The 142,113-nt window shown below is 34.0% G+C and overlaps 2 protein-coding genes and 1 long non-coding RNA gene across 7 annotated transcripts; 2 read left to right on the top strand and 1 right to left on the bottom strand.

Moving 5' to 3' along the window:
- Nucleotides 1-25,305: 25,305 nt before the first annotated feature.
- On the bottom strand, nucleotides 25,306-131,626 carry LOC127565473 (uncharacterized). 2 transcript variants are annotated; one of them, XR_007954783.1, is made up of 5 exons: nucleotides 130,874-131,626; nucleotides 109,116-109,162; nucleotides 76,632-76,688; nucleotides 62,148-62,178; nucleotides 25,306-25,345 (listed from the first exon to the last, which is right to left on the bottom strand). It is a non-coding gene; the product is annotated as an uncharacterized LOC127565473 (long non-coding RNA). The 2 variants fall into 2 exon arrangements; XR_007954780.1 differs by lacking the exons at nucleotides 25,306-25,345; nucleotides 62,148-62,178; nucleotides 76,632-76,688 and adding an exon at nucleotides 99,569-99,624.
- LOC117566797 (endonuclease G, mitochondrial) lies at nucleotides 48,639-51,179 on the top strand. Its single transcript, XM_034246343.2, has 3 exons — nucleotides 48,639-48,961; nucleotides 49,028-49,219; nucleotides 50,323-51,179. Exons 1-3 carry the CDS (start codon nucleotides 48,800-48,802, stop codon nucleotides 51,121-51,123), a joined length of 1,155 nt encoding a protein of 384 aa, XP_034102234.1. The 5' UTR covers nucleotides 48,639-48,799; the 3' UTR covers nucleotides 51,124-51,179.
- LOC117566816 (transcriptional regulator ovo) lies at nucleotides 107,956-140,066 on the top strand. 4 transcript variants are annotated; one of them, XM_052003996.1, is made up of 5 exons: nucleotides 107,956-108,174; nucleotides 131,795-133,285; nucleotides 133,433-135,210; nucleotides 136,711-137,499; nucleotides 138,912-140,066. In XM_052003996.1, the coding sequence occupies exons 2-5, from the start codon at nucleotides 132,361-132,363 to the stop codon at nucleotides 139,095-139,097; spliced, it is 3,678 nt and encodes a 1,225-aa protein (XP_051859956.1). In that variant the 5' UTR covers nucleotides 107,956-108,174; nucleotides 131,795-132,360; the 3' UTR covers nucleotides 139,098-140,066. The 4 variants fall into 4 exon arrangements, with proteins under 4 accessions (XP_051859956.1, XP_051859958.1, XP_051859953.1 ...); XM_052003998.1 differs by having other exon boundaries at nucleotides 131,795-134,712; XM_052003993.1 differs by having other exon boundaries at nucleotides 131,795-135,210.
- The last annotated feature ends 2,047 nt before the right edge of the window (nucleotides 140,067-142,113 follow it).

The following is a 142,113-nucleotide window of genomic DNA, read 5'->3' as shown; positions in this document are numbered from 1 at the left end:
TTTGATACCCTGTAGTGAGGAAATTTAACTGGATAATTCACACCACATCACATTATCAATCATTACTGTAATTCATTTTTAACTTTTAAGAAGTAAATATTATATATATAAGAAGTAAGTATTTTCAAAAGCAGTCTATAGAAAGAGTATAATGCAGGGTATTTATCAGTGACAACTCTCTATCCTCTTTCTAGGGTATATGTGGAGCACTTTGACTACATTGTCAGTGGTTGGGTTGTTGTTGTTGTTGTTGTGCCTCGAGGCACATTTCAATTTCAATCGCTTTTCAATTTCAATTTGCTTGCCCCACCCGCTGTGTGGCATGCGTCACGTGTCTGTTGCTTGTTGTTGTCGGATGTCTGTTGTCTCTTGGCCGTAACTGGCACACTTGAGTTCAATCGAATGCCACAGCAGGTGACGCCCCCAGCTGCCCCCAAACGTTGCTCCGATAATTGCGCAAAGAAAGAAAAAAGCGAAGCGCAATAAAAGTAAAATAAAAAATGTCGAAAGAATCGAATTGTTTGACCATTTGCATAAATTTCACTTGCAAAAAAAAAACGAATGAAAAACGAATGAAAAAGAACGCAGCGGTCAGCGGAAAATTGCACTTAACACTCGGTTGCTCAGTGCGTAAAGCGGCTGCCGCATGCCACATGCCACAAGCCACACTTGCCACAGTTGAAGCTCTGACTTTGGCTTTGAACATCATAAACATAAACAATGATTAGGCGGCTGCATTTGATGGCTCATTCAAACGGTTTTTTGGCCGCTCGACCGCTGCCGAGTTGAATCGCAATTGTGTTATCAATTCATTAGCCAGATTGCGACACCAAACTGTACCAAATTCGCAGCCGAGTCCAACTCGAAGCCGAGTGCAAATGCAGTTCAATTAGAGCTTCTTCAACTGTGCGCGCTCCTAATCCTTATCTCCATAAAATTTACGATTCTCCGCACAGCAGCGTCTCGTCTTCTTCTTCTTCAATATGTGTTCTTTATACCCGCTACTTGCATACACTGCCGCTCAACTGAATAGGTTCATCATCTCAGTGGTAGAAATTTATCTATAATTCCTAAACCCGTTTTCCGATTTACATAATTTTTTTTTTCTTTAATTCTTAAATCATATTAAAATTAAAATCTGTAAAAGTTTTTTTCAAAAACATATTATTTTTTCCTTATTTATTTTTTCTTCTGAAAGCTTAACAAAATCAATGATTTTTTTTCGTTCATCTGAATAGGTTCAACCTAAAAAAATTCAAATTATATAAGTAACTTAAGATATTTTCATATTTTTGGCACTTGGCTTATACTTAAGTACATTTCTAATGTAATTTTCAATAAGTTTAATAATGAGTGAATCCGCCGTTTTTCGATATAACTTCATATAAACGATCGGGAAGCGAGCTATACAAATTTTGCAGTATTTGCAGCGAAATTGTTGTCCAGGCCGTTTTAATTGCCGCAACTAAAGTTGTTTTGTTATCAAATTGCCTGCCTCCTTCATATACTTTGCGCGATAGCAACCCCCATACGTTTTCCATTATATTAAGGTCAGGTGAATATGGGGGCCATTCGAGCAAGTCCACATTTTGAGCCTTAATCCATTCTTTTACCACCCTAGCTGTATGAATAGGAGCGTTATCTTGCTGGTAAGTCCATTTAATAACGTGAAAAATATTGGAGTAATAAGGAAAGGCTGTCTGTATTATAGATTTGTAGGTTTCTGCGTTCATTTTGGAAGTAACAAATTGCAGGTCACAAGTGCCAAAGACTGATACCGACCCCCAAACCATTACGCCTCCTTCACAGCTATGGCGACGGCTCAGGAAATGCTCTTCCTTTCGAAGATCGTGATAGTAATAGTTGTATCCATCGGGGCCGTCCAAATTAAATTTTTTTTCGTCGGAAAATACCACTTTCTGCCATTCACTCGTCCAGCTCATGTGCTTACGCGCAAAGAGCAGTCGTGAAACTTTACGTGCATCATTTAACGGTGTTTTTTTTTTAAGTTTCATTCGTTTTAGATGATCAGCCGACAAAATCACTCTTTTAACTGTTGACACACTGGCTTTAACACCGCAAATTTCTTTAATTTTGGGTGCTGAGAGATGTGAGTTGGACGCAGCTCGCACAATATGCCGCCTGTCTGCCGCAGAGGTGGCGTGTTTGACTCCGCCTTTCATGTTATTGCCATATTCTGATTTGTTTCTCAAAAAATTACTAACAACATTTTGGCTTCGTCCAATTTTTTGAGCGATTTTTCGATGGCTAAGACCACTTTCACGATAGGCTTCAATTTGGCCTCTTTCATACTCCGATAATTGTTCTCCGCGTCCCATTTTTCAATTAATTTAAAGGAAATATATGAAATTAAAAATTTGCATCAAAAATGTGTCACTAAACCGCCAAGTTTAATTGCAAACTAAAAATCTTTCAGCTGAACCTATTCAGTTGAACCAAAAAATTGCACAGAAATTAGCGAAAGAAATAGAAAAACAGAAAATGCAAAGTAACGGTACATCACAAACGGTTCTTTACTAGCACACACTGATTGACACAAATATAATGATGAAATGTATTTAAAAAAAAATGCGTACGATCAATATGTGATGAAGAAATCGTGAAAATGCAAGCGGATTTATGTGAACCTATTCAGTTGAGCGGCAGTGTATATGGTAGAAGGGTATGATAACTTTGTGCCTAGGCATCTCTAACTCCATAAAATGTATACTTGATCAATGTCAAAAACCGAGACGATTTTGACATGTCTGCCTCTCTGTCCGTCCGTTCTTATACTGATCTACGGTATATTTTCAACGTAATAGTATATTCGTATACCTACCAAATCTTCGGTGTGTTTAGGTACGTTATGCTGGTATAACTAAATTTTGTCTGGAAGTTGTGTTTGTAAAAGTATTTTTCACTTTTAAACGTGCAGGTCGCTACACTGCTATTTGAAAGAGCACAGCTGTATATTGGTAAGGCATATTTTAGTATTTTTTCGGTATATTTTTGGTATATTGATAAAAAAAATGTATTTCATTATTTTTTCGGTATTAATTTAGCATCGATTAGCGTTTCTTGATATACTGATTCGGTATATTTCAGTATTGATAAGTCATCTCGTAGTATTTTTTGGTATATTGATTGAGTATATCTAAGTATTTATTCTATTGTGTATATTTCGGTATTTAACGGTATATAAATTTAGTATTTTTGTGGTATATTTATTTAATGTACCTTAATATTTTTCTATATATTGACTTAGTATATCTTAGTATTTGTCGTTATGACAGTGCTGTATAATTAGTATTTTTTGGTATATTGAAAGGGTATATTTTAAGAATATTTCAAGGAGCACAGCTGTATATTGGTAAGGTATATTCTATTATTTTTTCTGTATATTTTTGGTATATTGATAAAAAATGTATTTCAGTATTTTTTCGGTATTTATTTAGCATCGATTACCGTTTCTTGATATACTGATTCGGTATATTTCAGTATTGATAAGTCATCTCGTAGTATTTTTTTTGTATATTGATTGAGCATAAATAAGTATTTATTCGATATATCTATTGGGTATATTTCGGTATTTAACGGTATATTAATTTATTATATTTGTGGTATATTTATTTAGTATTCTTTAATATTTTTCTATATATTAACTTAGTATATCTTAGTATTTGTCGTTATGACAGTGCGGTATAATTAGTATTTTTTGGTATATTGAAAATATATATTTTAAGAATAATACCGCATTGTATATAAGGTATGCCACAGTCGAGCACTTTCGAGTGTAACTTTCGGGCTTGTTTTATTTTCATTTGACTAATTTTGTCCCCCTCCATATATGCTATATATGGTGTGTGTGGTTAAAGACAATCTAGTTTCTCGACAAATTTACTTGACTTCTTGCGCTGCTCTTTATTGCAGCTCGTAAATTAGCTGAGTTATGTGCAGCATCAACTTGACGAGTTTTTTTTTTTTTTATCAAGTTTCTCCTTCTCAATTGAAGCACATAAATTGATTACTGCTTATTTTTTCAACAATTTGCAAAATGTGCAGAAATGGAAAATATTCTTAAAATTTCTTAAGCAAATCTCTGTTCAACAATTCTTCTGCAATGCTGCTTCTTTCTTTCCATTCTTGCGGTGATTTATATCAATAAATTACTTCTTTTTTAAAGAGCGTTGAAATATCAACTAAAGTGTTTTTGTAATAAACCGCGGTAGCTTACGATTTGTTATAGATTATTAATATGGATTACAACTAATTAAGAAAGCAGAACATATGTTAGTTCTAAAGTTCTAGGCCTAAATTTATATTCTCGTGTGTTAAACGCTCAACGATTAGGCTCATTACGAGCCATTCTTCTGGTGGAGAGATAGTGACAAAAAAAAAGGTGTGGATAATATTAATTACTTGCAGTCGAAGGCAAATTAACTAAATATAGTATAAGAAATGCCTGTCAGCCAAAAACAAATGGTCCGCGACACGAGTATCTTAAGAGTATCTCAAACTATAATTAAAACATTCGAGTATGAATGAAGGGGGGAGGGAAGAAGGTTAGCTGGTAGCTTAAAGAAAAACAAATCATGTCAGAGATCAACTAAAACAATAAGCGCCAATAAGCAGACAAAGCAAATGTGCAGTTAGCTTAACGGTGAAGCGTGAAGAAAAACATAAATAAAAGAAACGAGAGAAAAACAAATACGAAATATATAAATATATAGTATATACGTATTTATAAAAACAAAGAAGAGGGCCGACACAAATCAACAAAACTGCCAGTTCTATAACCCTCTTCCCTCTCCTCCTTTCATCGATTTTCCCAAAAAAAAAAAAAAACTGACACATGAACTTTGGGCCAAACTTCTTCTTCGTTGGCTGCTTTATAAATTTTAAACTTAAAGTACCGTAAGACTTTGATAAAGACGCGACAGGTCTCTCACCTCTCTTTCTCTTTCTCTCTCTCTCGCTCGCTCAGTCGCCATCGGCTTTTGTTAAACAGAAGATGAAAAAAAGAGTCAACAACAATATTTGTAACAATACCATTTTCGAATGTCTTCGTCTATTGTTCGATTCGTTGTTGTTGTTGTTGTTGTTGTTGTTTGGGGCGGCAATCTGGCCGTTGACATTTGTCAACCTCTTCCAATCCAATTCCAATTCCAATACCAATCAGATAGCATATCATATCGTGATTATTATTCGTCGTCGTCGTCGTCGCATTCGATGCGCCGCATTACATTTTGCGCTATGATTTAAAGTTATTTAAACCTATTTGGCCAAATATATATTTAGAAACATCTTAAGCATCTTTTCATCATCATTTTGTTCACGGCATGCCCTTTTGTTGTCCGTCTATTCGCTGAATTATATCATCTTAAATACACAAAACAAAATATGAAGGGCGAAGCCGATTGCGTTTTCAAAATTCATTTCATTTTTTTGCGCAAAACTATTTTGGGAACTGCTTTTTTTGTCTAGGCCTCCGTCGGATCAAAAAACAGATTTCATATGCAAATCCTACATCGATTCTTCTCCAGACACATTCCGGATTAGTTTCCTATATATATATAAATTATCGCAGTAGCAGAATGAAAGGTCTTTTTGTATCCAGCAGAAGATTTACTAGGAATTTTGTTTTTTTCTTCTAATTCTTCTGTCTGTGATAGCAGAAGAGAAAACATTTCACATTGATTCCTGCCAAACTTTGCAGCAAGCAACAAGCACGCATTCAATGATGATGATAATATATTGCAAATATATTGAAATTTCTGGTGACTTTTGCACATCTATTTTCATAAAGATGGAAAGATCTAGCGCAAGAAGAGAATGGAAAGTCAACAATGCCTAAAAGACTGTGATTGCTTATGAATTATGTAATATTTGTGAGAGATGTTCAGCAAAATCATAATAATAAAAATATTGCAATAAATGTGAATGAATTATGGATTGTGTAAGAAGTAAGTTAAGAGATGTAAAACAAAATAAAGTTACAAAAGGAATTCAATACTAATTAACCTTTAATATTAATTGATGTAAGAGATGCTCAACAAAATTTAAATGAAATCTATTACATTTGAAAAATATTTAACGAATTTAGTTGCTGAAGTTTAATATTAATCCAAGTAATGTGTATATTACAATATTAGTATATGTGCAAAATACTAAAAATATACTAATAGCTATATTTAGTATATTGATATAGTAATACATTTAAAATATACCATATAGTACAAAATATACTAGACTGTTAGCCAAAATAATTAAGAAACTAAGGTGTTTTTACCTATACAAAAGTGGGCATAAAACAAGTAAGAAAGTAACAGTCGAGTGTGCTCGACTGTGAGATACCCGCTACCTATTTTTAATAAAGGCAAAATATTGCGGTATCATTTTCAAAATATACCGAAAATACTAAAAAAATACTAAAAATATACCAAATTATATGTTTGGTATATCGATATAGTACACCATTCAAAATATACCACAGACGACACAATATACCAGATTGTCAGCCAAAGCAACTAAGACCCTTAGTAAGTAGGCGTTTTTGCCCATACAAAAGTATTTCTTTAATAACTTCGACAATTTTTATCTGATCGCAATCAGGAATCGTAACTACTATAGTAATTATTGTATATACCAACAAAAATTCGCAACTCTAGCTTTAAAATTACGCTTGTTATTCGATTTTTTTGATTTGCGGGGGCGGAAGTGGGCGTGGCAAAAATTTGAAACAAACTGGATCTGCGTGCAAGCATAACAAATGCTGTCGAAAAAAAATTATAGCTCTATCTCTTATAGTCTCTGAGATCTAGGTGTTCATACGGACGAACGGACGGACAGGCGGACATGGCTAGATCGTCTCGGCTGTTGACGCTGATCAAGAATATATATACTTTATAGGGTCGGAGATGTCCCCTTCTACCTGTTACATACATTTCCTGCCGGCACAAAGTTATAATACCCTTCTACCCTATGGGTAGCGGGTATAATAATAGTATGTATTAATATTTTTACAACATATTTCGGAAATAAGTTGGACGAGGAATATAATATTAAATCAGTGTTGAAAAACACTCAGCGAATCGATGGCACGTTTATCAAACAAAGTCTGAAAATACTTGTCCTATAAATTGCAGACGAGTCAAAACAGTCTTAGCATTAATTATACGCGATCTTGGTAGTTGGCAGAATTGGGTGCTAAATAACATGCTTAAGCTTCCATTTCACACAGAGAGAGAGAGAGAGAGAGAGGGAAAGGAACAGAAAGAGAGATTTCAATTCGCATTTTATGTGTGCGCTGACTATAAATTCCTCTTAAGTGCAATCGTAAAATTGGTTAAGTAATTGCAGATAACCAGCTGCAGATACCCTTTGATTATTAACACATAACGTTTTTAGATTACATAAACATCTTATTTAAAATCTTGCTTCAAAAAATACTCATATATCTATTTCTGTTTTATTTAAATCTTTCTTCAAAAAACACTCATAAATCTATTTCTGTTTTATTTTAATTTATAATTTTGTCTTCTTGGTTCAATTTCAAGATTTTTACATTCTTGTGTGATTCTTAAAATCTTGAACTTTAAGTTTGGGCTATATAGAATTTTTATGGAATTTTGAACTTGATTTCATAATAAACCTTCTTGGTTCAATTTGAACCTCATATAATCATAAGATAAGATATTCTATGCACGCTTTTCTTCTTAGTTATTATTCTGATTATATTATTATTTGAGAGTATTTTGAGCAGCATCATAATACAGGGTATTATGATAGTCGAGTTAAGTTTGAAGTTTGCTTGACTTAACATATTTATGTGCGGGTGGGTTGAGGGTCGTCAAAGAAATGTGGCAGCCAAATCATCGAGCTGACGAAGGTGCACAGCAAAAGCGGAAGAAGCTGACGAAGAGAAGAAGAAGAAGAAGGAGGAGAGGGATAGGGATAGGGAGTGGAAGAGAAGTGCGAAGCCAGGGAAGAACTAAGAGCTGAGGCTAAGAGCACGCCTCCTTTTTGGCTGCTGAGTTGATTGCAATACGCAAGAGTTCAAATGAGGCGTGAGGGGCGTGGTCATGTTAAGAGATCTATGTATAGTTCAGCTATATACACTAATCGGTATCTACATCTGTGTGTGTGTGTGTGTGCTAGACTTGTTAGCAGCGCCACCTGTGTCATTAATTAAGCAGCCAATAACGAGGCGCAGACTGGCGAAGCGACTTTTGGAATGTTGAAGATGCTTATCTGCTTAGATGGGGAAAGGGGAGGGAGACGTGGTGACGGGGTGAGGGGAGGAAGCGGACGTTGCATCTTCTGCATGGCCAATGATTAAGTTATAAAACGGAATATATTTCGCGCCAAAAGTTGATTGTCAAAAACAAATTTGCAAACAAATGAAATATTTCAAGCTTTTGTGATTTAGTGTGCAGCAGCTCAGGCTGAGGATCATAATTGCTAAACGCCACCAGCGGTAGCATGCCACAAACAACAAGAGCAAGTTGTGTTGGCCACCTGTTTGCTACTGCTGCTGCTGCATGCAACGCCTTCTTAATGGCATTTGGAAATTTGTCAATCGCTGTTGGGCAGCAAGCGAGCCAATTGCTGGCGGAAGTGTAAGAAAAAAAAAAGCTAAAGCCAAAGCGGTTCTATGCCACAACAGACAACAGACACAACAGCAGCCTTGCCATCTAACGAAGCAATTAATTTGGCTCGGCACGTTCCACACGCCTGCTTGCCACAGACAATCTTGCCACTGCCACTGTTGCTGCCACAGTTGCTGTTGCAATTTGAGCTGATATTGCGCTAAGTGCTTCGGCATCATTTAAATGACGAATTGAGTCAAGTCCAACCGGCTGCTTGCCACGCGCCGTTCGACTATATATTGACAGTTGCTGCTCTGCTGCATGCTGCTCTGCTGCCTGCTACATGTTGCATGTTGCATGCCACAGCAGCCAGCACTCACTCACTCAGCTGTTTAACCGCTCATTGCAAACACATCAACATACAACCACACTTAATATGATATTTCCGCACACTACGCATACGCATACGCTTACGTTACGTTAAACGACTTTACGTTACGGCAATTAAATTGCAAAACTCTTCAAATCGTTTGACAGCTTAATGCGTCTACGATGCAAAACAGAAAAAGAGATCGATAGAATGAGAATTATTTATTTTGCATTTCCGCACTCCATGCTTACGCTTTCGTTACGTTACGTTAAACGACTTTACGTTACGCCAATTAAATTGCAAAAGTTTAAATCGTTTGACAGCTTAATGCGTCTACGATGCAAAACAGAAAAAGAGATCGATAGAATGAGAATTATTTATTTTGCATTTCCGCACTCCATGCTTACGCTTTCGTTACGTTACGTTAAACGACTTTACGTTACGCCAATTAAATTGCAAAACTTTAAATCGTTTGACAGTTTAATGCGTCTACGATACAAATCAGAGAAAGAGATCGGTAGAATGAGAACTGTTCAAAAATGTATTTTGCATTTCCGCACTCCTAGCTTACGCATTCGTTACGTTACGCGACGTTAACCGACTTTACGTTACGGTAATTAAAATGCAAGTTCTTTAAATCGTTTGACTGCTTAATGTGACCGAGATTTAAAATAGAGAAAGTGAATGAGAGATTGAGAATCGTTCAATTATTTATTTTGCATTTCCGCACCCCTAGCTTACGCTTTCGTTACGTTACGTTAAAAGTGATTTACGTTACGGCAATAAAAATGCAAACTTTTGAAATCGTTTGACAGCTTAATGTGACTGAGATTTAAAATAGAGAAAGCAAATAAGAGATTGAGAATCGTTCAAGTATTTATTTTGTATTTCTACACACCTTGCTTACGCTTTCGTTACGTTACGCGACGTTAACCGACCTTACGTTACGGCAATTAAAATGCAAACTTTTCAAATAGTTTGACAGCTTGATGTAACTGAAATTTAAAATAGAAAAACAAAATGAGAGATATACAAAATAAATACTTGAACGACTGTCAAGCAAATATTTATTTTGTATTTTCGCACTTTACGCAAACGCTAACGTTACGTTACGTTAAGATTTACGTTACGGCAATTAAATTGCAAACTTTTCAAATCATTTGACAGTTTAATTCGACTGCGATACTAAGCAGAGAAGAGAAAGAGAACGAAAGAACGATCATGGATAAATAATTTATTTATCGTTTGCAGATTTGTGCAATCTTTATGCAAAGATCTTAATAGAAGGCTGATTTATGTTGCAGTTCACTTTGGAAAATGTTCAATTTCCTTCATGGCTGCATATAGCTGCAGCTTCCTCTTGAACTGCAATTTTATATTGTAATTAAGCCGCTAAGATATGCATGCTATAAAATCTCTAAAAATAGAAGTGTTTATCAAACTAAAAGAAAAATACAAGAGAAAATGAAAAAGCATCAATGTGAGTGTTTGAGTTAAACAGCAAAGCACGAGCCAAGCTGGGAACAGTTCAGCAAATTCAAGAGATATGCGAAATAAGGAAACGCAAAACTGATGATAACATAAGTGGGAACAGTAAAGCTAGGAACATCAATTCTTAGAACAGTCGAGATGGAAACAGCAAGGAACCAAACAAAGCAAAGCGAGGTGTTCCTCAGTTAGGAACAAAAAGGAACAGTAAAGCATGTTACGTCAAAGCTGGGAACACTAAAGCTAGGAACATGAAAGCTGGGAACACTTGAGATAGGAACAGCAACGTACCAAACAAAGCAAAGCGAGGAACAGTTCAGTTAGGGTCAAAAAGGAACAGTAAAGCATGATACGCCAAAGCTGGGAACACTAAAGCTGGGATCGCTAAAGCTGGGAATACTAAAGCTGGGAACACTAAAGCTAAGAGCATTAAAGCTTTGCAAAGCTAGGAACATGAAAGCTGGGAACAGTTGAGATGGGAACAGCAACGCACTAAACAAAGCAAAGCGAGGAACAGTTCAGTTAGGGACAAAAAGGAACAGCAAAGCATGATACGCCAAAGCTGGGAACACTAAAGCTGGGAACACTAAAGCTAAGAGCATTAAAGCTTTGCAAAGCTAGGAACATGAAAGCTGGGAACAGTTGAGATGGGAACAGCAACGCACTAAACAAAGCAAAGCGAGGAACAGTTGAGCAAGAAGATCGAAAATAAGAACAAAAAGGAGCAACGAAACGGAGGGAACATTAATGCTGGGAACACTTAAGCTTAGTACATCAAATCGAGGAACAGTAGAAAGGCAAAGAATAAAACTAGCAACCACAGTAAATGGATATATTGTTAAGAGCTTATCACTAGAGTAATAAAACGCAAGTCGGCTTGAAATCAATAAAGCAAATAAAGCATAGTTCCGAGTAGTATAATATTTTATGATATTCACAAACATAATTGCTATGCTACATTGCAATTACACTGTTAATTAACAGCAGCTTAACATGGGCATGTTATGAGCGCTTCAGTGCCGTAATTGTTGCCGGTGAAAAGAAATGATGCAACACAAATTTTGTTGTTTGTGTATGTTGTTCTTATTATGCAACTCTTTAGCGTGTGTTGTAAGAAACAGAGCAGCAGAAAGAGTTGGACAGAGAGAGAGAGAGAGAGACAGAGAGAAAGCAGAAGCTTTGAGAATTACGCTAAATAAAGTGTAAATAAAATTGCTGAGGCTAAACAGCAAACAGTAAAGCACCGATTAAGAAAGAGTGAGAGAGATGGCTACCTGTTTGCGCGTAGCTGTAACGTGAGTATTCACACACACGCACACACACATACGCATACACTCGCACACTTAGACAGAGGTGGCAACGCTTGACGCTTAGACGTCACTTTATTACGCCATATACAACAAACAGGCGCGTTGCTTCCCCCCTCCCCACAAATGCAATTACCTCCCCACGAACACACAAATGGTGTGACAAAGACAGCTAGTGAAGCAGTGTCAGAGAGAGGGGGGAAAGGGGGCTGTGTTAATTGTGATAAAACGAAATGATGCTTAGAGAACTGTTTTTTTTTTTTTTTGGTGTTGGTCAGCGACAGGCGCAAAGGAGAAGCAGCAACTAGAAGAGAACAGAAGAAAATGGAGAAGGAGAAGGGGAAGGGGAAGCAGAGAGAGAGAGCAAAGCTCAGCTGCAGCACATGTTTGGCATGCTCATTCCACCAGCCATTGTCACATTCTTTCGCAAAACTCTTCGCATCCCCCTCCCCACTTTCCTCTCTCTCTCTCCCCTCTCTCTCGCGCACACTTTGCTTTATGGCATCATTATGCTAATAGGCAATTGTGCATTGTTGTTGTTGTTATCGATTATTGTACAACATTTACAGTTGAACAACGCGTCGATCGTCGATTCATTCAATTCAATGCGAAACGAAACGAAATTCGAATGCGAAATCCAAATTCACATTTGAATTTCATTTGATTTTGTTTTTTTTTACTTTTTTTTGATTCTACAAATGGACACGCACATTTCATTAGCATATGCCTCGCCATAGAATCATGGGATAAAGATAGATACTTAGTTTCGCAGTCTAATACTATATGGATAAGCATTACGTGGTGTTCCGGTCTTCCCCCCCTCCATATTCCTCCCCTCTTCCCAACAACCATTGCCCATTGTCACCTCACTCGCTCACTCACTCATCATTCACTTGACCCAATTTGTTGCGCAAATATTATTGTTCGGCAACACTTCACTATGATCATCATTATCATCATGATCATCATTGTCTTCATTATTGTGAAATTATTAAATGCGCAGTATTTATGCTCTAAAAGAATGTCTTTCTATTTTGCTTCGATTGTAATTAATGCAAATTCTATTCTGCAAATCAATTATTTTGTATATAAATTTAAATCGAATCCCGTAAATAGAAATACATACATACAAAAAAAAACAGTTAAGCTCAACGTGTCTTAAGAAAAATGAAAAAAAAAATATGTATATAAAAATACTTTGCTTACCTTCTTTTATAACTCTTATAGAATCTTTTTTGCACTCACTCAATAAAATAATTTCAACAAATGAGAAATTGTGGGCTTTATCAGCAATTTTCAACACGAAAACCAAGCGATTCACTTACTTAGAAAAAGCTGTTTGTAGCGTATATATGTAAGTGCTTTTTATTTGCAAAAGCTTAACACAAAGCTTAGCCCAACAAACAACAACAACCACACAAAGAGCAAAGGGAGCTGGGCCAAAGCATTTAAAGGAGACAAGACAAAATTGAAAAACGAAACGTACAAGCGCAAATTCCAAAAAGGAAAATGAAGTTGAGCGCTGAACACAAGAACAAAATACACAAAGAACAAAGAGAGACGCGACAAAATGCAAAGGCAGCGAGCAGCGAACATTCAACAGCGTATGAAACGAAGGAACGAGAAGAAACAAAACTGAAAACTGAAAACGGACAAACTGAGAAACTGAGAAACTGGTTTCTCCCTTTTCCTTTTCAAATACAGTTGCTTTTTGGAGCCGCTAGAGGGCGGTAAGGTGCCAAGGGAGCTCCAAACGCAGCGGCGGCAGCAGAAAAAAACAACAAAAAGGGCGTCAAAGAGGCAGAGGTGGGAGCAGACAAGCTGCTGCTGCCTCTTCTTCTTCGTCTTCTTGTTGTTTTTTTTATTATGAGGCATCAAGGCGTCGTCTGCGGATTCTTTGCTTGTTGTTGGGGCGTGTGCAAAAATATTTGAAAATTGCATTTGCCGCAAGAGAAGATGAGAAGAACAACGCGCAGCGCATTTGCTGTTAGTGTTGATGCCATTTCTAATTTCGCTGATTTATGGCCCAGCGCCTGGGCCGAAAAACGAAAAAAAAAAACAAAAACAGAATAACGAAGGAGAATTGCAGTCGCAATTCGCAGCTTCTTCGCTGAGTCACATGACCTGCCTGAACTTGCCTTAATGGCTTTTTATTAGTCTCTCTCTCGCTCTTCTCTTGCTGATCAATTTATTTTCTATATAGCATATACTTTTTTTTCCTCATCATTATCATCGTGTGGAACTTTATTAAAATGCACTCAAAATGCAATTCATGATTTTTGGCGCGGCTTATTTGTCTCTCCCCTCCCTCTCTCTCTCTCTCTGTCTCTCACTTGACCAAGCCAATATCTTCGTTTTCATTTGAATAACAGTTATGTGCACAAGTATGTGTACACATAATTTCCATATGCCATGTGCGATTTCAATTTGTTAAGCGTCTGACGCATGCGAAGCGTCCGTCGTCTTCTTCTTCCACTTCTCCTTCTCCTACCTCTTCTTATTCGCATTCTCATTCTCAGTCTCGTGTTCTTGCTCTTAATTCTTATTGAAGATTTTGCGTTTTGTTTGCACGCAAATTCGTGCAAATATTGACGGCACAATTCGCCACAACGATAAGGCTTTTAAACAAACAAATACTATATATAAGTCAGTATAAATAACGCGAATAAGATACCACAAAAGAGTAGAAAAAACAACAGCCAACAGTTAGATAAAAATACAAAAACAATGGATATACGAAACAAAGTTGTGAACATGAAATTGTGACAAAGTTTTAAAAGAAAAAAAAAACAGAAAAAACAAGAAAATGTATAATGAAAGCTTGTAAGTTGGTAAAAAAAAAAACTTGGTAATTGAAATTGAAGTAAAGCAAAAGATTATCTTAAGATATCGATGGCTAGCTGTCAATAAAGTTCTTGACAAAATCTTATAAGCTGTTCAACTTACTTTTAGTTCTTTATAAGCTATATTAATTTAAATTCTTTTTAAAATTAAAGAAATTGTAATTCTTTTTGAAATTATAGAAATTACAATTTTTTAAATTTACATTATTATAAATTAAAAAAAAAGAAAAACTTGGTAATTTAAATTGAAGTTAAAGAAAAGCAAAAGATTATCTAGAGATATCGATATAAAATACTTGACAAAAATCTTATAAAAATGTGCAACTATTTAATACTTTTAATTCTTTTTAAAAATATATATGAATTATTTTTAAAACAATTAACATAATTATATGAAAAGTGGAGTTTTCAAGCCAATTTTATGAATCCTTGAAAGTTAAAGATAAAGATAAAGATAAAGACAAAGATAAAGATAAAGATAAAGATAAAGATAAAGATAAAGATAAAGATAAAGATAAAGAAAAAGATAAAGATAAAGATAAAGATAAAGATAAAGATAAAGATAAAGATAAAGATAAAGATAAAGATAAAGATAAAGATAAAGATAAAGATAAAGATAAAGATAAAGATAAAGATAAAGATAAAGATAAAGATAAAGATAAAGATAAAGATAAAGATAAAGATAAAGATAAAGATAAAGATAAAGATAAAGATAAAGATAAAGATAAAGATAAAGATAAAGATAAAGATAAAGATAAAGATAAAGATAAAGATAAAGATAAAGATAAAGATAAAGATAAAGATAAAGATAAAGATAAAGATAAAGATAAAGATAAAGATAAAGATAAAGATAAAGATAAAGATAAAGATAAAGATAAAGATAAAGATAAAGATAAAGATAAAGATAAAGATAAAGATAAAGATAAAGATAAAGATAAAGATAAAGATAAAGATAAAGATAAAGATAAAGATAAAGATAAAGATAAAGATAAAGATAAAGATAAAGATAAAGATAAAGATAAAGATAAAGATAAAGATAAAGATAAAGATAAAGATAAAGATAAAGATAAAGATAAAGATAAAGATAAAGATAAAGATAAAGATAAAGATAAAGATAAAGATAAAGATAAAGATAAAGATAAAGATAAAGATAAAGATAAAGATAAAGATAAAGATAAAGATAAAGATAAAGATAAAGATAAAGATAAAGATAAAGATAAAGATAAAGATAAAGATAAAGATAAAGATAAAGATAAAGATAAAGATAAAGATAAAGATAAAGATAAAGATAAAGATAAAGATAAAGATAAAGATAAAGATAAAGATAAAGATAAAGATAAAGATAAAGATAAAGATAAGATAAAGATAAAGATAAAGATAAAGATAAAGATAAAGATAAAGATAAAGATAAAGATAAAGATAAAGATAAAGATAAAGATAAAGATAAAGATAAAGATAAAGATAAAGATAAAGATAAAGATAAAGATAAAGATAAAGATAAAGATAAAGATAAAGATAAAGATAAAGATAAAGATAAAGATAAAGATAAAGATAAAGATAAAGATAAAGATTACATTTATAAATAACGTAATTAGTAAAGCAAGAGATAAGTAAAATAAGTAATTAAAATTGAACATTATAATAAAAAATAAAATATTTAATAAAGCAATAGATAAGGAAAGTTGAAATAAAGATCCTTATACTCGAATTTAATCGGCAATACTTAAGAATAAGTTGTAAAATCTAAACTTGTTGATTACATTTGATTTCTAGTTCTTATGGTGTTTAAATTGTGCTTTCGATCGCTTGTTGAAGTGTTGAGATTAATGTTGTTGTTGAGCGTTGAGCGATGTACAGTTGTGTTAATCTCAAGTTGCAACGCAATCAAATTGATTGATTACCAACAGAGAGAAGGAGATGAGAACTCATAATAAATGAGAGGCAGAGTGGGAAGTTGGACGACTTTGGGTTGTAATTGTGATATCAAGAGATTATAAAGTGCCAGCAAGCAGTTAAACGGATGAGATGCAATAAAATTCTGCAAAACTTCTCTCACAAACCATGTTGAATGATGATCGAGACGTTGGTCAAGTTGTCATTCACAAAACCGACAACAACAACAACAACAACTGCAACTGCAACAGCACGTGGCAGGTGGCAGGTGGCAGTTAGGCAATTATGCGAAAGATGGAAAAAAAAATGATGGCACAACCCGGTAGCAGCAATCGAAAGCCATCTCAACTTCATCGCATTAATTGCATTCACATTGAGTCGCCAATTAATCTGCATGATAATCGTATTAATCGACAACGACTGCAGAGGGGGGAAGGGGGAGATTACCATGCGGCAAATTGAAAACGCGACTGACTGACGTTTCGTTATAAATCAATTGCAATTGCAAGTGCAGACAGAGCATGCTCGACCCACCAAATGTCCTATAATTTCAATAATCATCTTAAGCAATGCTTTATGACTATTTACCCTATAATTAGTGACGCGTGTCATGTCGGCTTCATCAACTTTGCCTCACTCCACATTTGTATTGCAGCAGCTATATATAACACATTACTTATTAAATATTATTAAACAAAACAGGTAAGAAAGCTACAGTCGAGTGTTCTCGACATATTCTACAAATATACCAGAAATATACTGCAACATATTACAACAATACAAAAATATACAGTAAATATACTGAAAATATATCAACATTAGGTATATCTAAATAGTATTAGCTGGTAACTTGGTATATTCCGTGCTATTTGGTATATTTTGAATGTCGTACTATGCATATTAATATACCGAATATGGTATATTTGTAGTATTTTTGCATTACATCATTTTGGATAGTTACTAAATCAATATACTGAATAAATACTAAGATATACTAAATCAAAATACTGACCAAAATACTAAGATATACTGAATAAATACTAAGATATACTAAACCAATATACTGAATAAATACTAAGATATACTTAATCAAATTACTGAATAAATACTAAGATATACTAAATCAATATACTAAATAAATACTAAGATATACTAAATCAATATACTGAATAAATACTAAGATATACTTAATCAATATACCACAAAAGAACTAAGATATAATTAATTAATATAGCAAAGAATACTAAGATATACTAAATCAAAATACTGACCAAAATACTAAGATATACTGAATAAATACTAAGATATACTAAACCAATATACTGAATAAATACTAAGATATACTTAATCAAATTACTGAATAAATACTAAGATGTAATAAATCAATATATTAAATAAATACTAAGATATACTAAATCAATATACTGAATAAATACTAAGATATACTTAATCAATATACCACAAAAGAACTAAGATATAGTTAATTAATATAGCAAAGAATACTAAGATATACTAAACCAATATACTGAATAAATACTAAGATATACTAAATCAATATACTGAATAAATACTAAGATATACTAAATCAATATACTGAATAAATACTAAGATATACTAAATCAATATACTGACAAAAATACTAAGATATGCTAAATCAAAATACTGAATAAATACTAAGATATACTAAATCAATATACCACAAAAGAACTAAGATATAGTCAATTAATATAGCAAAGAATACTAAGATATCCTAAATCAATATACTGAATAAATACTAAGATATACTAAATCAATATACTACAAAAGAGCTAAGATATGGTTAATTAATATAGCAAATATACTAAGATATACTAAATCAATATACTGAATAAATACTAAGATATACTAAATCAATATACTGAATAAATACTAAGATATACTAAATCAATATACTGCATAAATACTACGATATACTAAATCAATATACTGACAAAAATACTAAAATATACTAAATCAATATACTGAATAAATACTAAGATATACTAAATCAATATACCACAAAATAACTAAGATATAGTTAATTAATATAGCAAAGAATACTAAGATATACTAAATCAATATACCGTACAAATACTAAAATATACCTCATATATATATACCTCATAAAATATACTCATAAATATACTATATATCAATATACTATTACGTTGAAAACATACCGTCGACTTTGTGTTTCACAAACAGACTGTCAATATCATCTCGGCTGATCAAGAATATATATGTTATACTTTACAGGTTCTGAGATGCCAGATCCTTCTGCCTGTTAAATATATTTCATGCCGGTTATAATACCCTTCTATCCTATAGCAAGGCAAGCACATAACTTCTTGCGCTTCTGATGCATTATGCAGCACTTTATGCCAATTCAAATCATTACAAGTCAGCTACAAGTAATTGCAGTGTGTTACAAGCAATTAGCATGTTAGCAATCTACTCTCGGCAACAGCTGCAAAGGTATTTTTTATGCAAAGCAGCAAAATCGCCACTGCGAAAGCGAAAAGAAGCAGCAAAATGAGGCAAAGAAAACAAAAGACAAAGACAAAGAGCGAGAGCGAGAGCGAGAGAAGTCTGTTATGTTAGTTGTGTGGCAGCAAGTAAAAAAAAAGAAAGAATCCAAATCAAGAATCAAAGCTCCGAAAAAAAAGGAATCACTGACAAAGAGGATCAGGAAATTCCGGTTTACAAATATTTAATATTATTATTACTGCGATCATTATTATAATGAATTGTGTAAAACACACAACTACTTTAATGGGGTATCTAAAGTCGAACAGACAGACAGACGGACAGACAGACAGACAGACAGTCATAACATAAAGTATAATCAAGGTAGTTGTGAACAACTTGACATACAGTTGCCATAAGTTTATAACCCGCTTCTTGTTGCCATTGGCAGTTGTGATTGCAGATTGCATATTTCTAAAGATTATACAAAATATTATCCGCAACTTGGCATTGAAGATGATGATGATGATGATGCTGATGCTCTGTGCATATTTTGCAATTAAAATTGCAATTGCACAGCTCAATGCGTTGCCGTTAATGTCTATTAAAAGCTGATCATAATTTAACATATTGGTTAGCTGTTAAATGTCGGATATCGAATATTTGAGAGGAGTATTCAAAATATTTAAAGAGACAATCCGAATCATTCTATCTACCTATCTATAACAGTTCTCTTAGCATAGTGTCAAATTCTTAACATTAAAAACTGTTGTATTGCACTTAATTGCAATGCTTGTTAAATACAACAGCAGCTCTACACTATGAACTTAACTGAACTGTAAACTTAACATAATATTCATTACCATAGTTTTTAACTAAAATTTAGCTCTCCTTGACATTCATTTCTAAAGCTGTTCCCTAACAGCGTTTTCACTAACATCCGAACATCCGAAGCGAACAACTGCTAATACTGTTCAGTTAAAAAAGCTTTCAATAATTAACATTATATGAACTTGCATTCCGTTAACATTTAATAATCACTAACATAGTTTTTTAAGTAAAAAATAAAAAAAAGTTTAAAAAAAATGTCCAAAGCATAACAATAACTGTAACAATAAAAAGGATCATCCAAAGCTATTGCCTAACAGCGTTTTTACTAACATTCTAAATGCTAACAGACGTTTAACAGCGCTGACTGCTGTTAAGAAGAACAACAACTGATTTTGATGTCCAAAGCATAACAATAACTGTAACAATAAAAAGGGTCATCCAAAGCTATTGCCTAACAGCGTTTCCACTAACATTCTAAATGCTAACAGACGTTTAACAGCGCTAACTGCTGTTAAGAACAACAACAACTGACCTTGACACTCACTGCAACAATTAGTGAAGTGTCAGGAAGCAACAGCGCTTGTATAATCGACTGGGAGAGTATCTATTAAAGCCAGTGTGGCCATATAATTATTTTTCTTTGCTTATCTGCTTATTTGTTTGTTGCTATTATATTGCTGTTGTGGGTTTTTCGTTTTTCAATCAACGACGAAGTCTTCTAATGCCCCAAACTGGCCCAAAGAAACAGGAATTTTATGCTGTGCACATGAAACATTGAAAGCCGATTGCTACATTCCTATATAGCCTGATCTCTTCCTCTCATTCACTCGTTCTCCCTCTCTCTCTCGCTCGCTCTCTCTCTTCCTCTGTAGTGATGCTTTGGCCTGGGCCTTGATGCTGGCCGTGACTTGTTTGTTTGTTGGGTCTGTGGCTATTTTTAAAGCTGCTGTTGCTGCTGCAGTTCTCTGCAAGCTCTGCGCGTCTCTCCCAAAGGATACAAGTGGCTGCAACTTGGCTGCGCCTAATGTGCGGCCCGTTGGGTGGAGGAAAATATTGTTGGTGGCAACCACAAACTGGTTTTTTGGCCATTGCCTTGGCCATGGCCATCGCCTCTAACAGGCGGCTGCTGGCTGCTGTTGGATTTCTGGATTATTGATTGCTCTGGGTCTCTGGGCAAACGTGTGTGTTTGTGACTGCCACCCCTCCCCTCTCCGCCCTCCGCTTACCTTCTCCTTTGCCACTTCTTGGCTTTGGCCATTTGCATTTGTCGCCGTGGCAAGTTGCAACGAGACTTTTGCGACTTTGACCAAACACACATTTACGTTATGTTATTTGCTCTACCAGTTTTTTTTTTTTTTTCATCTTCATCGTTTTTTCTTTTTTTACGTATCGAATTATTATTTATTGGGCCCCGCATCTGGTTGTAATCTGTATAAAAAAAAAAATAGTAGTAAAAAAGACCGCAAACTGCCTGCGGGCCATTGATGTCTTTGTTTATTGCTCCGGTTTCTCGCGCAATTTTCAACTGCATTGCACTTCGCTTTTTTTTGCGTTTTTTTTTTTTGCTTTTTCGGTCACCCAAGTCCAAGTCTGCCTATGCTAATTAGCCATCAGAGATCTGCAGAGCAGTTGTCTAGCGGCCAGAGAAGTTGGCCTGGCTTCAGGCTCTCGGCTTAATTGACAGCTCTCAGCCTCTCACAGTTTTGCCGCATCTCTCTAATGGATTCTAAAGCGAACGAATGCGATCCATGCGAAATGCCAATCGCATCGACCAAAAGCCTGAAAAGCTGATGGCTAACAGGCAAATCTAATTAAAGCCAATAAGTCCAACCACTTCAACTGGCGCTCTCGCTGTTTGATCACCACACAAAATTGTCTGCTCTGACTCTCCGGCCATCGCATTCAATTTGCATTCAATTCAAACTGCGATGTTGCTGCATTTAATTACTCAATTCAATTGTGCGGCTGACTTATTATTGGCAATTGTCTAAATATTGATTCATGCATTTGCATTCATCATCATCGACCCGGAAATTCAAGAGCGAACCAAAGAAATAACTATTTCCCCATAACTAACATATGCATAACTGCTGTTGATCAATCAAGTTACGAATAAATGCAGAAATATCTTGATTACCTCAGTAGTTCTATCAATCAATCAGTCAATCATTTAGTAAATTTTGTAAGGTTATACTAGAGACTCGATGAAGTGTCACTAATAAGTTAAAGAAATAAGTTACAAGCTAGCCAATCATAAATAAACGTAAAAATAACTTCAAAGTCCATAGTTTAATCATTCAATCAGTCAACCAATCAAGAAACTTACTCAAATTATTATTTTAGTAATATTAACTAGTAAAGAAAGTACGACAAATGACAACACAAAATAGCAATTTACATAAATTCACTGAGATGGTAGAAGATAAATAAAGTACAGCAATCAATCAATCAGTCAATCATTTAGTAAATTTTGTAAGGTTATGCTAGAGACTTGATGAAGTGTCACTAATAAGTTAAAGAAATAAGTTACAAGCTAGCCAATCATAAATAAACGTAAAAATAACTTCAAAGCCAATAGTTCAATCATTCAATCAGTCAATCAATTTTCTTGATAATAATATTAACGAGTAAAGAAAGTACGACAAATGAAAACACAAAATAACAATTTACATTAATTCAATCAGATAGTAAAAGATAAATAAAGTACAGTAATCAATCAATCAGTCAATCATATCATGAACTGCCTAATTAACGGTATCAATCGGTCAATTCTCAAATAAATTACCAATATTAATAATACTAGCGAGTTAAGAAACCGCGACAATTGACGACAAGTCAAGCAAATCACTTCAATCAGCTAGTTAATCATAAATCAGGGTATATCAAATCCTTAGCTGAAGTACAGAAGTCAATCAATCAGTTAATTAATTATTTAATTAGCTTATTGGGGTTTATTGCAGATTTAATGAATTGCCACTTAGCCAAAGAACTAAGTTCAATAAGAAAGTCAATCATAAATAAAGTTTAAAGTTATTTTTAACCAAGATGCAGATGTCAATCAATCAGTCAATCAATCAATAAGTTAAACTAAAAGAACGAAAATAAATGAAAGCAATTAAGAGAACTAAATTTAATGAATTAGTTAGTCAGTCGTTAATAAGGATTTTAATAGAAATTGCACTCAATCATAGAAAATTTAAAAGTAAAACAAATTGACAGTCAATCAGTGGAAGATACAATTCAAATATATAAATAAATATAAATTCAATTTCAATTAAATTCATGCAAATATATAAAGAACAATTGTTTAAAACAAAAACATAAGTTGAGTAAAACTATGATCAATCAAACAGTGAATCAATCATGCAATCAATCGTTGGGTCAGTTGAACTTTCGATACAATTCAAATATATAAATATATATAAATTCAATTTCAATTAAATTCATGCAAATATATAAATAACAATTGTTTGAAAAAAACATTAGTTGAGTAAAACTATGATCAATCAAACAGTGAATCAATCATGCAATCAATCGTTGGGTCAGTTGAACTTTCGATACAATTCAAATATATAAATTCAATTTCAATAAAATTCATGCAAATATATAAAGAACAATTGTTTGAAAAAAAAACATAAGTTGAGTAAAACTATGATCAATCAAACAGTGAATCAATCATGCAGTCAATCGTTGGGTCAGTTGAACTTTCGATACAATTCAAATATATAAATACATATATATAAATTCAATTTCAATTAAATTCTTGCAAATATATAAAGAACAATTGTTTGAAAAAAAAACATAAGTTAAGTGAAACTATGATCAATCAAACAGTGAATCAATCATGCAATCAATCGTTGGGTCAGTTGAACTTTCGATACAATTCAAATATATAAATTCAATTTCAATTAAGTTCATGCAAATATATAAAGAACAATTGTTTGAAATAAAACATAAGTTGAGTAAAACTATGATCAATCAAACAGTGAATCAATCATGCAGTCAATCGTTGGGTCAGTTGAACTTTCGACTGCACATTAGAGAGCAGTGAATGTTATATAATTGAGGGAGCGAGAGCCTTATGTAATGCGGGGCATGGAGAAAAGGCGCGGAGAAAGAAGAAATCTCAAGGCTGACGAGCGGCAAAAAGAAAGAACTCGAAGAAGAAGAGAAAGAGGAAGAAGAAGAGTGAGAGCAATAGCAAGATCAAGGCGTGCGGCTGGGCGAACACTTTAAGCCGCTTTATGATGTGTTAAAATTGTTGCAATAACAGCAACGGCAAAAAAAAAACGTTAAGAAAAACACAACACGAAGCGAAGTAAACGAAGCAAAAGAAGTTGAGCTAGGCAATGACAAGCAGCGATGACGAGAATGAGAATGAGACTGAGAAAGACAACGACAGCAACAACAGCAACAACATCAACTGCGACAACGACAACGACAACAACAACGACAACAACAACGACAACAACAACGATGACGATGACGATGACGATTATTTTAATGCATTCGCTGGCTGTTGCATTGGCCAAGTCATCGTGGACTTTGCTTTGACTTTGACTTTGTGTATCAAGTGGCAAGTTGGCGGCGGTAAAATCTCTGACGATGACTTTGACTTGGAAGTTGGACTTGAATCTTTTGCTCTGTGGCTGCTGTTGTTGTTGTTGATCTTCTTGTACAACTTGCCGATAATTGATCATCATCAGTCGTTTTAATTGATCGCTTTGCCTGCATTTCGATTGTAATCAATCACTTTCGTGGAATTGCTGCCTCAATGAACTATGTGGAGCTATGTCTGTTGCTGCTGCTGCAAAGCGAAGAGGAGTCGGTTATGGACAACGGCTGGCAACGGGCGTTGTCAACGGGCCATAGCAGCAACCATGGCAGCCTTTGAGAATGGTCGTCGAATGGTATTTTCTTTCGATTTTTCCAATCATCAAAGCAATTGCGTACGTGAGCTGACGCACCAAGTTGTCATTGTCTCATTGTTGTAGACTCCTGTGAGCAGTTGTTGTTGTTGCATCCATCTAGCCATCGATCCATCCATCTATGCATTTATCCATTCATCCATATGTATGCCCACATCTATCGTCCAGTTTAAAGTCGTGTGTAATTGTTGCTGCCGCAATATCGTGTATCATGCTGCGTCAATAAGTCACTCGCTGGCATTTCTGTAATGCATTCGAGCAACAGTTGCCATTGTGACAGCAACCACAACAACAGTAGAACACTCTCTTTCAATGTATGCAAATTAATGTAATCGTCTTTAATTGCCATGCAATTTATGTTTCGCTCATATTATTGATGCAAGTGAATGAACGTTGGAAGAACATTCAAAATTATTGCAATTTGTATAAAGAACTTAAAAGATCATAGAATAAATAAATTTGAAGTGCTTTTGTTGCCTCTATTTATATTTGATACATGTAAATCATTGAAAAATCAATATTTTAATAATCGATCAAATCGATATTTTATCATAATAACAAAATCTTTAAACTTGCCCAAATCTTCGAGGACAGCATCAAATATTTGCATCTGAAATTGAATAATAAAGATAAATGCAATTAATCAAATATGTTAACTTCGTATAATTTATGACTTCAATAACTTCATGTAAATTATTATTAATTGAGTTAGCTTAACTGTTAAATAAATAAATCAAATATTTGCAGCAATTCAAACGTTGTATTTCTTACTTCGATTTACTCCTAATTTAAAGACAAGAAGCTTACACAAACAGAGATCCTAATTAGAATACAATATACAATATAATGTCAAAATTGAGCCAAGAAGGCAAAATCTTAAATAGAAGCCAAAATTTCTAAAATTTAGATATTTCGTGTTCTTTTTATATACACTATTTATAAAATTATTGAATGTTGTCCAAATTTTTTAAAGATTAGTTACAACTAACTAACTAACTAACTAACTTTCAAGGAAGAGAATTCTAGCATTTTTATAAACGAAAACAAAGATTTTGAATTTAAAATCTTTTCTTTTTTAAAAGAAGCTTATTTAAACTCAAAACGATAATTGAAGAAGAAAATTTTCTTATTCGATTTTTTCAACCTAAAAATTTAGTTTGAAGAATTTTTTTTAAGATCACAAAGTTTTTAAATCAAGATTTACAATCTTCTTTTTTTCTCTCTGTTTATAAATTAAGAAGATTCAACTTTTTCGTCTCCATTATCTATTGCATTAATACTAGCTTCATGTTTACCCCAAAAAATGTTCCCTTTGCGTTTTGTCCTTCAGCTTTTATCCTACCAAAAGAATCTACAAAAAAAAAGCACAAACACTTGGCCCAAAAGACAACATAAAATTGTTTTTGTTTTTTTGTGGTTTTATGCTGCGGCGACAGAGTTTGAATGTTTTATGGCAAATGTCATGACTAATTGTATGGCACTTAAACATTTTTATGATCGTCCCATCAAATGGCCTCCGGGGGCAAAGCCGAGATCTTCATTTTTATGTGCAGTGTGCGCGCGCAGACTTATAGAGATAAACCCATTATGCATATATGAGCATATATAGTGTATATATAGACAGACAGACTGATAGACAGACTAACGAGCACGTATTTTATGATCAGATCACAAAACGTTGTCAACTCGAACGCTGCAAAGAATCAAACAGCTAAATGCTCTCGATCAACTTGACTTGATTGATATCCTAACAATTCATTCAAATATTGATAAAGCAAGGATTTTTGATTTCGATTTAAACTTTCCAAAATTACAAAAAAAAAAAAACTTTTGTATATTTCGAATTTGTACAAAGTAAAAAAATTGAAATTTAATGTGACTTTTTTTAACTTCATTTTATTCTAAAGAACTTAATTAGAAAGTATGTTTTACAAATTTCAATATAATAGTCACAAGTATTCTTCTTTAAAATTAAAAAAGTAAAAAGTAAATTGACAAATAAAATATGCTTTTTATGTTATACTATTTTTTATTTTATTTTAAATGTTTTTATCACACCTTTCTAAGCAATTTTGGTACTTTTTAAAATTGCATAAAAATTTACATTCAGAATTTGTGAAGGGATTTTTTGTAGGAATTCAAATGACATTTTTAAAATAAAATTGATTGAAATACTTTTTATAAATCCAAAAAAACTCGCATTTAGCTTCTCTTATTTTAAACAGACCATATTAAAATATACTGTATTAATATACTAAAAAACTGTATTATACACTTAAGTACTAAATTTACATACCAAATATAGCATTTGGTATATTTCAAGCCAAGCCCTGACTACATCAGACGTTCCTTGCCGTATTTCTTTTAAATATATTCGATTATTCCTTCATTTATTTACATCACAGACTATACAGTACTTTTCGTAAACCGAATTTTAAAGCAATTTTTAGTTATCCAGCAGATTTGCTTGCATTCAGCTATTTAGTATGCCCTTCCATTTCAACTAATGGCAGGGTATATGTCTAATCACAGACGATCATCAGGTTTTGTTTTTCTTTTTGCGACTACAACTCAATTTTAGGGTATTCAAATGGTCAAGTGTTAGTGTTTGTGTGTGGTTTATTATTATTTGAAGTCTTTTGGCAATAAATCAATAATTTGTTAAGCGGCGCTACGTCAACTAGCATGTGTATGCAGCTGTGTGTGTGTGTGTGTGTTGTGAAAGCAAGTTCGTTGCCTAAGTTTTTTGTATGGCTAGCAAGGAAATTCAAAGGCGTTTTTTTTTTGCGCTAATTTTACAATAAATCTTTGAGTGAATCTTTCGACTGTGTGTTAGACATTTGTGTGGCTTAACTGTGTGTGTGAGTTGTGTGTATGTGTGTGTGTGTGTGTGTATGTGTTATGTGTGTATTTTGTGCGTTGTGCTCGCAATTTGAAAGTTCCAGGTTTTTTGTGAAAGGAAGTTTTTAAGTCATATGCAAATTGGTTTATGTGACCGCAGAAAGCAAACAGCAGCAGCAGCAGCAGTCGAAGTCAAAGCAGTCGAAGTAGTCGTGGCGACAACAATAACTAGACAGGCAGACAGCAAAGCAGCGAGCAACACGACAACAAACAAACAAACAAACAGCAAGCGGAAAAAGCGTAAATCACGGCATGTGGCACAGCTGCAAGCAGGCAAAGCAAAAGGAAGAAGACTACAGACAACTGTAGTTGTTGTAAGCTGCATAGATTTGTGACATTTGCAAGAGATTTGCAAGAGAGAGAGAGAGACTTTCAGCAGCAGCAGCAGCAACAAGAAGAAGAATAGCAAGAATTGTTGGCAAAACAAACGAAATGCTGTCAAATCGTTGCTGTGATTTGTCTTGGCAACGCGTGTGCATTCAATCAGCTTGGCAACTCGGCAACTTGGCAACTGGCGAGATCCAATTGACACTTGAGGCGTTGGCCAAGAGCCAGCTGCTGCTGCTGCTGTTGCTGTTGTTGGTTGCCAGGCAATTTATAAACGAAATAAATTCAATTGACTTGTTTGCCGCAGCATTTACAGTTGGCAACAATTGCAGCAATGCCATAAATCGTTGGCCAAGCAGCAGCTACATTTGCCATCTCCGGCCATTCCAGTGGCCAAACTGCGTAACAATAAATTTTCAATGCAAACAAGTTGGCAAGCACACACACAAACACACACACACAGACCAGAAGACGAAATCGGAGAGTCGAAGAATCAGCATCTCGCCATCTCACCATCTCCCATCGCCATCTTCAGTGCAACCAAACGTTGCAGCAACTGCGAGTGCAGCGGCTAGCTGCATTTGTTATTTGAATTTCGAAAATTATGGGCACAAATTTGTTTTATTGCCAAAGTCAAGGCGTGCAATCATTAAATGCAACAGCATGCGGTCTTCTCGCCAGCATCGTGCCCCAAACCCCAAACTCCAAACAACAACACAGCACAGCACCTGAGTGCAAGCCACACCTGAGCGCAGCATCCACACAGCACAGAAGCTGCGACACACACAGATAGATACCCTGTAAAGTGCGACAGCAAAAAGAACATTGCTGCCAATATAATATCTGAATCAACTTCTTAAATCGAATCATATCATTTAACTTTGACTAAGCAGCTCCTCATACTTTTTATGAACACCTCTTTGCAACTCTCACTAAAATTTCTAAAAAAAAAAATTATTATCAATTAAAAAAATGTACAGGTTTTTGTTTACATTGCTCTTCTGTAATTTAATATGTTTAATTAGAACATGTAAAAAAACCAACGGTCAACTGTGCGTGCTGGAATGTGAGATTACCGCTACTAATCTGTAATAAGAGCAATGTGCGGTATTATTCTAAATAACATATATATCATATTAATATACTGAAAAAAAAACCGGTATATTTAAAGAATTAAACCGCACTTTGTTCCCATTACAAATTTAATATGCTGAAGGCTACATCAAAATATAATATTTCAAGGTACATCTATACCAAATATATCCCTCGGTATATTTCAGTATTTTTTATAATATATACAACTTTCTTAGCCCAAAGCAGCCATCTTAAAATATACCATATTAATATACCAAAAAAATACTACAATATACCGAAGGCTATATCAAAATAAAGCATTTTACTGTAATACTATATCTACTTACAAAATATAGCTAAATTTTTTAAAAAATACCATATTTATATTCTGAAGAAAATACTGTAAAATACCGAAGACTACATCAAAATATAATACTTCAAAGTACATCTATACCAAATATAGCGCTCGGTATATTTCAGTATTTTTATAAAATATACAACTTTCTTAGCCCAAAGCAGCAAAGCACCAACTGCAGCAGCCATCTTAAAATATACCATATTAATATACCGAAAAAATACTACAATATACCGAAGGCTATATCAAAATAAAGCATTTTACTGTAATACATACAAAATATAGATAAATTTTTTAAAATATACCATATTTATATTCTGAAGAAAATACTGTAATATACCGAAGGCTATATCATAATATAGCATTTTAACTGTAGCCTTAGGTATATTTGAGTATTTTTTCAAAATTCTCCAAATATACAGTTTTTTTTTGCCATTCGAAATTTCAATTACATTTTTTCGATAATTCCTTCCTATTAATTTATCTCTTGTTATTTATTTTAAGAGCCCTAACCTTTTGTCAATCATTACGCTAGTTTATATTAATTGTGATTGTATTAAATTTAATGAATATGTTCTATATTTTATAATTTAATATAAACTTCAATTCCTTGATTTATTTTCTTTTAGTAATCTATAATTCAATTGCATATTATTCGATTAAGTTCTACAATATTTCATAGTTGAATTTAATCTTGAATTTAGTTCTGCTCAAACTTGTCGGATTGTGTGAAGCAACTGTTCATCTTTTATGCGAATCGCCAATTATGAATAAATTAGAAAATTAAACAAAATGCAGCACTCAAAAATTTATAGGCGACACTAAAGTTAAACAACACACATAAGAATATGGCCTGTAATTTGTTGAAACGTGTTCAGAGAATCAGCAAAGTATATATTTCATAATTTTATAGGGTATACTAAACTATGCAGGCTGATGCTGCACTTGAATTATGCCTTGCACTAAAAGCGTTGCAACCTAACTTAAATATGAGCACATCATTAGCCTAAAATTGTTACTTAGCCGCCATGCAGCCATGCAACGTGGCTGCAACACACTCGACACTCGACAGTCATTCAATTCTCTGTCTGGCAGACTGCTTTTATGGCGGTAGCTGAGAGCGATGCTGCGAGGCATGTTGCAACGGGGCAACGGGGCAACTTGGCGCGGCGGCGCTTTTAATCGAGTGCAGCGCAATGTCTGATTAACACGTGCGCAAATTATAAGATTTTATGCATTTGCCACAGATATCTAAAATGTTCTACGCTCGCTGCCAGAGATAAAAGCAAAAATGATCGAGCTGCCGACAACAAACAAAACAACAAAAGACACAAGTAAAAAAAAAAAAACTACAGTCGACAGTGCGCTCGACTGCGAGATACCCGCTAACTATGTTATAAAGCCAAAACAGTGTGGTATTAAAAATATACTATTGAACAATAAAATATACCAGCTAACAAAATATACCGAAAAAATACCACACTCTAGCGAATAGTTTTAGTATATCGATATTGTTCGTAAAATATACCAAAATAATATACCAAAAATACCAAAATTATTATAAAGCTATAGTTGGTAAAAAATATACCAAAAAATACCAATCTATAACAAAATGTATATTTGGTATATCGGTATAATACCGCGTACAAAATATATGTATGGTATATTTGGTATATCTAAATGGTATCATATATAAAGAAATATAACATAAAACGCAAAATATACCAGCTAACAATATATACCAAATATACCACACTTTAATGAGGTCTTATTATAGTACCGCATATGCAAAAATATACCATAGAGCACAAAATTTAGTAGTTAAGAAATTTAAACGCAAAAATACCAAGCTAAAACGCAGCCTATACTTGGTATATCGATATAGTATTAAAAATATACTAAACAATATACTAAACAATAAACAATGATATATCGAAATGGTACCACATATAAAGAAATATACCATAAACACACAAAATATACCAGCTAACAATATATACCAAATATACCACACTTTAATGAGGTCTTATTATAGTACCGCATATGCAAAATATACCATAGAGCACAAAATTTAGTTGCTAAGAAATTGAAACGAAAAAATACCAACAAGCTAAAACGCAGCCTATACTTGGTATATCGATATAGTATTAAAAATATACTAAACAATATACTAAACAATAAACAATGCTATATCGAAATGGTACCACATATAAAGAAATATACCATAAGACACAAAATATACCAGCTAACAATATATACCAAATATACCACAATTTAATGAAGTCTTCTTATAGTACCGCCATTACGAAAATATACCATAGAGCACAAAATTTAGTAGCTAAGAAATTTAAACGGAAAAATACCAAGCTAAAACGCAGCCTATACTTGGTATATCGATATAGTATTAAAAGTATACTAAACTATATACCGCACTGTGAAGCAAAGCAACAACACTATTTCTACCCCACGTGTATCGGGTATCAAAAGTCGAGGGAAGTTTAGCCAAGACTGAGACTCATGCAAGCAAGCAGCAGCACTCATCATTCAAGGCAGCGTTATGAAGACTGCATATTTATGCATCAGTTGCACGCACACACACACACACACAGGCACACATACACCTGTATGAGTTTTGAGCACTTTATTAGCGCATCGAGAGCCGCCTAAATATATGGCTAACCAAAATGGCCAAAATGGATGGCCATCCATGGCACGCTAAACGTTCAAAGCGTGCAGTCAGCCACATTCAAAACTCTCTGGCCCAAGGTGGCAATGTGTTGGTTGGTGTGTGTGTGTGTTTGAGTTTGGGGCGTGTTGCAGCGGATCCTAAGTGAAATGACCTACATCTTTGGCTCTAAGTTTGCCTCTAAGCAGCCACACACACAACACCTCGAACTTAACTCAACTGAACTTGGCTCTCAACATTGTTAAGCATCGCCGCCATCAACTATGAAGCGAAAAATTGCCGATTTAACATATTCCAGTATATTATTGACTTTGAAATGCATGATTTTTGCATATATGCTAAAACACATGCATTACTCGCATCCAAATACTCGCATATGAATTACCTCATGCAACTCAAGATGTTGCCATTAGCTTTAAATAATAGCTCAGCTACAAGTATTCAAATATATTTTACATTATTATTAGAATCTTTGCTTTGCAAATGTTTAAAAGCTTCCTTTCTCAGTGATATTTTTATCTTAAAGAATTCTAATAATAAGCAATTAATTTGAAAACTATAACAATCTAATGCTATCAAAAATTTAATAAACATTTCTGTAATCTGCTCTTCTAAAAAGTAGAAAAATGTTGTCAAAATCAAATGTTTTTGTTTTCCTTTCTTTAAATTTTAAATCATAAACATTTCACTTATATTCTAAATACTTAATAAAGAGTTATTGTGGAATACATTGGAGAACTTTAATTATCAGTTTATTTTGTAATTTAGAACTATGTACTTTTCCAATACTAATTTCAAATATTATTTAATATTTACTCAATCATATTTTTGTCTACCACATTTCTATGACAATTTTCAGCCCATTCTCATGCATTAACTGTCAAAAACTAGCACTAAATTTAAATAATTTCCCGCCTTAAAGACTTTGTTAACACTAACAGCAAACAACGGCAACGAGCGTCTTTAGTGCCCACGTTGCCCACATTCGATTCGATTCGATGTATGCAACATTCTCGTATTCTGCAGTTGTAAGTTTTGTTCTTTCGATTTGCATCGCTTCAATATATCAATGCTAAGCAAACTCTTATGTTATGATTGGCTACTGCTCCGGGAAGAGAAGTTGAGTGAGAAGTTGCTAGATTGCGCGTTGGCAATCTTTTAACATTTTTTCTCCTTTTTTTTGCGCAACTTCCCACTTCCCCTAGTAAGGTGCCACGCCCACGACGCTGCTTCTAAAAAGAGCATCCATCGCTATCGGCCAAATACCAAGCGGAATCAAACCGAAAGCCAAGCAACAACTGCATATAACAACTGCGGCAGCATCAGGAAATATTTGATGCATCATCAAGGAAGAAGCATGCCAAATACACTGCAATATTAGTGGAAGTATTTTTAGAAGTCTTCTTTGCACATTGAATGTACTAATTTTCTACATATTTTGTATATTCTTAATGCGTTAGTATATCAATATACCAAATATAGTCTTCGGCATATTTAAGTACTTTTTAGTAGAAGTATTTTCAAAAATCTTCCTTGCGGATTTGTATATTTTGACTGCATATATATCAATATACCAAATATAGTCTTTGGTATATCAGTATTTTTTCGGTATATAAATTTTAGTGAGAAAACATTGCGGTAATTTATTTATCTTCTCTTTATTTTGTATATTTATAATGCGTTAGCATACTAATGTACCAAATATAGTCTCCAGTATATTTTAGTATTTTTTAAGTATATAAATTTTAGTAAGAAAATTTAAAATATGAATTTTCATATTAAATTCTATATTGATAATGAGCTAGTATATAGTATAATATATAATTCAGTATTTTTTCGGTATATACTTTTTAGTGATTTATTTATTTTCTCTTTATTTTGTATATTTATAATGCGTTAGTATATTAATATACCAAATATAGTCTCCAGTATATTTTAGTATTTTTTAAGTATATAAATTTTAGTAAGAAAATTTAAAATATGATTTTTCTTATTAATTTCTATATTGATAATGAGCTAGTATATTAGTATATCATATAATTCAGTATTTTTTCGGTATATACATTTTAGTGGGAAAACAATGCATGCATTTAGGCAATTTACTGAATTCATTTCATCGTATTGAAGTTTATTAAATTAACCAATACTCTTACATCTTTGTCACAATCTAAACTGTAAATTCAAGCAACCTTCAATATTGCAGAGTATCGCCACAAAGAAGAAGAAAGAGCAAAGAAGCTGAAGAACGCACGCACAAATCCTAAAGTGAGTATTTACCCAATGCGTACGCTAATTTTAGAGCTGCAAGTTTTGCAGTTGTAGTCGTCGATATCGAAGACAAAGTTGCCTGTGTGTGTTATCCGTATGCCGTAATTACTTCCCACAGTACCGCATCCCGTTTCAAGCTTGCCTTATAGAGGGCAGTAGAGGCAACAAGCAAAAAGACGGCAACAACTTTGGCTGCTCGCCCAGACAACTTCTTTAGTTTATTTCTTTTTTTCAGTTTTCAGTTTTTTGTTGTTTTTTTTTTTTCAATTACATTCCGCTGGCATTTTTAGATATGTATTTGTATTTTATTTGAAACCAAAGCCAAGATGGTATTATGTTATGTCGAAGAGAGAGAGAGAAAGAGCAAGAGAGAGAGAGAAATGTGGTGCGCGTGTTTGGTGGCGTTGCGTGTCGCTTGGCATGTGTCCACGCGAAATTGATATCGAACATAATTTTAGCAGCAAGCCACACACACAAACACTCACACACGCACACACACTAGCACACTCTCGCAGTGAGTTTGTTGCAAAAAGGAAATGGCTGAAAAATGCTAACAAGATTTGCGCGGTCGGTGGTTCGCTTGCTTCGTTTGGTGGCTCTTTTTGTTGTGGTTGCTGTTGCTGTAGCTGTAGCTGTTGTTGTCCAGCTGCCACACAACCTCTGCTGCACATGATGATGATGACAAGGCTGCAAGGTTACAAGTTTTTCCAGATCGTCGACTTGCAACGAAGACGACGACGACGGCACAGAGCCCCACTGACTGCCAAAGTCAACTTTAGCAGCAACACAAAAAAAAAAGAAACAAGTAACAAAGCTACAGTCGAGTGTGCTCAACTTTGAAATACCCGCTACACATTTTGAATAAAAGCGAAACAGTGCAGTAGTTTTCATTCGTATATACCAAATAATATACCGCAAAAATACTAAAGTTTACCATATTTGATATATCGCTAAAGTACTACATTCAAAATATACCCTACAGGTCAAAATATACCAGATGTACCAAATAATATACCACAAAAATACGAAAATATGTCACAGGCCTTGTGAATTTGAACAAAACAGTGCGGTATTTTTAAAATATACCAAATAATATACCACAAAAATACTGAAATATACCGCATACCATATTTGGTATATCGAAATATATCATAAAAATCTAAATATACCAAACAATATACCACAAGAATACTAAAATATACGGCAGACCTCATTTTGGTATATCGCTGAAGTGGCAAAAATTGGAAGCAAAGTTGATCTGTTAAGATATACCAAATAATATACCACAAAATACTGAAATATACCGCATACCATATTTGGTATATCGATATGATACTACATTCGAAATATCATATAAAAATCAAAATATACCAAACAATGTACCACAATAATACTAAAATATACGGCAGATCTCATTTTGGTATATCGATGAAGTGGCAAAAATTGGAAGCAAAGTTGATCTGTTAAGATATACCAAATAATATACCACAAAATACTGAAATATACCGCATACCATATTTGGTATATCGATATGATACTACATTCGAAATATCATATAAAAATCAAAATATACCAAACAATGTACCACAATAATACTAAAATATACGGCAGATCTCATTTTGGTATATCGATGAAGTGGCAAAAATTGGAAGCAAAGTTGATCTGTCTGAAAATTATATCTATATCTCTTATAGTCTCTGAGATCTAGGTGTTTAGACGGAAGGACAGGCAGACAGACGGACGTGGCTATATCGATTCAGCTGATCAAAAATATATATACAATACATACTTTATGGAGCTGGAGCACACATTTCATGGAGTCACAAATTTATCATACCCTTCTACCCTATGCGGGTAGCGGGTATAACAAAAAAGAAGCGTTGCAGCTTCGCTCGTGCAACGTGCAACGTGCTGCATGGTGCATGCTGCATGGCCTGTGGTTTGCAAGCAATTCCAAGCACCACACTAAACAGATCGTAAACACTTTAGCTTTATCTATGTAACCTGACTGCCTGACTGACGTCGCCATGCTGCTCTTGCTCTTGCTCTTGTTGCAGCTGATAACGTGCCACAGACAATTGAAATCGTTGTTGCTCTTGCTGCATGTTGTGTTCTTATAGATTTCGTTCATGTTCAAATCAATTTGATGTTTAAATTTGCACTACAAGCGTGCCAGAACAACAACAACAACAATAACAACATCAGCAGAAGACTTTGCCTGTTACGAATACGAATAAAGACTGCGAATAACGACTGTGAGTACACCGAAAAGAGAGCACCCATTAACGAATACTACTCGTGTATTCACAATCGATAGAAGCGTGCATCCATTTAACTGATATTTAACGGCGTCTATAAACCACACAGCACAATTTCGAAATCGAAATACTTCCCTTACTATTTATGCATAATAAACTCTTCTGACATTTGTTTGAAATACTTTTCAAACTGATTTTAAATTCTGAAACTTATGTACTTCAAATAAAATCTTAAAATAATTAAATAACAAGTTGCACCGATTATTGAAATATCTAATTTTGTTTTCCAAATGTTTTTCACAAGTTTTCTCATTTAGTTTTGTTACGCTATAAGTTAAACTTTCAAAAAATAGAATGTTTGTATTAATTATTGTAATATAATGGAAATTTCTATTGTAATTTATAAAGTAGCTGAAATTCTACTCCGCCCACTATATTTTTTTGGTATTTTTTAAACTAATCTTGCTGATCATTAAACTTTTCTCAATAATTAATTTTGAAACTTACTTTGACAACGTTTCATTCCATTTTCCATTTTCACACAAATGATTTGCATATTATTCATAGCGAGTATGAAAATCAATTAGCCAAAAGCGAGCTGCTATATTTGCCTATAAGCTTTTATGCTATAGTTGTACTATATTATTTTCCCGACTCGCAGAAAACAATCCCCAGTGTCTGGGACTGCTTGGTATGCTCCAATCATAGACTCTTCTCCTGATGCTTCGCACGAACAATAGAAATGCTGAGACAGCGCTTGAATACTACGTGTTGTGCATGCTGAGCAAACAAATGAATATAAAAACACGATTGAATATATTCATACACATACTTGCAAATTGAGAAAACAAAAAATCAAAAAAGTAATGTGTCTACACATATATAGAATTGTAATGTACCATATATATATGTATGTATGTATTTAGCCAGTTTACTTCTATAGAGTGCAAAACTTATCTTATGCAAATACAAAATGCAACTGCAACTGCGAGAAGAGACGTTGGCAGGTTGACTTCTTCCTTGCTGGCCAAGTAGTAAGTTAGCGGCAAACGTTTGCCGCAGCATTTGCAGCCAGCAACATTGTGTTGATGGCAAATTTGCATTTATCGATTGCCGTTAGAAGCACTCGCCACAAATTGGAGCACAAGTTTTCGATTATGCTCAATTGATTGTTGGTTTCTTTAGCGCCCGCCGCTCGTCTGTTGGAAAGTGTCGGCCAATAAATTATTGCACTTTATGCCAAAACTCAATTAATTGCCACTTATCAAATGTGGCAAGAAAACGCCTGTCGCATGTCAGTCCCACGTTATCGAGAACACAATAAAGTGCGTGAAATACGTAGGCGAAACAAAATGCACCCAACTGGTTTTAGCTCATTACATTTATCGATAGTCATTTGAATACTATTATCGATAAATACAAAAAAAAAATAAATGCAGCATATTTTCAATGGAATAGTTTTAGCACTTAAGTTGACCAAGTGAAGTGAAGTATATGCATTATCGATAAATAAATAAAAATATCGATAAATTTCGATTGAAAAATGTTTAATAGTTTTATAAGTAAGGCATCATTTTTTTTATCATAATAAAAAGATAATTCAAAAATCGATAACACCACGTTATCGATTTCTTGTAATAGTAATTGATAAACTGATTAGTAAGATTGTATTTTTCTATCATAATGAAAAGATAATTTAAAAATCGATAACAAAATGTTATCGGTTTATTTTAATAGTAATCAACAAACTGATTAGTAAGATTGTATTTTTCTATCATAATGAAAAGATAATTCAAAAATCGATAACACCACGTTATCGATTTCTTGTAATAGTAATTGATAAACTGATTAGTAGGATTGTATTCTTCCATGGTAATGATAAAAGGTAATTCACGTAATAGTAATAGTAAACTGATTAGTAAGATTATAAGGCATATCAGATATTGATAAAATGTCTCAAAGTATGCGATTCATTCCATCGATATGCGAGTAAATCGATTTGCATATGAGAGATGCTGTTATCGATAAATGTCAATTGAACTGGCAGCATACAAATTGTTCGCTGACTTATTGTAATGATCACAACAAGCTTGTCATGGCGATTACTCCAGTTGTTATCGATTTATGACCACTCGGTTGCATGCAGCGTCAAACAGTGTTGCATTTATAACCCATCCATCGATATTGCCGTTAGAGGCACTCGATACAAATTGCAGCTGAAGTTATCGCGCACACTCATAAATAGACGAATATTATGATCGCTCGGCGAATTGGCCTCATCAATTTTTTTTTTTGCTATTTTCGGCTAAGAGGCTGACGAGCTAACTGACTGAAGGAGTGAATGAAATGACTGACTGAAAGGATGCATGCATAGGTTCAAAGATTTTAGTGCGGGGCAAACAATAAACTAACGATAACGAAGCAATTTTCTTTCTTTCTTTTTTTTGTTGATTCCTTTTCACTAATAGAAACATTTGCGATCGCATGTTGTTTGTCCCGGTTGGGCAACATTTTGACTAATTAACTGCAATGTTTAATGCGTTAGATTCCCAGTTGGCCAGCTCTTCTCGACCAGACAGCACAAAACGGGTTTATTGGGCCCAGACTTGCTGTGTTGGCATCGGGACATCGGACTCGCCTCGCTTCGTCTCGCATTTCCTGGCCATAATATATTTGCAGCCAGGGCGACGACAATCATAATCGCCAATGACAAATGCAGAGACTAGATGCAAAGAGATCTATCTATCTATGATGCTGGCAAATACCCCTCCCAAGAGGGGGGGGGGGGGGGGGGGGTTGCGACAAACCACAAGCCACAGCCGCAGCCATATATTGGCAGGGTATTGAAAGGTAGCTTATGCTGGCAACTGGTATTACAGCCAGGCCAAATATACAAGAAGTAGGAAAGATGCAATCAAGTGTACTCGATAGTGAGATACCCGTCATTATTACGTAAAGTAAAACAGAGTGCGATATTATTTGTAAAATCACCTAAATAAATATACCGAATAAATATTACAAATACAAAAATATACCGTATCGTAAAATATACTAAAAATACTATATATAACGGTAAATATATTTCCATTCATAAAATGTACCAAATAAATATACCAAATAGATACTACAATATACCGAAAGCTATATTTATTCTATTGATATTATTCGTAGAATATACGAAATAAATATGCCGAATAATAAATACTACAACATACAAAAAGCTATATTTGGTGTATCGATATTATTCGTAAAACAAACCATAAATACATAAATATACCGAACCTTATATATGTATGATATATCGATATTACTCGAAAAATATACCAAACGATGCTGTTTATATCGGTATATCGATATTATTAATAGAATGTACTAAACAAAAATATACCGAATAAATACTACTACTATATACCGAAAGCTATTTTTGGTATATTCATAAAAATTTAAAAAATAAAATTATTTATGGAGTTAATGAGTCCTATTATACACATCGCTAAAAAGCACAGAGTTATAATACCCTGCAATCCTACGGGGAGCAGGTATAAAAATATTATCTATGTACGCTTACCATGCACTTGGCCAACAACAACAACAAGTAAGAAAGCTACAGTCGAGTGTACTCGCCTGTGAAATACCCGCTATCCATATTGAATAAAAACAATATATTTTGCGGTATTATTCTCAAAATATACCAAATATACTGCAAAAATACTTAAAATATACCAAATGGTATATGTGGTATATCGATATAGTACCTCATTTAAAATATACCATAGGCGGTACAATACCAGATTGTCGACCAAAGCAACTAAGACCCCTAGTAATTAGACGGTTTTCCCATACAAAAGTATTTCTTTAATAACTTCCACAATTTTTATCTGATCGCAACCAACTTTCCTACTACTATAGTAATTATTGTATATACCAAAATTCACAACTCTAGCTTTAAAAGTGTTATTCGATTTTTTTAATTTGCGGGGGCGGAAGTGGGCGTGACAAAAATTTGAAACAAACTTGATCTGCGAGCAAACATAACAAATGCTGTCGAAAAAAATTATAGCCCTATCTTTTATAGTCTCCGAGATCCAGTGTTTCATACAGACGGACGGACAGACGGATATTGCTAGATCGTCTCGGCTGTTGACGCTGATCAAGAATATATATACTTTATAGGGTCGGAGATGCCTCCTTCTACCTGTTACATAAATTTCCTGTCGGCACAAAGTTATAATACCCTTCTACCCCATGGGTAGCGGGTATAACAACTGCAATTCCAATTTCAATTGGCCAACACTAAACGTGGTGGCAGCTGTTTTGCCTGCTGCTTATTAGCGGCCTGCTCTCTGCCTTCTTGGCCGCATCTGCTGCCAAGCTTCAGTTGCAGTCTCAGTCTTAGTCTCAGTCTCAGTCTTGGTCTCAGTTGCAGTTGCAGTTGCAGGTCCCACAAGTCAAGACAAGTTCTGTTTGCCAAACTTGGCTGCATATGATTTAGCCTTGGCATTCAAATGCTTACAACAACTAACACGAAGAACACTAAAATACTGCACACTCAATAAAGTTGTTATTGATTCACCCATTCGTGCAGTAAATTCAGTCGACTCTGATTAAATGTGAATGCAGAATGGAATAACAAAACAAAAAATAAAAAATTAATTAATCAATTTAATATATACTTAACTTAATATATGAAATATGTTTACTGCATATTTTTGTATGTTTTGACCAATTTCCATTTTTGTTGAATATATATTAAAAAAAACATTGAAAATAAATCTCAATTCGTGAGAATTGAATTGAGTTCTTTTTAAATAAGTTTATTGGGATTTTCTTAAGAAAAAAAATGAAGCTCATGGTAAGTATTTAAATATGATTGCATTCTAATAAAAAATCATTTAAAATAAATCTCATTTCATAGGAATTTTATTGGGTTCTAATTAAATTTGTTTATTTGGACTTTAAAAAAAAAAAAAATAAATAAATATTAAAGCGCACTATATTAAAAAGTATTAAACTAATAATTGAAATACAAAAATTTGTTTTCAAAGTACAAATACTGACTGATTTATTCCTTTAAAAGTGCAGCACTTCTTGTAATTATTAATGTTTATTCAGATATATAGCACAATCAATCAAATTTAGCAGAAATACAATACACGAAGAAACTGTAATGCTAAAGCTTAAAGGAATTTCTAAGAAGCATTGCCAGAGTCAGATTCAGAGTCAGAGTCTGTCTCTGCCACCTGTTTCCCAGACTGCCCACCTGCTTGCTTGCCTCTACTGTCCGCCCGTTGTGGCAAATTGATTGCCAAGGGCGCTTGAACAGCAGAAATGAAAAAAAATAACGACGGCAACAAAGACAAATTGATTGTTTCAAGCAATTGATATGCATATCTAAAGCTGCTCAAGTTGTCTTGTCTTGTCACTTGACTCACTTCAATTACGGTTCCCAAAAACGCGCGAGCAAAAAACAAACACTAAAAAAAAGCAACGTTAGAGATCCCAGATACAAAATACATGTACATACATGAGAAATACCAACAACAGCAGCAACAACAACAACGATCACAGTCAAATTACGACCACAAAATAATATCGAAAAAAGATTTATTAAGTTCGCACATTCGAACAGCACTTGAGGCTGACAATTAAAAAGCACTTGGCATCAACATTTTGGACGCTGACAATGTTGTTGTTGTCCACAGGCGAAGGGTACGACGAAACAGCAGCTAAAACATTTGCCATTTGCCATTTAATTTTGGCCAAAAAAAAGCCGCGAAATTGTGATTTATCGAAACTATATTTACACTGAGAAAAAATATTTATTATACCATTTTTACAAATAACAAATAAAGTCTTGAATAATCATAGAAGTTGTTTAATGTGCATTTTTGTAATTTCTACATTTCTTCTAAAGTGCAACGCAATTCATTTCAGCTTTAATGGGTTTTGCTTTGAGGGAATTTAAATCAATTCTTTCAAAATTAGGTTCTTATAATCAATAGTCACTTATCTATTAAGCACCTTTAATTTGTTTCGTTAAGAAATCTGCTACATTGATAATATTTTTGTATAAGAATCAAACACATATAACATTTAATATTAGAATTTATATTAATAAAAGAAGAGTATGTAAAAAAAGTGAAATTATGAAATTCTTCACTTCGAGATTAAAGGATGTCAATATCAATGTATAAAAGATTGCTGCTACAAAATTTTACAAGCTGGCTGATATGAAAGCTAGTTGCTACAACACTCGGACATTTTATAAATTTGAATGTACTTTATTTATTTGAAAATGCAAATTCAAATAAACGTGCTTAAATCAAGAATAACATCTTGTTTGATGACAAAATTGACCAATAGATTAATTTTTAAATCAAGATCGAAATTCTAAAAAACAAAAAAAAAATTGAATTGCCCAATCTTGAAATTCTAGATTTTGATCTTGTTGCAAGAATGAACAAATCTAAAAAATTGAACCAAGAAAGCAAAACATTAAGTCATGATCTAAAAATCTTAAATTTAAATTGAATGAAATTCCGTTTTTTTATTTTGCCATTTCTAGATCAATATATTTTAAACCATATCAAAATAAATCTAGTTACTAATCTAGAAAACTAATTTAAATTTTAAGTAATATTTACAAGAGACGATTTCAAGATCAATCATATCAAAGGAAAGCTTCTTTCATGTAATATTCATGAAATTAATGAAATTAAATGATATTATGAAAAATGAAATGACAATGAAATCGTATTGGATGCGAACAGTGTAAACACTCGTCTTAAAATGCAATTACAGGGTATACGACAGAGATGAAGGCGCCACAACACAGCTGTGCTCAGAGTGTTTTACAGTGTTTGTTTGCTACGCCTGTGCTTTACCAGACGAGTTGTTGTTGTTCAGTGTTGTTGTTGTTGTTGTTGTTGTGTTGATTGTTTGGCTCGATGTTGGTTTCGGTTGTTTTGGCTTGATTGCTGCTTGTGTGCTTTTAATGGCAGCAACAAATTGTCTGCTTAATTGTGAGAAAGCAACAACAACAACAACAACAGAAACAATGAGTAAAATGAAAATTATATCTTTTAGATACAGATACGTATCTCTACTGTATCTGTATCTGTATCGAGTATCGAGTATCTGTATCTCAAGCGCAGTTCTCAATTGAAAAATGAAATAAAATGCGCAGGCAGCTCAGCTGCTGCTTTTGTTATGATTATTTTTTTTGTTATTACTGATTGTAATTTGCATTAAATCATTAATTAAATTGCTGACCGTGTGGGTGTCTCTGTAAGAAAACAATATAACAAATTGCTAAACGTTTAATTAAAATGTGTTTAACAACTTGAATATTATTTCCGATTGTATTGAATGCAATACAAATCGTATCTCACATCGAATTGAATCGATTCACACAGTTCTTGACATGCTTGGAAACAAACAAAAAACAAAAAAAAACGGTTAAAAGAAAGTGGCAATCAGTGCACAAAGATGGCCAAATTCAGATGACAATAACAACAACAACAACAAGATTTTTTGGCGACTTCAACAACTGCAACAATCAGATCATCGCACTGCAACATTTCGGCCACAAAATGTTGCACAAATTAAAATTGAACACAATAATCAGTGGCGCAGCATGTTGCAGACAATTGCAGTTGCTGCTGCTGCTGCTGGTTGCTGCACTTGTTGCCATCTCTTCTCCACAGTCTCCTCTCTCTCTCTCTCTCACACACTCTTTGTTTTGCTGTCTGTTGCCCGTCTTCATTGTCGTCTGCCTGTTGTTTTTTTAGCCCGCAGCAACAGCATCGTCAGCCTGTTGCACATGGCCACAGCAAATGACTTTATTATAGGTTTTTAAATTTATAAACGCAACATTTACCCGGCTAAACACTCAAATTCCAGCTGGCCCGCAGGCCTCTTCCAACAACCAAACAAACAATTTTGCATCTCTTCGCCCTTTTTTTTTTTTTGGATTTTTTACCTTTTTTTGTTTATTTTATTTCAATTCCATATGCTGAGCAAAATTTGCAGCGCATTTACCTCAGTACATTCTGCTTTGGCAAGCTCGCTGTTATAAAATTGCACTAAGCTGGTTGCTATGAAAGCTAGTTGCTACAATACTCACTTAAACGCTTGCTTTTTAAAAACTAAAGTTCCATCAGATATTCTACATATTCTAAAATCCTCTTAAATAATTTTTGAAATTATTTATATTCATTTTAATCTTTACTTTCTAGGTAAATAAATTTTGTTTATTAATTATAAATCAGCTAAAGATTTGACGTGACTTAAATGTATAAATGGTAACTCAAGCAATAACTATAATTTAATTAGTAATATGTATCTTTATTTTGTCCCTGCTCATTTATCATATACTCAGCTATTTTTTAGTATTTATATGTTGTAATCCTCTTTGCCCAACAATGTGTTCTCATTACGTTTAAGTTATATTATCACGGAATAGAACTAAGAATATGTTTTATTAAAAATAATTAAAGCACTGAATTAAGCCACAATCTGAAGTCTTACTATCTCTTATCTCTAGGATTTTTTCAATTTATTGAAAAAGAGAAACTCTTAATAATTAACTCTATTAATTATTGATCTTCTCTTTAGAATTTTTGAAATATATTGAAAACAGAAACTCTTAATACTTAACTATAATACATTTTCGATCCTTTTCTCTCTAGGATTTTATTAATACATATATTGAAAAGAGCAACTCTTAATTCTCGATTCTTGTTCCCTCTAGATGACAGTCTCTTAAATGCTGTGTTCTCTGTTCAATTGTCCACTCACAATTTGTGTGGAGGCGAGTAAATCGCAGATTGTCATCGGATTGAAAGCAAAACGCTTAGAACTTAGATCAGCTTACTGCCCACTTTCAGTAGTAGATGATGCCACCCAAAATGCTGCTGCAGTTAGTAAGAAGCCAATGCAAATCGAGAGGGCTAAAAACTTTAAGCTCTTCAGCACAGTTTAGTTTAAAGCGACCTACGCAAAACTCAACTAAATAACAAGAAAAACGAATCGTTTAGAAGTTGGGCGTAGATTTGGGGAATCAACAAGATGTTTTACGACATCGCCGCCGCTTCATTGATACCACATTTCAATTGATAGCTCACGATTGTGTTTTGAGATTTAAGCTCGTGCGGCATGCACATAATTTGTAGCTTTAGCTCATTATGAGCAGACACAAAAAAAAAAAAGAGATTCAAGAGATACAGATTCGAGAGAGCTAAACCCATAAAGCACAAATATAAAATGTTGACTCGAAAGTTCGGAAGTCAAATGGAAGGAAGGCAATAAGAAATGCGAGTTGGAAATGAAAATGGATGTGATGTGAATCAGTTTTGCCACTTGTTTGTTTTGTCGCTGGTTTTTACGAGTTGTCGTCGGTTTTTTCAGTTTTTTTTTTCTTTTCTTTTTGAGGCAAGTCACATTTGTTGTTCTTCTGCCATCAATTCGCATCATAGTTCATAATTTGGTTCTTCAAGTTAAAGCTCATAAACAGAAGACACACACAAAACAGCCCACAAAATGCGACGATGACTACTTACAACAGGTTTGTTTTGCTTACAATCGGTTCGCTTAGTTTTTTATTCTTCTGTTTTTTTTTTTTTTGTTCAGTTCAGTTCAGTTCAGTTTCCTCTTCCCCATCTAATATTTTATTCTATATTCTCTTTTTTTTGCTTTGTATTTTTTTTTTTTCGTGGGTACTCTATTTTTATTTTTGTCGCCGACTAGTTGCTGCTGCTTCCGCCTAATTCCGCTGTGGCTTACCACGCTTGCTGTTATTCCCACACGACCACAAAAAAGCCGCAGCATTTACTTTTGATGGCCCATAAGTACGAAGTACAAATACTCTTTACAATGGCAAATTTTATAGATAAAGAGATATCAATATTAAATAATATAGTAAAGCACTTCAAAAGTAAAGACAGTGAAGTTATATTTGGTATATTTATATACTATTACATTTAAAATATACCAAAGTTAGTTCTAGTTAGATATAAATATTACAAAATAATAACGCATCTCAAATGTAATTCCTAAATAAATAAGAATTGTAATTGGAATCGATAAAACAGCGGAAAACTAAAACTAGAGTAGTTTGGGCTATATTTGGTATATTAAAATACTACTGCGTTCAAAATATACCAAAGAGTTTTCGTTAGATATATTTATTAAATATTACAAAATAATAAAGCACCTCAAATGTAATTCCTAAATAAATAAGAATTGTAATTGGAAGCAACAAAACAGCGGAAAACTATAACCAAAGTTTGAGCTATATTTGGTATAAGAAAATACTACTACATTCAAAATATACCAAAGAGTTTTCGTTAATAATAATAATAAAGCACCTCAAACTGAATTGCCAAATAAATAAATAAGTTTGAATTGTAATTGAAGTCAACAAAATACAAATAAAATTAAGTAATCCAAAATATTAGCTTTAAATATAGATTAATTTATATTAGCTTAACTCAATATATATAGTTAGGCCTAACTAATTATTTAAAAAGTTACTTTACCATTAAAATATAGTGAGTTATATTTAAAATTTAAAGAATGTGAATGTTGAACTATTTAGTAATTATTGAATAATAAATACAATAAATCATTAATTAATTTGTGGCTACCAATATCTTAGTTGATCAATCAGATATCTTAGCTAAATGAATTTATATTTCTTTTGGTATATAAATTCAATTCATTGCTGAAATTAAAAACTCAACCAAATTGATATTTTTTGTTAACTCTTTCATAGCTGGCTTTAAACTCAGTTATACCCCTTACTCGGTAAGCGTATTAAATTCTATTCTGAGCGCATTAACTTTATATCGCACTTGAGCAACAAGTGCGGCGCGTTTTTTCATTTGTGGATTGCCCCCTCCTCCCCCTCTGGTACACTCCTCTCTCTCTCTCTCTCTCTCTCTCTCTCTCTTTTACTCTAGTTACTGCTGTTGCTCAGAGACCCCAGCAAAAATTTATGCGAAATTCTCGTGCTTCTCATGGCTGATGGTTATAGCCAGAGTGGCGCATATTAATATAGACACATCTATGTGGTTATACCAACATACATATATGTGTACTTTATATATACACATATATTTATGTATTAGTCTAGGTAAATGGCCAGTTAGTTGAACGCGTCTGCTGCTGCTGCGATACTTGATGTTTCGCTATTTCAGACAAGCTTGCGTGCCAGGGCTGTGGCTCTGGCTGTGGCTCTGCCTCGATTTAGGTGAGGGTCAATGGGGAAGGCTCTTGAGCTTGGCCAAAGGGGCGGCAATTCATATTTATGTGCGCTAAAATATGCGCCATGCCACAGACTCTTTTTATTTTTTAGTTTTTTTTTTTTTTTTTTTGTATTATATTTCTTGTGTGTAAACCTGACTGAACTAAGCATAGTATTTAGCCATTATTTTTGTGAGGTTCTAACTGCAAGGTTTTGTTTTAAATGCATGAAAAATAAACACGATAATTGTAAAGATGTGTGGCAAATTATTTTTGATATAAGCTGCTTCTGTAATCTATGAATAAAATTAATTCTAAAGTTATTGTTAATTTGGGATTGTTAAAATCGCAAACAAAGCAATTGAATATATTAAAAAATAGACTACATTTTATTTTTGGTATATACCACAACATTGAAATGGCAAGGCAATGTTGATGATTATACCAAAAAATACTAAAGACTATATTTGGTATATTTACACTACATTAAATCTATACTAGATGTGGCAAAACTATTCTTAAAATAAACTGCTTCTGCAATCTATTAATAAGTGTATTTTTAAAGCTATAATTAATTTGAAATTATTAAAATCGTAAACAAAAGAAATGAATATGCCACAAAATACCTAAGACTATATTTTGTATATACTACAACATTTAAAATATACCATAGAGTACAAAATATATAAGACTGTCAACCAAAGCTATAAAACACAAAAACTATCAGCTTAAATAAATTAAACATTCTGCACTCATTTTACCTCATTATCATAGTATTTTTTGCCTTTTCACTCAGTACAGTATGCTTTAAAAATGTTCAAATTCTCGACAACAGCTGGGAGTGCTGTTCGCTTTAGGACACAAGTTATTATCGAAAAATTGACGACAACTAGAGCAGCCTCCCAGCATAAGAAACGGTATTCACTAGACGTTCTTTATGATTGCGTATAAATGCAGCCATATACAATACCACTAACAGTGGGTGTAATCACAGGAATTGTGGGCTTCATAATGGGCGCGTTGTTGCAACAAGATGCCTCATATCGTGGCATACAGAATGCCATGGAAACGGATCCCTACATCTTTCAGAGTCGACAGCAAATCTATGGTGCAGTAAGTTTGACTACATTTTTGAGATGATTCATCAGTCTATCGACTATCGATTTTCTATTATCACAGTTGAGACTTGTGGGGCGACAACGTAATGTTCGATCGAATAACGCAGAACTCGACGATAATGCGGTGTCCCATGCGGAGCATCAGGTGACCATTCATCGTTCGAGTGGCGATCATTCGTGTGTCTCGCAGGACACTGAAGACTCTGTGTTCTCCAACTATGTGCGCTGGTTCCAGACCAATATGCAAGCGGTGGTAAGTTATCGAAATGCGATTAATTATCGACTTAATAATACTATACTAAATTGAAAATACCATTTTACTAATTTCGATTACTAATTCGGTAAGTGTTACGTCGGTAAGTGCTACGTTATTTTACATATTATCGCGTGCTGCAATAACAATCGATAACTTTCGATAACATTATCGATTTGTAATGTGCAGGCATAATTGAAAATGCATGATTACATCCACTGCCAAAATAATTTGTCTCTCCATCAATAACTTTCTGTAAAGTTATCGATTTACGAAATTCTTAGTTATCATTTATCGATATTGCGCTCAATATCAATAAGTAGCGATTAGTCCACTGCGAAAGTTTTTGTAACTTCTTCATATTTAAAATACACAGCTAGAATTGTTGGGCATACTATCGATATCGATAACCGACAACCTCTTCCGTTCTATCGATAACTATCGATAACATTATCGTTTTACATCCACTGCCAAAATAATTTGTCTCTCCATCAATAATTTTCTATAAAGTTATCGATTTACGAAATTCTTAGTTATCGTTTATCGATATTGCGCTCAATATCAATAAGTACCGATTAATTCACTGCGTAGTTTTTGTAACTTCTTCATAATTAAAGTACACAGCTAGAATTATTGGGCATACTATCGATATCGATAACCGACAACCTCTTCCGTTCTTCGCTCTCTGTCTATATATATAGACGATATAGATTTTTAGTTATCGTTAATAAAGTGAGCTCCATATCGATTAGTTGCGATAAGTCATTAAAATACTCCTAGAATTATTGCGCATATATATATAGAAGATCAAAATTCTTAGTTATCGTTAATAAAGTGAGCTCTATATCGATTAGTTGCGATTAGTCAATTGCAAAAGTTTTCGTGACCTCTGCATTCTATCGATATCGATAACCAACAATCTTTTCCGTTCTTCTCTCTCTGTCTCTATATATATAGAGGATCTAAATTCTTAGTTATCGTTAATAAAGTGAGCTCTATATCGATTAGTTGCGATTAGTTAATTTCGAAAGTTTTCGTGACCTCTGCATTCTATCGACATCGATAACCAACAATCTTTTCCCTTCCTCTCTCTTTCTGTATAGACAATGTTTTTCACATTCTCGCTGGGCGATGAACCGAATGCGCTGTGCCCCGAGCATGGCACCCACGTGGCCACACTGATGAAGTACGGCTTTCCCGGCCTCGCCGATATACACGTTTATCGGAATTTCGTACTATCGTACGATCGCCGTAATCGCATTGCGCACTGGGTGTGCGAACATCTCGATGGCGATTGTTTGCTGCAGGAGAACGAAGGCGCAACCGCAACCGCAACGACGGCTCAGAAGCAATACGAACTGAATGTGGACTCGAGCATACCGTTGATGTTTCGTGCCTCGCCCCGAGATTATCAGAATACGGATTGGATGGCCGGACACATGGCATCGCCGTATAATTACACATGCGACGAGAGGAACTTCATTGAGACATATTTGATGCCAAACATTGCGCCCGTGAGCCGAGGCCTCAAATCGCAAATCTGGTCGCGACTGGAGAACTATGTGCGAGAGTTGGCGATCAAATGCGGATCGGTTTATGTGTACACGGGTCCGTTGTTTATGCCGCAACGCATCACATTCCGCAATTGGGCGATACGACATCAGGTGATTGGCATGAACACGGTGGCGGTGCCCACACATTATTTCAAAGTGATCATTGCCGAGTGCCGCAACAAAGAGCAATTTCCCTATGTCGAGGGCTATGTGGTGCCCAATGTGGATGTCGATAGGAATCTGGAGTTGAGCTCGTTCCTATCCGATATTCGAGACATTGAGCACTTTGCCGGTCTCAAGTTTTTCGATGGTGTTCGCTGGCCCCATTTGCATCACAATAACGCAGTTTAACTGCGACCAACAACATTATCATCATCATTGTAAAACGATAAATTTGTAGTAAACTTAACTTAATTCAATATCAATTTGATTTAGTGAAAGGTTTGGTATTTCTTAGAATTTTCAGCACATTGTTTATAAAACGATGAAAGGCAATTTACAATTAGATTTAAATATCATAGTTTGTATAAATTTTGAATTTGAATTTCAGAATTATGTTCTCAACATTTCAATTCCCTTTTTGATTTGGCATATTCATAAAAGTTTGTAGCTTTCTCTCTTATTTTCTTTCAGTTAATTTCAATTTAAAATCTACAATTAGATTTAAATATCATAGTTTGTATAAATTTTGAATTTGAATTTCAGAATTATGTTCTCAACATTTCAATTAGCTTTTTGATTTGGCATATTCATAAAAGTTTGTAGCTTTCTCACTTATTTTCTTTCAGTTAATTTCAATTTAAAATCTACATAATTTGCTATATTGTTACTTTCTGATATTTGATTTTTTGTCTCATATTCATTTGAGTTGTCTATCTATTGAATTTCCGCTCAGCTTATCACCAAGGATGGATCTCAGCGATTTTCTCGTTAAATCATTGCCCTTTCTTTAACTATGTTCGTTCTTCCAGCACTCTTTTTTTGTCTGTAGTTCTGTAGTTGTATTCTAGCTGAAAATCTGTGCATGTTTAATTTTCATTATAATTCAAGTTTGTTTTTTGTTTACTTGTTCTGTCGTTGTTGATTCTTATACTAAGTCCGGATTGTTGGGCTGTTCGTTTCTGTTTTTTGTGGTCGTGTAATTAAAGTATCATTCACACCGCGTGTTCGCACAAAACTAACGGCATTTTGCTAAAATAATAATAAAAACAACAAGCCAGAAAGGGACAGACAAAAAAGGGGGATAGAAAGAGAAAAAAGAACCACGAAAAACAAAAAAAAAAAAAAAAAAAAAAAAAAAAAACGTTGTCGTTCGTTGCTTCCGCCGTGCGACAAAACCAACAAAAGGCGGCCGCTTCAATGACTCAACTTCAGAGATACCACTCAACCCCGCCCCTCTCTCTCTCTGCCACTGATACTGCTACTGCTCCCCTACACACCTCCCCTTGGCATTAGAGCACTCATATAGCCCTCGCCTTGCCATATCACAGCCCTGGCCTGTCCACGCTTGACAATTCTTTTAGTCTTTGACCTTTTCGGGGCATAATTGTGTGTGCGAGTGTGCGACTATGCAAGTGTGTGCGTGTGTGTGTGTGCGTGTGTGTACCTGTGCTCAAGTTGTGTGTGCTGGACAATTAACATGAACTTTTAGCTTTGCTTAATTACTCCAAGTCGTTGTCGTCGTTCTTAAAATGACGCAAAAAAAAAGGTCGACAACAAAAAAAAACACAACAACAAAACGCTCAGCGACTTGAGGTTAATTACATTTTGAAGAGCTTCAGCTTCAGCAGCAACAAATAACTAAAGCAAGGCAAATTGAAATGTTGCTGCTTGTGGCAGGGGCAGAGCACAGTGCCTGCAGTTAGTTAATGGCACAGACATCAACAGTCCGTGTGACAATTATGTAAATGGACGAACCGCACTTGACGGCACTTCTCTCTTTCTCTCTCTCTCTCTCTCTCCCTCGCCCGCTGTGAGAATTGTCGTTAGTTTGGAATAAGTGAATTTTGTTTGCTGAAGGTCACAGTGAAGCAAAGCCGCTGCCGAGAGATACCGTTAAGTGCCGCTTGGGGGTCAATTGCAGCTAGTTTGTGTCTTAAGTCATTTGTTTTGTTTTTCTTCTGCTTTTGTGGTAAATGAAGCTGTTAGCAGCGGAAGATTGTTTTAAACTCGTTACGGGGAAGGGGAAAACGTTTACTAAATTGCCAAAATCTATTGACAACACTGAGACACAAAATTATTGTTATTATGCTCTGGCTAAATGCTTGTTATGCAATGCAAAACAATGTTGACAGCAAAGCAGCATAGAAATAAGATAGTAAAAATAAGCTAAGCCTATAAAATATCTAAGAGAAGCAACAATCAAATCAATCGCAATTCTATTGTAATTTAAAAAATAATAAGTTAAATCAGTATAAATACTTTTTTCAAAACAGAAAACTTTGAATCCAATTACAAACAAATGAATTTTTAATACAGAATAGAACAGAAAAGAATATATTATTGTACTAAAGAATTTAACACTTTACTAAGCTTATTAAAAAATCTAAAAAAGAAAGTTATCAGAAAAGGTAAATTTCTTTGAAAACAGAATTTTACTATATTGCATATTTTCTTTATAGAACCAAATTTTTGGCAGCAAACTTGAAACAAAAGAAAATTGATGTTAAACTGTTAGCAAAATAAATGTTTAATATTTAAGACTAACACAAAGACTGAAAAGAGTCTTCTAAGTCTTAAGTGTGCTTAAAGACAAGAAATTCAGCAGGAGTTTACGACTATGATAAAAAAAAATACACAAAAAATATAAGCTGTAACTAAGGACTGAAGAAACTAAGCAAAAAAGTATAGAACAAAATAAAAATTTTTAAGAAAAGCAACTCGAAGACTATGCTTAAGCAAACTTGGCAAAAAAGAAAAACAATATTAGAAAAATATAGAAAAAACTAGAGAGAATAAAGAAAACCTTTCAAGTATAAGTAGTAGAAAAGAAAACTTACTTTTGAAAAGCCGAAACTAAATCTGAAATTTAAGACAAAGTGAAGTAAAACTTTTTATATAAAAAGCAAAAATCTAAAACCACAAAATATTGAATTTTAAGCAAGATTTATGTATAAGGAAACAGATTGTTGGAAAAGCTGCAACGAACAAAAAGAATTTCTAGCAGCAGCCGCAGATGACTAAGGATTGCCATGCGTCAGGTTAATTCCTGAGTCATCATCAATAATGCAACATGCAGCTTGCCACATGAAGTCGGCAGCCAAGGGGGCGATATCTAAATGTGTCTCGCTCAACGCTCGGACAAATGCAAATGAGAAGCAAATGAAAATTTACACGTCTGCAGCGCGACTCATTAGGCAAAAAACAACAATATAAAAAAAGTAAAACAAAAAAAACCGAAAACGAAAAACAAAAACAGCCGTTAGAAACAAAGCGCCGATCATTTAGATTCGGCTTTGTTTTAGTTTAAATTTCGATTTATATTTTTGTAAGTGTTTTTTTTTTTTTTTTGTTTTTGATCAATCCGCTTTTTGGGAGCTCTTATCGAACATTTTAAAGCAGCAGCATTTAAAAGCGCATCTGTCTCTCAGCGAGAGAGGTTCAAACGGCGTTATCGAGGCACGAGTTGGCTACCGAAAATTAAAATCATTTTTCTTGTTCTCCTCCGCCTCCTCCTACTCCTCCTCCTCCTCGTTGAACTATGCATAAATATTTACATTAATTTTCAATTAAGTTAATTTGCATTACATTTAAGCCACTAACACAGACACCCTATGCAAGAATGTACCGTTCGACTTGCGACTTGGCCAACAGCTACCAACAAACTATGAATCTAATCAACGAAATGCACCACGAACTGCAGATGCTCTACCTGGGGAGCCGAAATAGAAATCTCTATAAAGATTCACTGGAATTAACAAAAAAAAAATCTATACTATAAAAACTCTATTAAAATATTAAAGAATTATATCGACACAAAGTCCATGGAACTGAAAAAAGTTTTCAAATAAAAAAAAAAAATTGGGAAATAAATTGAATTCATAATTTAAGCACACAATTTTAAAGACAAAAACATCCAAAAAACATTCAAGTAAGCTTTGTAGTAAAAACAAATTGAAGAAAAGTCAAAATACACAATTTTAAAATGAAACTTGATAATAGAATTAAAATCACTCAAATTTAAATAAAATAAAATGCAATACAATTAATTCAACTGAATGAAATGAAATACATGTTTTTGAAAAATTATTTTGAATGTAGTAATAAGTCATTTTTGAAATTTAAATAATATTAAAAGAAAGAAAGAAGCTGACTAACATCTTAAATGTAATTGTAGAATTCAATTAAAATTAAATCAAAATTGCATCAAAAAACATATAAAAATTATTCAATATAATTCGAAAATGAATGATGAGTTGATAATAATTAAAGAAGAAACAAAATTGAATTTGTCAGCGCCAAAATAAATGAGAAAGTGAAGCAACTTTGAATCACTTTGAAGCATGTTGTTTAAATCAATACAATTTATCGACACGTATCGAGGATATTAAATAGGAGAAAATGAAACTGCAGCTGCTGCTGGTTTGAAATGGGAGTCAAGCTCAAGCTCAAGCTCAAGCTCAGGCTAATGTGGAGTTGCATCAAAGTGGCAGCGATAGACGACGACAACAACAACAACAACGAAGACAACGACAACATCGACGACGACACAAGGCAATTAATCAACGAAATGAGTTTTATGCATTTTAAATGGTTTGCTCGCTGCTCGGCAATAGGCGGCGCACACAGCATCAACAACAGCATCAACAACAACAGCAACAACAACAGCAACAACAACAACAACAACAACAACGTTCCGTTAGCTGTCGTTTGTCGTCGTTGTCTTCAGCCAGCCGCTGGCCACACTTGGGCAGTCAATCAACATTGGATGTGAGCTGCACAGCCAAAAGTCTCAGCCAAACGAAGACGGAAGACTGCAGGACTTCCAGAGGGAAAGACTGCCAAAAGGAGGAAGAGGAAGAAGAAGAGACTCTGCACGCCTGACGTTCTTTGAGTTCTTCTTCTTTGGGGCGTATGCAATTTCCAAATCAAATTCGCTTTCATGCCATTTGGCCACAATATGAAGTCAACGAATCTCAACTGCGAGAATGTGATTCGTGGCCAAAGAACGTCGTCTGCTCGACTAATAGATATGCTGTAAAATGTATTTCAAAGTGTATTTTGTATTTGTATATTACTTTCTAATTCAAATATATGTATATTCTTCTTAGTTTCGTACTAAGAATAGCAGCAATTGCAACAAGTAGGAAATGAAACTGTGAATCAAATATACCGAAAATATACCACAAAAATACTAAAATTTCCAAGGCATACCCATATTGAATAAAAGCAAAACAAAAATTGATATGCGCAAAATTATGGTACTTAAAATATACCAATGGTATATTGCTATAGTACTGTATTCAAAATATACCATACCGTATATCAAAATATACTAAATCGTTAGCCAAAGCAACTAAGATACGTAATACCAAATATTTCATATTTGGTATATTGATGTACTAACATATTAAGAGAATACCATATAGTGAAAAATATACCAGAATCTCAGCTCAATTGAGGACTGTAGTAATTACCGTAATAATACTAAAAATATACCAATCGCTATATTTGGTATACTGCTTTTAAAATATATATTTGGTATATTGATGTACTAACATATTAAAAGAATGCCATATAGTGAAAAATATACCAGAATCTCAACTCAATTAAGGACTTTAGTAATTACCGTAATAATACTAAAAATAAAATCAATCGCTATATTTGGTATATTGCTTTTAAAATATACCATACCATAGTTAAAAATACATCAGATTGCCAGCCAAAACAATTAAGGATCGTAGTAAGTAGGAAAGTATTTCTTACACAACTTCCACAATTTTTATATTATCGTAACCAAGTTTTTAGAAATCATAAATAATTATTAGAGTTAAACAAACTTGATCTGCTTGCAAATATAGCAAGTGCTATTAAAAAAAACTGTATCTCTTTTTCGTAAAGTCCTTGGGATTTAGGTGTTCATACATTTCTACTATTTTATAGTACATTATTTTGATTTACAGGGAATATTTAGATGGTAAACTTTTAGTAAAGCAGTCATCAAAAAATGTCCGAAATATGCTGAAAAACAAAAAGCTTTATTTAAATGGAATCTTGTTACTTCTAACACAGTTGTTGCTTCATGGATTAGTAGCTTTTTTGATTGCCCATAAGGCATCTCTAGATGATGTGCTTGAGCCACCTTTGCTGGGCATTTTTCCAGGGTATATGGAAGCTAATTTAGTGCGCACGGCTGCCGCACATAAATTTAATAAAAGACTGCAGTTTGTTGGCCAACTGCGAGCAGCGAAAACAAATAATAATAAATACACACACAGATGCACTTAATGTGCACCCACCTCACTCCCCTCCACTCCCAACTCTTCCCACTCCACTCAATCAGTCTTTTCCCCCTCTAGCAATCTCTCACTGTCCATAAAGCCGACTAATGGGGTGTGGCATTGGTCAGTGTGCAAATAAATTAAATGAGGAACGCGCGAAAAACAACAACCACAACAACAACAACATCACACAAAATCCACAAATTCACAATCAAAAGATATCGCAAAGGAGACAGAGAGGGGGGCGAAGGGATTGAGACAACGAATGACTGAGAAGGGAACTAGCTGTGCGTGTGTGTGTTTTTGGAGGCATTTTGATTGCATTTCATTTGAAGAAGACAACGATTTGGCTTTTGTTTGCTTTGCAAATTGCACGCCAGTGTGTGGACAAGGCAGCGGAAAAGGGAAGGGAAGCGGTCAGTAGGTGGAAGAAGAAAGCGAGCTATGCAACGGGAGAAGAGGCTGAGGTTGAGTTAGGGAGGCTACAGAGTAAAGTGTAATTGAGGGAGCAGCTGGGGAGGCTGCTGCAGAAAGTAAAGCAAGGCTGAAAATGCAGCCAAAGCCAAAGTTTGAAGTAAAGGCAGCAGCAGCAGTTAATGAAGAGGTGATCAAAGAGACCACAAAAAGAAAAAGAAGAATACTCAGTACAAACATATTTTTAGTTTTTGTGACGCCTTGTGCTTTATGATTTCTTATCGTTGCAGCTGCTCCAAAGACTGCAGCAAAAAGTTTGTGTGTGCACATGTTTGTGTGCGTGTGTCATTCCTTGAGCAAATAATGGCAACAATTACGAGGCAGCAGGACCCGAAAATGTGCAGCCAACTGATTCCATTCGGTGATTATGCAATTTAGCAGCTTGTAAGTGATTGTTTGTGGGGCGTACTCTGTGCACTTTGAAACCAAACCCGAATCCCAAAAAAAAGAAGCGAATAAACCCCTTTTAACTTTTGGTTGCAAGGTGCAACCTGGTGGCAGCTGTGCGCCAGCAAATTTGTGAATTCTGTTGCACATTTCATTGCCCGGGCATTTAGCCAATTTTCAATGCTGTATTCTTTGCTTTTTTTACTTGTTGTTCTTCCACTGCGCTGATTGTTACAATTTTTGTGCAGCAGTTGCATTTTGGGGTTTACTTTGCTTCTTTTTTTTTCTTTGGTTTGCGTTTGGTCCTGCAAATTATAAACGCAGCGAGTGCAGCTGTAAAATCAAGATTCGAGGCGAAGCTAAAATGCTCTGCAAAGTGGAAAACTTTGAAGAAGAAAACGAAGACTGAAATGAACAAAACTGAAGACAAATACAACTCAATATGATGACACAATTAATCAATGTGTGAAGCGTAGCAAATTTATGAAAATAAATGCATAATAAACTTAACAGAATTAAAAGTTTTTCATATTTTTCTGACAATAAATAACTTTATCGAAAAAATAAAGGCAACTCAGGATAGATAAAGCCCTTTGAAAATGAAAACAAAGCTGGTTAAAATTAAGTATATTAGAAGTTAAGCCTTACTTATTTTAAGACAAATATAATTAAGATATCATAATCAAAAAAAAAAAAAAAACTGACATTAAAATAATAACTGACTGAATTAATGACAAAGGACTTGACTGAAAAAATATTGAAAATAAAAAAAATAAGTAGGAAAGCTACAGTCAAGTGAAAGCAGCCAATGCCTAATCAGTGCGGTATTATTCTTAAAATATACTAAAATATACCGAAGGCTATATTTGGTATACTTTGGTATATCATATTAATCGGGCGTAGCACAAATTATATCTCTATCTCTTATAGTCTTTGAGATTTTCATGTTCATACAGACAGACGGACAGACAGACAAGTCCTTATCGTCTCGGCTGATCAAGAGAGATGCTTCCTTCTGCTTATCGCATACTTTTCATAAAAGAAAAAACAAACCAAAAATCATTTAAATGAAGCATGTTGCATCGTAGTGATACAAATCGGTTAGGTTAGAGTATCTTCAAGTGGACACAATGATGAGCTGATGCACTCAAAGTTGCCAAATGAAGCGCACGTACATTTTGGTACATTTTTATACCCGCTACCCATAGGGTAGAAGGGTATTATAACTTTGTGCCGACAAGAAATGTATATAACAGGTAGAAGGAGGCATCTCCGACCCTATAAAGTATATACATATATTCTTGATCAGCGTCAACAACCGAGACGATCTAGCCATGTCCGTCTGTGTGTCTGTCCGTCTGTCCGTATGAACACCTAGATCTCAGAGACTATAAGAGATAGAGCTATAATTTTTTTTCGACAGCATTTGTTATGTTTGCACGCAGATCAAGTTTGTTTCAAATTTTTGCCACGCCCCCGCAAATCATAAAAATTGAATAACAAGCCTAATTTTAAAGCTAGAGTTGCGAATTTTGGCATATACAATAATAACTATAGTATTTATAATTCCTGAAAATTACGATCAGAAAAAAATTGTCGAAGTTATTAAAGAAATGCTTTTGTATGGGCAAAAACGCCTACTTACTAGGGGTCTGAGTTGCTTTGGCCGACAATTTGGAATATTGTACGGTCTATGGTATATTTTGAATGCGGTACTGTATCGATATACCACATATACTATTTGGTATATTTTCAGTATATTTGACATATTTTAATAATAATACCCCAAAATATATTTTTAGTATTTTTGCAGTATATTTGGTATATTTTGAGAATAATACCGCAAAATATATTGCTTTATTCAAAATGGGTAGCGAGTATCTCACAGTCGAGTGTACTCAACTTTCTTACTTGTTTTTTTTTTTTTTTGTTCATAACAGCTGCCGATCAAAACGGCAGCAGCAACAAGTACAACGACAACAACAAATGCATCACGAATCAAGCAAAGCAAAGCACGCAGCACAGCACAGAGCAGCGTAAATGAAGCAAAGAAAGCAACAAATGAAATCATTTTCAAGGTCAGGCAACAAAAATGCTCAAAGAAATTCATTGAACTGCGCGTTGAGCGTTCGCAACTTTCGACAAATTGTGACAACGCCCAAGACAACAAATGATTTCGATGACGATGACAAAACCAAAAACGATGACGATGACGATGATGATGATGATGATGTGGAATATGTAGATGAGCTCTTCTATCTCTCTTTCTCTTTCGTAGTCTCTAATAAGTAAACGCTGAACTCGTTCCCGTTGTCAAATATTCCCGTTGTGACCGCAAATTAATTGCGCACAATTGAGTAATGAGAGAATCGAGAATCGAGAATCAAGAGAATCGATGCTTGGGATTCGTGATCCTGCCACACTTTGCGGTCAGTCGCAAAGGCCGCAGAGGGACGCCCTCATTATTAAGCCAAGACAAAACGTTCCATGAGGGGGGGGAAAAACACACACACAAAGAGAGCAGCAGCCAGGCGTGAAGGGGGGGGGGGGGGGGGCGAAGGGGGGAAACTGCGACTGTTCATTAATCATATGACAAACGTTCTTCTTTGTTTCGCTTCGCCAACAGCTTTATGAAATTTATGCGCAATGCGCTGCGATTTTGAACAACGGTCAAGAGTGTGAGAGAGAAGGATGCAGAGAGGGGGAGAAGGGGGGCGAATTTGGTTTCAGATTTTCGGGGCAACACAACGATATTTGTCCCCAGACAGCCAGACTGCATTAAGCTCGTTTTTTATATACTTGTATTCGCAGATTGCCAAACTGTCCACTGATTCATTGAGCTTGGCTCGATCAAAGTGGAGAGAGTGGAGCTGAAAGGGGAAGCGGGGCCAGAAGGGGAGCTAAAAAGACAAATCGAGGCGTAAAAGCAATTAAAAGGTTTTGGCATGATTCAAAAGATTTACACACACTCAAAACAGACTGCAGCACAGTGGGCCACGAGCAATCAAAAATAAATGCGAAAATTGCCACAAGAAAACGAAAACGCAGCAAAAACGAAAAGTGGAAGAAATTGCACAAAAAAACGCACACAATCTTTATTATACCCGCTACCCATAGGGTAGAAGGGTATTATAACTTTGTGCCGGCAGGATATGTATGTAATAGGTAGAAGGAGGCATCTCCGACCCTATAAAGTATATATATTCTTGATCAGCGTCAACAGCCGAGACAATCTAGCCATGTCCATCTGTCCGTCTGTCCGTCCGTCCGTATGAACACCTAGATCTCAGAGACTATAAGAGATAGAGATATAATTTAGAGAAATACTTTTGTATGGGCAAAAACGCCTACTTACTAGGGCTCTTAGTTGCTTTGGCTGACAATCTGGTCCATTGTGCCGCCTATGGTATATTTTTAATAGTGTACTACATCGATATGCCAAACATACCATTTGGTATATTTTTAATATTTTTTAGTATTTTTGGTATATTTTGAAAATAATACCGCAATATTTTGCCTTTACTAAAAATGGGTAGCGGGTATCTCACAGTCGAGCACACTCGACTGTAACTTTCTTACTTGTTGGATATGCATGACTAGTTTTCATCTGCACATCGACAATAAGTATCGATATAATCCTTTTTGAAGTTATAGTCTCTTCTTAAGTTCTGGGCCACAACGCATAAGAGAACTGAATGCAACTTCTTTATGTACTTTGTGTTATATCAATAAAAAACTCTGTTATAATCAAATTACATCACAGTTTAACTTAAATTCATTAACCCATATTCAATATTTAAATCATTATTTCAATGCCACTTCGAATGCTTTAAATAGTATTTGATATTAAGAAAATATTTTAGAAGAATAATAATCTAAAATTTCGATTTCTCTGTTGCATTAAAATCTATTTTATATGACAACTTTTGCTGCTATTAAACTGCAAAGCAATTCAAATATTATGACTATAAATAGATCAATTAATGACTATATAGAGTTCTAAGCTTTCAAATTTTCTTGATATATAAATACTATATATATGTATGTATAAAAATTATTTAATATGTGACTTACCCACAATATTTTCCTTTACTTTCTTTACCGACTGCAATGAAAAGAATTTAAATTTTAACTATAAAATTTGAACTTATGGAATACTTAAGCCTTAACTTCTACGTAAATTAAGATCTCAGATACAATATTTTATAGTAAAGCAAAATATTTGCCTTAAAACCCAAGTTGAATAACTAAAAATGTCCATTGTTAAAAGTCTGTGATTAATTTGTTGAAAGAATTTTGCAACCATTAAAAATAAACTGCAATGCCGTCTAACAACATAATTTAGCATTTTCTTGGATTACAATTTCTAAAAGAGTTCTTTAGAGAAGTTCTCTTGCACCTGCAGTCTCTGAGCTGAGTTGTTGGAATGTGGAATTTCGACACGAATAAGGACCTTAACTTATGCAATTCTGTGGCAAAAAGATATTCTCTTGGCATTTATGATTAGTTTTGCTTTTGTCAGCTGCTTGGCAATGCAAGTTATTGGAAAATGTTGCATGCAAGAATAATAATTGCATAAATAATACTTTTTCATCGCATAAGAAGAAAAAGAAAGAGAGACAGCGAGAGAGAGATAGAGATGCATTCCATCATCAGCGTGGCCAAAACCAAAACTAAATCCAAATCTAAAGTCAAAGTCGAATGCCCTGCGTCTTGTTTTGGGATTTTCTTTAGGATTTTCAACATACTATATAAAAATACAAAAAAAATGGGAGAGACAAACACACAACACACTGAACACTGAACACTTGAAATGCTACACATAATTTTGCATAGTTTTATTGGAGAGGAATGCAACAAGTTAGCTGCTGCTAACTTGGCTATAACTTGGCTAACTTGGCTAACCTGGCTGAGGGCCAAGTGCTGTCTGCTCGACATTTATATGCGCATCACTTAGAGAAGTTGGAGAGCTCTCAACTCTGTCCCCCTTTTCCTTCTTGCTGCTTTTTCAAATTCCAAATTCTGCAAAACAACAAAACAGCTGAGCGGAATTCATAAGAGCCAAACACAAACATTGTTGACGAGGCCCTGAGAAAATATCTACAGTAAAGTAGGCCCTAACTCTTCTCTTCTTCTACCTCTCTTTCCCCTTCTCCCTTCCAGCTGACTGTCTAAAAAGAATTAAGTTATTCCCTGTAAAGTTGTTCAGTTGTAACAATACAACATAGAATTACAGGTGACTAACAGACTAATTAAAAGAAATCTATTTTAAATTCTAAGTACAACAAATTAATTATGGTATTTAATCATATCAAATAATTCGAATGAATCGAATATATAAACAAATTATAAACATAAATATATTTAAAAAGAGCTGCCAAAATCAAATTTTAACAAACAAAGAAGCTAAAGTATGCTCGACTGTGAGATACCTGCTATTCATTATGAATAAAAGCAAAATAGCGCGCCATTATTCTTTAAATATACCGAAAATACCGATGATGTATAGCAGATTTACCAAATAAAATACCGTAGAAATACTAGCGCACATTATATTTGGTGTATCGATGAAATTCGAAATATAAAATAGAGGTCAAAATGTATTTGCAATAAAGCAACTAACACTCGATCGCAGTAGGTATGAACTTCTAAAATTGTTATCCGATTGAAATCAAATTCTCAGAAATCATAAATATATACTATATATTTATACCAAAATAGAATATTTGGAATATCAAAGAAAAAGAAAAACTAAGAAAAATAATAAATACTAATCAAGTAATTTGGAAATATATCAAACAAATAAAGTTAAATAGAAATGAATTCAAGTACAAATTGATATCCCTTAATTGTTTCAATGTTAAAAATGTCATAAGAATAATCAAAAATCGAACCTCCCTTTTGCTCGGCAAAAATACTGGGTATATTTAAGCATTGAATTACATTCAGTATTTTGAGTGTCGAGTTGAATTAGTTGGAATATTCTGACTAACTAAGAGTCTCTCGAACAACTTGGATATGACATAAGAAAATGCCTTTTAAATGCAGCATTTTCATAGCGTAATTGCAAAGAAGCAACCAACAGCAACCACAACAAGCAACAACAACAACAACAATGAGAAGAACAAGCGAAATTCACTTGAGCGCAAAAACAAAAGCGGAAGCTTTGGCAATGATCATGCAAACTGCTCATTCATAGGATAATTATTCCATGAGTTCATCATGAACACCACACACACACACACACACACACACACACACACACTCTCGACATTTGTCGCTGTTGTTGTGGCAGCTTTTGATGCATTCATTGCGCTATTCACACCACACCAAAGCCAATGTCGTGGGAGTCGCAAGCAGCAACCACTTGCCTCGCCCTTTGTCTCCTTTCCCCTACCTCCCTTAAACAGATCACACCAGCCCATTGCTACAGCGTCTCTCTCTCTTTCTCTCTCTCTCTAGCTAGAACACACCCTTTTCGGTTGCATTGCATTGCATTTTTAATGTTTTCATCGCGTTAAATGCATAAATAATTAATCTCAAGAAAATGCAACGAATGCGCCTTCATGAATACCACCAACGTTTATATACTCTATATTTTATATACTCGATGTTTAGCATGCAAGTGCAACAATTAACTGTCTTATATTGTACACAATTTATATTAAGCAAATATTCAGAACAATTTCAAGCCAAATTGAGTGAAATATTGGTTCTAAATTACACACAATAAGTAAGAAAGCTAAAGTCGAGTCGCATTTTTAATAAAATATTGCTACAAATATACCAAAAATACTAAAATAAAAATACCCGATACCTATTTTTAATACAATCAAATTCTATATATACCTAAAATATACCGCTAATACTAAAATATACCGAGTGCTGATATATTTGAGAAAAATATTCTACAAATATACCAAAAATATACCCCAAAAATACTAAAATAAAAATACCCGATACCTATTTTTAATAAAATCGAATACTATATAAACACATAGCTAAAATATACCGCTAATACTAAAATATGCCGAGTGCTAATATATTTGCTATCCATTTTTAATAAAACCATATTCTATAAATATACCGAAAATATACCGCAATAATACTAAAATGCACCGAGGGCTTGTACACTCGCTATCAATTACTGATAAAACCGTATTCTACAAATATCCCGCAAAAATACCAAAATAAAATTACCCGATGCCCATTTTTAATAAAATCAAATTCGAAATATATACCTAAAATATACCGCAAATACTAAAATATACCGAGTGCTGATATATTTGCTATCCATTTTTAATAAAACCATATTCTATAAATATACCGAAAATATACTGCAACCGCTTCTTCTTCTTCGCTATCAATTACTGATAAAACCGTATTCTACAAATATCCCGCAAAAATACTAAAAAATATTGAAAGCTATATTTGGTATATTACTAATGTACTATATTTAAAATATACCAGATTGTCAGCTAAATAACTTTGACTGATCTGTAGTTATTATTGCATGTGCCAAGAATCGACTTTGATTAATAATTTTTCAATAATTATAAAAAATAAAAGAAAATAACAATTCTAATTTATATATAGAGAGACTCCAAGCTAATTACCAAATAATGTCTTTTCGAAAAATCCGAATAATTTTAACTTAAAACTTACTAAAATTAAATACCAAAATAAGGCAGTTAGTTATGAATATAAAAATAAATTTATTTTAAAAAACGAAAATATTTTATTGACATGCTGCCGGCTTTAAACTCTGAAGCGACTTCACTTTACTCTCAAGCGTAGGGTAAGCTTTAGAGCAATCTCCATGGAGACAAAAGGCTTAATCATATCTTCGTGCAGTTGTGTGTGTGTAAGTGTGTAAGTGAGTGTGTGTGTGTGAGTGTGTGGGCATTTAATAGGCATTTCATGACACAGTTTTGAATTAGAGATTGAACAGCGAATTGCATTGTTTTCAACAGACAGCATCATCTTTGGTGGCCTTCCTCCCCCCCTTCGCCTTGGCTACTTGAGTTACTCATCAGAGAAAGAGTAAGAGAGAAAGAGAAAGAGAAGGGATGAGGAGGGGGAGAACAGAGAGAAAGGCATGTGGAGACGCCTACATTTCTCACGTTTAACCAGTTTTTTTTTTTTTTTGCGTGCATATCCTAAAGTAAATAAGCCAAAAATAAAATTCTTTGACAATGACAATGACAATGACTGAGTGGTCCACATACTCGAATCAACTCAACTCGCAGTCAAGACTGAATCGCAATGAACTCGAAAACTGGACTCGGAACGCAACTCATATATGCATACAAGTATTTATCTTTGATTTTTTTTTTTTTTTTTTTTGGCCAATTTGCTGACGTTTGCACAGAAAATTATGCGCTACGATAAACATTATGTGTGGGCGGGCTTGTGAATACATTCAAGTCATTCAATTCATTCATTTCTCATTCGAAATTAATAAAGATGCATTTATGTGCTTTTGTTTCTCGCGAATTCTATTCTATTCTTGGCACATAAAAGTTGCAATAAATCAATTCATTTTTATTGCTAAGCGTAAGCAATAAAAAAAAGGAAAAAAGAAATGAAATTGAGCATCGAATTTATTTTAAACATTATGAACGAAAAATATTCCATTAAAAAGCAGTTTCATGACGCAATAATGATTTTGCAGAAATCAAAAATTTATGAATTTCTAAAATTTGAGAAATTTATAAAAAAAAAATTAATATAACAAAATCTTCTATAATTTATTCTGAAGGCCTTGACTCTGTCTCATCGAATTGCATTCGTTATTTCAATAAAATATTAATAATAACAATAATAATAATAATTCTATATCTGCTACAATAGTCACTTTATAAAGTACAAAAACCTTTCTCAGCAAATTTGAAAATTAAGTAAAAAATAATAATAAAACCTTTGTTGCTCATACTTTATTCTACATAATACTTATTTCTGTTTAGGAATTATTTTGTTTCTTTAATTCTTAAAAATGTGGTAAAATACAAAATTTGAAAATAATTATTATTGTTATAAATAATTTACTATTTCCGTTTGTTAAAAATAACGTCTTAATAAAATTAAAAGTATTTTTCGGAAATTTTGTGTATCAGCGATGTTAAATGAAATGCTTAATAATAATTAAAATCATTTGCTATTCCTCATACTTTATTCTTGCTTTTATATATATATATATCTATATATATATATCGTATTTCTATTTGATTTATAAAATTTGTAAATTTTTACTTTAAAAAATGTTTTTTTTTGTTTTTAAAATAATAATACAATCATGTTCTATTCCTGTCCCACTTTTGTTGCTCATATTTTATTTTACATAATATTTATTTCTGTTCAAAAATCATTTATTATTTGTCATACCTTATTCTTACTTTATAGCTATAGTCAATATAGTATTTATTTGTGTCTTAGAAATATTTTTGGTGATATATAAAATTTGAAAATTTTTACTTTAAAAAATGTTTTTTTGTTTTGTGTTTAAATCGAAATAAAATATTAATACAATCATGTTCTATTCCTGTCCCACTTTTGTTGCTCATACAATTTTTTTTGCGTATACTATATAAATTCATATAAGTATTTATTTGCGTTTAATTTGCGTTTCTGTTGTCGCTGTTGATATTCGTATACGTATTCGTATTCGTGTTTGTATCTTCCTTTCGCTGAAAACGGTAAAAAAGTAAATTTGATTCGACAAAGCAACAACAAAGGCGTTCGCTTGTTTACAATTCATTTTGTTGCCTTTGCCTTTGCTGCTGCTGTTTACTCGCTTTTTATGGGTTTTTGTGCTGCTGCTTCTGTTGTTGTACGAAATTCTGCGAATTTTTATTGACAAATTTCATTAGAACTTGTACGCTCTGTGTGTGTGTGTGTGAGTGCTTACGAGTCAAGTGAGTGAGCGAGCAACTTGAATGTCTAGAGCGCGTAATAAACAAGGCACTTAAGGGGCGGAGAGGGAGGGGGAAGGGGGAGAGCACCCGGCAGCTGGTGTCTAACTGTAGTGAACTGAGGTGAACCGCAAAGAGTTGCCAAAAACAACAACTAAAAAAAGCGGCAATCAGCTGTGACATAAACAAAAGACTTAGGCAACGAACTTGAATTTGAGCAAGCAAATGTGTGTGTGTGTGTGTGTGTGTGTATGACCTGCGAGCGTTAAATGAGCATGTGAAACAAAGAGTTCTAGTTATGAATTTCGCATAAATATTTTGCAGAAAATTCATTTGTTCATTTTGGTGTACAGTGAACACTTTATAGAGAAGAACAACGTAAAGTTTAATATATTTTTTTTATATATTCTTTATTTATTTACAATCTATCTATCTAAAGATAATAAGTAAATTCTATGTAAAGTTTAATATGATTAGAAGTAATTTTTGTGAAATTATAATAGATATTTAAGCCGAAAATATAGAAAATAATCTAGATAGAAAATATAAATAATATAAATTAGTGTTATGGCAACTATGGAACTTTAGAATCTGGTATATTTTAGTACTTTATTTCATTCTATTTTGAATGTCGTAACATAATAAACCAAATAAAGCCTTCGGTGTTTACCGCAAAAATACTAAAACATACCGAGGGCTATATTTGGTATATCTATATTATGCCACATTCATTAAATAATTAAACTTTACTTTAATTTAAAATAAAACTCTACTCAAAAAAATGAGAAAATCCATTTATAAAAACATAGTAGAAAATAAAAGAAAATTCGTTTAAGACAGAGTTCTAAAAAAAAGGAAAAAATCAAGCTACACATAAAATAAACAGTGTATTTTATACACACAAATATTAGTATGAAAATATATAAAAAAAAAACCCAACAATATGAACAAAGAAGAAATTATATTTCTTAGACAAACCAATATTATAACACAAAATCAAAAAAACAAGAAAAAAATTCGATTTCTTCTCTTCTGATGAAAATCTGCGTAAACTTTTCATCTGTATTTCAACAGCTATTTTCACAGTGTTTACTTCACGCTAGCATCTCGAAGTAGTTTTGATCACACTTGGCAGCTTGTCGTTTCCTATTGGGATATGCAAATCTAATGACTGACATGTGCCTTAACTCAACTCAACACAAATCATTTCTTAGCTTGGCCCAACTACAACTACATTAAGCTCTTAATTAACCTGCATACCAAGCTGTGGTTCATTAATCTAAATGGTAAACAAATCGCCATCGTCCGAGTCAGAGTTAGAGTCAGAGTCAACGTCAACTTCAACGAGTTTGTCATCCCGGACAGAACAAACTCATTAACCGTGGCCAACAAACACAGCTTAAGCAGAGAAACAGAGAGAGAGAGAGAGAGATGATGATGATGAAGATGCGACTTCGTCTATCGATTCACTAAAACATCCAAGAACATTGTTTGAACAAATTTCAGTAATTAAACAAACTCCGACAATAATCAAGTCAATTACGAATTCAACTAGCTATCTCTTTCGCACCTTTGCGGTTCTGTGCAGAGCAGCGTGACAGTAGAAAAAAAATACTGAATACTTTTGCTACGTATTGAAATGGAAATAGATTTTACGCAGTGTTTGTTGTTCTGTGCAGTCGACTATTGTCCGAGATTTGCAATAATAACAACTGCTGTTTGTTGGTGTTGTTCTTGTTGTTGCTGCTACTGCTGCTTCTAGTGCTAAAGTTCGTGTGAATGTTGCTGCTGCAAAAGGCGCAAAAAGCGTCGAGGGGGCGAGAACTCAAAAAAGACAAAACAACAACAGAAAAATAGCAGCAGGCAGGCAGTCAGCGTTGGCGTTGGCGTTGCTGAACATCATTATCATGCCAGACTAAACGCACACACACACACACACATGCACACACACACACACACATATACACATGCACACACACACACACCTAGTAGCTACAACAACATGTTTGGCCATTGTTTTGCTTTTGTTATTACAATGAAAGCTCTTTGTATAACAATTGCAATCAAATGAGCAACAAGTGTTTTTTTTTTTTTACCTTTTCACCCCTCTGCTAGAGCAACAACTACAACAATAGTTAAGGTAAACAGCAACAGCTACAAAAACAAGAACAACAATGACGCCAACAACTTGTCCATTTTTGGCCACAAATGCCCCATTAAAATGTAACATTGTAATTCTTAATGCTCTGCCCTCAAGGGAGTCGCCTCAAGACTGCAAAACACTTGGCAAAATCTTCAATTCCTAATCTTTTCGCTCAGAAACTTTTATTTACTATAATAATACTACAATAATATAATATTTTGAAATTTTATTTTAGAACTTACATATTTCCCCCTCTCAACTAACGTTACATGTTTTAGTAACTTTTCCTTAATGTATAAATTTAAGCTTTTGTATATTACAACACGCATAGTTTATGTAATCAATTGCTTCTCTTTACGGATAACTTTTCTTCAAAAATTACAGTTCCAAGAATATTTCATTAATATTTTAGTATTATCTTGAGAACTTATATATTTCCCTCAACTAAAGTTTGCTTAAAAGATTTGCAGCGTTCCTCAATTTTAATCTATAAATTTAAGTTATTACAAAACACCTCCCAAACGTATTTCTCCCATTGCCTTAGACCTTCAATGCGTTGTTTGCTATTTCAATTTATGACTTTGATGTAATTTGATTCTAACAGAAGTTTTTAGATATATTAGACCTATATAAAGTAGTTGCATTCAATTGCCTGTTGAATTTAAAAGAGACTCTAACTTCAAAACGAATTATATCAAACTGTTGATACCCAGATGAACGCATGAACACCTGATACTTATCCATCATTATTGAATATAAACTATTTATTTATAATCCTTTTCTAAAAAACAGAAACTACTATTCTGTTATTATTTGAATATTCCGCCAATGAAATGCTTTAACTTCATTTTCTTACTTAATATTCTTACTTTAATTTACTTCATTTTAAATTCTAGGATTATAATCAAAGTTGCTCAATCGAGCTTTATTTTTGATCATATTTGTATTTTTCTCTAAATGATTCTCTAGTCACAACCTTAAGTCCTTGCATAGAGTATTTGATGTGTCTTAGTTGCAGTTGGATTTGATTCTCTGCAGAATTTTTTTGCAGTCGTCGCTGTTTTCATTTCGAATTCTGTCTTTTGCATACAATGTTTTCTCCTCCTCCCCACAAGTAGCTGCACAAGATTGGCCCATTGTTGTTGTTATCTGTGGTTGTTGCTTTTGTTATTGTTATTGTTGTATTGTTGTTTTGTTGTTGTTGTTTTTGGTTCTAACTCGTTTAAGATGCTTTCTGCACCGTCGTCTGCTTTACGCTCGATGGCGGCTTTTGTTCGCGCCTTATTATTCCGCTAATGCCTTCTTTTTTATGTTTTCTTCTCTGTTTCTGTTTCTGTTTCTATTTCTTTTGCTTTATTTAATTTCATTTCAGTTGTTGCACTTTTTCTTTCAGCACCTCTACAAATCAATGAGGAAGTAATTAGATTTTGATTTGATTAGATTTCTGGATTTATGCTTTACGCCTAGTGAACATTCACAAGGGCTTTATTTCTTTTTGTTCTTCCTTTTTTTTTGTTGGCTTCTTTATTTCTTTTATTGCGAAAATTCTTGCGCTTTCTTTGGCATTGCTGCTGCGTATAAATCAAGTGTAAGTGACATTGAAATTTATTATGTTTACACGCATTATTATTATTGTCTTCTGCGGATGCTTCGCTCTCTCTCCTATATCTCTCTCTCTCTCTCTCTCTCTCTCTCTCTCTGTTTCTTCTGTTTTCTGTGTCTTGCTCTGTTGCGTGAGAGTTTCGCATGTTCTGCGGCAGTTTAAACAACTTGAATACTCACACTCGACTATATATATTTACTATATATATTAGTATATAATTGTGCTACGCAAGTTCATCTCATGCAACAGCAGCTGGATTTTTATACCCGGTACCGAGAGGGCAGAAGAGTGTCATAACTTTGTGCTGACAGGCAGATGGAGGCATCTCCGACCCCATAAAATATATATCTTCTTCAACAACATCAAAAGCCGAGACGATTTCTGGTACAATCTGGTATATTTAATTTGGTATATTTTACTCTCCATGATATATTTTATTTTAATGAGTACTATAACTCATCAATATACCAAATATAGCCTTTAGTATTTTTTTTAGTATTTTGTTGGTATATTCATTTAGTACATTTTTTAATTAATACCGAACAATTTTGCTATTATTCACAATGAGTAGCGGGTATATCACAATCGAGCACACTCGATTGTAGCTTTCTTAGTTGTTATACCCGGTACAGATAGAGTAGAAAGGTGTTATAACTTTGTCCTGGCAGGCAGATGGAGGCATCTCCGATCCCATAAAATATATATCTTCTTCAACAACATCAAAAGCCGAGACGATTTCTGGTACAATCTGGTATATTTTACACTCTATGGTATAATCTGGTATATTTTACTCTCCATGGTATATTTTATTTTAATAAGTACTATAACTCATCAATATACCAAATATAGCCTTCAGTATTTTTTTAGTATTTTTGTGGTATATTAATTTAGTATATTTTTTAATATATACCAAACTGTTTTGCTAATATTCACAATGAGTAGCGGGTATCTAAGAGTCGAGCACACTCGATTGTAGCTTTCCAAATATAGCCTTTAGTATTTTTTTTAGTATTTTGTTGGTATATTCATTTAGTAAATTTTTTAATTAATACCAAACTGTTTTGCTGTTATTCACAATAAGTAGCGGGTATCTCACAGTCGAGCACACTCGATTGTAGCTTTCTTAGTTGTTATTCTTTTTTAGGGTTCTTTGGAAGCGTATTATATGGTTCGACTGCCTTTGAAAATGCGTAATAACATCAATTGCATCTAATTATTAAATAACTTTTTTTTTATTTTACAGCTTTATTAACTTATTGAACCAATACAACAGCAACAGCAATATAACACATTATAGGAATATATTCTAGTTCTGGCTCAGCTCAATTTGTAATTTTAATAAAATAATAATAATAATATTCAAGCCAAACCTCAAACTAACAACAAGGCAACTAATTCCTTAGATATTAGATGAATTTGTTACTATCTTTTTAACGAAATATCTCTTTTTTTGTTATTCTTATAACCTATTTCAGAAAATATATTAAAATACACAAATGAGTTTAGTTGATTATTCTTTGCAATTTGAATTCAAATATTCATTTGTTAGCTTATTAAAAGTTTGGCAATCGTATAAAAAGTGCGTAGACTCAATAGAATACTCAAAGCAAAGTTCAAAACACTTCAAGCTGAAAGCTCAAGTTCATTAAAGCTCAGCTTTGCTCTGCATTCAATTTTGTTTGCTATGCTCATTCAGTGTCTCTTCATTTATCAATAGTAACATATTTTTTTGCGTGCTAATACGAAATTCATTTGCATTTTCAGCAACTTCCGGTATTCGCTGAGCTTTCGATCTAAGTTTGAATTGTGAAATTGGAATGGGAATGGGAAATGAATTGGGAACTGGCAACTGGGAACATTTAACTGATGTCAGCTGGGGTAGTCAGAGAGATAAAGTTGAGCCAATTAGAACAAACATCTTTTTTGATTGATGTTTCTTAAGGTGGAACATGATTTTCAATTTTCAAAAGCGGAGAAGCGAACTCTGAAGTCACGCACAAACGGCACTTTTGTTTGGTTGGCGCAAAAAGGGGGAAGCCGAAGTCGAAACTGAACAACAATGAACAAAAAAAAAGCGAAAAAAAAACCGCACAAAATCGGACGATGCGTGGCATTAGCTCGTCTTATTGTGCGTGTGTTTTGTTGTGTGTGTGTGTGTGTGTGTGTTGTTGTGGGGTAGTTGTTGCCCGCTTAGAAGTTAATGAACACACACGAATCTTTCGGCTGTTTTGTGGCTTCGTTAGTTTCACGTTGTCTGCCAACTTCAAGGCCTTGGCCTTGAGCTCGGTTATTGGCAGCCCATAAACTAAAATAAAGCGAAACGTTTTTTTCTTTTTTTTTCTTGGCTTTTTTACGCTCTCTGTACAAAGAACAAAACCCCGTTGATAATACTTATTTTGGGCATAAGACGAAAGTCTATGATCAAGATCAAGTGCTGTTTAATTGCCTCAACTCTAAAAATTGCCTATCGATAACAGAGACGGATGTTAAGAGAGACAGTGAGAGAGAGAGAGAGAGCGAGGCAGAGACAATGTCCGGCCAGGAAATTCACACGTGAATTGTTTAATTAATGCGTTTGTGTCAAAAAAAAATACAAGTAGGAAAAATACTAATACAACAATAAATTCATAAGCCGAGTGCGAGAAAAGAACAGAAAATGCGCTTAACGGATGTTCATTGTAAAACTATCTACAATTTATACACGTTCGCTACACTCGCCACAATACCATTTGAAATACCTCATAAAAGAGAATCAAGTGTCTCGTAGTTATGCGAAAAAACAAATTACAAGAATTCACCTGTAATTTCCTGTACTTGAAGCTACTTGAATTTTCAAATTGCTGTCAAATATATTGAAAATGTCTTAACTAGCAATTCTGAGAAATGTGAATGCAATTTTTAATAGAATATACCAAATAAATATACTGAAAAAATACTTAATATATGCAGAGGAGTAGAATGGGTATATCGAATATACCAAATTAATATACCGTCTTAACATACCGAAGAGATACTGCAAATATACCAATATTTAGAAAAAATAATATACCAAAAAAATACTGAAATATACCAAAGTGTAGAATGGGTATGCCAATGTATTATTAATAATATACCAATTAATTATACCGAAAATATACTAAAATAGTCCAATGGCTTGAATGAGTATATCGATATATTATTAATAGAATATACAAAATTTATAAACCACTTTAATATACCGAAAAATACTAAAATATACATATGTATATGCTAGAATGGGTACTGCAAATATACCAATCTTTAGAAAAAATAATATACCAAAAAAATACTGAAATATACCAAACTGTAGAATGGGTATACCAATGTATTATTAATAGATTATGCCAAAATAATATACCAATTAAATATACCGAAAAGATACTAAAAATAGTCCAATGGCTTCAATGAGTATATCGATATATTGTTAATAGAATATACCAAATTTATAAACCACCTTAATATAGCGAAAAATACTAAAATATACATATGTATATGCTAGAATGGGTACTGAATATATACCAATATTTAGAAAAAATAATATACCAAAAAAATACTGAAATATACCAAAGTATAGAATGGGTTTACCAATGTATTATTAATAGATTATGCCAAAATAATATACCAATTAAATATACCGAAAAGATACTAAGAATAGTCCAATGGCTTGAATGAGTATATCGATATATTATTAATAGAATATACCAAATTTATAAACCACCTTAATATACCGAAAAATACTAAAATATACATCGATATGCTAATACATTCAAAATATACCAGACTACAAAATATACGAGATTCTCAACCATATTTAATTATTCCTTTCATAACATTTTTTAAAGTGAAAAAAGTAGCACTTAAAACTATGAATTTCCAAAATAAAATATGTTTGCTTATTCCACTTCCAATATACCATAATTAAAACACTTTCAGCATATATTCTATAAATTTCAGCAGTAAATATATAAACTACATTAAAATGTAACTTTCACAGAAAACTTTAAATCGAATAGAATAATTATTGATAAGCCATATCTGCCTGTTAAGCAGAATTGAAAATTAAAAATTGTATAATTAATTACAATACATTTGAGAAATACCTTCAGCAGCTATTCTGAAAATGTCAGCACAAGTGTACTTAAAGAAAAGAATGAACATTACAACGCAACTTGAGCGCAATCAAAGACAATTTCAATTAGCAGCCGCACACAAAAATGATTTCGCTCAACTTGTGCAAATCGCTTTGGCTCTAACTGTTCTAATTTAAGCCGCTTTGCGATGTGTCGGCGGTTTTTTTGAGAAGAAGAACAACTCAATTAATGCGAATTCGCTCCCCTGAGCAAAATTGGCAGCCAATCAGAACGGTAACAAACGCGACTTAAGACTAAAGTTCGACGTTTTCCTAACGGTCGCAATTAAAAACAAACAGATACTACCAAAGATTGTACCAAATGGACAATTGAGTTTAGGACCAGTCATAAAAAAATAAAACAACAAAACAACAAAACAAGAAAACAACAAACTAAAGCTTATACGGGGGCAACACTCTCTGAGATGTGATGTAAACTTCATGGATCGAAGTGAATGAAAGTTTATAGTAGAATGATTGCTTTTGCATTCATTAAGTATTGACAACTGCCGAGGTATTTTAATCGGCATTTAAATTATGCAATTTAGTCGCTCTTAATACAATTAAAAACATTATAAATAAATTGTCAAGACGATTATCATTAACATGTGACGGAATGTAAACGGACAACTGGCAACAACTGTAAACACAATTTACAATAATTCTCAATTGGCGTTTAAACACCTAAATCGTTCTTCGACTGATCGAGCGAGAAGTTCTACTACGAGTATAAAAAAAAAAAACGAGCACTTACTTTATGCTGTCGAGCGTAACGTCGGCTTTGACTTCCTAAATCAGTTTCAAATTGAACCTGAAATCATAAAAAGCAAAAAAAAAAAAAAAAAAAACGAAAAATAATAAAAAATAAATAAGCCGTCCGAGTAGCTAATGAAAGAGCGAGAAGTCATGTAAGAAACGGCTGCTAATTATAATTATACTTAAATATAATTAAAGCCAATACGGTTAAGAGGAGAAGATGGGGGGCAAAAAGAAAAATAAATGCGAATAAGGAAACGGCAAACGGCAATTGCGCGACAGCCGACAGCCGACAAGATCGCATAAAAAACCAAATGAAATAAAATAAAATTGTTGCCAACTCGTTTCATAATTATTGTTTATAATCATATCGCCGAGTGCTATAAAAGCGGAATCATTTGAATGTAATTTAAGAAATTCAATTAAAATTGAAACTGAAATTGCATTCCACAAACATTTACAGTATACGAAATGCTCTGCAAGATACCCTGTAAAGTTGATTGATTGTTTGTTTATTGAAAAAGTGATTTGGTTAAAGTTAGAAGTAAAATAATCTTTTCGTTTTATAATTTAGCTAAATATGTAATAAATCTCTACATATATCATATTCTGCCCTTTATTTTTTAATACTTTTTCTTACATTTTTTTTCTATTCTGTAATCAGAAATAAAAAATCTAAAATCAAGAATTTGGTCCTAATATCTGGTTTCTAAACTCCATTAAAACCATAATATATCATATAAGACTTAAGTTTTTATTAATAAGAAGCCAAAAGTCTTATAGTTTTAAGACCATAAATCTTATTATAAGTAAGATCAAACAAATATTACGTTTTATATATATTCTTTATCTTTTTCACTCAAAGCTTGATAAAAACTTCACATAAATTTCGATGCATTACAGAATTTTGTAACTTAAATGACAATTTGACATTTTTTAGACAACTATTCTTAAATTTAAGAATTAGTTCTTAAAGTGGTTTTATTGACGCAATTTTAAACATAAATGTTTTTAGAACTTAATCTTTATTCAGTGTATATTCCTTTAGTTTTACCTTCTACAGGGTATTCACTTCTTTAAATTTATGAGCCACACATCCTACTACTAGTAAACTTACTCCCCAAAGAGCCAAGAAACGAACTAACTAATTTCCAAACACATTAAATCATTAGTCATTTTAACTTTCAACTTGTTCCCAACTCTCAAGATGCTGGACTTACGTCTTTGTGTGTGTGTCAGTGTGTGTGTGGCTATGTCTCGAAAATCACGCTTATTTATCTTTTATAAATTTCGCCTTTTTGCCAAAAACAACAGCAGCAACAAAAAGCCCACTGAGCGTTTCCATTTCTCGTGATGCGCTGCAACAACAACAACAAAGACAACGACAATGATACGACTCATTCACTTAGTCAGCTTACTCAGTGCCCAGATAGCCTGGTCCCAGTCAGAGTCAGAGTCCGAGTCCGAGTCGGAATTATATGGTAGTTTAAGTTGGGCCTAACCAGTCAGTCAGTCAGTCAATGAACTGCAAATCTGCAGGCAACTTGCGACCAAAAAAAAATTCGGCATCACTCACTACGAATATGCGCTACAAACACTTTGAAATACTCGATGCGAATACTTATAATATAACAAAATAATAAATAATATAATATATAATAGATGGAACAATATTATAATATTAAATTCATGACTTCGAACTTTACAGAGAGAAAGAAGCTAATTTGAAAAGAAGATTGCAAATCTTGATTTAAGATTTTTTCGATCTTAAAAGAAAAATAATCGTAAAAATAAAATTTTTAGGTTAAACAAATCTTATATTCATCTTGATTGAAGAATGTTTTATTCTAGATTGAAAAGTTATAAAGTTTGATGTAGATTTAAGATTTTGGCTACTTGGTTTAATTTTGAAATTTTTCCATTATTGAAACAAGATTAAATTCTTTATGATTAAATAATCTATTGTATATATAATCTTTTTGTAGAATTTTGATCTTGATTTAAGAAATTTCTTTTAACATTCTATTTATAAAGCATTTATGTTAACTTGGCTGTTTTAGGATTACGCAGCATGAAATAAAATTTAAAATTACACAAAAATTATAATAAATGAAATTACGCTTTTCATTGTGTTAAATACAAATGGTTTTAAATAATAAAAAGAATGTTTTATAATGAAGAATCCAATAATATAAATTCAACAAAAAAAACACTTCAAGTTTTAACTAACTGTGCAAAATAAATCACACAAATTTATATTAATGAAAAATGCTAAAATTTAAAGTGCACCTAAAAGATAAAAAATATATATCTGAGCTTGCACAGCAAATTTCTCAAACATCTCTATAAGCCACCCAAAAAAAAAAAAAATTCAACCAAACACATGTCGGCCTAACTCTGCTCTAAGCAGACAGTCCAAATTCCTCTAATGCTTGAGCATTTTCCAGACAAACTCTTCACTCAGAAGAAACCCAGAGCCAACAAAGTCGAGGAGCTCAAAAAAAAATGTATGCACAGAGTATAAAGCAACATCAACAGCAACAGCAAGAACAACAACGAAAGCGCCAAAAACAATTTGTGAATGAATGCAGACATAAAATAACAATAATTTGTGCAAAAAGGCAACAAGAACAGCAACAGCAACAACAAAAACAACAAATGATTTGTGCAAAGAAAATTACTCGTATATATTCCATGTAGCTGCCATATCTAATAACAGTTGTTATACATTCTTAATTTGCTGATTGCCGCCGTGGCTCGAGCTCGCTGACCAAAAATAGAAGCAAACAATGCTAAACAAAACAAAAAAGAAACGAAACAAAAAGATGTGGTCAAAGAAATCGGCAGTAAACATTATTTCGATGCTAAAAATAGCCAACCAAAAATATGAAATAAATATATTTCAAAGATGAGCTCTTATTGATATTTATAAGTTTTATGGACGGCAAGTATAAAAGACAAAATTTATAAATAGGGAATTTTTGTAAATACAGCTAGCAGCTAAAAATAGCAAAAAACACTTTCAAAAATTCTGCCGTTAACAAAAATTTCACTCAAAAAACAAAGGGCGCCCAATTGAATTTTTAAGGTATTTAGGCATAACTGAATATTAATACAAATTATAATAAATGAAAATGCTCCTGCTATTTTTAATTTCGCAATTGTGTATGAAACAGTTTAAGCAATAAATCAACCTGCTTCTAAATTTAGCATATAAACAAATAAGAAAGCTACAGTCGCGAGTGTGCTCGACTGTGAGATACCCGCTATCTATTAATTTTACAAAATATACTGAAATACTCAAATATTATACTCGAAATTGTTAATATATCGTTTTTTAAAGTATACCAAATAATTCCACAAAATAGTAAAATATACCAAAGAGTATATTTAGTATATTTTGTTCTACATTCAAAATATACCACAAGGTGCAAAATATACCATAGATTAATAACAATCGTGGTATATCTCTATCTCTTTCGAAGTATATCTCAATCGGGTGGACGGACGGACAAACAGACGGACATGGCTATATCGTCTCGGTTGTTGATGCTGATTATTATGGGGTCGGAGTTGCCTTCTTCTTACTGTTATATCCATTATTTGCAGCCACAAAGTAATCATACCCTTCTTTACACTATGGGTAGCGGAAATAATAAAAAATAAATCATATTCAATTTCTATTCTATTTATAATTTCACAATTCTATATGTGAAACAGTTTAAGCAATAAATCAACCCTCTTCTAAATTTAGCATATAAACAAATAAGAAAGCTGCAGTCGCGAGTGTGCTCGACTGTGAGATACCCGCTATCTATTAATTTTAAAAAATATACCAAAATACTCAGTGTACTGAAAATTATTAATATCATTCTTTAAAATATACCAAATAATTTCGCAAAATATTAAAATATACCAAAGAGCATATTTAGTATATTTTGTTCTACATTCAAAATATACCACAAGGTGCAAAATATACCGTAGGTTGTATACTATATGTTTTTTAAACAACCTTGATTAATAACAATCGAAGTATATCTCTATCTCTTTCAGTCTCTGAAATTTAGGTGTTCAATCGGGTGGACGGACGGACAGACAGACGGACATGGCTATATCGTCTCGGCTGTTGATGCTGATTATTATGGGTTGCCTTCTTCTTATTGTTATATCTATTATTTAGAGGCACAAAGTTATAATACCCTTCTTTACACTATGAGTAGCGGGAATAATAAAAAATAAATCATATACAAATTCAATTCTATTTTTAATTTCACAATTCTATATATGAAACAGTTTAAACAATCAATCTAGCATACTCGTAAATATAAGCTGATAATGAATAGAATCAATAGCACAATTTCACGCCAATTTGTGCGTTTATAGATCTTGATTTCGCTTGTAAAAATGATGTGCAACAGTTAACACAGCCCCACATATTGTTGTTTTGTTTTTGTTTCGAGGGAGTGGGAGTGGGAGTTGACGACTGTTAATTACCCAACTGACCACAAATGATCTTTGGCTGCGTCAGCAACAAAACGGCAGAAAAAATAACAAAAAAAAAAAGCGCTTCGAAGCGAGCGTCAATTAGAGCGAACGAGCGCCGATCATTAGATGTAAGAAGCAGCAGCAGCAGCAGGAAAAGACAGTGAAAGAAAGGGGAAAGGGGACGAAAATGAGGAGTAGAAAAAATATTTTTTGAGTGACGACGATTGGCAGTGATAGATAGCCAGTGAAGAAAAGAAGAAGAGAAGAAGAAGCCTTGTGGCTTAGACAGTATGATAGAGCGCACTTGTGAGGATAGCTGAATAGTTGCGATAGTTGGGAATACGTTGATAGTTGGATATTGGCATTCAAGCTAATGCCATTTGTGGATATATCAAAGCGGGAGCGGTCGCGTTTAAGTGACTAATTTATGGCCTTTTATGAGTTCGCACTGCGATATGTCACTCTTAAGAGACTTCAGCTTAGCTAGCTGCACGTAATTTAATGCAATTGTAACAATCGACCAATCGAGCCAACAATCCAGTAAACCAATTCGACAATTCAAACAATCAAAGTCATGCAACGGCGTCTTCTTTGTGCCCCGCCTGCACAGCAAAGATGCTTCTGCTGCTACGAAGCTTGGCTCACGTTTTTATACCCGCTACCCATAGGGTAGAAGGGTATTATAACTTTGTGCCGACAAGAAATGTATGTAACAGGTAGAATGAGGCATCTCCGACCCTATAAAGTGTATGTATTCCTGATCAGCGTCAACAGCCGAGACGATCTAGCGATGTCCGTCTGTCCGTCCGTCCGTATGAAACACTGGATCTCAGAGACTATAAGAGATAGAGCTATAATTTTTTTTTGACAGCATTTGTTATGTTTGCACGCAGATCAAGTTTGTTTCAAATTTTTGCCACGCCCACTTCCGCCCCCCTGCAAATCAAAAAAATCGAATAACAAGCGTAATTTTAAAGCTAGAGTTGCAAAGTTTGGTATATACAATAATTACTATAGTAGTTATGATTCCTGATCCTGATTTGGTTGCGATAGAATTGTCGAAGTTATTAAAGAAATACTTTTGTATGGGCAAAAACGCCTACTTACTAAGGGTCTTAGTTGCTTTTGCTGACAATCTGGTATATTGTGCCGTCTATGGTATATTTTGAATGCGGTATATACTTTTTGGTATATTTTTAGTATTTTTGCAGTATAATTGGTATATTTTAGGAATAATACCGCAAAATATACTGCATTTATTCAAAATGGGTAGCGGGTATCTCACAGTCGAGTACACTCGACTGTAGCTTTCTTACTTGTTTTTTTTTTGTTGTTGTTGTCTAATTGTTCAACGCAAATAAGTCGCTGCAAAAATACTCACATAGTGCACCGCATACTATGCCAAGCACCGTGGTGCAGACCTCGAAATTACTACAGAAAATTCAATTTTCATTTATAGCAATTATCATTCATTCTACTTAACAAAACAAATTAATATCGGAATTTATTATCGAATTCCAAAATCGAGTTTACATTTCCAATGAATTCTAACTTCAAAAAATAGAAAGATGCATATTGCAATTTTATACAGCAAAAATATATAATATAATATATTAAGAAAGTTATAGCAATCCAAAACAGCATTTTAAGTTAATGGAGTGACCAGCACAGAGCGCTGATCTCAATTCTATCGAAAATTTGTGATCGATAGTAAAAAGACAATTGGGAGTTTGTATACGACTAATTTGTTAATTAATATTCAAAGAATAAACACAACAAATTTGGGTTATTTCCTTTACTAATAACTTTCTAATGCAGCCCCAAAGTCAATAGTTGTAAACATATACTCAGACTTGCACGCCACGGTATTATTCTATCCACTATTTAATTATTTATATAATTGAAGGAATTGAATGAAAATTAACATCATTTACTGATGATTTAAAACAATATAAAGTAGTTGCATTCAGTTTCCTGTTGCGATGTTCGCAGAACCTAAAAGAGGCGCTCAAACTATCGCTACTTATTGAAAGTGTTGTGAACAAATATAAATAATTGTAATTTGCCATAATTTCTGCATTTAATTGAATTTTCAAAATTTTTGTAAATTTCCTTGTAATGCTAATGCTAATGAATGAATGATTTGATAACACAAATGGGTGCCACTGTGCTAGACACCTGCTGGGGGCCCTGCGACTTTAACTTCAACGACTACGAATGCAACTATTCGTATACGTTACGAGAGAGAGATGGAGAGAGAGAGAGAGAGAGAGAGAGAGAGAGAGAGAGAGAGATGGAGAGAATATCTGTAGGTTAAGATCGTGCAGTGGTTCGCTTCGCTCATTAAGCATGCTTCATTTCTCTGGACGTTTATAGGCCCGTCAACAAGTAGTCTTTAATGTGTCTGAGTGTGTGTGTGTGTGTGTGTGTAGAAGACTGGAACTACACGTAATCTCGGCTCGTTTATCAAAAAAAAAAATCCAAACGAAACGAAACGAAAGAAACATGCTATAAGAGTAGAGTAAAGTTGAGGCTTTTGGGCTGCTGCAAAGTCCGAAATACGCACACTAATTGGCCTAACAAGTTCCCCCTTTTGGGTTGGGAGCGGGGGGAAGAGCTCTGCAGCAGAGAAGTTCAGGGGTTATGGTGAGGATTGTTGGACTGCTGACTGCTGACTGCAGCTGCAGTCGCGTTCTATGCAAATTAGTTTGATTATTAAAAACAGAAGAACACACAGACACCACAAAAACAAATATAAAAACGAGAAAACACTGAAATTTAATTTCTTTTTAAATTTTTATTTTAATTTTCATTTTTACATTTCTCCCAATCTTTTTTTTATCTCAATTCTTAGTTCTAGCGCCAGGCTTCGTTTGAAATACTTTTTGGTGTTCTTATCTTCTTTGCTTATTTGGCATTTTTATGTGCATCGATTGAAGATAATTAATCGAAAATGCAACACAGTATTTGGGTCAGCGGAGCAATCAAATTGTTTCAACAGTTTCAACTCTTCTCTTAAAGGTCATTTACTTATCTCATTCCGCCTTTCGATGATGATGACTATCGATCCCCAATTGTTAAGCCAACAAATGACAAGCATTTCGTTGCGGCAATTGTCGTTCCAACAAACCAAATCTCTATTCACTTCTCTTCTTTGTATTTGTTTTGTTACTTTTAAATTGGTTGTTTAATCGATTTTATATGAGTTTTGCATACGTTTTGCATCCAAAAGCTTTAATCTCCGATAAATTCCTGTATCTACTTTATTCTGTTCTAGTTTCTAGTTTCGTTTTTGCTTTTTGCTTTTTATTGAAAAGTCAATCAATGCAACAAGTTTTAGTGCTCACAATACACAACACAAATGTTTAGGATTAGGGTGAATGACTTTAATTTTAGTCTTTTGTGTTCTTTATTGCTCGCTTTAATATAATTTTACACTTTCAAATTAGCTTTGAACGCTCAAGTTGTGGCTGCTTCTATGGATGCTATTTGATGCCAAGCATCAAAGTTAAGCCAACTATAAAGTCTTGCAATACTTTATATGTATTGACTTCTTTTAGCACTCAAATCATTGTAAACTTAAAACTAAGAGAATTTTATGTCTGAACTAAAAATAAAGCAAATGAAGGAGAGCATTTTTTGCAACTTCTATGTTACAAAACAAGTAAATAACAAGTAACAAAGTTACAGTCGAGTGTGCTCGATTATCTGATCGCTTTTATCTGATCGCAACCAAATTTATAGGAATCATAACTACTTTAGTAATTATTGTATGTACCAAAATTCGCAACTCTAGCTTTAAAATTACTCTTGTTATTCGATTTTTTTAAATTGCGGGGGCGAAAGTGGGCGTGGCAAAAATTTGAAACAAACTTGATCTGCGTGCAAACATAACAAATGCTGTCAAAAAAAAAATTTTAGCTCTATATCTTATAGTCTCTGAGATCCAGTGTTTCATACGGACGGACGGACAGACGGACATGGCTAGATCGTCTCGGCTGATCAAGAATATATATACTTTATAGGGTCAGAGATGCCTCGTTCTACCTGTTACATACATTTCCTGCGGGCACAAAGTTGTAATATCCTTCTACCCTTTGGGTAGCGGGTATAATCAACATTAGAATATAAGAATGCTACATTTGGTATATCAATACTATTTGTTACATTCAAAATATACCATGGGGTGTACATTTTATACCTGATTTTTCTGTACAGTTCTGTTAGTTCTCAAGAGTTTAAAAATAGAGTAAACGAAAGCATGAATTAACTTCTAACTAACAATGAATGTTAATAAATTCTCCAATTCTATCAAATTCTATATTTATATTCCTTGTCTAGGCATTAGCATTAAATCGATAGAAGCAAATGAAATTTGAAGACCAAATCGGTTCGCTTCTCATCGTTTAAGAGAATTTTGTTTTTTTGCTCGCATTCAATTTATTTGTTTTTCTTTTTTTTTTTCAAGTCCAAATCCAGGAAGTGAAAATCATGAGCCTAACTTTGGTTTTATGACTTTTGCGTAGAGCTTGAGGGGGAATCATTTAACGATGGCCACAAGAGCAGCTCTTAGCTCAGTAGCTTATTGGGCGGCTTATTGGTGGCAGCAGAAAGCGCAGTTTAATGATGAGAATTGAAGCTGCTTGGGAGCACATTCTACACACATTTCACACACACAGCAGAGCAGAGCAAACCAAGAAGATGAAGAAGAAGAAGATGGCTACTTCATATGGATCAGAAGAAAAAAAAAAACACAAAATCAATAAAAATGCAACTGACACTTTTAAAGGGGCGCGACCTAATCAAAGTGTCATTAAATCCGCTAGAATGACAATAATCAAAATCCACAAAAAAAAAAGTGTTAACGAGATGAGGAAATGCAATAAAAATGAAAACCAAAAATCCAAAAAAAAATCGAAATAAACAGACGTACTTACAACGAGATATTACAATACTTATAGGTTTTTAAGAGTCCCGCATATCTATTTCAATCGCAGACGGGCCAACACATACAAACATATTTAAATGATAATAGAAAGTGTCAAAATTCGAATGGAACCTGAGAGAGCTGCTGCTGGTATCGAGAAGACAAGAGACAACATCATGCCCATGTATACTTGTATATATATCGACAATCAAAACTGTTAAGAACCACACAAAAGAGGCACGAATTAAAGTTTTATATTACCTAGCAACTACTTTTGGATAGAATACCCTGGTACCCTCCCCTCTCCCGCCTCTTCGGCTTCGGCTTCGGCTCAGCTATAGCTTTTTTTTACGATGGGAGCTGAACAAGCCGCAGCGGAAGTCATTTGTCTGGCGAACAAAAAACAGCAACAACAATGGAGCTTTTGCATGTGCTGTACTTGCCTCTCATTGTTGTTGTTGTTGCTGTTGTTCTTATTATTGTTATTGTTGTTTTACTGTAATACCCTGTAGTCATATTGTTAGTCAATAGTGGGTATCATAAAAACACACAAGCATAACCATAAATCTAAGGAAATATGCGTGAGCTTAGCATGTTTTGTCTATACTATAAGTGGCTCCTGCTCTCCGTCCGTCCGTCCGTCCGTCTATATTTCTTTCCGTTTGTTCAAAGTCTTAACAATCCATTTACCCATACACTAGTCTTTTGTGTTAGTTTACCAAATTATTTATGTATAATATGAATATATTTATAATAATACACTTTTGGTATATTAAAATACTATATGTATTTGATCCACTAAGATAATACATTTTTGTGCTATTTTACAGATTTGATTGTTTTATAGCTGTGACTTTATAATTTAAAAAAAAAAGTAATAAAAAACGTATAATAATACACATTTGGTATATTAATATACTATAAGCTTAATTAATATATATTTGGTATACTCAAATACTTTATGTTTAAGTTATTTAGAATTTTTGATTGATTCACAAACAAATGTGACTTATAATCAAAAAAATAGTGCAGATCAATACTGAAAAAAACAAATGTGAAGCACATAAAATAAAAGATTTTTAAGAGAAGAGGTATAAACAAAAAACCCCGTAATATAATGCCAACTAACGACTACTGAAAAAAGGTTTTTTAACATACTTTATTTTCATATAAATTGAATGTTATACAGCGTCGCAATATAAAATTCGAATTTTATCAAAGCTTTTTTACTTTTATTACAAATCTTCATATCTCAGGATCTTACTAAGCTACTGTTCTAATATTTGTCTCCCAATGAGTTTTTTCTTTCCGCCTCAAGTTCTGAAAGTTTCAGCAAAATCGCTTGACAATCTAGAAATGTACAGAGTATATTAGCTGATCGTGCATTTGCATGTGTGCAATTTGTTGTTGTCACTGAGATTACGTCACAATCGCAACACACAGAGAGAGAGAGAGAAAGAGGGGAAGAAAGGGGCAAACCGCTTGTCACATTTGACTGGGATGAGGAATCGTCAGTTAGCCAGCTGTTGGTCGGTTTGTTGGTCGACTGGCTAACCGACCAGCTGATGATGATGATGGTGGTGGTGGTCCGCAATGTGAACCGACGCTTTTCCCATGGTCAAGAGCATTGCGATACACACTCTATATGTGTATATATAAATGTGTGTGTGTATAAAGTACAGCTAAGTGCGATCTGCCAAGGCAGGGCATAAGAACAACTCAATCAAGTCAACATTTGCGAATCTTGGCTGGGAACCAAGCCAACACTTGCCACTTGCCACTTGCCTGCTGACTGACTGACTGTGACATGCCACTTGCTACTGCTTTGGCTGCGACGGCGACTGCGACAAATGTGAGCTTAGCCAAGAACTCGAATAATGGACAGACACATAGCGACAACAATAATAGAAATTAACCTTGCACAAAGAAATGAAAATACAGCGCAAAAACAAACTTACAAAAAAAAAAAAAGAAAAAAACTAAAAGTCAGGCGATTAGTTGACCGTTTTGCAGAGATAGAGGAAAAAGAAGAGCTAATGGAAATGGCAACAAAACATTCAGATTACACACAATTAGCACTGAAGAACAGCGTGAAATTGTTTGCTCTCAGAGATAAGAGATCAAATTAGCTCTCAACTGCCAGCAATCATACCTAACAATTTTGCGCCAGCTTTGCAGCTGTCAAGGAAGTGTCGAGCCTCGCAGCAGCTGTATTCGCAAGCAATCTCATATAGAACATGGTCCGAAGATTGTCGCAGACGATGAGACTTCTTCTAGATGGAAAGTAAAGCAAATATTCTCAAGCGCCACAATTTAGCTGATTACTAATAAGAAGAGAAACAAGTAATAAAGTGCTCGACTGTTAGATTCAGTATATTCAAGAAATATACTGAAAATATACCACAAATATACTGAAATTATACCGTACAGTAATAATAATAAACAGCACATATACTGAATTTGTATCTCAAAATACTATAATATGCATAGAAGAAATATATTAAAATATACTAAAAATATACCACAAAATATTAATCTATATTAAAGGCTTTATTTAATACAGTATTACATTCAAAATATACCATACAGTATTAAAAATCACAGATTGCCGTACAAAAGCATTTCTTAAATAACTTCAAGAAATATACTGAAAATATACCACAAATATACTAAAATTATAACAAACAGTTATAATCATAAACCGCACATATACTGAATTTGTATCTCAAAATATTATAATATGCATAGAAAAAAATATATTAAAATATACTGAAAATATATCACAAATATACTGAAATTATACCGTACAGTTATAATAATAAACCGCACATATACTGAATTTGTATCTCAAAATATTATAATATGCATAGAAGAAATATATTAAAATATACTGAAAATATACCACAAAATATTAATCTATATTAAAGGCTTTATTTGGTATTTTCATACAGTATTACATTCAAAATATACTATACAGTATTAAAAATCACAGATTGCCGTACAAAAGCATTTCTTAAATAACTTCTACAATTTTATATTAGATAACAACAACAAAAATTGTAGTAATAAATACTGCATTTAATTTCGTGTACCAAAAATCGACTCTTGCTTCAAAATTATCCTTGTTATTAGATTCTTTTCGATTTGCGAGGACGGATGAGAGCATGGCATAAATTATAAGATAATAATAATCTAGATTAAAGCAGCATTTATTTTAAAATGACATAACAAAACATCAGTTGCCCACTTTAAAAATTAAGCAAAGAGACAAACGAGCAGCAGATGAGACATACAAAGATCAAGAATATAGATTTGAATTATATGAAATTTCTAAAAATAATACTAATAAAGACAAACGTAAATTATAAAAGGATACTATTAGAAAGCTTTCTAGTAGACGAAAGTCATAGGAAAGCATCATATCATTTCACAGATTACATAAAGCAAACATAAATTGCAAAAGAAGCATAAGGTGAATGTTAAGTTTATATTTTGTTTTAATATTTGATATTACTTGAAAAATATGACTATTCAAAATAAATAAACATAAAGCTTTTGTAGCAGACGAAAGTCATAGGAAATCATAAAATCATATCAGAATTTGTTTTTTACAAGAAGCAAATATAAATTTAAATATAAAGTTTAAAGTTAAAGTTTTATTTTCTTATAATATGACGATTAAAATTCTATTATAATAAATCATTGTGAATTTTGTCAAATATTCTCCAAGATTACATAAAACTAAGCTTTCGCACAAGTTTTTTAGGCAGCTTCTGCTTAATTTGGAATCTGAAGTTTCCTTAATACACCTGCCAGCAACAACAACGACAACAAGCTTATGGCTTAATGCTTAAATCTTCTTGGCTCATCTCGGACTTGAGGGCTGCTTTCGAAAAACATATTCGGAAGTTCTTTCATGGCATTTTTGTTGTTGTTGAATTTTTTGTGGGCATTTTCAATGCACGCTGCTTTGTAACCATTTTCATTCTTCGTTTTCTTTCATTTTAATAACAGTGACATTTGCCTATCAGCTTCGGGTTCGTGTAATATTTATGTGGCATTTTGTCACCGCTCTGTCCCATTTGGAATGACCTTTTGGGGTTTAGGGCGATACACACACAGAGAGAGAAGAAACACATGACAACACGATTTTAACTTTAAAGAAAATTTAAATTTTAGCATAAATTTATGGCGCTGCTGTCGCTTGATAAAGGCGGCATTCTATGGCCTGCATATCATTTAGATGCGATATACGCATACACTTTATATATATCAAGTATATAAATTCTATAAGTAGTTTATGTATCGGCTGCCGATGAAACGGTACTTTGATTGCTTACAAGTGGCCACAACAACAACAACAACAAAAAGACCGTGAAGACCGCGCTGATAAGAAGTTCCCTAAAACCAGAAAAAAAAACAAAAAACACTGACTAACTTAAAAGAAAATGAGAAATTAAATGAGACGCATGAGAAGAAAATTTCTGGCACAAAATTGCAGTAAAGTTTCCAAGGGAAATTTTTAGAATAAAACACTACTAATTACAATATTATAATAAATCAATTTGTAATTACAAATTAAAGCAAATTTGTGCGCAATAAATGAAATTGAAAAGCGTTACAATTACAACTGATTGGGAATACAAATAATTGCTGGGTATATTTTAATGAAATTGTAAATTTTGCAATAAATGTTTTTCATTTTCATTTCTATTAAATTTATTGCGAGCTAAAGCTGATGTGTAAAATCGATCAAAATTATACCAAATGTTGTGTGCAATTCAAATAATTTCAAACGAATTTGTAATATTATTTAAAGTTTAAATATATTTTTATACTAATTAGTATACCAAAATAGTATTCATTAAATACCTGACAATTACAAAAGGCGCAGTTAAGTGTGCTCGCTACCTATTTTGAATAAAAGCAAAAGAGTGCGTTATTATTTTTTAAATTAACCTAATAATATACCACAAAAATACTAAAATATACCGTACGCTATATTTGGTATATTTATACATTCAAAATATACCAGCTTAAGCTACTAGGAATTATAAAAACTATAGTTTTAAATTTTTAGCTACAAAATCACGCTTGTTATTCGATTTTCATCGATTATCAGGGGCTGAAGTAGGCGTGGCACAGATTTGAAACAAACTTGATTTTCATGCAAGCATAACAAATGCTGTCGAATAAAATATTGTCTCTATCTCTTATAGTCTCTGAGATCTAGGTGTTAATAGGGATGGACGGACAGACAGACAGACATATTTAAGTAAAGTATTTTCGTTGGACAATTCAGGAATATGGCATTAATTATCAAGCAGAATTATCGTCTCACATTCTTCATTTAAAAGCATTCACCTAGCACTCTTTTTTGTCTATCTATCAAGCTCTTTAGTCCGCACAACTTTCGTAGAATTCCTGTGCTAATTCATTCACAGAAAGTTGCTCCAGCTCCCACTCTCCCCCCTCTCATCCCTCTCTCTCTCTCTCTCCCACTCTCTGTGTATTCTTTTGTCGATGAAAGAAGGGAAAAACTTGTCCACTAAATAAGAATTAAGATCGTCGTCGTTAGTTAGGCTTGATTTTTCGTTTGTTTGCATGTTTATTTGTTTTGTCTTGTGCTCTACTCTGCTGTGGGTTGAGAAAATGCAGTCGAGTTAAGCTAAGCGATCGCATTTATCATCCATCGAGGAGTTTTTAAGCTTAGACCATCGCCAGCCATGAATGAATGAATGAATGAAAAAAGAAAAAAAAAAGGGACTGAAGACTGTATTTTTTCAACGTTGTTCTTTTCTATTTTTGTGTTGCTCTTTTTTTTTATCAATCAGACGCCCTGCGGTGCAGCGTGTTGACGTCTCTCTTATTACAACAGCATCATTATGGGGCATTAGAGCTATTAGTTTATTATATGGCTTTTTACCCATTCCCATTCCAGCAACACATTCTCAAGACGAGTGTCACAATAATGAACTGATTCTTTCACTGGGAATTTGCCTAAGCCTCTTTACATTTTAACATTTTATAGTTGATAGTTGATAGTTTATATATCACAAAGTCTATGCATAAATAACATTTATGATAATATAATATGATGAGTTTGATGGCGAAGCTTCTTAGCAACAGGAAGTTATGCAGGAAATTCGCCATTTAGCGAATTAGCGGCCAAAGCACATGACACAATTAAATAGCCACAGACAAGAGACAAGAGACAGAAGACAGAAGCCAGCTCAGGCCAAGTGACCGGAGTTCAATTATAAAAGCGTTCATGTAATCTCAAAGTCAGAGTTAATGTTTTTTTTTACCTTGAACATTAAAAAGACCCCCATTCCATCACACACACACACATACAGTGTTGATGCTTTAAATGCTCAGTTACTGTGAGACTCAGTTACTTCGAATACACAAAAAAAAAAAAAATACACTCGCAATCGCAATCGCACTCGCATGTTGATTACCCGCTTTGTTATGTTCTCTGGCACCCAAAAAAAAAAACCAAAAACTACTCCATTCCCATTGCATAATTGTTGCCAAACGTCCAAAAAAAAAAATTCAATGGCCAGAAGCTAGACAAATGTTATATAAGAGCTCGAGTAACAGAAACAGAAACAAAGTAACTGGCAAAGTTTTTGTTGCAAGTGCTCGACAAGCAGTTAACCTATATTTTTGTTCTACCAAAATTTACTCAACAATTTTAAAAAATACAATATAAAATAATATTTTCTAATTTTTCAACAACTCCATTATATTATTTCATATATTTCAATAATGCTTCCAGAATATTATGATGAATGAATATATGAATATGAATATATGTATATGATTATGGTCAATTAAATTTATTGATATTTTGTTACTTTTTCAGTTATTTTCCACATAAAGAATATAAGAAAACAATAATATTAAAAGCTTTATTTAATGAACAGAAAATATATAAATTTTTAGCACATCAAAATTTAAAAGCATTTTTATAATACAAAACCAAAAGTAAAAAATAATACCATTCAAGCTTTTTTTAAAAAATGAAAATAAAAAAAATGAAAAATCTAACAATATTACTTTCATTATTACAATGTATTTAACAATGTTAAAATGTCAGTAATATTGTTCTTAATATTCTTGAAATTTTGTGACTTCAAGTTTCATGTTTTGAGACTCATATTCAAGTTGAAAATTTCATTTATCCTTATACAAATCAATAATACGCCCCGCCATCAATTTCTATGCTTACAGGGTATAACAGGCATTAGGAAGAGAGTGGAAATGAGAGTGTACTATGATGTAAAACTTACACAGAAAATAAAAAAGACAACATTATGGCCCTGCGGTAATGACAACAACAACAAGAACAATCAATAACAAGTGAAATACAGCGAAGAAGAGGAAGAAGTAGAAACACAACAACAACTCTCAGACCTAGCGAAAATGTTCAAGTTGGCAAAAAAAAAAAAAGCAAAAGAAAACAAAAAAGAACTTACCTAGCACTAGCTATGCATGACAAGCTAATACCCTGGAAACAACAATACTTAAACAGAAAAAATGCAAAATGTAATCAGGGAATTAATAAAATAACAATTAAGAAAGCTAAAGTAAAGCATAATCGACTATTAGATACTCGATAAAGGCAAAACATTGTCGTATTCATTTTAAAATATATCAAATGAATAAAGGCTATATAGAAAATAAAATAAATAAAAGTGCCAACAAAATAATAATTGTAAATTCCTCCCAACACTTTAGTTCAAAAACGAAGTATATAAAACAAATGTAAATTAAAGAATTAAACGAAATTTGCTGTATTGTCTTAGGAAGTATATAACCTGTAGTAAATATATAAAGGGTAGTTGCTAGCGACTTAGTTTCAGTGAAAAAAGAATGCTATAGAAATCGCTTCCAACAGTCAACTAACTCAAACATTAGTTAATTCAAATTTCTGCTTACATTTAAACCCTTATCAACAGATATTCGAATTTAATGTGCGGCAATTACAAAAAAAAGATATGACTAACTTTTGGATTAAAGCCAGTGGAAAAACTAGTTAGTTTTTCAGTGTTTTCAGTAGTTTTCTCAGCTAATCGAAACACTTAACGTGGCGCAAAGCAGAATGGGCCAAAATAGTCGAGCCACTTATTACCACACAAGGTAGCTCCGACCAAAAAAAAAAAAAAAAAAACAACTACACTACGGAGGCAGACACTAGTCGTGTTTGACTTCAAGTACACACACACACACACACACACACACATCCAGAGAGGTGGAGAAGTAAGGAAAAAAAGAAACAAAAAAAAAAACAGCCAAAAAGCAAACCAACCGACAACAACGTCGACTGCACGTGATACATTCATCATGAACTTGAATTTGAATTTAAAGTTTAATGGTAAATCCATTGTTGCTGTTAGCATTGTTGTTGCTGTTGCTGTGGCTGTGGCTGTTGTTGTTGCGACCCGTTGTCTGTGGCAGTAACTTCGGCTGGCAGGCAACAATTTGCGAGCACTTGCTACCATTGTTAGCTCAACTCAACTCGACTCAAGTCGACTTGAAAGGCGTTGCCCACGGGCAGCTCGGGCAAAAATATTTAGCCAGAAATGTTGCAGCAACAAGCAACAAGCGACAACAACAACAACAATCGTTGTTGCTGCCTTTTTGTTTGCTCTTGTCACTTGCACTTGTTGTTAGCTCTTTAAAATCTTTCTCTCTCTCTCTCTAACTCTCCGTCATGGGATTATCTCTCAATCTATGCCATCACTTGTATAACTGTCGCCACAGCGTGTGCCACGCCCACCACAACTGCTACCTGGCACTCTACGCCCACGCACAAAATATGCAAAGATCACGCCCCCGAAAAAAACAGAAACAAAAAATGCAACATAAAAATACCGAAACACAAGTTTGTTGCCTAAGTCTTTTGTTTACTTAGAAACGAGAAAAGACTTAAGCAACAAACTTGCACATTTGCACAAATTCCTTTCGAGCTCTTCGCGCTGCAACAGCCAAAAAGGTGACACAAAAAACAAGTAAGAAAGTTACAGTCGAGTGTACTCGACTGTGAGATACCCGCTACCCATTTTTAATAAAGGCAAAATATTGCGGTATCATTTTCAAAATATACCGAATATACTAAAAAATACTAAAAATATACCAAATGGTATATTTGGTATATCGATATAGTACACCATTCAAAATATACCATAAACGGCACAATGTGCCAGATTGTCGGCCAAAGCAACTCAGACCCCTAGTAAGTAGGCGTTTTTCCCATACAAAAGTATTTCCTAAATAACTTCGACAATTTTTATTTGATCGCAACCAAATTTTCAGAAATCATAACTTCTATAGTAATTATTGTATATACCAAAATTCGTAACTCTAGCTTTAAAATTACACTTGTTATTCGATTTTTTTGATTTGCGGGGGCGGAAGTGGGCGTGGCAAAAATTTGAAACAAACTTGATCTGCGTGCAAACATAACAAATGCTGTCGAAAAAAAATTATAGCTCTATTTCTTATAGTCTCCTAGATCTAGGTGTTCATACGGACGGACGGACGGACGGACAGACGGACAGACGGACATGGCTATATCGTCTCGGCTGTTGACGCTGATCAAGAATATATATACTTTATAGGGTCGGAGATGCCTCCTTCTACCTGTTACATACATTTCCTGCCGGCACAAAGTTATAATACCCTTCTACCCTATGGGTAGCGGGTATAAAAACACACGCATTCAATAAATCTGATGTTGGCATGTGCAAGTTTGTTGCCTAAGTCATTTGTTTTGGCACTAGGCTAGCACGTTCGTTGCCTAAGTCTTTGCTGCTGCAAAGTGCTTGGAAGTGCAAGTTCGTTGCCTAAGTCTTTCACTTTAGTTTCAAATTAAGTTTATCTTTCAACTGCAGTTAAAAATAATACAAAATAACAAAATGGAAAAAATGGGAGAAAAATTAATTTAATTTTTTAATTTTTGAATAATAAAAAAATTTAGAAAACATTTATATAAAATGTATATAAATAATTGAAAATAATATAAACAAAATGGAAAATTTGTGAGAAAAAAGCCTTAAATATATATATAAAAAATATATATATAAAATAAATGTTAAATATAAAAAAATAATATATAAAAAAAAGTAAACTATAAAAAAGTGCAAAATAGAACAAAATTTAAAATATATAAACAAAAATAAAAAAATATGAAAAAAATAAATAATAAAATATATAAATAAAAAAACAAAAGAGAAAAACAATATAAAAAAAAATAAATATATTTTAAGTACATATATAACAAATTTAATTTTTGAATAATAAAAAATTTAGAACACATTTACATAAAATGTATATAAATTATTTAAAACTAGGCACTAAATATTTAATAATACGAAAACATTAATTAATATTGAAATAATACATACTTATAAGAAAATTAAGCAATTAACTATTCAATAAATATTTAAAAATAATAAATACTTAATGAAATACAAATTTGTAGCTTTTTAACATTGTCAAACTATTATTGAAATGGAAGACTTAAGGATTAATGAAATATATAAGGTAATATAGAATACTGGCGACTAATTAAAGCATATTAATTCGCTCAACGTTTTGACGTTGCAATGAAGAAGAAGAGTAATGGAATTTAGCTTGATATATGTTTTAGTTGTAATAGTCGATTTAATAAGCTACGACATGGGTGATACGATGATCAGATGAGATAAGATAATGGCGCAACAAAAGCATTGCACGTTCAGTCAAGAAATATCTAGTTATCATACACACACACACACACATTGAGACTCAGACTGTGCCTACCATATGTGCATATGTGATATGTGGCCCATTCTGAGCTTGCCTGATTAATATGGCGAACAGGTCGAGTAGTCTAAAAAACAACAACAACAACAACAAAAAAACTACTAAAATAAAACAAAAACGTGCACAGCGCGTCTCGCAACTCTTGAAGGTACAACGACATTGTCAGAGAGACGACGACGACGACGACGACGAAGGCAGAGCTCGAAGTGGGGGCAAACATAAATAAGTGAACACACATATATAGATATATATATATATATATATATAGTACAGTATGATACAGGGCACAACCGACTGGGCAGCCGAGCTCTTTAAATGAATTATGAATTAAGTTTTTCGACTTGATGGCCACGTTGCCAACTAATTTCGACCTTGCATACAATTTTAATTAAATTTTTGTTGCTTTTTTTTTTGTTTTTTTCGTCAATTATTATTATTTTGTGTTTTTTTTTTTTTTGGTTTTTGGCATCGAGGAAAAAATAAAACAAAAAGAGGTGTTGACAGTGCGACGATGAAAATTTTGTAATGTGCAAGACGTGAGGTGCACAGTGCTTAGTGCCTCTTGTTGTTGTTGTTGTCGTTGTTGTTGCTGGTGTTTGCTATTTAGTGTTATTGTTATTGTTAGTGTGTGTGTGTGCTTGGTTCTTGTCGCAACTTCAACTTGAACCGCAAAGTGTCAGCTAGATAAGCAACAAAATACAACATTGTCAAGTTCAGCACACAAAAGTCAATTGCCAAATAGTTGGATAAGAATGCCGGCCACAAAAGCAAAGCAAAGCAAAGCTTGACTAGCAAATACCCTTGAATGGTTGCTTGTTAAATCAAATTAAAATAAATTACAAAATAAAGAAAAACGATATTATTTAAAAATGAATGAATAAAAAGAAAAAAAAGAAATAAAGAAATAACATAAAAGATATACAAATAAAAAAAATTTCTTTGAATTAGTTTAGACAACAGCAAACCAACTTAATAGATATAAAAACTATAATAAATAAATAAAAATACAAGCAAAAAAAATCATTAAAAAATAATATGATAAAAAATAATAATAAATAAATAACAACAATAAATAACGTATAAATAAAAAAAAGAATAATCATAAGAAAATAATAAAAAACAATGATAAAAAACACATTGTTTGAATCAGTTTAGATAATAACAAACCAACTTAAAAGAAATAAAAAGCAATAAACAAATAAATAATAAAAAAAAGAATACAATAATAAAGAAAATTATAAAATATAGAAAATTACTATAAACTATCTAAGTCAAAATATAAAATAAAATTTATTTTTATACAAATAACAAACAAATTCTTTCAATCAGTTTAGACAACAGCAAACTCACTAGAAATAAAAATTATAATAAATAAATTAAAAATACAAACATGAAAAATCATTAAAAAATAATATGATAATAAATAATTGAAATATAATAAAAAAATAACAATAAATTAATAACAGCAATAAATATATAAATAAAAAAAAAAATAATTATCAAAAAATAATACAAAACCATGATAACAAACACATTCTTTGGATCAGTAAAAGAAATAAAAAAAAAAATAAAAAGCAATAAACAAATAAATAATAAAAAAAAGAATACAATAATAAAGAAAATTATAAAATAAAAAACAAATGTATAATAACAACATAATAAAAAAAAAAATAATACATCAAAAAATAAAATAAGAAGAGAAATAACAAACAAATTCTTTGAATTAATTTAGACAACAACCAAAAACCAACTCACACTAAATAAAGAATAACAATAAATAAATAAAAATAAAAACAATAAAAAATAAAATAAATCAACACAAATAAAAATAAATTATTGGGATTATATTGGAGTAAACAAATCAACTATTATAAGACTTTTGGTTGGCAATTTCGGTACATTTCCTTTCCATCATTTCTTATGCTAAATTCTAAAACAGGAATATCGGAATTTTTGCTAAATCGAATTTGCCAAATTTATAATAGAATTACAGCCCACGAATCTGTATTAGTGAAAGAGTTCACATAAATAAACGAGTGAATATGAAGATACAAGTAACTGTCTAAATTAATGCATGACAAAATAGCTTTACTAAAAAATTGTCGATAGGACAAACTAACTAAGTCAATCAATAAAAAAACAAGTAAGAAAGTAGAAGGGTATTCGTAACTTCGACAATTTTTATCTGCTCGCAACCAAATTTTCAGGAATCATAACAACTATAGTAGTTATTGTATATACCAAAATTCGCAGCTCTAGCACTAAAGTTACGCTTGTTATTCGATTTTTTTTATTTGCGGGGGCGGAAGTGGGCGTGGCAAAAATTTGAAACAAACTTGATCTGCGTGGAAACATAACAAATGCTGTCGAAAAAAAATTATAGCTCTATCTCTTATAGTCTCTGAGATCTAGGTGTTCATACGGACAGACGGACAAACGGACATGGCTAGATCGTCTCGGCTGTTGACGCTGATCAAGAATATATATACTTTATAGGGTCGGAGATGCCTCGTTCTACCTGTTACATACATTTCCTGTCGGCACAAAGTTATAATACCCTTCTACCCTATGGGTAGCGGGTATAAAAATTGTAGATAGAACAAACTATCTAAGTCAATCAATAATAAATCAATATTTTCAGCCCTTCAATATTATATTACTTTACATCAAAGTTGCCAAGTTTGATAATCATAAAGGCAGCATCAACTTACCGATCTTATCAATCCCATAATTTGCCTTCTCGAGCAGCATAATATTTGAAGTAACACTGCAATAAAAGTGAAAAGTAAAAAGAATGCAAAACAATTAAAGCCGAAAAAACAATTTCAGTTTCAATTAGAGAAGCGAAAAATAGATGAAGAAAAAAGTATAACAAAACTAAACATGTTTATAGATTCGATAACGTACGAAAGTTGTGGAAAGTAGCTGGAAAAAAAGAAGAAAAAAAAACCTTTAAACGTTTTTTGTGCATTGTTTTGCACAGCATCAACTGGGGATCTTCGTTGCAGCACTTGGAACATAAATTAGCATATGTAAAAGAGCACAGAACAACGTCTCTTCCCCTCTTCCCACTCCCCCCTCTCAGGCTCTCTGTCTGTCTGTCTGTCTGTCAATGATATATACTATATATATTGGCAGTTCATTACGGGCACAAAAAGAAAAAAACGCACACTGCGACCAAAATAGACACAGAGCTTGAGGGGGGGGGGGGGGGGGGGGGGGGGGCGGAGAAGTAGCAGAGAGGGTGTAGGGGAGGGGAGGAACGTACAAAATTCCAGCGTCAGAAAAAAGTGAAGCGTTCATAAAACGGCACAAAAGGAAACAACAAACAACAAACAACGACAGCATCTGGAACTAAAGGAACTCTTCGACAAAGAGGATGCTATAGATGATGGTGACGGGGGGAGGAAGGTGGGTAAAAGGGGGGAGGGACAGACGAAACGGGATCCAAAAGCGAAAAGCCAAAAGCGACAAGCGATGCGACCAAAGATGTAACCAAAGTCCAAGCGCAACTTAAGAATCTGCAAAAGCGACTCAAAGAACAGGCTGCTGCTGCTGCTGCTGTTGCTGTTGCTGTGGTTGTTGCTGTTGCTGTGGTTGTTGCTGTGGTGGTGGTGGGGTAAGGCTGCAACTTGGTTCGTTTGGGTTGGGTTGCTGCTGCTGCTGGGACTGAAGACTGAAGACTGAGGACTGAAGACTGCGATTGGAGTTCGGCTTCGGTCTCGTCTTCAATCGCATTGTCGCTGCTGCTGTTGTTGTTGTTGTTGCTGTTGTTGTTGTTCCTTTGGTTGTTGTTGTTGTTGTCAGGCGTGTGCGCCGTGCGCCGTGAATCCGCTATAACAGTGTTAGTACGTTAGTAGGTATACAAACAGGTAAAACAGGTATTCCAGCCCGCTCTTCATTTACTTTTTTTTTCTCTTTTCTTCTTCTTCATTGTATATTTCTTCTTACTTCACTTTACTTTAGCATTATTTTAGCGAAGCAACAACAACAACAACAACGACGACGAGCACGTCGCCGACGTCGATGACGACAATTGAGCAAATAAAGATAAAAGTAAAAAAAAAGACAGAGAGAGAGAACGACGACGACGACGACGGAAAGAACAAGTAAAGGAAACGAAGCGCAAGAAGAAGAAAAAACATTACATAGACACGGAGCATAGACAGAGCAAGAGAGAGAGCGAGACAGAGAGAGAGAAAGAGAGGTGGATAGCCAGTGCTCGCTGGAGGTAAACAAGAGAGTACGAAGGTCCAAAAAAGAACACATTCTTAAAGACCTGCAATTACCGCACAGACACACCAGATGATCATCATCATCATCATCATCATCGTCATCGTCAGAGTGCAACATCATGATGATGAGGCGCAAGGCAGGCAAAGTTAAAGCCCAAAGCATTAATAGTGTTATAGGCTCTATGCTCTGCGCTTTGCTCTGCGCTCTGCGTTCTGTGTACGCGCTCATGCGCAATTTCAAGTAACACCAACACACACATACATACACACACACACACTCACACACTCGCACACTTGCTTAGAGATAAGCAGATACACGCAGCCAGCGCAAGAAGTTGGCAAGTGGCCCTGGTCTAGGTCTGGTTTATTGACCAGGATTAACTAACTGGCCAACGCGTTGCACAAATTAGAAGACCAATAAATGAATACACAATAAATACTACACAAACACAATAGATAAATTAATTAGAGTGCCAATAGTAAATTACAAAATTAGGAAATAAAAATATAATAAAAATAAATATGTACACCATAAATATCCCAAACGAACTAAATAAATGAATTACAATGTAAATAGTAAATTAAAAAATTACAGAATAAAATAAAAATAAATACACCATAAATATCCCTGACAAACTAGATAAATGAAGTAAAGTGTAAATAGTAAATTAAAAAATTAGGAAATAAAAACAAAATAAAAATAAATACACCATAAATATACCAAAAAAAAACTAGATCAAAGATGACTTAAAGTGTAAAGAGTAAATTAAAAAATAATAAAACATGCATACTAATAAAATTAATATAAAAATAAATACACAACAAATAATAAATAACTTATATAGAATTTAAACAGAAAATCAGAAATAAAGATATATAAAAGAAATAATATTAAATACAAAACTAAAACAAAAAAAAAAGATTAATAATAAAGCAAGTCAGGGAAAAACAATAAATATAACAAATAACAAATAATAAAAATATAAATTATAAATACTAAATTTAATTTAATAATAGGAAATTAATAAAAAAAGGAAATTAAAAAATATAAAAATGAAATAAAATGATAATAAAACAAGTAAGAAAGTTACAGTCGAGTGTGCTCGACTGTGAGATACCCACTACCCATTTTTAATAAAGGCAAAATATTGCGGTAATTTTTTCAAAATATACCGAAAATACTATAAAATACTGAAAATATACCGAATGGTATATTTGGTATATTGATATAGTACCGCATTCAAAATATACCATAGACGGCACAATATACCAGATAGTCGGCCAAAGCAACTAAGAGCCCTTGTAAGTAGGCGTTTTTGTCCATACAAAAGTATTTCTTTAATAACTTCGACAATTTTTATCTGATCGCAACCAAATTTTCAGGAATCATAACTACTATAGTAATTTTTGTATATACCAAATTTCGCAATTCTACCTTTAAAATTATTCGATTTTTTTGATTTAGCGGGGGCGGAAGTGGGCGTGGCAAAAATTTAAAACAAATTTGATCTGCGTGCAAACATAATAAATACTGTCGAAAAAAAATTATAGCTCTATCTCTTATAGTCTCTGAGATCCAGTGTTTCATACGGACGGACGGACAGACGGACATGGCTAGATCGTCTTGGCTGTTGATGCTGAACAAGAATATATATACTTTATAGGATCGGAGATGCCTCATTCTACATGTTACATACATTTCCTGCCGGCACAAAGTTATAATACCCTTCTACCCTATGGGTAGCGGGTATAATAAAGACGTATGTACATAACAAACTAACAAAGAAGCAAACAATTAAAATCAAAATAATAACTTATAAATAACATATTAATAAATGCAACATAATTTAAGTTAAATGACTTAATAACGAACAAGAAAGAAAATAATTTAAAACACAACTGCGTGGTATTAATTTTAAAATATACCAAATGAATATACCACAAATATACTAAAAGTTTACAAGGTGTGATATTTGGTATAATGTTGTAGTATTACATGTAAAATATACAAAATTGATATACTTAAAAATGCCAACAAAATATACCAAAGGTAATTTTTGATATATTGGTATAGTATAGTACATTCCAAATATACCATAGAGATCAAAACATACCCATATTGTGACTCAGAGTCAATAAGGCCCGTAATAAGTTCCAATACCTATCTCATTCCAAATTCTTCATACTATTAAAAAAGAGATTATATATCTTCTCAAAACATTTCGAATAAATTTGAACTAACATATAAGATGACGACACAGAATATTGAAAATAAATTGTGTTTTCTTTATAATAAATCTGTGGCTAAGAGAATCCTGCAAACAAAAACAAAAAATGGCCACATTCCAAAGGATTATTTAATTGAATAAATTAAGTGGATGGCGTGCTGAAGAGTCTAACGAAAAACGAAAAAACAAAAACCAAATACACATACAAATTGCCTTGAAGAAATCGCTGACAACAGACAACAGGATTGTTGCAGTTGTTGTTGTTGTTGTTCTTGGTTGTCGTTATCGATGTTGTCGTTGTTGTTGTAGTTGTTGCTGCCTTGCGAAAGGGCAGAGCACTTGCATTTGGTTAGGCAGCGGCATTTGAGTGAGAGTGAAGTTGTGGCGCAGGAACAGCGCAACTGCAACAACAACAACAATTAGTTGAAGAAGCGCTGCTTCTGCTTCTGCCTCTGCTTTTGCTGCTGCTGCTGCCAAAGTCAGAGTCACAGTCAGAGTCACAGTCAAAGCCAAGAGCCAACAGGTATCTGACGCACTTGCTGCCATGCTCTCTCTCTCTCTCTCTCACACACTCACTCTCTCGCTGCTTTGCACTCGCTCTCTCTATAAGTTACTCTCTCACGCTCTTCGCCTTACTCTCTCGCTCTGGCTGATCGCTCTCTCTCTCTCTCTCTCTCTCAGCGACTCTTTCGCCGCATACAGCTACAGAGTTAGCTGTAAATTTGTTACGTCGCCGCTCAGCTCTCTTTGTGTGCGTATGTGTATGTGTGTGTGCTACAGGTGTGCGCAGTGCGGCGAATTCGCTTCGTCGCTTCGTTTGTCGCCGCAGCGCTTACATCACACAAAATCGACACGCATACACCGGCAAAGTGTGTGAAATAACGTTAGTTGTCGTTGCCCTCGCACGCGCATTTGCCAAAGCGAGACAGAGCACAGTGAGAGTGAGAGAGATGAAGAGAGCGAGAGAGTGAGAGAGCGAGAGAGAGAGCGAACTCACTCGCCGTAATCTTATTGCCATTCTAAGCGCGTTCTAAGCGCTCATTACAAGCGGACGCTGCCTTTGCTGCTTCTTCATTTTTATAGCCGCCTCACGCACACACACACACACACACGCACACATACGCATGCGCGTTGCCAACTATTTTGCCGTTTAATTTCGCTTATATGGTACTTATTGTCGCTGTCGCTGCTGTTGCTTCTTCTTCTTCTTGTTCTTGTACTTTATTCTTGTATCTACGCTTCTTCGTAGCTGCACACACACTCACACACACACACACACACACACATCGAGTGCGCTGTCGATAATGATGAAATGAAATGAAATTCTTAAAGGTTCTCTTTGGCAAACGCTGCAAACGAACGACTTAGGCAACAAACTTGCCAAAGCCGTCTAGCATATTGCATTGCAATTGGAATTTTACGACCAACCACATTTCAGATTCCAAGCTATACAATATTAATACCGCATTTTTAGTACAAGAAAATTGGTTTTCACATTTTGAAAATTACTTTTTAAAAAAAATAATACTATAGGTTATAATATACGTCGATTTTGTTAGTCTATCGTTATTATAAACTGTAAAAATTACAAATATTATGAACAGCTCGTATTCCTTAATTTCTTATCTTCTGATTTGTAACTGAAATTAGAAACAAATGTTCAAAGCACTTTCTTCAGCAATTTTTTGTGCTTTTCATTTATTTTGCATTAAAAGAATTTTCATTTCTCGATATGCTACAAAAGACCTCAATAAATAAGTAAATAAGTTTTACTTTTAACTAAAGTGTTGATAGATCAGGTTTGACAAACAAATGCTGATCATCTATCTAATTTTATATTATTTTCTCAATAAATTCTGTTCAATACAATATTAGAAATAGTGTTCTGTTACTTAGAATATGATTTTCTTGAATGCTTTAATGAAAGAAATAGATAAAGAATAGAATAATATACAGAAATGTAAATATTATAATAGATGTTCTTATAATTTATGACTATTCTTAAAACATTTGAGATTGCGAATACTTGAATGTGTTTAAACAAGTAAGAAAGCTACAGTCGAGTGGTCTCGACTATGAGATACCCAAAAAAAAATACTAAAAATATACCGAATGGTATTTTTGTTATATCGATATAGTACCGCATTCAAAATATACCATAGACGGCAAAATGTGCCAGATTGTCGGCCAAAGCAACTAAGACCCCTAGTAAGTAGGCGTTTTTGCCCATACAAATTTATTTCTTTAATAACTTCCACAATTTTTATCTGATCGCAACCAAATTCTCAGGAATCATAACTACTATAGCTATTATTGTATATACCAAAATTCGTAACTCTAGCTTTAAAATTATTCGATTTTTTTGATTTGCAGGGGCGGAAGAGGGCGTGGCAAAAATTTGAAACAAACTTGATCTGCGTGCAAACATAACAAATGCTGTCGAAAAAAAATTAGAGCTCTATCTCTTATAGTCTCTGAGATCTAGGTGTTCATACGGACGGACGGACAGACGGACAGACACACAAATGGACAGACGGACATGGCAGGATCGTCTCGGCTGTTGATGCTGATCAAGAATATATATACTTTATAGGGTCGGAGATGCCTCCTTCTAAAAGTTATAATACCCTTCTACCCTATGGATAGCGTGTATAAAAATATTTGCTGTTTTCAATACATGTTATTTTACATTTTGTACCCTTAAATACGATTAAAACTAATAGAAATGTAAATAGTTTTTCATAACACAACGAAAAAAAACGCCAATTCCAGAGTCAAGACCAAACAACTACAGCGAATAGTCGAGAGTAGAATGGTGTGTGTGGTGGGGAGGGGAAGAGGGCGAGGGCCGCAAGCAGTATTAAGCAGCTCTCTAAGTACAACAAGTACAAGCCAAACAAACATGAACACACACACACATACCAGCATAGTAGAAATATCTATACACACAATTGAAACGAGCAAAACATCCCAACCGGCAAATGGGCAAAGCAACAAGCAAACAAGCCAAGCCAAGCAACAGCAACAGGCTTAAAGGCAACAACAAGTAGAAGACGCAGCAGCAGCGATAAAACATTACCTCTACCTTGACTCTGAACCAAGTAATACACACACACACTCATGCACGCACACGTAGCAGAACGACGAAACGAGAGAGCGAGAAGAAGCAGAAGACAGAAAGAAGAAAAAAAACTGCATGAGAAACGTTATGTGAGCGAAAACAACAACAACAGCAGCAACAACAACGCAGGCGCAAAACACTCTCACTCTCTCTTCGCTGTCGACGCAACGAGCTCAGGTGCCGACGCAGAGCCGAAAGAGCCGAACCGAACCGAAAGCCGAAGAGCCAACGCAGCCGAAGCCGCTGTCGAAGTCGCTGTCAAAGCCGCAGCCGAAGAGCTCGGTTACCTGTAAATATGTTCTTTGCATGTTCTTCACTCTCGCTGTTGGTTCGCTCTCTCTCACGCTCTCACCCTCTCTCAGAAAAAAAAAAGTGCGCGGCTTACGGTGTTTTGCGTTTCGAATTCGCCGCATCTAACTGAGTTTGTTGTAGAGCAACAGAGCTCTGCTGCTTCTGCTTCTGCCGCCGTTGCTGCTGCTGCGTTTTGCGGTTGACTTTGGCCTAACTGCTCAGCGGCTGGCAACACTTGAATACAGTAAGAGGCGAGCCGGCGTTGTGAATGCACGTGTTTTCGCTGCAAAACTGCCAAAAACAAAAAAACACAAAATAAGAAATTCAAACAAATAAAACACAAATTCAAAAAAAGCATACCGAAAATACTCTGAAAATTTTCAAAAACGGTTTCGCGTTACAACAAACAAAAATAAACTCATAAACTGATAAAACTAAAAAAAGAGAATCGTATTTTTTTTGTTTTGTTTTTCAAAGTGCGCTGCACCAAAAAAGCACATTAATCGTGTTCAATATATTATTATAATATACATATACATATACATATATGTTTTGTTTTTGACGTAAAACAACTTGTAAATGATGAAGAAACACAAAAAGTTAAACTGAGCCGAGCTCAAGCATAACAACAAAATAAAAAAAGAAAAAAAAAAACAACCAAGCAAATAATTCTTTTTTTTTTTTGGATAATCGGACCCACACACACACACACACACATTAAAACAGACACACATTTGGATTAGTGTTTTGTTTACTGTTGTGTACGCGCGCGTGATTCTGTGTGTGTGATTTATTCTATGAGTGTTTAGTGCTTTAGTGTGTGTGTGCGATCAACAACAACAACGACAACAACAATTGAGCAATCATGCCGAAAATCTTCTTGATCAAAAATCGCCTGCATCAGCAGCAACAGCGTCTGCTTGAATCACAGAATCTGCTGCAGCACAAGGCGCAGGACGATGAACGTTGCCTTGTGCCGCCTTTAAGTCCAAGCAGCAGCAACAGCAGCAGCCACAGCTCCAATGCAACCGGAGCAACATCAGCAGCCACCGCTCGGGAGGCGTCACCATCGCACACGCCCACGCCTACGCCCACACCGCTAGCACCGAATTCACCGCGACCAACGCGTCCAACGTCGCCAGCGACGCCAACAGCACCCGAACCCGCACCTGCCCCTGCCCCTGAGCCGCAGGGTCAACAGCAGCAGCAGGAGCAGCCACTCAGCCTAACAACAACAACAACATCGTCATCGTCATCAGCATCCTCATCACGCAAACGTTTCCATCATCGACGTCATTATTTCGGACAGACGCGTCACAGTCTCGAGCTGTCGCAGGAATCGTCATCATCATCATCATCATCAGCAACAGCAGCAGCAACAACAGCAACAACAACAACAACTTCGATTTCGACTTCAAATGCCGAAAGCAAACCGCAAAATGGTAAGTTGATATTCGACAGTTCGGCAGCAAGTTTGTTGCCTAAGTCATTTGTTTTTCTGTTCTTTTTTTTTGTGACCCTATGCAAATTGCAACTGCAACTTTACCAAAGAAACAACCAATGAAGAATGCACATAAAACATTTTCATTGGAAACTCTGAAAACTTTCTTACTCAGTTTTTTTTTTTTAATAGAAGAATTTTATGATCCCGATCGGCTCAAATTCGCTTTTGTGGTTCGTTCAGCATTAATTGATTTTGTTTAAAGTTCTTCCAAATGTTTTTTTTTTTCGTTTTTTCTTGCCTCATTTCCATTGTGTCTTGTTCACATTCAAATCGATATCAAATTTTATAGCTTCTTTTGTGCAACTTATTTTTCGATTGTAAAACAGTTGCCAAGCTCGCCACAAATTCATTTTTCGCCATAAACTTAATTAATAATAATTAAAAATAAATCGCAATATATACAAATAAAATAACAAATAAATAAATCATAAATAGATTCATCAAAAATAATAAATAATTAATAACTAGACATAAAAAAATTATGAACAGAAATAAATATAATAATAAATAGAAATGAAAAAATTAAAAAAATAATTAAATGAAAATAATAGATAAATATGTGTGCTATTAATCGATTGCAATTATTGATAATTCATTAATTGTTAAATTTCAAATACTGAATTTGAAAATTTTTCATTAAAATACTTTTTACATTTGACTTAAACAAAAATAAGAAGTTCTACTTGCTTTGCTTTTAAATTGAACATTTTTCAATCTGTGATTTTAAAATCAAACATTCAATAGTTTCAAATAAAGCTCAAACAATTGAAAAAGTTCCAGAAACTGGAATTTCAATTCAATTTTGAGAATAAAGTTCTTGCTGCTTGCTTACATCAATGCTAAGCATTAATTTCTTTAAAAAAATAACTCTTAACTTACGACAACAAATTTCCAAAAAATAATCATCAAATCAGTTCACAACGCAACTGTAATAAAAAGATAAAACAAAAATTTGACATAAGAATAAATTTTAAACACAAATTAAATGCAAACTTGAAGAAGACTAAATTAAAATTTCACACATAAAGTGCAAACATAAAAAAATTCAAAGATACATACAATAAATACAAAATTTCATATACAGTTGAAAATAGTTTAAATACATTCCAAACAAAAATAGTTTAGAAATACAATGCAAACTCATGAAATAATAAAACGTTGAAAACAATTAGAAAATTAAATGCAAACTTAAATGCATATTAAATATAAATTTCGAACGCATATGAAATTGAAATGAAAATAGTTGAGAAATTAAATGCAAACTTAAAGAAAATATCACACAAATTTAAGAAATTTATAATAAAAAGTTGAAATACATTTGAAATGAAAACAAAAATTAAAAAAAAACAAAATTGAATGGCAAACTCTGAAAATCTTTTGTTGAGAGATTGTAATCGAAGTTGGTCACAAAAAAAAAAAAAAAAAAAAAAAAACCAAATGCTTTGCTGAATTTCTGAGAAGCAATAGCAAATATCGCCTGAAGGACTAATTTGAATTTCCTGAAAAAAAGAAGCAAGCGATTTGTTACATTTCGTAGCTCATTACGGGCGACTAACAAACTAACAAGCAAAAAGCTGACAGGCAAATAAATGCTTATGACCATATAATAGCTACAAATCTGTCAGTCAAAATGCTGATGGCTATCGCTGTGTCTGGGGCAAGCTCTGCGAAAACAACTGACAACAAAAACAAATTTTCAAGCATAATCAGCGTCCAAGTCTAGCTTTTGGTTGTTGACGACGCCCACACGACGCGACCCTTGATCGCGTTTGTTTTTTTCTCTCTCTCTCGTTATTGTATTTTTCTACGCCGAAAAAATCTTTGGCAACATCAATCACTTTCATTGAATGAGCTGGGCGAACGAGAAGAGATTCTGAATTCTGAATTCGATTCGCCACGGTTCTCCACTTTTTTTTTTCGGTTTCTGCTCCATCTATTTTGTTGTTGATGTCTTACATAATCGCTCTCGCTGTCTGTCTGTCTGTGCCTATTAAGTCATACTATTCAGATTCACCCTTGACCATGACTAAAACAAAAATACAAAAAAAAAACAATCATGAAATGAGTTGAAGAATATTCATATCAATAAATTCAAATCGTAGAACTTTCTTTTCTAATCAAGAATTTATGTGAACTTTGTCTCGAAAGTGAATTTGGTTGTGTTTTTGTTTTTCTTGATTTTGTTTTTTCGATTTTTACTTCTGAATTTTGTTTTTTTTTGGTGTGTGCTTCAATGATTTTGCGGTTTGCCAAGTGCCAAGTTCGTTGCCTAAGTCTTTTGTTTCACATGCTTAACTGCCCTTTGTCTTTGCAAAAAAAAAACCAACACTTAATATATATATACTATATCATAATTACGTCTAGGAATAGAGCATAATAATAATCATAACAGCATAGAATGGAAGAAGGGAGAGCATGAAATAGGAATGGCTAGCAAAATGTGGAATGGCGTGGCAAGTGTTGTTGTTGTTGCTGCTGTGGAAGTTGAAGTGGATGTGGAAGTGGAAATTACTTGTTGCCTTTGCTTTTGCTCTTGCTCTTGCTGTAGTTGCGGTTGAACCCCAATCTTGAATCTTAAATCACACGCAACAGAAACGCAAACTCGAGGGGATAACTTGAATTTTCAGTTGAACAGCAACAGCAACAAAAATCTTTCAAATGAATACATTTTTTTTCTTTGGCTTTAGCTTTGCTTCTTCAATATTCACATTTTCATTAAATCTCTCAAACAAACTTCAATTTGCTTTTGCTTTTTGTTCTCACCACAAAATTTGCATTTAAAGTGCAACATTTTCATTTGCAACTACAGTTAGCTTTAATTACAGTCTTTGGCGCTGAAATTGAGCTAACTTAAATGTGGTAGCAAAAAATTGAATTTTGAAATTGTGAACTTGCAAAGAAGCTATTAAAGGTTAAAAATTATAGAATTGAATTTCAATTATGAAAAAAATTAAGGAATGGAATTTTGACTTAAGGCTGAAGATTGTGAAACTTCAAACCACGATTCAATGAAAGGCTTTTCCTTTGTGCCGACCTTATAAAGTATATATTATATTATATATTCTTTATCAAATTGTAGAAGTAATTACAGAAATACTTCGGTGTAGCAAATTACTCCATCAGCAATCAGTTTTAGCAGACAATTTAGTATATTTCAACATCTTTGGTATATTTGGAATGCAGTACTTCATTGTTATACCAAATATTGTATATTTGGTATATTTTTAGTATATTTCCGGTATATAAACAGGTAAATCTGATATATTTTGATCCATATTTCGAATGCAATAATATATCAATATACCAAATACAGCTTTTTACTATATTTTTAGTATTTTGCAGTATATTATTAATTGTGGCTGATAATTTGGTATATTTTGAGATCTATGGTATATTTGGATTGCAGTACTTCATTGTTATACCAAATATTGTATATTTGGTATATTTTTAGTATATTTCCGGTATATAAACAGGTACATCTGATATATTTTGATCCATATTTCGAATGCAATAATATATCAATATACCAAATATAGCTTTTTAGTATATTTTTAGTATTTTGCAGTATATTATTTAGAGTGGCTGACAATTTGGTATATTTTGAGATCTATGGTATATTTGGAATGCAGTACTTCATTGTTATACCGAATATTGTATATTCGGTATATTTTAGTATAATTCTGGTATGTGATTACGTTTGTCTAGTATATTTTGAGCCACATTTCGAATGCAATAATATATCAATATACCAAATACATCTTTTTAGTATATTTTTAGTATTTTTCAGTATATTATTTAGTATATTTTAATAATAATACCGCACTGTTTTGCTTTTAGCGTGTTTATTATACTTTACTGGATTGTAATAATAATAAATACAATTGAAGCAAGCGAAATTCACCAGAATTTGAATTTCATAGCTTGCCTTTGTCGTTCGTTAGTTAGTTGGTTACTTGGGTTGGTTAGTCGGTCTGTTTAGTTAGTTAGCTTTTGTGGTTGAACCTGAGCCACCCTGTGGCATCATCTGTGGCAACCGCAACGTTGCCTTAGTTATTGCTTTCAAGCTTGCAGAGAGGCCTTGCCTTTGCCTTTGCATTATTCTGGACATGGCTGTGAGTCAGCTTAGCTTAGCGGTTAACGTTGTTGGCCAAGAACTTCACACACTTGAGCGCACACAAATACCGAAGAGAGAGAGAAGAGAGAGAGAGAGCGAAAGAATCATGTGTGTGTAGAATATATAAAGTTAGTTCAAGTTGTGGCGCAAAAATTATATAACAACAAAGCCACAAATCTCGAAACTTGCTGCTGCTGTTGCTGTTGCTGCAAAAAGTACAAGTCTAGCAGCTAAAACAAAGAGTTGAGAGAAGAAGCCGCAACAAGATGTGGCAAACGAAACTAAAGCAAAAGCACAGCGATACATAGAAGCAGTTAAAAGAGGAAAAGAACTAGCAGAAAACTTGCAACATGATGATGAAGCTGCCTGCCTGAGAAGGGAGCAAGGCAGGCGAAGGAAGTAGGAGGGAGCAGGGAGGAGGGAGGAGTAGCAGACATAGGGCTAGCTTCGCAAAACGTGTAAGTTGACTTTGGGCGTTGCTGCTTCGGCCTGGGCCTGGGCCATTTGTCCAAAGCCAACGCCAAAGTTAAAGCCAAAGCCAAAGTCAAGGCAGCACGAAAAGTGGTAGAACCAGTCAACGGGCAACAAGGGCATGCCACAAAGTGAGCGAGCGAGCGGGAGAGAGAACCAAAAGAAGCCCAAAGCCTGTCTCAAGTGCAACACATAATGTTGACTGTATGTGTGTGTGTGTGTGTGTTTGCCACAGCCATAATTGCTGTTTGGCCAGAGTCTGTGATTTTTTTCTCCTTATTTTTTTTATGTTGTTCTGTTGTTCTCCCAACTATAAATATATGCTTTAGTTGCGTGTGTGCTGCAGCCATAAATATTCATAAGCATTATGGAAGCGCGACCTTAAGACAAGGTCTGATGACTACGCGCCTGTGCCTAGAACAACTCTACTCTATATATACTATATATAGTATATAATTTGAGAAATAAACAGCTGCCACAGTAACTGAACTAACTTCCTGTGGCGTAGCAATCGAGTTTGAGCGATCTTTGCACTTCATTTCATTGCTCATTTCTCTTCTTTCTTCTTGTGCCAAAGTAAAAGTCAATAAAAATACGAAGGAAATTCATTGATAAAGTCGCTGCGATAACTCAACATTGACCACTTAGCACTTGATAACAACAACAACAATAAGACAGGCAGCTGTTAGAAGACAGCCAAAAAGCCAAAAAAGAAAGACACAAAGAGTTGACGCACGCAGATGTTACAACACGCGGCCGGAAGTTAGCGAAAGGTTGCAAAAGTTCTGCCGCTTCCCTCTGGGGCACTTGCCACTTGCCACTTCTTGCCCCAGCTGTGCAACAACTGACTGCCAAAAGCAAAAGTAAATGCAACAGACGCCGCTGTTTGCTTCTAGCCATTTCTTTTGCTCAACGAATAAAGAACAAAAAACTCTTCGACAGCAAATAAAAATTGTAATAAAATGTTGCAAACTTTTAGAACATTTGTCAGTCAACAAATTCTTCAAATTTAACAAAGCTTTGAAAGCAAACTCATTATAAATTAAATCAAAAATCAATTCTAATAAAATGCAGCCACATTAAAATGCATTGAATTCAAGAAAAAGCACTCAAATGTTGGTTATAAAATTTTAGATTTGTTCTATGAAGATTCCGAGCAAAAAGCTGTTTAAAGCACTTCCAACAAAATGTCAAAAAAATCATGAATATAAAATCAAAAGAGTTGTAGAATAAAATCTATAAAATTTCGAACACTTCGAAATAATAAAATTCATAAAATTTCTAATTATAAATGCAATTCAAAATTAAATATTAAAAAAATACTAAGAACACTAAAAAATACTGCAATCTATGAAATTTCTAACTACAAACCCAATTTTCAAATAAATTTTTAAGTAATAGAATACTACAAAATAATAAAATCTATTAAATTTCTAATTATAAATGTAATTAGAAAATAGAATAATATCACAAAGTAAATAATACTTAAAATATAAAAAATACTTATTAATAATATATTAAAATAATACTAATTCAAACATATTTCAAATAGCGCAAGTTGATAAACTTGTCTCTCTAATTACAAATGAAAATTTAAATTCAAATGTTAAGTAACAAAATTTGTAATTGAATTCAACGTAAAAGAAACTGAAACTAAACGAAATCTATAATTGAATTCAACGTGAATACAATTATATTCAACGTGAAGCTAAATCAAGAATTTAAAAAAAAGTTCGTAACTCCCATTTGAATTGGTTGCCAACAAACAAAATTCTCAAACATTTGCACAATTCAAATAGTTTAGTTTAGAAAAAAACAATTGGCAACTCTTTCCCAGTTTCATCAGCAATTGAAGGCACATGTTGTGTTGTGTTGTTCTGTTGTGCACAATTTGAAGATCACCGTGTTTGGGAATCCTTGGTCTCAAGTTCGTTGCCTAAGTCATTTGTATTCAGGTTTTTCTGCACTGTGAGTCTGTGAGGCAAGAAATGTTCTTACCTGCTGACTGACTGATAAACAATGCAGTTGTCTACCTGTTTTTTTTTTGTTAAGGGCTGACTCTACTAGCTACCTCACGCTCAACTTCCATCTCTCTCTAGCACACACACACACCGTAGAAGGTAGAAAATCAGAGATTTGACAATCAGAAAAGAGAGAAAAAAGTAAAGAAAAGAAAAGAATATACGAAGCAAGCAGCTAAAGCAAAAAGGGCAAGAATCCTGCACAAATTCAAAGCCGAGATTTATTTGTGCAGTGAATCAACACACACACACACACCTATACACACCTATACACACACACACACACTCCCATGCAGAGGGAGCGACGCCAAACTGGTCTCAAGTGCTGCGCTCGACTGCGTCCCGCGCTTGTATTTGAAATATACAAAAAGGCGAGGAGGAGGCGCAGTTGGGAAAAAAAAATAAATATAAATAAAGAATAATAATAAAGGAAGCGAGGTTTTTTCTTCTGCTTTGGGCTCTCTTCTGTACATTTTTATTTTTCTGACGCTGACGCAGCAGTTGGAGCACAAAAAAAAGAAAAAATACCTGACCAAAGAGCGTTCGCCTTCATCTTCTTTGTACTATATATTTGATTTTGCTTTTTTTTCAGCATAAGCATGAAAATGCATTTATAGAGTTGTCGTTTAATTCAAACAAGAATTTCCCTTTTTATAATTCGAGAGACACATCATCATTGAAATTCTGAGTTCTGATCAATTTTTACTGGTTTTATGCAGTGTCAATAACTTGTAAATTGTTTGCTTGCTGACTGTATATTTATTAGTATTTAGTATAATTATTTGTATTTTTAATACATATGGAAACTCGTTTTTTGGGGCGGACGACAATAAACCATCAAATTATTGCAGTTTGTTTTTGCTTCTTATGAATACGCATGCACATATGTATATATTTATATACAATTTTAATTTGCGATTGAAACACGTTTAACACTCAACAATAGAACTTGTTTCCCTTTTGTTGTTGTTGTTTTTTGTTGATAAAAAAAAGTTAACTGTTGTTTTGTTTAACGCTAAAGAGACGAACGAGTTTCGCATTCCGCATGCTTCAGAATTTCAATTTCGATTGTTGATTCTTCTGTTGCTTTTTTTTGCTTTTTTTTGCGCGCGCTCATCTGAATGACTGAAAGAATTGAGCTGAAATAAGATCATCTTATAATATATGATATAATGGCATTTTCAATATATTTTCGAATCTACTTTATTATGTCATGTTTTCATACCAATCTTCAAGTATAAATATAATATATATTTTTTACATAGCAAGGCAAACGGCGAGAGGAAATGTGTCCCTCTAACATCCGTTTAAAGGAAAAGGAAACTCAACTTGTTTTATGTTTGCCTTCGTCGAAGGTGTTCGGACTATAAATAGACAGACAGTTGTTGAAATCGATCGAGAGACAGAGCAAGAGCAACAGAGAGAGACAGAAGATTCAGCTTGCATTTAATTCAAGTGTGCGAAATTTTTGTTCGTTCAATTGTTGTTGTTGTTTGATTGCAATGCAAATTGCATTGTTTAAATAGCATTTAAATGCATTTAGTTATTGATTAAACAAATTATGGGCTCGTTTTCTCAAATGATTTATTGTACTTGTATGTTAAACAGTTTCCGCTCGCCAAAATGTCAATGCCAATTGCCACAGTCGGTGCTTCCTCCCCCTCCTCACCGTGTCTCTTGCCTTCATCACTGGAAACTACAGTTTCATTCAAGGGAAGATCGTCTCAAGATTACAGCATTGTAAGCAATTCAGATTTAGATAAGATTACGTAGATGTAAAGTCAAGATTAATTGGATTTGTGTGAATCAAAGGGGTTTAAAATGTAGTGGAACGATTGGGAATGGAACACGGTAAAGAAATTCAATGGAAAAATGTTTGGTAGCATGTTGTACTGTTTCACAGTCATTTTACCATATGTGTATGGAGGTGGAACGAAATGGAATGGAACACAAAAAAAAGTCGCCTCAATTCTCTCGCTATTTAATGTAAGCTTTTCTTTCATTTCATTATAACTAAAGCATACTAGCAGATTGGATCTTAGAAACGAAATGGAATGGAACAAAGTTCAATAACTTCAACAATTTCTCAAAGCATATTATCAGTTGACATTAAAATAGCAAAGGCCAGATGCATTAGAGCCGTACTTTTAAGCTAAAGTCATTGCGGAACAAAGTGGAATAGAACACGCAACTAGTTAAATGTGTAATTTGGAGGTGAGGTCACTTCGGGTATAATAAGGTAAGCAGGCAATTCCAATAAACTGAAATTGCATTGAAACAAAGTGGAATGGAATAAAGTGGAATGAAACACAATGAAACGGAGCAAAGTGGAATGAAACACGCAGCTCAACTCCAAGTTGAGGTCGCACTTTTCACAAATGAGGTTATGAGGGCGTATCGATAAACGTTAAAATTGCATAGAAACAAATTGGAATGGAACACACTAAATTGCATGCAACGATGCGACAGCGACAACGACAACAATAGCAAGCAGCTATTACAACAAATTAATGACAATATCAATAAGCTGCTGCTGCTGCTGCTGGGCAAAAGTCTAAAGCTGAAAGCAGATAAAGCAATTCAGAAGATACAACAACAACAACAAAACAGCATTAAACAGTTGCATGCACACCTACTGCATGTGTGTGTGTGTGAGTGTGTGAGTGTGTGTGGATATGCACATGTAATGCACACACTAGTGTCATGTATTTTTCAGGTCAGGGTTGACTTGTGACTGACTAAATGAATGAATGAATGAATTGAATGCATGAATGCGCCCCGCCAACTGTCCCCATATGTGTGTGTGTGTATGTGTGTGTGTGTGCGAGTGTGTGTGTGTGCACGACTAACTAAAACATTGACAATTTGTAGCGACAACAATGTATGCGTTTTATATAAAACGTTGCTGTAGCGGTTCAGCTAAAAACAAAAAAAAAATCTACAACTGTCTCTCTCTCTCTTGCTCTCTCTCTCTCTCTCTCTCGCTCTGAGTGAACCTGTTATGCACTTGACAACCGTTGATGCCGATGCCTAAGCTGATGATGATGCTTCATTAGGGCCGCATTGTGAACAATTTTTCTTCATCCTCCTCCAAAATTTCATTGCCAAAAACAATCTCGTTTTTTTACAAATATTTCCCGATATTACGACAGGGAACAAACGCATCGCTTTGTTTTCGGTTTCCTTTTGTTTCGTTTCATTTTCAGTTTCGTTTTTTTTTTTTTTTTTTGATTTCATTGGTTGTGCAATTTTGCACATCTGTAGCCGCAACATAACAGCCCCGAATTGGTCAATATTTGACCTATGAATTTGTGAAATTTCTTTGAAATACATTTTGTGTGTTTTTTTTTTTTTTCTTACTTTTCGGTTGATCGCTTAACCGATTTGCATAAAACGGCAATTTCCATATCGATGGCATGCGATGTGTCATTCGATGTGAAATGCGTGCAAATGCGGGTATGCTAGACTAGCTGTATACCCTTCAACTTTGTGGAAGATTAACAACAAAAGCAAATCGTCTATGAAATTTCATAGCTTCAGCTCGCATAGTTCGAGTCGAGTTCCGTTTAGGTATTTGTGACAAATTTCGTTTTTTTTGTAGAGCAGGAAATCAAATTTTGGCCAAATGACAACAACATAACAAATTTCACAACTTTTAGCACGCAGCGATTCAGTTGAAATTCTTCTAGTTTTTTGGCCAACATGCGTGATCAACTGTAGTTTGTCTCTCTTTTGGAATTCTCGCTAAATCTGATTGAATAAGTCTCAAAAACAGTTAAGTTTTTGTTTAGGCTGCTTTTGGTATATTGCAGTATTGCATTTGTAAATGAAATTGGTATATTTTTACAATAATACCATAAAAATCTATGTTGTAAGTAAATTGCAACAAATAATCTGACAATCTGGTATATTTAGTGCTTGCTCTATGGTATATTTTAGATGTTGTAGTATGTCAATATACCAAATATAACATTTGGTATGTAAGTTGCAACAAATAATCTGACAATCTGGTATATTTAATGCTTGCTCTATGGTATATTTTAGATGTTGTAGTATATCAATATACCAAATATAACATTTGGTATATTTAACTGCTGCATTGTTATATAATTTGATATGTTTTCTTATATAAATAATCTGACAATCTGGTATATTTAGTGCTTGCTCTACGGTATATTTTAGATGTTGTAGTATATCAATATACCAAATATAACATTTAGCATGTAAGTTGCAACAAATAATCTGACAATCTGGTATATTTAGTGCTTGCTCTATGGTATATGTTGAAAGTAGTAGTATATTAATATACCAAATATATCATTTGGTATATTTAAGTATTACATTGGTATGTAATTTTATGTTTTCTAACGTTTGGTATATTTTGTATGCATTAGTATATCAATATACCAAATTCTGCATTATATATTAAATTGATACATTTTCTTACCATCTATCGACTCTATAAATTCTTTCTCGCTAAATCTGATTGAATAAATCTCAAAATAACAGTTAAGTTTTTGTTTATGGTGCAATTTTAATCAGAGTTCGAGTTGCTTAAACAATGTTTGAATCGGAGTGCGTTGATAATGCTGTTTACATGAGAGGAGGGGAACGCTGCGTGAAGCATCACTTTTAGGTTTCAATACCAAAAACACTTTGAAATCTATCTATATATAAAATTGTCAAATTGCCGCTAATTTGTACAGTTGCCCAATTTGAGTGTGTGTGTGTGTGTGTGTGTTTGGCCACACCCCAATTGAAACCACACAGAGCATACGAAGCACAGCAGGCAGGCAAAGTAACCGCTATCCAAGTTGGCAATGTCAGCAATTTCAATATCAATATCAAGTTCGTTGCCTAAGTCTTTTGTTTGGCCGCAAGTGAAATTTGACGACAATCGAAAACAAAACAAAAATAAACCTATGAAAAACAGCATGAAAAATGCGTCGCAAGCAAGAAACAAACAATAAATGAAAAACAATAAATTATCAAATAAATGCATTTAATAAACAAATCAAAATATATATCAACATATATATATCTTCATTATTATTATTAGTATTATTATTATTTTCTGGCTTTTTTTGTAAGCTTTAAGAGGCAAGCACAAAGCAAACACACACACACTCAGACGTCACACTCATGGCGCACACACATAAAATTGAGTAAAAAATAAAAAAAAAAAAGAGAAAAAAAAATCTACCGGTTTTCAAGGTTAGGCTCCGCTTTAACTGTATTAACACCGGGCCCGTAATCACAGCAGCCGCAGCAAAAGTTACGTCATAAATGAACAACGCACACAGAGCGCGCCACAGCAACAGCAGCAGCAACAACAACAACAACAAGAGACGGCGACAACTTTTGTTGCGCCTGCTGCGGTTTTGGCTCATTTCATTTGATCGACGAAAAAAAAAAAAGAAATATATTTATGTATATACAAAAACAAAAAACCCGAGACTGAAAACTGAAATTCAAACTGCAACAACAAACAAACAATTTTACGCATAATTTCATATTTGTAACAAAATACACACAAGAGGGGAGAGCTAGAGACCGACTCATTGATATGCATAATGTTGTAAGTGGGAGTTTACTTAATACTTAATACAAAAAAAAAATCTCGTTGTTGTTGCTGGGATGCTTAACTTGTTTTCCATTGATCTGGTTGTTGTTGCTGACAATGTGGGTCAAAACTGGTAGGTAGATGGCAACGAAAGCAACAAAAGGGTCGAGACACTGCATCATTTCATACAGTTTACAGTTTACAGTTTTAAAACAGCAACAACAACAACAGCAACGACAGTGCAAATTGTCGTCCGTGTGGCAATAAATATTGAAGCAACAATCGAATGCGAATGCCACAGCGACAACATTTTAAAATGAAACCAAGCGTTGCCCATCATCATCATCATTAACTTGATCATTATTAAATTCTGTATATTTTGCATCCATCTATGTAAAAGCTTGGCTCTTGTGTGTATTGACACATATATTTTTACATACATGGTCGATGCTGTAATCATCTCTCGCCTGTAACGGTTGAGAAGGTCAACCAGATGCGGTTTTTCATTTCCACAACCAAAAAAAAAGACAACGCAGCATCCACAGCTAAACTGTCTGACTAACTGCAAAACCTGATTATCAATTAGGCAAGTGCATTTATAAATTTAATGGCACACACAATAACATAATATCATATGTTGCCCCAAATCTCTTGTTGCACGCAACTTTTCCCCCACGCAAGCCACAAAAATGTCGTGCACAACACACACAAATCTAATTAAAAAGTTGGCAATCTGGTATATTTAGTGCTCTATATAGTATATTGATATACCAAATAAAGCTTTCGGTATATTTTTGAACAAAAATATCGTTATTTTTTCGAAATCGAATTAAAACGAAAGCTGCAAGAAATATATAGTATATTTAGTGCTCTATGGTATATTTTGAATGTAGCAGTATATCGTTATACCACATACAGCTTTTGGTATATTTTTGTACTATATTAAATTTTGCTATATTTTAAAAAGAATATCGTCCTTTACAGAAATTGCTTGGTATATTTTGAATGTAGCAGTATATTGATATACCAAATTAAGCTTTCGGTATATATTTGAACAATAATACCGTTATTTTTTCGAAATTTATGCTCAACAACATAGAAATCGAATTAAAACGAAAGCTGCAAAAAATATATAGTATATTTAGTGCTCTATGGTATATTTTGAATGTTGCAGTATATTGTTATACCACATACAGCTTTTGGTATATTTTTGTACTATATTGGTATATTAAATTTTGGTATATTTAAACAAGAATATCGCTCTTTGCAGAAATTGTATGGTATATTTTGAATGTAGCAGTATATTAATATACCAAATATTGATTTGGGTATATTTGTATATTTCATTCGTATATTGGTACATTTTTCTACATTTTACTGCAAAAATGCATACATTTTCTTAATATACTGAAAACCTTCTAGGTAGTGAAAAACTATTTGCTAGCTAAACACAATTGATCACAAATTACTTTATACTACACTAATGAGAGTGTCGACGAGCGTACTTCAAATTCACTTTTGCCACTAATACCGAAAGTCGTTGTTGTTGTTTTTGTTGTCGATAGCTCAATGCTAAGCTAAACGCATACAAACACAATTTCTAATGCATTGCTCAAGTGTTTGCTATTCAATAACAACAACAACAGCAGCTTTCAATTTCAGTTTAAATTCTAGACGAAAATTGAGTCAGCATAGAGCTTGACAACAACTATTTTTCAACGGCGCATCAACAACAACAAATATACATATATATTCGAAAGAGATCGAGGCCGTTGTAATACAAAAAGTGCAACAAACTGTTTAACAAAGACGCGAAAACAAAAAAAAAATAAAAATGTGTAAAAAAAAAAAGAAAAACAAAATCAAACAAACGGGCCGCAACTAAAGTCGAAACGAAACTTTTGTTTGAAATGGGCAAAGTTTTAACGCAATTGCGTTAAATGATTTTGTTGTTGGTATTTTCACAGGGGGAGACAAAAAGTGTGAGGAGGAGAAGACTGTGCCCCGTTGTAAATGTTAATGAGACATGCACGAAGCGACAACGAAGCTCAGTTCTATGGCTTTGGGGGAATAAGCCAACGGACTTGCTGCGGCCAAATGAAACAATTGCAATTTATGTATCAACTTGAAATATACGAAAGTAAATATTGTCGAGGCAAATTTACAAATTATAGTGCATAGAAAAACATATACTATATATAGGCAATGAAATAAATAAGTGTAATTTATGCAGCAACTTAAGAAACAAAAAATAACAAAAATAAATAAATGAATAGTAAATATAAAAATACTAAATTAAGTAATTAAAAGAAAATTAAAAAATTATAAGATAAATCCAATACTAAAAAAAAGAACATTAAATAAATATGACAACTTACTAAATAAAAAAAATTATAAAGCAATAATATAAGATATGAAAACAAAAAAGAAAGACGAGTGTGCTTGACTGTGAAATACCAAAATATACCAAAAAAAAATATACCAAAAATATCAAAAAAAAAATTTACCGTATTTGGTATATTGATATGGCACTAAATTAAAAATATACCACAGAGCACAAAATATACCAAATAAATATACCAAAAATATCAAATTTTTACCGTGTTTAGTATATTGATATAGCACTACGTTAAAAATATACCGCAGAGCACAAAATATACCAAATCAATATACTAAAAATATCAAATTTTTACCGTATTTAGTATATTGATATAGCACTACATTAAAAATATACCATAAAACACAAAATATACCAAATAAATATACCAAAAATATCAGATTTCCACCGTATTTGGTATATTGATACAACACTAACTTTAAAATATACCGCAGAGCACAAAATATACCAAAATATGTCAGGCACAAAATAATAATACCCTTCTACCCTTATAGGTATTAAAGGGTATTAATATTACATTTATGTTATTAAATACAGAACAAAGAATTAATATAGCACTTGTTCTACATAAAATTAACAAATTAAAATAATAAATATTAATCTCTTGAGCAAATGACATAAAATACAAATTAATATAAACTTTTCAAAATAATTTCAATTTCAACGAACAATTATTTCGATATCATCTAGTATTTAGTTCAGCTAACTCACAACTGTAGTTGTTGTAGAATATAGCACAAATAGTATCTTTTTTTTTGGTGAGTAAGTAGCGAACAGTCAATCGGTAATATTGGTCGTAACAATTAGCACACATACAAATGCACACGAGAGAGACATTGTCACAAAAGTTGCGAGTTCGTCAGTCATTCACTCATTCACTCACTCAGTCAGTCAGTATTGTTTGCTTTTGCTTTTGCAGTTGCAGTTGCATTGTGTTTTAGTAGCTGTTTAGCATGCTTCTTTGTGCAACTCACACACACACACTCACACACACATAAATGGCAAAGCTGCAAAGCAGTCATAAAATTTAGGTCAACGCAAAATAATATATTCATTCTAAAAGCGTTGCGTTTGGTCACTTTGAAGCGTGTCGAATATTAGAAATATGTTGACAAACTCATTTGCGTTTTGTTGCCAGTTTCCAGTTGTGTTTTTTTTTCTTACCTTTGGTTTGCTGCCTCATTGTTTGTGCAACGTGCTTAACGGAAATGCATTAACAATTGCACAAGATGAGCGCAAAGCACTTCAGTCGCTCGAAACTTTAACTTTAGCATCAAAATTATAAAATACTAAAATCAATAAACACTTTTGGCATTGATTTTATCATTAAAATTCAGCAATGGGAAATATTATTTAATAATCACATCAAGATTGGAAAATAAATAAATGTGAAATACGCGCTATTACCCAATATACCGAAAAAATACTAAATGTTGTATTTGGTATACCGATAAATATACTAAAATAATATACCGAAAAAATACAAAATTCTGTATTCAGTAGAGCAATATATTGCATAATATACCAAAAAATACTAAATGTTATATTTGGTATACCGATAAATATACCAAAATAATATACCGAAAAAATACAAAATTCTGTATTCGATAGAGCAAGTTATTACCCAATATACCGCTAAATACTAAATGTTGTATTTGGTATACCGACAAATATACCAAAATAATATACCGAAAAAATACAAAATTCTATATTCGATAGAGCAAGATATTACATAATATACCGAAAAATACCAAATGTTATATTTGGTATACCGATAAATATACCAAAATAATATACCGAAAAAATACAAAATTCTGTATTCGATAGAGCTAGATACAAATACAATTTAATATTACATTGCGGTATTATTTTGAAAATATACCAAATTCATATACCAAAAATACTAAATGCTAAATTTCTTATATCGATATACTACAATATTATTCTTAAAATATACCGTATTTATATATCGAAAAAATATTGAATACTATATAGCGGTATAATGCTTAAAATATACTAAATTAATATATTAAAATAATTCTAAAGGCTCTTTTTGATATATCGACAAGTTCCAACCACTTTCTAAGCAAATACTGAACTCTGACGCAAATTACAGGGTATTAGGCTTAGACTTAAATGGCTCAATAGTAGATGGAAAAATGAAAAATGAAAAGCCTGGCCACTTAATAATAAACAATGTAAACGAGTTAACGAGCCAGAATGAAACAGAGCAAGGTTAACATTGACATTAATACCGCAAAGAACAAAAACAAAAACAAAAAAAAACTATATAAACGAAACCAACAAACAAACAAATTGAAGCACATAGATAGAATAAAGCAGCAACAACAACAACAACAACAAGAGCAAAAAGCAACTGTAATTAGCAGCTGCACAAAACGTAGCACACATGTTATTGTAATTGTGTGTGTGTTTGTGTGTGTGTGTGTGTGTGTTTAGTTGTTGTTGTTGTTGTCAAGCATGTGGTTTGCAATTTAAGACGCGCTTTGAGCTTGAGAGCTGTCAGCAAACAGCGGCAGCAGCTGAGGCCAGCGCTTCAACTTGGAATAAAAAAAAAAACATTGCTGAATCTCAAGTCGACAGTCTTCAAGTCTTCGACACTGTCTTCAGTCTTCAGTCTTCAGCCTGCGTCTCTTTGTCTCAGTGTCAAGTCACCATCTGCAGCTCTCAATCTATCTCGTTGCTGTGGCATTTGGATGCTGTCGATATCTCAAATGCTACACACACACACACACACACACACACACCGACACACACATCCCAATCTTTGTGTGTGTGTTCACATACAAGTATTTCAACTCGTATACGTTGCAATTTTGACCTTGAAATGCGGCAGCAGTTAACAATTTGTGTAGGCTAAATGGCTGCATTCAAAGAGGGCGGCGGCGGTGTTAGGGGGCGGGGCAGGGGAAGCAGCTGGCTGTCAACAAGGCTGCTGTGTCATTCAATTTGGATTTACTGGGTTAATGTTAAGTTAAATGTTTTTACGTGGTTTACGTTTCTGTGCTAAGCAATTCTTAATAGAAATCAAAAGACTTAGGCGACGAACTTGAAAGATGCCAGTCAAATAGCAAAGCAGCAGCAGCAGGTGGATGGTGGCGACAGAAAGAGAGAAAGAGACAGCCACACTGAATGCCAAGCCAAAAAGAATCGAACAGAGAATTTTGAGAACAATTTTAGCAGAAGAAAGACAACAAGAGAAAGAGAAAGATTTTGGCTAAAGGAAGAAAATCTCAAGAATTTTACAGAAAGCAAAGAACGAAGATTCTAGATGCTGAAAAGAGAAGTTAAGGAATATAAGCGAAGGGTTTAAAACAAAACAAATATACTAAATGCTATATTTGGTATAATTATTATTCTTAAAATATACCAAATTAATATTTAATAAAACGATATACAATTACAATATAATATACAATTATATTATGTTAAAAATATACCAAATTAATGTACTGAAAAAATACTAAATGCTATATTTGGTATAATTATATACCATTATGGTATTCTTTTATTCTTAAAATATAACAAATTAATGTACTGAAAAAATACTAAATGCTATATTTGGTATAATTATATACCATTATGGTGTACTTTTATTCTTAAAATATAACAAATTAATATTTGGTACAATGGTATACAATTACAATATAATATTATGTTTAAAATATACCAAATTAATATACTGTAAAAATAATAAAGTCTATATTTGGTATATACTATGACGTTCGACATGAAAGTGAAAGCAACTAAAGGAATTCTTAGCAACAAAAATAGAACTGTTAAAGTCAATGTTAAAATCAGTTAAAAATGTTAAAAAGTTAACATTGCTGTTAACTTAACAGTGCGCTCCTTCAACTTCCCAAAAAATACTATTAAATGAAATCAAAGTATGTCCACAATTAAAGAGTTCTTCCTTCTCTCAATAAATTTCAAAGCATGTTAGCAAAAAACTTAACATTCCTGTTAATAACAGCATGTTAACAGCAACAGCATGCAAGCATGTTGCCCGCACATTTTTGCTGTCGGCAAACACCTAAAAGCAACAAATTGCAGCACAAATTATAAAGTTGCCAAAAAGTAACGCGTCGGCATTTATAATGTATAATTTATAAACCACCCAAAAAAACAAAAAAAAACGAAACACTGAATGAAGCAAAAAGCGAGAAGAAGAAGAAAAGAAGCAGCGAAAGAAAAACGAGATTAAAGTTGACTTCGGTTGATTTTAGCGCATCGATAAACTTAATTGCATGCCACTTAATGCATTTTAAAGTTTGCGCCCGAAACCTGAGACCCTGCGATCGATGTGCGGAGTATGTTTGTGTGTGTGTGCGTGTGTGTGTGTGTGTGTGGACTAATAAAGACCTTGGAACGGCCCCTGGACGCCCTTAGAAATCGAACTATCAACAGCTGCCCCGTTCGAAACCCGAAGCCAACAAAAAAAATACAAAATCCCAGACAGTTTTTATCCTTTTAAGAGTTGTTGTTGTTCTATTTGTTGTTGCTGGGGCGTTAGAGACAAATTCATTTAAACGCAGATCGCTTAGGCAATAAATTTATAGACTGCCCTCAAGCAGTTAGAAACCCAAAAAGAGAAGAACTTAAAGACGGGGATCATTAGAATTGCAAAAATGGAAAAAAATAGGGGCGCTGTTTAAGCTTTTGCCAGCATACTACATAATTTTGTGCAGCAGGGATCAAGTTTTATGCGCTGCGCTTTCGCATTAGGTCATTTGGTCAAAGCACCTGTTAGGAGATCTCTTCCTTTCATCCTCCTTCCTTTTTCAACTTCCTTTTTTCTCTCTCAAACGGATGCATTCATCAATTTGGCGGCCAACAGGAAGCTATGCCTTCTGTTTTTTTTTTGTGTGTTTGGCAAATCATTCGCTTGGGCTTTGACAAGGGTCGAGCATCTGCCACAAGGCAGAAGGCAAAAGGTGCCCAACACACACACACACACATACATTTGAAAAAACGCACTTGTCATTCTTGCAAAAAAAGACAGAACAATAAAAGGAACCAAGTCTCCAAAGACAAGACAAGAAAATTGATTAGCTGTCGACTAATCGCTGACACTACACAATTTGCCCCACCTACCAAACACAATCCCCTCTACCCTCTCTCTCTTCTCGTCTCTCGTCTCTCTTCTCTCCACTAACTTTTGTCAACGCTGCGTGCTTTTCATGCTCTATTAAATAACTGGACAGCCGGCAAATGTTACAACAACAACAACTACAAGTGGGTGGCATTTTTTATTTTTTTAGGCTTTTTCACTATACGAAAGTTTTGTTTTTCTTTTGCATTTTTTTCATTTTTTTTTTTTTTGGGGTTCGGCCCCACGTCATGTGGATTAGTCAAGATGTCAACTGTGCGTCTTGTGTGTGTTGGCTTTAAGCTGGTTACAATTCGCTGCTTTGAGGTCAGGGCCAAGCGACAATTGAGCGATTATAGCTTGCGTTATAACAATTAAAAGATAAATCAATGTGTTATTAGAGTTATGTGTGGCACAATCCTTGCCACACATATCCACACCCTGGCAACAAAACTTACATAAAAAACATTCAATTATAATTATAAAACAAATAACGATAATGATGTATAATAAAATTAAAAAAAAAAATAATGATAAACGAACTTTTGAAAAGTTAATTTATTTACATTTCAAATCAATTAAAATAAAAATCCCTATTTCAAAGTCAAGCTAAAATATGTAGCCATCTGGCAACGCTGTGCGTATTAATATGCATTATAATGAAATAAAAAAAAATAATAATGATAAATGAACTTTTGAAAACTTAATTTATTAACAAATAAAATAAAATAAAAATCCCTATTTTAAGGTCAAGCTTAAATTTGCAACTAGCTGGCAACGCTGTGCGAATTAATATACATTATAATACACCAAATATAATGAAATTAAAATATAATAATAAAAAATGAAGATTTTTAAAGCTTAATGTATTAACAAATGAAATAAAATCAAAGAAAAATCACTATTCATCTTAAATTTGCAACTAGGTGGCAACTCTGTGCGCATTAACCTTCTGTAAAGACGCCTTAACCCTTGTGCGACCCTTGAAGCTAATGTTGTCCACTAAGCAAAGTGGCTGCCATATGAGTGTGCATGTGTGTGTGTGTGAGTGTGTGTGTGTGTGTGTAGTTTATATATGGGCAGAGCCGCTTGACGACGTGCTTAGCATTTGCAATGCGACTCAAGAGAACAGCGCACAACAGAAAATATCAACAACAACAACAATATTTAAGATCCAAACGATGCTTTGACTGTTTTTTGTTGGGTGTTGGGTGCTTCCACAGAGTGAGAGACAGAGAGAGAGAGAGAGAGAGAGGGAAAGAGTGTCGTCATCGTGTCGTCGTGCATGCCAAGAATTCAACATGTGAGCTAGCTGTAAGAATGCGTTTGGAATTTGCCTACAACACAACTAAGCAAAAGCAATAACAATAACAGTAACAACAAATCTCATCATTTACACCCACAACACAAACACAAACACACTCACTCACACTCGTGCTTTAAGTAGTTTTCCATGGACGAGGAACCAACAACAATTTTATTGAAAGAAATTCAAAATAAATATCATAAATAGTTAGAAAAAAAGTAATCAGGTAAATTAAAAAATCAAATTTTATTTGAAGGCGATAAAAAATTAAAATGTTACGAAGTTCCAATAAGAACACATGTGCAATGCAATTGGCAACATTGCAACCCATCATATGCCTAGCAGTTGGCAACATTGTCTCGCATAATAGTTGGCAATATTTTCGCTCAAAAAGAAGCGCGGAAGGAGGGAAAGAAGAATGAAGACAAAAGCAGGCGCAAAATACATATTACAAATTCTAGGCAAGAAAACGCTTCAACGCTTTGTTGTTATGCGCATTAACATACGCACACATACACACACAGAGACACACTCACGTAGTTTTTGTTTATCTCTTATTTGTGGTTCGTCGCTTGTTCGTTAAGACGCATTTTGCGCTAGAAACAAATTGTAGTGTGAGCGAATATCTTAAAAGTTCATGCACACGCAATAAAGCAGAAAAACAAAAAAAAAAAACAAAATGCGAAAAAGAAGAGAAAAACATGTAAATCAAAGTATTGTAAAAGGATAAAACGTGCATTGAACTTGCCGCATAGAGAGAAAAAAAGACAGAGAGATAAGCACACATATACATATGTACCTTAACAAAATTCAAATAACAGCGCTAAACTTCCAATTGGAATTCATTTCCTCATAGCGCAACTGAATAAGCACAAAAACAAATATACACACTTATGTCTATATAGCTTACATACATATGTAATTAAAAAACGCTTTACAGCACTGCCTTGACCTTAACACAATAAAATAAATTGCAGCAATTACAACAACTGAAAGCAAAGCCATTTTAACAGCGCTCACACATGTTGAATTGCATTGTGTGTGTGTGTGAGTGTGTGTGTCAATTATGCTAAGCTGCCAGTGGGCGGTGGGAGGAGAAGGAGAAGGGGTAGCTGTGCTGTTAAGGCGCTGTTAGAATTTTGTGCACTGTCCACTTTTTGTCAAGGCGACCATGACCAACAGGTGGCGGCAGCACAACTACGTATGTATGTATGTATGTGTGTGCGTGTTGAGCATTTGAAATAACAGCGCTCGCACACATGTGTGTGTAATTACATATATACATATGTAGTTGTAGTTGCTGCGCGCCTTGCATGCAATTAAAAATAATACAGTATTTACCAAAGGGCTGATAATAATAATAATAATAGCGCCTACGCACACCAACTTGTTCATTGACAAATGCAACACACACACTAACACACATTGCAAAAAGCCTTGATCTTGATCGCACACACACACAAACACATACACATCGACGACCGTCAACGGCGACGTCAACTTGATTGCCATTGCAATGGGAATGGCACGCTAGCTCTATAGCTGTTTCTTTCTAACTACAGCCAGTTGTTGCTTTGTTGCTATTGCTATTATTTACAGCACTTGATTTGATTTGATTTACAGCCAAGACAAGTTTTTTTTTTGTTGTACCAACCTTGTCTTTGCCCGTTTTGTCTTTGCTGAGACTTTGCTGGCAATCATTATGATGATGGTGGTGACGATGAGAGAGGGGGGCGGAGGTTGGCCACTTGCACTTGCAATGCGCCATTTGCCAATTGTAATTGCCAATTGCACTTAATTGATTGCACTTTATTTATTAATATTATTATTTGATTGTAGTTCGTTTGGTTTTTTCGTTTATTTTGTTTTATTTTTACACTAATTATTATGCTGCTGCTTTCTCACTAGTTGCACTTGTTTCACACGCGAAAGAAGAGAAAAAACTGATTTGTGAAGAGCGGGGGCGAATGGCAAAACTAGGTGGCAACCCTTTAAATATGTAGTTGACTATTAATCACAGTGGACACTCACTTGTTATTAATGGTATTTCAAAAAATATTAAAATATATGAAGCAAATTAAAGAAACAACTTTATCATTTTGCATAGTCTTCTTTGCTGCTTACTCTACTCATAAATTTCAGTGATCGATGCTAAACAGCATTCACTGTATTTAAGCAAAGGGTGCACGCATACTTTTACACACATACTATGTATACACACTCACACACACAGCATACATTTTTTTTGGAAGGTGCAGGAGAATACAGGAGACAGAGAAGAATGCACAAACTGCGCTTACAGTTAGAATTCGGTCGTCGTCGCGTTTGCACGGTTAGAATTTGCCAAAACTTTTTGTCGGTTTCTTGATTTTGTTCGTTTTCGGTTGCGCAGTTATTTCAAAACGAAGAAGAATATAGTTCGCTCTCGCTCGCACTGAGTGCATTGTAAATGTGGAGCACTCACGCTCTTTCACTTGCTCATTTTTTTTTTTTGTTGTTGTAAAGTTGCAAAATTTGCTTTCGATTTGATTTATTGAATATATTTTAATTATTTTCTATTTACTTGTATTTGCAGAGAATTACCTAACGCCGGCAGAACTGTTGCAGCGTCTGAGCTGCAGCGCAGCAAGCAGCAACAGCGACAACAACACCACCAACAACAGCATCAAGAGTAATCTTCATAAAGCAACAACAACAACACCCGCAACAACAACAACAAGCAGCATACCAAAAGAAAGCCCAAAGCCACAGTCGCCGTCGCCGTCGCCAGCGCATTCGCCAGCAGCCGACGACGTCGCAGTCGCCGACGCTGTAAAAGAAGTCGCAGCAGAAGCAGAGGAGACTGAACCAGCAGCCGCTGCAGCGACTGACGACGTCGACGTCGACGTTGATGTCGGCATTGAGGCGCCGAAGCCGCGTTATTACAACAACGCCGGCGTTGTGCTAACGCAGGCACAGCGCAAAGAATATCCGCGTGACGTCAGCGTCGCCGTTGCCGTCGCAGCAGCAGCAGCAGCAGCTGCTGATGAGAGCAGCGATAACGATAACAACAGCGAATCGGACGATAGCGATAGCGATAATTGCAAATTGATTGTCGACGAAAAGCCGCTGCTGCCCATCGAAGAGCCGCTGTCGCTGCGCATGCGCAGCACGCCACCTAGCGCCGAGCAGCGACCAAGTCCGCCGCCGCCGCGTCTACCCGCCGTGCGCTGCAGCGTCATCCAACGTGCGCCGACAGCGACGCCAGCAGCAACGCCAGCAGCGACGCCAACTGAGCTGCAATATCAACGCACACTCGATCTCGAACAACAATTGGCGCCAGAGCAACAGGAACCCATCGATTATCACGTGCCCAAGCGACGCAGCGCCAACGCCAACGGCAGCGGCGACAGCGACGACGAGCAGCAGCAGAACGCATTGCGTTTGCAGCGTGCGCGACGCATACGTGAAGCGCGACGTCGCAGCAGCTATTTGGCAGCGCGTGTGCTGCAATTGAATCCACGCCTCGTTCGCAGTCTGCCCGGCATTTTGGCCGCTGCAGCGGGACACGGACGCAACAGCAGCGGACAGCAGCAGCAACAGCAGCAGCAGCAGCAACAACAGCAGCATCAGCAACAGCAGCAGCAGCAAAGCTTTCAGGCCAACTCCGGCTTTGGCGCTGGCAGCGGCGCAGGCAGCGGCGTCGGCGGTGGCGCAGGCAGCGGCGGTGGCATGGGCGGCGGTCGCGACGGACGCGGCAATTACGGACCCAATTCACCGCCCAGCGGCGCTTTGCCGCCCTTCTACGAGAGCCTCAAGAGCGGCGGCCAGAGTGCTGGCGAGGCGGCCACGCCCCAGCAACAGCAGCAGCACCAGCAGCAACAACAACAGCAGCAGCAGCAGCAACAACAGTTGTTGCTAAACGGCAACAACAGCAATTCATCGAATTTTCTCTCAGCGTACATAATGTCGGGCAGCGCAGTTGCAGCGCAGTCGGCGTATAACAGCGGCACAGCGGGCGGAGGAGGAGGCGGAGGGGGAGGAAATGTTGTTGGTGGTGTTGGCAGCAACAGCGGAGGACTCGATGGTAATAACATTTTGCACTTTGCCGCCGCCAACGGTTTGGGCAACAATAACTATAATGAACTTCATTCCAATTCCAAATTCCATACAAATCTCAACAACAACAACAACAATCAAATGTCTCATCCATTTTATGGCGGCAATCCATCAGCCTATGGCATCATATTGAAAGATGAGCCCGACATTGAATACGACGAGGCCAAAATCGATATCAGCAGCTTTGCTCACACCATCATGCAGGCAACCATGAACGGCAACGGAGCGGCGGGTGGAGGAGGAGGAGGAAGTGCAGGTGGAGCTGGTAACTTTGGCAGCGCCTACGAAGATGCCATCATGTCGGATCTGGCTGGCAGCGGAGGTGCTCCACAGTGTCCAAATGGTACAGCAGCAGCAGCAGCGGCTGCCGCGGCAGCAGCAGCAGCAGCCGCAGCGGCTGCTGTCGTTGATCCGATGCAATTTACGGCAACGTTGATGTTGAGCCAACAGACGGATCATCTGTTGGAGCAACTCTCGGATGCCGTGGATCTCAGTTCGTTTCTGCAGCGCAGCTGTGTGGACGATGATGATGAGGAGAATTCAACGAATTCGCCACCATCGCATCATCATCATCATCATCATCATCGGCAGGATTTCGAATTGGTCTCGACGCCATCGTTGACACCCGATTCGGATGTTGTCAGCGTGACGCCGTCGCATTCGGCGCAATTGGATGCATTGCATGAGAATCTCTTGACGCATCTCAGCAACAATATGGCGCGCAATGGCAACAACAGCGTCTACAGCTCGCAGCAACAGCAGCAGCAGCAACAACAGCAGCAGCAGCAACAGCACTTGCAGCAACATCTTGTCAATGGGCAGCAACAGCACTTGCAACAACAGCAGCAGCAACCGCCGCCAAGTTATCAGCATGCCACACGCAATTTGATGCAGTTGCAGAACGGTGGCAACAACAGCAACAACAATGCTGGCAACAACAACAATGGCTATCAGCTGCAACAACAGCAACAACAGTTGCTGCAGCAGCAACATCATCATGCACAGCAGCAACACAATGCCTATCAGCAACACAATCTGTATGCCCAGCAGCAGCAGCAGCAACATCATCAACAGCAACAGCAACAACATCATTTCCATCAGCAGCAGCAACAGCAACATCATCATGCGCAGCAGCAGCAGCAACATCATCATCAGCAGCAACATCATCATGCGCAGCAACAACATCAGCAACAGCTGCACAACGACAACAGCAATCTGTCGCTGCCATCGCCGACAACAACAGCAGCAGCCGCTGCAGCGGCGGCAGCAGCAGCCGCAGTTGCCGCTCTGCGTCCGATGTCGAGCAGCAGCAGCAGCAGCTCGCAGTTGCTCGATGCGAACACGGCAGCGGTTGCTGCGGCCGCATTGCTCGACACCAAGCCGCTGATACAAAGCGTAAGTTCTGTGCAAATATTGAAACCATTGAAAATCAACAATAGCAGCGCAGCGGCAGCAACCGAAGAACTCAATTTAGCGCCCTTGAATTACATGTTGCTGAGCAACAGCAGCAACAACAGTAGCAGCAGCAACAGTAATAACATTAACATTAACAGCAGCAGCAACAGCAATTCCCTTAACAGCACCAACAACAACAACATTAACAGCAGCTGTAAACCGAGAGGCATTAAGACTAATCGCAACAGCACTGTTAACAGCTCTGTTAGCAGCACTGTTAAGCTGGGTGGTCGAGCCAAGGCCGCTGCCTATGGCTCCACTCTGGTCACCTTCATCTCCACTTACAAATCATCGTCCACCGAGGTGCCGCCGCAGCGTCAAGTGCATCGCACCACGTTGCGTTCGCTGGCGAGCGCAGCGGCTGCCACAGCGGCTGGTCTTTTGCCCCCCTCGCCGACCATTTCGGTGCTCAACGAGAGCAAAATGTTGCAGCGGCGGGTAAGACGACAGCAACCATCAACTGTGTCGTCTCTCTTTCCCCATTTTCCTTCCACCTTATGTCCACCTTTGATATCCTCTTGTTTGCTTACTTAACAGCGAATTGTAGTTTAACAGCTTGTTAACACCCAAATGTTAGCTTTTTTTCTTATTTAACATCAACTCTGTTAAATGAAAAATGTTTGATATTTTAAAGTTTGCCATATATTCAAATGTACAATTTGTTCTCTTGTGTACTTACTATGTTAACTTTTTAACAGTGAATTTGTAGTTGCAATTTAACAGCTTCTTAATACTCAAATGTTACTTAACAGCTCTGTTAAATTCAATATGTTAGCAGACTTTTATATTTTAGAGTTTTGCCATATATTCAAATGTTTAATTTGTTCTCTTATTTGCTTACTATGTTAACATTTTGTTAACAGTAAGTTGGAGTTCCTTTATTGCTTATTGCTTTACTTACTATGTTAACTCTTCTAACAGCGAATTGTAGTTTAACAGCTTGTTAACACCCAAATGTTAGCTTTTTTCTTATTTAGCATCAGCACTGTTAAATGAAAAATGTTTTCAAATGTACAATTTGTTCTCTTGTCTACTTAATATGTTAACTTTTTAACAGTGAATTGTAGTTGCAATTTAACAGCTTCATAGCACTCAAATATTACTTAACAGCTCTGTTAAATTCAAAATGTTAGAGAAGTTTTATATTTTAGAGTTTGCCACATATTGAAATGTTTAATTTGTTCTCTTATCTGCTTACTATGTTAACTTTTCAACAGCGAATCTTAACAGTAACTGTTTAACAGCGAATTGTAGTTAGCTATTTAACAGCTTGTTAACACTCAAATGTTAGGTTTAACTATGTTAAACTCACAATGCTAAAAAAGTTGTTTATGATTTTAAAGATCATTTCATTAGTATGAGATTTTATTTTGAATTCAGTTTAATTTGTGCCAAAAATGCTAGTTAACATTATAGTAAACTTTGTTTTCTTCGTAAATTATAATTTTTAAAACAAATTTGTCAACACTGAAATGTAAATTTCTTCAATTTGATTATTATTGCCTAAAACTTATGTAAACTCTAATTTGTTAGCTCTGTTAAAACGAGTTGTTTATGACTTATGTTGTTAACATCGAAAATGTTAATCTTATATATTTCATATTTTTCAAAATTCGTATTTGTAATTTATTTGGCTCTGTTGAATATTCAAGAAAAACTTAAACACAATTCGCTTTCGAGTTCTGTTAACACTAACAGCAAATAACGTAACATTAGCTCTGTTAATTCCTATGTACAACAAGTTCTGTTATTCGCCCTCTGTTAGCATTAACAGTAATAGCTCTGTTATTTCCTCTGTGTTATTTCCCCCAGTGTTTGTCTCAATTGTTGTGCTGTTTTATCATAATAGATCTTGTCTTTGTGTTGTGATCGTCTTGCACTGGCTTAATTGCAATTATTTGGACACATTTTTAATGAGATTTCTTCTTCTTCAAACAGTTGGGACTTCCGCCAGATCTACAGCTGGAGTTTGTGAATGGAGGACATGGCATTAAGAATCCGCTGGCGGTTGAGAATGCGCATGGAGGCCATCATCACCACCGCATACGCAACATGGATTGCATCGATGATCTCAAGCATGGCCACCCATCGCAGCAGCAGCAGCAGCAGCAACAACAACAGCAGCAGCAACATCAGTCACAACAGCAGCAGCTGCAGCAACAACACTCGCCACACTCGCAGCAACATTCGCCGCAGCAGCAACATTCGCAACAGCAGCAGCAACAACAACAGACGTTGCAACAAGCGGCGGCTGCTGCAGCCGCTGCAGCTGCAGCAGCGGCTGTGTCGCAACATCATGCGCTCAGCAGCAGCAGCAACAACAGCAGCAGCGGCGGTGGTGGCAACAATCGCAACAACAGCAGCAGCAGTGTCAGCAGCAACAGCAGCAGCCAGGGCGACACTCTGTGCCCGAACAATAGCGGGGCCGAGGATGCGAACAACAAGTTCGTGTGTCGCGTCTGCATGAAGACATTTTCGTTGCAGCGTCTGCTCAATCGTCACATGAAATGTCATTCGGACATCAAGCGATATTTGTGCACGTTCTGTGGCAAGGGCTTCAACGACACCTTCGATCTGAAACGTCACACGCGCACACACACCGGAGTGCGACCCTACAAGTGCAACCTGTGCGAGAAGAGCTTCACGCAGCGCTGCTCCCTCGAATCGCATTGCCAGAAGGTGCACAGTGTGCAGCATCAATACGCCTACAAGGAGCGACGCGCCAAGGTGAGTCAACAAATCGATGAAATGCTTTCAAGACTTCAGAAAGGGACTGAGAAAACATTGTAGATAGTAAAAACTTGAATAGTTATTGAACAAAGTCGTTTCCAACGAATAGCCTTCTAAGAAATACCACAAGATATCGGGAGGTTGTTAGCAAAACATCACAATTACTTCCTAGAAACAATCTAAAGACAGAGAACTGACTTAAGATTTCAAAATGCAATAGTTAGTGAAGAATTATTAAGAAACTACCTTCCAAGAAAGCTTAGTAGATTTCGGGAGGCTGCTCACAAAACCATTAAATTATAATATTAACTCGCTAGAAAATTCAGAAATAAGAAAATATACATATGTTGAACAGTCATTGAAGAGAATATAGAAAACAACTTATTTTCTTTTGTATATTTATATACTAAAAATTCAATAAAAGATTCTTAATCCAATTCGAAAATAATGAAAAATATGTTGAACAATCAGTGAAGAGTGGAAATGAGTGAAAAGCAACTCAATAGAAAATAAATTATTATATACTAAAAATATAATAAAGATGTTTTGATGTCAATTGAAGCGATTCGTGAGACATGGAAAACTAACTGAGCTTTACAAAAATATTTAAAATAAGTTATTCTTCCCTTTTCGGAACTAGCTTAAAAACTTATTAAATATATTTAAACTAAATAAACACCATTTAGTGGCCCTTCTTCAGCTCCAACTGCAGATCAAAGTGGTAAACGTTATTTTAAAATATCGGAAATATTGGCAACAAGTTCGAGACTAGAGAACCTACAGTAAACAGTATTTTGAAGACTTTATATAGTATATAAATATACTGTATAAACAACAAGTTAGAGAACTAAAGTTCAAAATATTTTGAAGTATATAAATATACTGTATAAGCTAGAATTGCCCGCATACTGTTTTAGTATATAAATATACCGTATAAACAACAAGTTAGAGAACTAAAGTTCAAAATATTTTGAAGTATATAAATATACTGTATAAGCTAGAATTGCCCGCTTACTGTTTTAGTATATAAATATACTGTATAAACAGCCAGTTTGAGACTAGAGAACTTAAGTATTTTGATGGCATTATATAGTATATAAATATACTGTATAAACAATAAGTTGGAGAACTAAAGTTCAAAGAATTTTGAAGTATATAAATAAAGTGTATAAACTGGAATTGCTCGCATTAGTTTATAGTATATAAATATACTGTATAAACTGGATTCGCTCCCATACTGTTTTAGTATATGGTATTTAAATATACTGTATAAACTAGAATTACTCGCAAACTGTATTAGTGTACTATAAAATAAAGAAAATTTGAAAGTGGAAAGCTTATGTAGAACTTCTAATTCAAACTCTACCCAAGAAAAACATATTAAAATTGAATTTTCTTTTATTTTGCAGATGTACGTGTGCGAGGAGTGCGGTCATACGACCTGCGAACCCGAGGTTCACTATCTCCACCTGAAGGACAATCATCCATTCTCACCGGCGCTGCTGAAGTTCTACGACAAGCGTCACTTCAAGTTCACCAATTCGCAGTTTGCGAACAATTTGCTCGGCCAGCTGCCGATGCCGGTGCATAATTGAACAACAACAACAAAAACAAATCTGAAAACAGAAAACTGAATACTGAAAAAAAACAAAACAAGAAAAAAAAAACAACTGAAGCAACTGAAACCGAAACTCGTAACTAATAATTAATTAATATTAATTCCAATAATTATTCTAAGTGCAGAAACTAACCTAAAACTTAAGACTTAGACTTAGAAAATATGTTTCAACTTTAAGCTGTTCAACGTGCGACACTGAAGTTTTATGAAAACTGCCCACGAAAATGGAGAGATTATGTTTTGTACATGTATAATACTTTATACCCCCTTTATATATATATATATATAATCAGATATATATATATACCAATCTTAGTTGTAATGATGATTTAACTTAGTTTGTAGATTAGAAGATTTTCAAACACGTTTTCATTTCAAACAAATTTTCAACACTTTGCTGTGCAAAAAAACAAATTTATATACAAAAAAAAAAGAAGAAGAAAGATGAGAACAAATTTTGGCATGTTCCAAAAATATTTAATTTTAAACGATTAGTCAAAGTTTTTTTTTTTATTATTATTATTATTATTTTGTATTATGATCACATTTTTTTTGCGACTACAAACATTTTGTTGTAGTTTAGTTAGTAAAAAAAAAAGAAAAAAACAAAAACAATCTGCTTTAAGCAACATGATGAAAACAAAATGAAATGAGAGAAAATTATGTTTAATTCAATTATATTTTTTTGTTCGATAAACAATTTTCAATTAGCGAATTGAACCAGCTGCAAACATTTGCATTTATTTACACGTTTCACATTATATATATATATTATATAGAAATATCACACATTATGTAGCAATTAAGACAAAAATCACGAAAAAAAAATCCACAATGTAAATGTATTTATTATTAGAAACTTTTTTGAAGACATCACAAATCACGAAACGAAACGCGAGAATCAATTGTAAAGAGGCATAACAGAAAAACAAAAGAAAAAACAAAACACAAAACTAAGAAGAAAACAAAAAAATGAAATGAAATTTAAGTAAAAATTTTGCTTAATGTAACGTTAAGAATTCAAATTGTAAATGTAATGCTTAGATGTTAGTTAAATTAAAACGTAATGCTGTTCATAAATGAAGTCAAACAATCAATATGTATCATACTTGCTATCATTTAAGCGACACACACACACACACACACACCCATCGCACACCCTTCTTTTATTGCACTGTGAAATGCGCAAGCAAAACAATTGTACTGAGAAACAACAAAAAAAAGTCAACCCAACAACAATGAATTAAGTTATTTCATTTGCGAAGAAGCACAACAAAATGAAAATACTTATATTTCAAATATGTATTTAGTAATTTAAGTCTAGTTTTAGGCGTTTACTTTATTTGTGAGCAGCATTTTTCTTTCGAATCGAATTGCATTCAGTTTTTTTCCCCCATAATTCGCACCAATTGAATGGAAATGCGTTGACATTTTTGCTTTTAAGTTTCAGTTAGAGTAGAATCCATTAAAACACACACAACATTTTTTTTTTTTGCATAGTACTTTAAGCAACAACGGGTTAATTGTGCAATCGCTTGGTGTTGGTAAAAAAAAAACAGAAAAATATTAATGATACGATAAAAAAAAGTAATGAAAGCATTAAAAATAAAAATATATGAATATTGTAGAGAGCTCTCCCCAAATTAAGTCTTGTGTACTGCTGCTCAGGGGCGTGGACTGCCACGCCTCACTGCAGCACACACACACACACACATACATCGTTTAGCCCCTCTCACCACACACACACACACATCCCTCACATAGTTAGGAGCTTTTTAGTTTAGTTTATCATCATTTTTGAATCCTTCAGCTAATTTGGTTCAACTTTTCGTTTAGCTTTAAAAATCTCAAGAACTCATTTGCAAAACTTTAATTTAATTATTTACACGCTCATTATGTACTTCCATGCGAACAAAATTTCAAATTTTATTTCATATTTCCTATTTAAGTTTCAATTTCAATCAACAACAACAATAACAAAAAAAGAAAAGGAATGAAAACCAGAAAAAAACACAAATGAAAATTAGAATAAAAAATCAAATTGAATTAGTGTTAAATTAACTAATTTTTTTTTTCTTAACATAATAACTATTATAAATTTACCTATGTATACTATATAACGTTTATGAGAAGCAAATTATATAATAAATATTGAATATTACAAACTGAAAAGAACTGATGTTTTTTTTTACTTACTTCTTTCAGCTGACGAATTTAAATTTCAGAACATTGCGGTATTATACCTAAAATATACCAATGGCTGCATTTGGTATATTTATGTATATATGACCATTCGAAATATACCAGAATAAAATATGTTACCCATATCTTAAATTATTTTTTTCAAATTAATAAAAGCCAAATGAAATCGTTTTTTTTTCAAATGTTTTTTTTTTACTTCTTTCAGCTGACGAATTTAAATTTCAGAAAAAGTGTTACGATAAACATTGCGGTATTATACCTAAAATATACCAATGCCTGCATTTGGTATATTGATATATGACCATTCGAAATATACCAGAATAAAATATGTTACCCATATCTTAAATTATTTTTTTCAAATTAATAAAAGCCAAATGAAATCGTTTTTTTTCAAATGTTTTTTTCTTATTTCTTTCAGCTGACGAATTTAAATTTCAGAAAAAGTTTTACGAATAATACTAAACATTGCGGTATTATTCCTAAAATATACCAATGGCTGCATTTGGTATATTGATATATGACCATTCGAAATATACCAGAATAAAATATGTTACCCATATCTTAAATTATTTTTTTCAGATTAATAAAAGCAAAATAAAATCGTTTTTTTTTTCAAATGTTTTTCACTTTATTTATTTCGCTAGTTTCATTATGTTTTATGTTCAGTGTTTTGTTTTTTTCCCCATTTTTTTGTTCGTTTTTTTTTGTGAGTTTTTTGTTGTTTGTTTTTCTGTTTTTGTTTTTGTATTTTTACATTAATTACTGAAATACACACACAGACACGGAATTAC

The sequence above is a fragment of the Drosophila albomicans genome, chromosome X (assembly GCF_009650485.2).
Source record: "Drosophila albomicans strain 15112-1751.03 chromosome X, ASM965048v2, whole genome shotgun sequence".
Taxonomy (NCBI): domain Eukaryota; kingdom Metazoa; phylum Arthropoda; class Insecta; order Diptera; family Drosophilidae; genus Drosophila; species Drosophila albomicans.
Note: the sequence above shows the minus strand (reverse complement) of the source record. Positions and strands in the feature narration are given on the sequence as shown.

What these genes read in the sequence shown, in the direction of transcription:
- LOC117566797 (XM_034246343.2), top strand. Translation starts at nt 48,800, where the DNA reads ATGCAGCCATATACAATACCACTAACAGTGGGTGTAATCACAGGAATT. An exon ending in GACAGCAAATCTATGGTGCA is followed by an intron (nt 48,962 to 49,027) that starts GTAAGTTTGACT and finishes CTATTATCACAG; the next exon opens with TTGAGACTTGTGGGGCGACA. An exon ending in AGACCAATATGCAAGCGGTG is followed by an intron (nt 49,220 to 50,322) that starts GTAAGTTATCGA and finishes CTTTCTGTATAG; the next exon opens with ACAATGTTTTTCACATTCTC.
- LOC117566816 (XM_052003993.1), top strand. Translation starts at nt 132,361, where the DNA reads ATGCGCAGCACGCCACCTAGCGCCGAGCAGCGACCAAGTCCGCCGCCG. An exon ending in GCAAAATGTTGCAGCGGCGG is followed by an intron (nt 135,211 to 136,710) that starts GTAAGACGACAG and finishes TTCTTCAAACAG; the next exon opens with TTGGGACTTCCGCCAGATCT. An exon ending in ACAAGGAGCGACGCGCCAAG is followed by an intron (nt 137,500 to 138,911) that starts GTGAGTCAACAA and finishes TTTATTTTGCAG; the next exon opens with ATGTACGTGTGCGAGGAGTG.